The 144,179-nt window shown below is 42.9% G+C and overlaps 3 protein-coding genes and 1 long non-coding RNA gene across 8 annotated transcripts; 3 read left to right on the forward strand and 1 right to left on the reverse strand.

Moving 5' to 3' along the window:
- The first annotated feature begins 1,273 nt into the window (after nt 1-1,273).
- On the forward strand, nt 1,274-70,793 carry LOC129843481 (metabotropic glutamate receptor 2-like). Of its 4 annotated transcripts, none has more exons than XM_055912228.1 (13): nt 1,274-1,467; nt 2,193-2,356; nt 22,871-23,535; nt 57,230-57,499; nt 57,999-58,178; nt 58,383-58,773; nt 62,299-62,417; nt 62,520-62,684; nt 62,966-63,079; nt 63,189-63,620; nt 63,913-64,152; nt 67,355-67,544; nt 67,935-70,793. In XM_055912228.1, the coding sequence occupies exons 3-13, from the start codon at nt 23,020-23,022 to the stop codon at nt 67,991-67,993; spliced, it is 2,676 nt and encodes an 891-aa protein (XP_055768203.1). In that variant the 5' UTR covers nt 1,274-1,467; nt 2,193-2,356; nt 22,871-23,019; the 3' UTR covers nt 67,994-70,793. The 4 variants fall into 4 exon arrangements, with proteins under 4 accessions (XP_055768203.1, XP_055768213.1, XP_055768222.1 ...); XM_055912238.1 differs by having other exon boundaries at nt 2,267-2,356; XM_055912247.1 differs by lacking the exon at nt 2,193-2,356.
- Nucleotides 70,794-72,171: 1,378 nt separating this feature from the next.
- LOC129843499 (U3 small nucleolar RNA-interacting protein 2-like) lies at nt 72,172-77,851 on the reverse strand. 2 transcript variants are annotated; one of them, XM_055912255.1, is made up of 14 exons: nt 77,630-77,851; nt 77,424-77,509; nt 77,196-77,308; nt 76,995-77,062; nt 76,842-76,883; nt 76,488-76,614; nt 76,108-76,325; nt 75,891-75,991; nt 75,681-75,815; nt 75,471-75,533; nt 75,186-75,331; nt 73,003-73,082; nt 72,715-72,788; nt 72,172-72,356 (listed from the first exon to the last, which is right to left on the reverse strand). In XM_055912255.1, the coding sequence occupies exons 1-14, from the start codon at nt 77,708-77,710 to the stop codon at nt 72,245-72,247; spliced, it is 1,446 nt and encodes a 481-aa protein (XP_055768230.1). In that variant the 5' UTR covers nt 77,711-77,851; the 3' UTR covers nt 72,172-72,244. The 2 variants fall into 2 exon arrangements, with proteins under 2 accessions (XP_055768230.1, XP_055768239.1); XM_055912264.1 differs by lacking the exon at nt 72,172-72,356 and having other exon boundaries at nt 72,759-72,812.
- Nucleotides 77,852-78,018: 167 nt separating this feature from the next.
- LOC129843513 (uncharacterized) lies at nt 78,019-85,254 on the forward strand. The gene is made up of 2 exons (XR_008757865.1): nt 78,019-82,812; nt 83,633-85,254. It is a non-coding gene; the product is annotated as an uncharacterized LOC129843513 (long non-coding RNA).
- Nucleotides 85,255-85,470: 216 nt separating this feature from the next.
- Nucleotides 85,471-110,931, forward strand: LOC129843520 (probable G-protein coupled receptor). Its single transcript, XM_055912283.1, has 4 exons — nt 85,471-85,975; nt 88,617-88,991; nt 106,466-106,626; nt 106,918-110,931. The coding sequence occupies exons 2-4, from the start codon at nt 88,747-88,749 to the stop codon at nt 107,826-107,828; spliced, it is 1,317 nt and encodes a 438-aa protein (XP_055768258.1). The 5' UTR covers nt 85,471-85,975; nt 88,617-88,746; the 3' UTR covers nt 107,829-110,931.
- Nucleotides 110,932-144,179: the final 33,248 nt, after the last annotated feature.

Consider the following 144,179-nt stretch of genomic DNA (forward strand, 5'->3'; position numbering starts at 1 on the left):
GGCTCTCGGACCAACAGGCTCTGAGACAGCTTCTACCCCCAAGCCAAAAGACTGCTAAATAGCCATAAGACCGCTAAATAGTTACATAATTAATGGTTACCTGGCCTATCTGCGCTGATCCTATCTTGCACTAACTCTATACACGCTCACAAGACTATCGACACACTCACACATACACAAACCCACACATTCACATACACTACATACACACGCACACATATGCATACCGACAACACAAACACGCATACAGGCACAACGCAAACACACAATACACACACATACACTTACACTTTCACCTTCATCATTTGCTGCTGCTACTGTTCTTCATTTTACTCTTATTAATTTGAATATCTATCCTGATGCCTAGTCACTTTACCTTGCTTTTATGTACATATCTACCTCAATTCGTTTTTAAACGTTTCGTTATTATTTTTTTTAACTCTGCATCATTGGGAAGGGCTTGTAAGCAAAGTGCATGTGACATTACAATTCGATTTGATGACACACTGTACAATACTGTCTATTATACTGTAAAAAGGTAAATGCCACCATAATCGGAATGAATGGATGAATGAATTACATTCATTGAGGGGAGGAGTTTGTATTTCACAGTCGGCTATTTTACTGCAATTACAAGGGATTGATGCAAGCAGGTTGGCTGTTGGATAAAGTGTTTACACATTACAGCATATGAATATTTGGTGTTTTACATCACTTGCACTTCTTGAGATCTTAACAAAAGCTTACAAACTGGCAGCAACTACAGGGCAAAACAGACATCGCAAAATATTAAATCATTTAAGGTTTAAGACTTGCTGCCACTCTAATCTGTCCCCTATACTGTACATTCTAAATTGATTGGGCACTATAACGACATACGAGGTAAGTTGGTACTGCTCACGGGTGCAACAAATATAGCCTCTTACAAGGCACACCTCAAAATATGTTAATGAGACAGAAACAACATTACCATGCACCCACTAGTAGTCAAAAGGTTGTTGGTGCTCCAAAGATATGGTACGGCACTGTACTCTGTGGTGTGGAATTACAGTACCACTAGAAATACAGCAATTTTCACCAAATGCATCATCATTTGGTTAAATAACAGTTAAATAAAGGTTAAATAAAGGTTCAAGTTTTATCTTGATAATATCTAAAATGACCAGGTAAATAACAGTTTTCCATTACGGTGTAGGCTATCGTTCCTATGCATGGTGACTCCTCCTGTTATTTAATCCACTAAATGTAGATAGGAAGATGGTAGAGCACAAGCAGAGGGGGGAAGGGGGCCCTGGTAGTAGTTGGTCTCACTATGCCAGTGCACTGGACAGGCACTCCTTAAACACAGCCAACCGAACTTCTCCACACTAACAGAAGGCAGCAGTCCTAGTCTACAGTCCCATAACCAAATGGGAATGGAAGTCCAGTCTACATAGTAACCAAGCCAGGCAAGATTCTTGAAATAATGTGAGTTTACATAGCTTGATATGTCTCTGTAGCTTGATGGGGAAATTAAATTGAGCAATTGAAATAAAGTTCCTGCCAAGAATGCATTTGGGGTTATTAACAGTGTAACGTTACAAGAGTAGCCATCAGTAAAGACCATCAAAGGCATTTGGTGGATATCGGATTTCCTGAAAGGCGAATCTGCCTAGATCTTTTTTTTATTGGAAAGGTATTCCATAAAGGACATTAATTAATATTTACAGTTGTATAGATCCAAGACAAGTAGATTATTATGTCAAATTTCAAATAGTAATTTGTGCATAACAATCACCCAGTGCGGGCTAGATTCCAAAAACAACTGCTACACAGCAAGCAATTTGCGCGCGAGACAACAGCATATCAGTCAGGGGTTGCGTCTGTTTCGAAGTTGACCTGATGAACTCGCGTACAGAGAAGGATATCTCTATCGCGCTCTCTCTCTCTGCCATTGAAGACATTTAATTGGAAATACATGAAGCAAGTATGTTACAATCGCATTATTAAATGGCACGTGATGTTTAAATTGACTAACGAGAATTAACTCTAACGTTCAGAATATTTTACAGTCCATTCAATCTGGTTTTGAAGAGCGCTTGCAGATCGATACATTTAGGAGCATTTTGAATTACATAACTTTATACTTGACTATCTACTCTGGTCAGTGTGTCCGTTTAAAGTCATAATAGCCAACTATATCCTACACTCAGCGCCTTGGAATTTCGACCACAACTATGTGGACAAGAATGTCGAGGAATTTCCCACTCCAGCCAATCTGATCTAGATTTCAGAACCAAGGACAGTTCACACCTGCTCCACCTGGGAGACCGACGCGCGACGTCTCCTCACTTCTCGACTTTAACAATGCAACCAGGTAAGAAATTAACTCTGCTGTTTAAGGCTGGGCTACTCACTGTCACAGCATGCCAGTTTTATCAGAAATACTTGTGTATCCATATAGCATTAGCTAAAGCGTTATTCACATGGTTTAATAGTGCCTTTCCTACAGGTCTATAGCAACTGTACAATACAATTTTACCTCCCTATCGATGTAGGTTTTAACATTGTAGCCTTCCATGCTATATGGCTAAATTATGCAGTTTATGGAAATAGCCTACAAATAGATTATTTTCCATTTGAAAAAAATATGTTGAATTTAGAAGATCTATTGCATACAATAGCAGGCTATAATAAATGCTGGAAGAGTAGGCGTATTATGATTACAAATAAATATAATCTTGAATCAGCTGTTTATAAGCACATGCACAAGTTGTCACCACTCCCACTTCATATGTAGTCCATGCTCTATTGTTCTGCACATGATCAATCTAAAGCAAAGTTTGACAGGTCAAGAAGAATGTGACACAGTACTGACTATGTTTTAAAATGAACTATTCCTAGATCATACCTTGTATATTACTAAATGATATCCTAAATGATATCCTATGTATTTCTCACTGGTAGGCTATATAGGAATTTTATTAGGAATATTTGCATTATTATTCACATCTTAGTCAGTTAGAAAAGGCTCTTATCCAGAGCGATTTACAGGAGCAATAGCCGATTTAAAAGTCACGATGATAACTTGGTCTTGAGAGCGGGGAAAGGATAGATTTTATTGACAGTGCAGAGCTGGAGATGCAGGTGCTAGCCTGCGAAAAGTGAAATATTCCAATCAATCAACATACCAAAAAACTGCCTGTGCCAAGCAAGCATGACCATCCTCCATGAGACATCAGAGATCTGTCCTAAGATTTAAAGCTGACCATAGCAGCATATAGTGTAGCCTACAGTAGGCCCTACCAGGCGCTATATTAATGTATTTTTAGATCACATTATGTGGTGAACAGGTACTGAAGGAACTTGGATTTTGTCTGTCCTCTCTACCTATAGCATAGGCTACTACAGGCTGTCCTCATTGTTAATTCTGCGTTGTGAAGTAAAAGTTGTCACAAATATAAATAGTAAATTAAAGTACAGATACCCCCAAAAACGACTTAAAATAGTATTTTTACTTAAGGAGTTTACACCACTGCATATAGGTGGCACAAGGATTCAAACCCACAATCCTGGCATTGCAAGTGCCGTGCCCTACCAACTGAGCCATACAGGACCAGAAACAGACGCAGTTCCTCTATAGGCTAACACATCTAACTGGGAATAGAGATTCATCTAATTAAGCTCTATCCTTCTTCATGAAACACCATCGAAACCCCCTTCCTTCCTGTTTTGAAGTCACACCCATTGTGTGTTGTTTCTCTGCTCACTTTACAGGACTAATAACCCCATTCATCTCATGTAGAAAGGAGTCAAAAGCCTCTTATCACCCCACAAAAAGTAGATCGTAGTTGGATTACTTTTTTGGGGTTTGAGCCCAAAACCCTCCTGTGAGAATTTGACACTCAGTCACTAATGCTCTATGTTGTAGCATACAATGGCTATTCAGTCAAACTTTCTAGTTTGAATAGGCTTCCGTTTACTGAGTGCACTTTTTCAATACATCACAAAAGAACACCAGTTGGCCTTCTGAATGTCCCCCTGTGAGAACTACTTGAAATCTGAAGTACCTATCAGAGTTAGATTCAGCTATGGAACATTTTGAGGTCATTTTGAAGCCCATTGAGTCTTGGGCATTCTCACGCTGTACTGATGAATATTCCAAAGCAACGCAGAGATGAGGGCCGGGGGAAGGTCTTGAAGTTAACATTTTTGGTTCAAGTGAGGAGAAAGGGAATTGACAAGCATGTTGTGGTGTGTGTGTGTCCGTGTGTTTGAACTGAGAGATGAAATGGATCACTGAAACACAATAGTGACTTGGAGTGATAGAAAAGCGGGAAAGGTGCTATATCACATGGGTTAATCTAAATCATGATTATTTCAGAGTCACAAATAGATACCACCTTTAGGTATATCTGTCTAGAATAAGACGTGTTATCCCTTTATGATTACAGGTGTTATTCCCATTCATCAACACAAGGTGTCTACTGTTAGTGTTGCCTTAGGGTGTAAGTCATTGCTACTTATGTGTTATGTGTTAAATATTTATATCCATCTTAGGAGGCATTGTTTAATTGTTTATTTATTGAAATGTTAAAACAAGTTAATCGAGCCTGGTAACCCAAAACATGAAACAGAATATTTTCGAGAAGAAAAACCAAAGCCATTATTTTAAATATTACAGACTGAGCATCAATCATACGTATACCAATGACGTTATATAATACTCATTATATTCACACCAGCCATTCATACTCATACCAATGGTGATACCCATTATAATGCCAATGTTATGATAGACACAATCAGACATGTTTAATCTATGGAGACTGTATTTGAGCAGTGCCTTGAGCAGCTGGGTTCTCTGTCTGAGGGCAAACAGGGCATAGGCTCCTTCTGGCTCCACCATGTGTTGTGTGATGGTGTTCAGGTCTGTTAGGGAGGGTCACTGGCTGTGCTGTCTGACATCTCACCACCTGATCAGGGTGCCACTTAACACAGCATGGGGACATCTACCAACTAACAACATTATTGTCCATATGAAGGTGCCATCATGCACCACTTACCAAGAGAACTAACTGCAAACTATTTGATCTGAAAGTCTAGCTCAGTAGAACCTATTCTAGACTCTTCTACATCAATATATTCACAAGTGTCTGCTGCCCACAGTTGATGCAAACAGAAGCTTCAATCGGGAGTCTTTGTACAGTAAAAGCCAGTGAACTGTACCGTACCAGTGGATCTTAAGGACCTGTGCTTGGTTGAAACATGTGCTCAAAGCAACATTTGTACTTAGTCACTCAATAATATGAGAAATGTCCGATATTTGGATCCAAGGGAGAGAGGCACATTGTATTGGAGGCGGTTGACTACTGTACTGTATGCTGCTAGAGTGATCTGCGTTGGAGAGCCCGACAGCTTTTCAACGCACGTGATGGGAGGCTGGTGTGGATTTGGTACTGTATGTGTGTGTTAGCTAGCGAGCTGAGGGTTCAAAGTGGAGCAATTATGCACACTGTCTTCTCTTTTTGAACCCCTGTTTCACTGGGAATAATTGTGCAGAGACAGCTGCGTAGGGAGGGAGCAGCTCTCTTGGCTGCCAAGTGCTATCGTGACGGTCGATTCCGCCACGAGACAAATTTAATGATGTGACCATGGCCTGATAGAAAATTCCTCAGAACTAAGAGGAGGATGAGCAAGAGTTGACAGTTGTAGTAGCAGCTCCAAATGACTCTTGGTCCCCTTGGTTATTTGCTGTCTCCTGTTTAAGGGAACAGTATTATGAGCTCTACTAAGTGGGAAATGTTTTCCTAATTTTGCCAGAGATATCATTTGATATCTACCTACCTCCCATACTTCAAACTTGTGTATCCCTATATCTCTTCAACACACATCTGGGGAACTTGTAGTCGGACTGTATTTGCCATCACCAGCCTAAGATCCACTTTTGGATCAAAACGTTGTATAACTAAGCCTAATTAAATGTATGTGGTGATGCCATCGTGTCCGTGTTCTATATCTTTAGGATTTTTTGGGGCGACTATGACAGTCAGTCCTTAGACCATACCTTGGCCCCGATTCGTCCATTAAACTCAGGCTCTGCAAATGGAGAGTCCGTACCAAGCCCACCTGGTACACGGGACAGTCGAGTGGGAGGATTCAATTGCTAACATCAATTAAATAGTTTTGGGTCACCTGTACCCAGTAGCTCCTGTTGGAAGGCTTTACAACAACAGACTGTGGCTCAGTCCCAACAAGTTCTCCTTCCCCTTGAAGTGTGCACTCGTTCACTACTCCCCACAAATTGTAAAGCACGGATTGGTGTAGGCATGGGCTAGAGGAAGTTTCCATATACCAGTCATATCCTTTCAAATCCATAACGGGAACTGAACAAGTACACAGTTCGAGAGAAAGGAGATACTATTGGTACACACGCTATGAGACAGGAAGAAGGATATGGCTGGCATATTTGTATGCTTCATGATCTCACCATACCAATCATAGCCATGCTAAACACCTGCTCCACTAAACTACACCAAACAAAAGTTCTGGGTTTTGCCTTGACAGGTCTAAGCAGCTATAAAACAGAATAGAAGGCAGAAGAAAATGTAGCATTGTAAAATAGTTAACTCAGTCTACTTTACCTTGTAGAATAATATGAACAGTTGATTTGGACAGAATATTTGGTTGTTTATGAAGTTTTTGCCGTTATAAGTGTTCTCCTCACACTATTTTTATTGAGCGTGGATCACTGTCTTGCAAATGGTGCACAGGCAGTTCCAGTTGTTTTTCTCTTGGAGGGAGAGAAGAGGTTTCATCAATGCACCATATGGTCTACAGTAATGTAGGGGTTGAGTTCCTGTAGAGATGGCAGATTCAGCAGCAATCATTGCACTTGTTCCTGCTCATTTGCTTCCTTGTCTGTTGCTGGGGTGTGACTGAACAATATCCCCCTGAACACTATCACACACGCACGCACCAGGGGGGAGAGGCTATATGAACACTCCTGGTGTACAAAGTGATGATGTATGTCGCGCTGCTGAGAGCCGAGTGAACCGAATCACACAGACCAACTTTTTTTGGCCAGACTGAAGACTGAACTGACTAGCCTCTTTCTCACCAGGGGCCCACCCACAGGAAGAGTGACAGAACATGCTATAGGTGGCATACTATGACCACAAGTTATTACTAACTATAGTCATGGGTGCTGAGAGATGTAGGTGTGCACATTCCTTCTGTACTAACTTTTTGAAAAAACTTTGTGTATGTTTAACATTGACCAGTTTACTGCGATAAGGTACCTGTAGGTAGAAAACGTTTAAGATTAACACATTTATCTTGACAAATAGTATTACATTAACTCCTCTATATGTCCACTACCAGAGCTTGGCAAAGATTATCAACATCTGGCCGTATCCTTTTAGCAACGGCAAAACTGGTTGAAATTATGTATTTTCAACCAGTTTTGCAACAGCATGTACAGTATGAGTGAGATGGTTGATTGAAAACCCAGGCCACACCTTCAACTAACAGCTATAGCTACTATCTCCCATCAGTGATGAGGTGGTGTGTCCAGCAGCTAATGGGACTGAATACCTCAGCTTTCCTTAACAAAGTTCTCAGATGACCAATCATAGTTTGATATTGAATGTCGATTGTGAAAAAAAAAATAAATTTAAGTAGTGTTTTCACGATGCCAGAATTTTTTACTTCGATACCGATACCAGGTATAGTATCAAAATACTCGATTCCGTTACGATACTCAATAACAAAACAATATCACTGCAAAAGAAAGAAGGCATATTAGCCAAAGGCACTTGATCCAGACAGTTAAGCTCAGCTACTGCTCTGTTCAATCGCTGGGCATCTTTTGAGTTCATTACATTACAAATTCTTTTACCTCAACATGTTTCAGATGCCATGTATGCATTATTGAATCAATTATACAATCATACAATCAATTTTACTTTGTATTTACCAATCTACATAACAACATAATGGTAATCATTTATTTGAATTAAAAATCTCTTTTGATATACTGGCTAAATCAAGATGAAGCCTAGGCCTATCCACAATACAGGTGAACGCACATTCAGTAGGAGTGTATGTGCCTGCATTGAGTTATTGAGCTTGTTTTGGCTGATTCCATGGGGCTACAGATAACAAACAATCTGTTTCCCTTCCTTATTGTACATTTGCATACAAATAGTCTATTTTATAAAAATGTGTGCTGTCTCTTTAACCAGTAATATCGTCATTCACAAGGCAAGAGGGGGGCGGCCTGTCGGAACACAGCCAGTTCGCTCAGGCATAGATCATCTTTGGGAGAGATGTGAGACAAAGACCGAATAAGTGAATGAATAAAGTTTTTGTTGGCAATCAGCTTTGAAATCAGCATACAAGCTTGGCGCACCTATATTTGGGGAGTTTCTCCCATTCTTCTCTGCAAATCCTCTCAAGATCTGTCAGGTTGGATGGGGAGCGTCGCTGCACTGCTATTTCCAGGTCTCTCCAGAGATGTTCGATCGGGTTCAAGCCCGGACTCTGGCTGGGCCACTCAAGGACATTCAGAGACTTGTCCTGAAGCAACTCCTGTGTTGTCATGGCTGTGTGCTTAGGGTCGTTGTCCTGTTGGAAGGTGAACCTTTTCCCCAGTCTGAGTTCCTGAGCGCTCTGGAGCAGGTTTTCATCAAGGAGCTCTCTGTACTTTGCTCCATTCATTTTTCCCTCGATCCTGACTAGTTTCCCAGCCCCTGCCGCAGAAAAACATCCCCACAGCATGATGCTGCCACCACCATGTTTCACGGCCGGTATAGTGCCAGGTTTCCTCCATATGTGACATTTGGCATTCAGGCCAAAGACTTCAATCTTGGTTTCAATAGACCAGAGAGAGTCCTTTAGGTGTCTTTTGGCAAACTCCAAGCGGGCTGTCATATGCCTTTTCCTGAGGAGTGGCTTCCGTCTGGCCACTCTACCATTAAGGCCTGATTGGTGGAGTGCTTCAGAGATGGTTGTCCTTCTGGAAGGTTCTCCCATCTCCACAGATGAACTCTGGAACTCAGAGGGACCATCAGGTTCTTGGTCACCTCTTGGTGGTTCCACACTTCTTCCATTTAAGAATGATGCAGGCGACTGTTGTACCCCTCTCCAGATCTGTGCCTCAACAAAATCCTGTCTCGGAGCTCTACAGACAATTCCTTTCGACCTCATTGCCTAGTTTTCGCTCTGACATGCACTGTAAACTGTGGAATCTTATATAGACAGGTGTGTGCCTTTCCAAATTATGTCCAATCAATTGAATTTACCACAGGTGGACTCCAATCAAGTTGTAGAAACATCTCAAGGATGATTAATTGAAACAGGATGCACCTGAGCTCAATTTCGAGTTACATAGCAAAGGGTCTGAATACTTATGTAAATAAGGTATTTCTGTTTTCGCTTTGTCATTATGGGGGTATTATATAGTGTAGATTCACGAGGAGGAGAAAAAATACTTTATCCATTTTAGAATATAGCTGTAACGTAACAAAATGTGGAAAAAGGGATGGGGTCTGAATACTGTCTGAATGCACTGTATTTTCCCATTCATTACAAAGACCCCCATTGCTTTGTTTGACAAACCCATGCAGCTCTCTCTCTCTATCTCTCTCTCTCTCCAGTCAAACAAATATTTTCAACCCTAATATACCTGATATATGACCTCAACATGATATGAATTTATATCAGCAAAACTCTTGTCATACTGCCCACTACCCCTCCCTGCCCACCCACCACCATCCTCTTTTTTTGCCCACCATGTTTCCATGGCAACCACAGTTAGCGAAGAAGAGAGCCCTTCCAAGAGTGAGAATATCTCTGATTATACTTCTCGTATGGTATGGTGGTGGTATGGTTCACACTCCATGATGCTACACTGTAAATATTTGATTAGCTTTTTCATTATGGATTTGTCTTCGATTAGAATAACGAATAACGAAGTATGCTAAAACCACTGTCCAAGGACAGAGCTCTTTGATACAATATTCATTCACTTCTACCTTTCATTCAAAAAGTGATCCCACTGTGGTTTTCCACACTCTTTCTCCGTGCATGCAGTCCTTGGAGATGGTTCTTCACTGAATTAGCAAAAATCTGCTTAATAGTACCAAATATGGGTTCTTTAGCTTATAACCATAGCGGAACCCTTTTTTGGTGCTACTGTAAATAGGACCCTTTCTTGAAGGTAAAAAAAAATAACCATGCTCATGAGGTTCTAAATGGAACCTGTAAGGTGCTATAAATTACATTTCCTACGGTTCTATAAAGAAGCATTAAAAAAGGTTATATTTAGCACAGAAAAAGGTTACAGCCTTAAAACCCACTTTTTGTGGGTCTTGAAACTTCCCATTAGCACTGCATGAAATGGTCACTTTTGCACTTGTTTTTAAGGACACACCTCAAATATTGCCACCCCTCCTCCGTAGTTCAAGCGACCTGATGTTAGACAGGTAAATTGACAAACCTCGGCTATGACTGGAGAATACCAGTGAGACAGTTTTTACATGACGAAATAGAACCCGAACAGGAATTTGACACTTGTGCTTCCTTAGCGTCATCCAAAAATAGAGCCCTTTATCTCTGTTGTAACTTTCTTTCTCCTCAAGTCAGTGTTCACTGTTTATATTCTTAATCTCCCAGTGATGCAATTAGTTAGAACAACTCGTGTCAAGTGCTGGACGCACTCGACAGAAGCAGAGGGCAACACATGATGCAGTATATTCACTCAGTAAATGTATTATGTACCCATGTGCATGTGCTGTGTATGTACTGTGAAGTTAGTCAAGTGAAAACAGAGGAAGTATGCATATACTGTAGATGTACAGTATGTGAGTGGGTGCAAGTGGGTGAGTGTTTCACGTTTCAGAGAAGTCAAATGTGTTATAAGATGAAATGTATCGTATCAAATCAAGCTTTATTTATACAGCACATTTCAGACATGGAATGCAACAAAATGTGCTTCATAGGAAAAAATATGTTAAAAAAATATGAAAATTAAAGCAGAAATATTTACAACACAACAAACATAAGATAAAAAAAGAAAAGAATGACAAAAACTGAACGACTAAAAAGCACCCTAAGAAAAGATAAAGATCTTAATTTTAAGATCTCTTTTAAATATGTGCACAGTTTTGGCCCCCCTCAGGTTCTCTGGCAGGCTATTCCAGATGATGAGGGCATAATAACTAAAGAATGCCTCTTCATGCCTCTTGATCCTAGGTTTTGGGATAGTTAAAAGGCCAGTGCCAGAGGACCTGAGGGACCTACTGTGTACATAACTTAAAAGCATGTCTGACATGTATTGGTGTGCACAACCAATAGAAGAATCTTGGTACCCATGCTGCAGCATTCTGTATGTTTTGCAGTTGACCAATGGCTTTCTTGGGTAGAACAGACAGGAGAGCATTACAGTAGTCAAGCCTGCTTGTAATAAAAGCATAGATGAGTCTCTCTGTCTTAGCCTGAGAGAGAAACTGCGCACTTTGGCAATGTTCCTCAGGTGGTAAAAAAAACTATTTTGGTCACATTCCTAATGTGTGATTCAAAATTTTGTTCTGAATCTAAAACTCACACCTAGGTTTTTTACCTGGTGTTTTATCTTTATTGCCCATTAATTAATATGTGCGGCCAGATTTGCGCTCTGTGCTTTGGCACCAACAAAAAGTACCTTGGTCTTGTCTTGATATAGTTGGAGGAAGTTGTAAGCCACCCAAGTATTTAAATTACTAATACAGTCTAATCATTTATTCAAAAAATTCTCTGGTGACACATAAATATAAAGTTATGTATCGTCTGTGTAGCAGTCAAAATCCATGCTGTGCTTTCTGATAATGCTGTTCAGATCTAAATTGGTTTAGGACCTATTTATTCGGTCAAGAGTTCTCTGTCACCGTATACGGTGAACATAACTCAGAGAAAATACATATCATATGTGGCGTTCCACAAGGTTTGATTTTGGGTCCGGTACTGTTCAGTTTATATATGTTACCCCTTGTAACAGATATAAACTGAACAGTACCGGACCCAAACTAATCCACCTCTCCAGTCTGTCCAGAAGGACAGCATGGTCAACAGTGTTGAATGCAGCACTTAAATCCAAGAGTACAAGGAGAGAGAGCTGTTTGGCATCTCGGTTGGCTCTAAGATAATCTCCCACTTTAACTAAGGCTGCCTTCTTCAGATATGCTATTAAAAACTGTTTTTGAAGAAGGTGGTGGGGCTAGGATCTAGAAGGCCGGTAGAAGTCTTAAGTTGTAATATCCCTTTCCTGAGCATGTCTGTGTCAAACAGGGAAAATAAATCTGTAGTGCCTTTGCGTGGTAGACTAGGGAACATATCATCAAACTTCTCATCAGGTTTTGCTTGACTGATACCCAGCCTAATGTTGATTATCTTATCTCTGAAATATGCCGCACAGTCATCACATTTAGATGGGGAGGGAAGTTCAAATAGGTTTGAGGGGGTAGGATTTATCAGGCCATCAATGGTCGAGAAGACCACTCTCAAATTATTCTGATTAATAGTGATCAAGTTAGAAAAATGAGCCCGTCTGGCATTTCTAATTGCCTTTTTATAAATGCCAAGTTGCTCTCTCAGAATATCATAACGGACCTGCAACTTTGACTTTCTCAACTTCCGCTCTGCCTTTCTGCAATTTCTCTTTAATTGATTAATTTCCTCACTCATCCAAGGGTGATGTGGCCTTTTTCAACTTTAATGGAGCTATGGCATCAATGGTTGGCCTTAATGTTCTATTAACGTTATCAACTAAATCATCACAAGAGGAAGGCTGAATAGGTGGTGGAGAATTGTTCATACATTCAATAAAATCTGTAGCAACTTCAGAGGTAGGATAGTGTTTCTTAATAATGGTTTCAGAATTACCTGGTGCTATGGGCAACAAGGTAGTAAAAAATACACAGTGGTGATCAGATAAAGCAACATCAACAATAGAGGATATGTCAATAGAAAGCCCCTTGGTAATTAACAGGTCCAGAGTATGGCTGCGGTTATGAGTGGGCCCAGTAGCATGTTGGGAAAAGTCCATAGAGCTCAAAAGATTCATACGGTCTTTTAGTCAGTCTGTTTCTCAGCATGAATATTAAAATCGCCCAACACAATGATTTTATCATAGTTCTCAAGGACATCATTCAGATAAATCATTAAATAAAGTGGGGCAGTACTTTGGTGGCGTATACAAGGTTATGTCCAGCATTGGATGCTGACAATTAAACAGTATAGCATGATGCTCAAAAGACCAAAAGTCGCCAAACGAAATATCCTTACAGCTGAGAGTAATAGTAAAAATAGAGGTTGCCCGCCCACCCCTTTTCCATTTTCTGAGAGAGTATGAAAAGCTGTAGTCCAGGGGGAGTCTTCAATAAGAGAGGAACAACAGTCTGATGATAGCCACGTTTCAGTGAGTAACATGGAATCAACTTTGAGCTCAGTAATGAGGTCATTCACGAGAAAGCTTTTACTAGTGATTGCTCTAATATTTAAAAGCCCTATATTCAATGACTGTGGGACACTCTGCCCCTGGGGAATCTGCCTCGAGGTAACCAATGGAATAACAACCAAATTATTAACGTTATAAACACGTTTTCTGACAGTCTCCAGTCTAACAGAATGGTAGAAGATGACAGTTTGTATAAACTCACCAGAAGGTGGAGTTAAAGTAACATAAATTAGGTTACTCACAACAACCGTAGTGCCATTTCAACAGGAGTTGCTTATGCTTTCCAAGTTCTGTGTTGCTTACATGCTGACCACACCTCTCGCGTTACGTGCACAAGCGTTGCAAAATACATTTACACATACAGTTGAAGTCGGAAGTTTACATACACCTTAGCCAAATACATTTAAACTCAGTTTTTCACAATTCTTGACATTTAATCATAGGAAAATTCCCTGTCTTAGGTCAGTTAGGATCACCAATTTATTTTAAGAATGTGAAATGTCAGAATAATAGTAGAGAGAATGATTTATTTCAGCTTTTATTCATTTAATCACATTCCCAGTGGGTCAGAAGTTTATACACTCAGTTAGTATTTGGTAGCACTGCCTTTAAATTGTTAAACTTGGGTCAAACGTTTCGGGTAGCCTTCCACAAGCTTCCCACAATAAGTTGGGTGAATCTTGACCCATTACTCCTGACAGAGCTGGTGTAACTGAGTCAGGTTTGTAGGCCTCCTTGCTCACACACATTTTTCAGTTCTGCCCGCAAATGTTCTATAGGATTGAAGTCAGGGCTTTGTGATGGCCACTCCAATACCTTGACTTTGTTGTCCTTAAATCCATTTTGCCACAACTTTGGAAGTATGCTTGGGGTCATTGTCCATTTGGAAGACCCATTTGCGACCAAGCTTTAACTTCCTGACTGATGTCTTGAGATGTTGCTTCAATATATCCACATCATTTTCCTACCTCATGATGCCATCTATTTGAAGTGAAGTGCACCAGTCCCTCCTGCAGCAAAGCACCCCACAACATGATGCTGCCACCCCCGTGCTTCACGGTTGGGATGGTGTTCTTCGGCTTGCAAGCATCCCCCTTTTTCCTCCATAACGATGGTCATTATGGCCAAAAATGTATATTTCTGTTTCATTAGACCAGAGGACATTTCTCCAAAAAGTATGATCTTTGTCCCCATGTGCAGTTGCAAACCATAGTCTGCCTTTTTTATGGTGGTTCTGGAATAGTGGCTTCTTCCTTGCTGAGCGGCCTTTCAGGTTATGTCAATATAGGACTCGTTTTACTGTTGATACACATACTTTTGTACCTGTTTCCTCCAGAATCTTCACAAGGTCCTTTGCTGTTGTTCTGGGATTGATTTGCACTTTTTGCACCAAAGTCCGTTCATCTCTAGGAGACAGAACGCGTCTCCTAGAGGTGTCTCCTAGAGATGGCGTATGACGGCTGCGTGGTCCCATGGTGTTTATATTTATTATAGTATTATTGTTTGTACAGATGAACGTGGTACCTTCAGGCGTTTGGAAATTGCTCCCAAGGATGAACCAGACTTGTGGAGGTCTACAATTATTTTTCTGATGTCTTGGCTGATTTCTTTTGATTTTCCCATGATGTCAAGTAAAGAGACACTGAGTTTGAAGGTAGGCCTTAAAATCCATCCACAGGTACACCTCCAATTGACTCAAATTATGTCAAATTGCCTATCAGAAGCTTCTAAAGCCATGACATCATTTTCTGGAATTTTCCAAGCTGTTTAAAGGCACAGTCAACCTAGTGTATGTAAACTTCTGATCCACTGGAATTGTGATACAATGAGTTATAAGTGAAATAATCTATCTGTTCACAATTGTGGTAAAAATTACTTGTGTCATGCACAAAGTAGATGTCCTAACCGACTTGCCAAAACTAGAGTTTGTTAAAAATACATTTGTGGAGAGGTTGAAAAATTCGTTTTAATGACTCCAACCTAAGTATGTAAACTTCCCACTTCAACTGTATATGTTATTCAATCATTGCATCCACACTGCTCGCACGTGTCAACGAGCGTCTGCGTAGCCAGGCGCTAAAATAGAACTCTATTTGTGATGCTTGGCGCACTGCAAGTCCCGCATCTCCCATTTGCTCATTGGTTTTAGGAGCATATAACCACGTAAGTGATTGAACGGTGATCTGAGGTCTACTCTCCTATCCAGTTGGTGGTGGTAATGCACCTTCAAGTTGGTTGCTAACCGCAATATAAAGTCCAAAGAAGAAGAAGAAGACAGAAGGAGGAGAGATTACTCGAAACTAACTTGGTTTACCCTTTTATCTGTGGATTAATTGTCGGAGTAGAAGTCATTGTGTATTTCAGGTAAAATAACAAGCCAATGTTAATGTCCGAGGATAAATTATCTAGCAACAGCAAGCTAGCTAGCTAAATTGCCATGAATGTTTAATGTTTTTTAATGTCCCCAAAATAATATAGTTGGTTCGGAGTTGATTTTGATATTTCAACCTGCGTGTCCTGATCATATCTGGTGTGGATGGGCAAAATCAAAATGTGCGGTTAGGGTGAATCCTGGCTCTTTTAAAACATTCTGGTTGCTCCCACAGCAAATGAAAGTTGTCACAGAAAGAGATTCCTGTCATTGCAAAGTTTCTTCAGGTACTTGTTCAGGGCGAAGAGTCGGCTGAAACGTTACGGACACCTTTGATAGCATGGGAGTGGGCAAGAGATAATTATTATCTTCCCTGTGCTAGCGAAAATGATCGCCTAAAATGAAAGTCGTTAAAACCTACGTGAGTGATGATGGTGTCAATGGAGTAGTTGGCCACAACCGTGAGCAGAAGGGAGTTGATTGCATGGACATGGGCTCCTGGGTGACAGTGGACCAGTCCACAGATCATAGGCAGGCCAAAATCTCTCACCATAGGGCTGCCTACATTGATGGTGGTCGTGATGGAATCCAATGGGTAAGCGACCTGCTGAACTGTGGTGGCCATTGGAGAGGATGCCACTGGGCGGCCTGTTGGTATACACCCAGGATCCATGCTGACTCCCAGGGCTGGTAGGTCCGTCTCAAGCGGGGCAAAGCTGTTTGATAGCTCGATTGGATCTTCTCGGATAGATGAAGTGTGGCCAGACTTCCTCCCCGATCTCCAACGCCTTGCGTGTATCCAGTCTCCCATCTTATGTCTCATGGAGTTTACTGTAAGATCTCATGGAGTTTTCATGTTAGATTGTAGTATAAGGCATCAATATAAAGATTAGCCAAACAACCTCTCTTAGAAGATTAATATTTAATATCCAACTGCTAGCTTCACATAGAACAAGTCATACAAAGGATAGTTCAAAAGACCACCTCGGAACGTACATGAATACCAATAACCTTTTCCGACACATCTGTGTCGAACAGATGTAGGGTTTTGGATGAGCCCTTCCAACGTAGGGATAGTTTGCAGTGCAGCTTGGCTGGATCGGTCATGAAAACCAGATCACCAACTGGTTTGAAAACATTTCCCTTGCTGTATTTCTCCTTCTGTTTTTTTCCCCCAAGCCAGATGTAACTGGGAGTTGGCATCAGCAAAGGCCAACAGTAGTCTGGATGTTACAGAGGAGGCGTACTGTGATGGGGACTTTGAGGAGATGTCAGACGGGCTGGGCGGCGTGACAACTCAGTGCATGTTTCTTCCTTCCCTGTGTTTGACCACGTAGTTGTAAACATTGAGTTCCAGTGCCCATCGTGCTCTCCGCCCTGTAGGATCATTGTCCAGTGGGATCATCCTGAGCCACACGTGTGGTATGTGATCAGTTACGACCTTGAACGGATTGCCTCCCAGATAGTGTATGAAATATCGGATGGACCACACTATAGAGTAGAGTTCCTTGTCATATGTGGACCAGTTTCTCTCAGATGGGTTGAACATGTGACTAGCATAGGCGATCACTGATTCTCTGCCATTCTGCACTTGACTGAGAACAGCACCAACTGCCATCTTGGATGCATCACAGTGAATGAGGAAGGGCTCGGGAAAAGTCAGGGAATGACACGATAGGTGGCACTGAGAGGGTCTGTTTCAAGTATTTGAAAACCTCATCTGCCTCCCTTGACTACTCAAAAGGAACGTCCTTGAGTGTGAGCATTAACTCTGAAAAAGAGCTAAGTATTGCTTTCCACCAAAAACATCAAACTTTCCAAGAGTTTTCCCATAGAAAATTGAGTTGCTTGTGGCAGAGAAATCCAGTTTGGTTGGAAAGATTGTGGCTAAATCATTGTCTGTTGTGTCAGCACAAGCTTTGACAGGTAATTCCCCTCAAAAAATCCTTAGAGTAAAACTCTCCTTGTCCTTTCCATCACCATGAAATGGTTGGAGCAGATCCACTTTATAATATATCACTTTGTTAACAGCAGCAAGCTCTCACCTTTCCTCTCGCCTCTCCTATCCTCCTCTGAGTCTGACATTCTTGAATTATTGATATATCTTGAATCAGATATCAAATTTAATTCCTCTCACATTTTAGCTGTTTAGTCCGTTTGTTATTCCACTCACTTGTAATTGTATAGTCCTTTCGTAAGTCTGTTTGGTTGCATTGTTTGAATTTATTTGTATTTTTACAGGGACAGTGCACATTAATCAACGTTTTAGTAAAAGTTACCAGTTTTAGCCAGCCGGCTAATTTTCAACCGCAGTTCTTGGTCTTGAATAGAAAGCTTCACAGCAGAGGCTCATTCATTCACAGTTTGCATGCTAGCTAGTTCAGTGCTGTGGTCGGTAGCACCGTCATGCAAAACAGCATATAAAGTCTGTAATTCCTAACAGAAACTGAAAAGTTCTGTTCCCCAGCCTCTGTCACCTATTATGTAAGGTGTGGATATGAAGATGAGCCTAATAGCTTATCACTTAGATGATTAATATGTAATATCCAACTGCTAGCTTTACATAGAACAAGTAATACATCAAAGGCTAGTTCAAAAGACCACCCGGGAACATGCATGAACCCCAATAACCTTTTCCCTGGTCAAGTATTCCATAGAGTGATTACGCCCTCTCATGGCGAGGAGACATTAACAGTACATCACTTTCTACACTAGTATGAAACATGTGCTGCCCTTTTTTCATGTCTTATGTGGAAGCCTTTCCTACTGCTATTGCTACAAATACAGTCAATAAACTTGCCAAGGTGGAAAATGCTAACTTTAGGAACGTGATATCTATCAACAAGTGACACGTGACATGCACACAGATGATAGATTGGACTGCCCAGAATTAGACTTTCTATCATGTTTCGATGAAGAGCACAAACACATGGAAAGCTTAACATACTCAGGGAGCATTATAATTGACAGATTACAAGTTTGGCATCCCAAATGGCACCATATTCCCTACCTAGTCCACTTCTTTTGCCACGAGCCATATGGGTCCTGTTCAAAAGTAGTGCACTGTAGGGAATATGGTTCCATTTAGGATGCAGAGAAGACTATCGGGCTAATAGGAGCCACATGAACCAGTGGTACTTTAACTGAAGCATTGTTATTTATAATTATTTTTTAATTATGCGCAAAATGGTAGAAAGAGGAAGGGTGGGAGAGAAAATCAGAGGGAGAGTCTGTGTGGCTGTGGAAGAGAGAGAAAGACAGAGAAAAAGAGATTAGGAATTAGGAAAAAAATGGGAGAATATAGGTATTTAAATGTCTAGAGGGCAGTAGATTTGGGTGCTGGAAAATACAGGCAGAGGAGTGAAACGTGACCAACCACCTCGATTCGGTCTTATGTAGTAACATTTGAAATTGTGTTTTTTACTTTGGAGAAAAGTAGAGAATCAGAGCTACAAATTGTATATCATACACTGCAGTTGAGGAACAATTGGAAAGTAATTATGCTTTGAAAGTTAATGAACTTGTAACCTCACTTTTGAGAAAATGGCCCTTGAATGTTTTGGTACACCTACTGGAGAGCTCTTCTTTGTCTACACCTATTCAGCATTGTTTATACCCACTTAAGCCTTAGCCCCACCCATCTCTTTAATCAACCAAAGATTTCAAAATTACAAATTGTGAAAGTGCTAGCCTACAATAAGGAAAAACTCCAGGTTAAAATACTATTATCTAGACCTTGGCCTATATCCTAATCTGACCTTGGTGCAGGTGATGTTGTTCTTCACATTACCATCTCTGGTAAACGCACAAAAAAAATCAACATTTATTTGTCACAGTGAAATGGTTACTTCTATATTTGCATAGTAGCAATATAAAAAATAGAAAGTGTCCAGATAAAAATATTGTATAAATATTTAATAATTATTAGATGATGCTTACCAAGACACTAGGGGTGTGCCGAGTAGTCGGACAAAACAAGTATAATAACGGTGTCACGCCCTGACCTTAGAGATCCTTTTTATTCTCTATTTTGGTTAGGTCAGGGTGTGACTAGGGTGGGTAGTCTAGTTTTTTCCTTTCTATGTTGGCCTGGTATGGTTCCCAATCAGAGGCAACTGTCTATCGTTGTCTCTGATTGGGGATCATATTTAGGCAGCCTTTTCCCACTGCGTTTTTGTGGGATCTTGTCTATGTCTAGTTGCCTACGAGCACTACATTAGTTTCACATTTCGTTTTGCGCTTTATTGTTTTCTGTGAGTTTCATCCAATAAACATGTGGAACTCTATGCACGCTGCGCCTTGGTCCATTAATTCAACCAACGATCGTGACAAACTCATATGGGCAATTTTGCTGATACAATTATGATCCGAGAATTTTTTCGGGTGCCAGCAAGCATGTTTCTCATGTGTTAGTCAGAGAGTTTCTTAACCATACTGTACTGTGTGTATTGTAAAGTGGTTGTTCCACTGGATATCATAAGGTGAATGCACCAATTTGTAAGTCGCTCTGGATAAGAGCGTCTGCTAAATGACTTAAATGTAAATGTACTGTCTTTGAGTCACTCGTTTGCATGGTCTAAATAACTCAACTGGCTTGATACTTGATACTGCTGCTGCTGATACTACTGCTCTGATTGGATAGAGTGAAGATCTATTTCTCCTCATAATTTCAGGATCACTTTTCTTTGCATGTTTTCGGTCTGATCATTTAGATTGTTGCTGCCTGCTACTATGATAAATCACATTGCGAGGACATTTGCTATCAAGCTATCAATGTGCATAATATCTAACAAGTTGGGTAAGGGTAGGGAAAAAAGCTCAAATGCTAATGCGCATTCTGACTGAGTGACAGCAAACTTGGCTGCCTGCAACAAAATGAGGAGACAGACACAGACACACATACGCACTGACACCTCCGCGAGCTGCTCCCAATCGGCATATTTTTTTGCTGTGAGAACATGCAGGGAGGTAAATTACCAACAACTATTTAGGAATGTTAAAACACTTCAGTTTTTTCTGATCACGTGTATCATCCTATCCAACTGTCACGTGTCAATTTACAGATACGATTACGAATATGAGTATGGCCATATCAGCACACTTGTCTAAATTGATGGGACGTGAAAGAAATGTGATAACCACCCCCCAGCCACATTTAGCTAAGTGGATGGGTCACTATTGTCTAGACTTATACACATGTTCATGAAATACAATATATGGCCGTAATCACCCACAGACACACCTGGCTAACTTCATGGGTCATGTAATCTGGCAAAGTGGAGTATTTTCTTAAGACATGTAGCTAGCTAAACAATGAACCATAATCCCAACCCATACTACTAGCAATACAACACTGATTGTCATAGCTAGGCACCATGCATGAAATGCTCTAGTATGAATGTACAGGTAGTTAAAGCTAACCAACTAGGTTCAATGTGAGCTAGCTAGCTAACATTATGCTATAACTAGCAATTCAAATGGATTAGCTTGCGAGGCAGCAAACTAACGTTCGAACAGTACACTTTAACTCGCAATGAAAATGACTTTCTGACAAAATTAGAAACGTATAATTATCAGTGTACATGGATGAATGCTTTACGGCAGACTGGAAACCTTTTAACTCGGTTTTGTTTGTACAGCTTGTTTGGCCTGTGTTATGTCAAGTCACTCCGGTTCACACTGACTGTGTGCAGAAAGTAGTCCATCAAAACTTTTTCCCACTAATCTTTGTCGATAGTGCCTGCTAAACTCAGGGCAGCAATGTTGTTGAGAGGAGTAGCAACACTTTTGCAGTTCTCCATGGATAACATTATATCTTTAAAAAAAGATGTGGTAGCAAGGATTATCTACACATACTGCGGAGCTCACATTATAGACAGAAGCATGCTACATGGCAGACCAATCTGAACTCATCTATCTGCACCTTCAGCCCATCCATTATCTCAGCCAATCATGGCTAGCGGGATGTTTCCAGTCGTTTTTGGTGGGTAAACCAACTAAGCTCGAAATTTAACAATTTTATTAGTATTTACAGATGGCATCCTGATTTTTTATTAAGGCAGATGAAAGTTCACATGTTCCAGAAGGTATTTCTGCCAAAAAACAAATTTTGATAAATAAATTACATTCAAATGCCTCTTCTGTGAAGTAGTGACGTGCGACATACGCCTAGCTTCCTGAAACGGGTCACAAATACACACACACAGACACACACTCACAGACACACACACACACACACACAGTGGCACATACTCACTCACTCATCTGTTGAGATGGCTGACAGCCTGGTTATGTGGCACAAGATAAGTTGCTGGGGTGAAGTGCATCTTGAGGAATGTTCTGAGAGTCACAAACACCTGCAGTCTTTAAGAAAGAGAGCTCTTATAGAAGGGCTGTAAATAAACATGTAGAGGTTGTTCAAAGATGTATGGGAAAAATGAAGACATCTATTCCCTTTACACCTGAAAGGGATACTTCGGGATTTGGGCAACGAGGCCACTTCCCCAGAGACAGATGAACGTGTGTATACCATTTGTATGTCTGTGTCCAGTATGAAGGAAGTTAGAGTTAGTTTCAAAAGCCAATGCTAACTAGCGTTAGTGCAATGTCTGGAAGTCTATGATACCCATAGACGTCCAGCCATAGCGTAAGCGCAACTAACTCTAACTTCCTTCATACTGGACACGGAGACATAAAAATGGTATCCATGAGATCTTCTGACTGTGGGGAAGTGGATAAAGAGCCTTGTTGACAAAATTGTGAAGTTTCCCTTTAAACTGGACTGGAGGTAGTGAGGAAAGTCTGGATTTTCACACCTTCCTGCCACGAGTATGAGCAAACAGCATCTGTGAACCTCAATTTGGATGGTTTGGAATAAATTCTGTGCTTTTATTTTGGAGGGGGCAAAAATGCTCTTTGAATTACAAATTTGTATCAGTCACTTTTAGAACTGAAGTACCATAGCATTAATGGAATTGTAACATGAACAATGATATATTATTAATTTTCCTCTCCTCCACTTGCAGTGAATAACCAAGATGACATGAGTGTCAAGAGTGGGCTCTAGAGTGATCCACCTCGCCCAGCCTCAGCCCCTGTAAGACCCTTCGGTGTCCCACTCCTACACCCACCTACCCACGACCCACTACACTGACCCCAGCTAGACAACCTGACCATGCCCACCACCGGCCTCCTCTGCCCCGGGCTCTGGGCCAAGGCTGCCCCTTGGTGGTCCCTTCACCTGCTCCTCTTTGACCTGCTCATCTCTGAGGCCCTGGCCAGCCCTAACAACAGATTCCCCCCTTCCACCAAGAGGGAGATCACCATCGACGGGGACCTAGTGATCGGCGGACTGTTCCCGGTGCACGAGAAGGGTGAGGGTGTGGAGGATTGTGGGAAGATCAACGAGCAGAGAGGGATCCAGAGACTGGAGGCGATGCTTTTAGCGCTGGACGAGATCAACGCGGACGAGAGGCTGCTGCCAGGCCTCAAGCTGGGAGCCCACATCCTGGACACCTGCTCTAAGGACACCTACGCTCTGGAGCAGAGCCTGGAGTTTGTACGAGCCTCCCTCACTAAGGTGCACGAGCCGGGGTTCATCTGTCCAGACGGATCCAACCCCATCCAGGATGATGTCCCTCTGGCCATTTCTGGAGTCATCGGGGGCTCCTACAGTGACGTTTCCATCCAGGTACGTTTCTCATAGAACTCCATTCATTAACTGGCTATGACTGTGTCCAGTCAGTTCTATACAGCCTATGGTCCATACAGGTACCTTTACACCTCGTCATCTCACACCCCACCCATAGGAGTCTAAGCCCCCACCCCTCCATGTGTAATAAAAAAACGTATAAAATACTACTAATGAATCCTCATACAATGTGAAATTTGATTACGTCTAATATATTGCACATGACAAACAGTTGAGAGTAAGGTAGGCTACCATTACCCACCAGCAAATAGGACAACTTAGTTTTGGTCAGTTTCTTTCAGTCATTGCAGGTTCCGAAACGAGCCTTGGAGGATGCAGCTATGCAGTCTTTTTAGCTATTAGCCACACAATATTATTCACTTTGCACATGAGGTATCAGGTGTTGAATTTGTATTTTTTCTGTGCCTCTGCCTGCATATCCCTGCTGGTAGATAGATGTGAGACGTGCTGTTAACGTGATATCAGTATTCAGGTTTAACTAGCGGCAGTAAGAGAAAGAGCTAAGATGGAGTGGGATTCAGTTCTCGGCTTTCGCTGACGATTCAAAGCTCTCTGTAACTAATTGGTCCCAGCTGAGATGATGTCGTATTCCTGTTTCATGAGTTAGTACTCCAAATATTGTGTTTGTGTGTCTTTGTGTGTGTACATGTGTACATGTGTGTACATGTGTGTGTGTTTATGTTTATGAGTGGGTTGCTATGTCTGTAAGTGTCTACACTGTGTCTTTAAGATGGTGTCATGTTGGATAGGAATTGTAGTATACAGGGGGAAAAACACTTTAAAAAAAGAGAAGACAACAGTTACCGGAGACGGGTTGCATCCCATCCCCACCTACCTCCACTTGCCTCTAGTTCCAGTTCTGTACATTTAGTTTGGCTTTGGTCGGGCTGGAATAATTGTCCCCTGGGAGGCTTGCAGTAGCTGCCCACATTAGCCGTTTGAAGCTCTGCTCCTCTACGGCGTTTGTCCACAGAGACCTCTGTCACTTTGTCAGTGTTATAACTTCCGTACGCCACACGGAGAACTCTGACCTTTCTTGAAACCTATGAAGAGAAGCCCCTACGTCCAGTACATAGCTACTTAATTAGCACATGTTCTCCACTCCCAGGGCTAACTGTAATTACCCATGATGCACTAGGCGTAAAGGAGAGGATGCCTGTGTGAATAATTTAATAATTCAGAGACAGGACATTACACTGGGAGCGATGTTGTTAGATAAGGATCATGTCAACGACGGACCTGATAGAGAAGTGTACAGTGTGCGTGTGCGTGTGCGTGCGTGTGCGTGCGTGTGTGTGCGTGCTTGCGTGCGTGCGTGCATGCGTGTGTGTGTGTGTGTGTGCATATTGCTGATGATGAAGTGATCCCACAGACAGAACATGTCATCATGGAGTGTTACAGCATGTCTGCTTCAGAATCCATTAGCACCATGCCAGTCAAGACATGTAAGGATGTGAATAAGATGAGAATATGATCACACATCATATGAACTGTGACTTTACTATGCCTTTGTTAAGTGCCAATCCTTGGTGAAATATCATTTGCATCTCAAATCGTACCCTTTTCCCAATGTAGTGCACTACCTTTGACCAGGGGCCATAGGGGACACAGACATAGTTCACATCGGTGCGCCAATTCTGGAATGATTTATCAAGTGCAGTATTTTGCCAATGCTTCCTAGCAAGTGAGTTAAAGCGATCAAAATGATGAAGGAACACTACACACATCTTATAGCAACTCGGTGTTATAACAAATGACTTGATAGATGGCTCTCTCTGTCAGATGTGAGGCACAGTAGCTTGTGGATGCTTGATTTTGGCCTTTTCCTAGCCACCGTGCTTCTACACCTGCATTGCTTGCTGTTTGGGGTTTTAGGCTGGGTTTCTGTACAGCACTTTGAGATATCAGCTGATGTAAAAAGGGCTATATAAATACATTTGATTTTATTTGATGATTAAGCTTCTGCTCATTAAGTCATGAAGTTAAATTGTATTGAACAGTTTATGCGTGACGAAGACTGAGGATATCGAGTCATTCAATAGTTGATCAATGAGATTGTAGCTGGACAATTTAACTATATGGTCTATAGAGGTGGGATCTAACAGAGAGAGTTCTGTTCCCTTCTTAAAGAAAACCCAGAAAATTATCATTTATGATGTCTTCCCAAAACAGAGTAAAATTACTGTTCCTTTGGGTCATTCAGTAAGCATGTTTCCAGTGGATCTGCATTCTTTTTCCCGATTCTGCATTCTGTATTGAAGTCGATTGAACTTTTAAGGTCTAATTAAAGATTTTGTTCAGAGCTTCCATAAAATACATTTCTGGGGAAGGTCTATACAGATATTCTATATTTGTAACGATCATCCTGGGAAGAAGGAGTGGACCAAAACGCAGCGTGGTAAGTGTCCATGTTTATTAAATACAACAGAACACTAAACAAAATAATAAAGAGAATGAACGAAACGAAACAGTCCTGTCAGGTGTGAACACACAAAACAGAAAACAACTACCCACAACAAACAGGTGGAAAAAGGCTACCTAAGTATGGTTCTCAATCAGAGACAATGATAGACAGCTGCCTCTGATTGAGAACCACACCCGGCCAAACACACAGAAAAGAAAACATAGAACACCAGACATAGAATGCCCACCCCAACTCACGCCCTGACCAAACCAAAATAGAGACCTAAAAAGGATCTCTAAGGTCAGGGCGTGACAATAATAATTTGACCTGTTTCTCACAGCAAAAAAAGTTTTTTGCGACAACAGGAAATGTAAATTTTTATGTGGGTTAAAATGAATGTACATTTTTGTAGAGGTTGATACATTTTTTGTTAAGATAAATCAACTCTGGCATTTCAAAGTGGAAATTACAAACTTTAGAAGGCTTTTTAAACCTCAAATGCACTACAATTTGCATGTCCTTCCACATAGTGATCAAATTCAAATAGTACACCTGTAGCTCTTTGTTTGGTAGAGAAACACCAGACAGCACAACAGGGATTGTATTATACACTTCAGTTGAGTAAGTTGAGACCGCAGAAAACACAAGGCCTCCCTACTGAGAGAGTAGAGCTTAATGGATCTGTGTGGCCATCTGTGGCCCCTTTTGTGGTCAATGACAGTCAGTGACAGGAAAGCTGAAAGGGACTGGATACTTCACCGTGATTGGGAAAAAGAGCCAGGCAGGGATACTTTACAGGACTATCGCACACAAAGGTTTGCAAAAATGTTTATTTGTCACATGCTTCGTAAATAACAGGTGTAGACTAACAGCAAAATGCTTACTTACGGGCCTTTCCCAACAATGCAGAGAGAGAGAAAATAGAGAAATAATAGAAAAGTAATAATATGTCAAAGTATTAATAAATACACAATAAGTAACAATAACTTGGCTATATACATGGTGTACCAGTACCGAGTTGAAGTGCAGGGGTACGAATAATTGAGGTAGATACATATAGATGGGAATAGAGTGACTAGTCAACAGCATAATAAAATAAATAAAGTAGCAGCAGCGTATGTGATGAGTTAAAAAAGTTAGCGCAAAAACGGTCAATGCAGATAGTTAAATAGTTAACCAAATAGCTACCCGCACTAAGTATTTAGCAATCTTATGGCTTGGGGGTAGAAGCTGTTCAGGGTCCTGTTGGTTCCAATTAGAATACATGATAACTGTACTGTCATAATGCCACAGGGGTTCAAGGTTCTGTTGGCAGTGACCTATAGTTCCAGGTCCCTTTCATTGACTCACTCCTTTGTGAGTAGGGAGGACTGAGGAGCCTGTGATGAGATTTGTCCGAAGGAGGGCGGCTGCTTACGCACTCAGTCCCACTGTGTCTCAGAGGCAGAGTTTTGTGTGTGTGTGTGTGTGTGTGTGTGTGTGTGTGTGTGTGTGTGTGTGTGTGTGTGTGTGTGTGTGTGTGTGTGTGTGTGTGTGTGTGTGTGTGTGTGTGTGTGTGTGTGTGTGTGTGTGTGTGTGTGTGTGTGTGTGTGTGTGTGTGTGTGTGTTTATGCTGACGTACTCTGTCCCACTGTGCTTCAGACTCAAAAGCAGAATTTACTGTATTAGAGGACGGGCACCACCAGGGCCAGTGGAATGTCGCCACTGGAGAGCTATGGCCTTAGAGATACAATATAACACTCATATAGAAATCTATTCAATTCTGTGATGCTGTCTGCATCCTTCAGAGGAGTTGCTTTGCTTTTCCCATCTGTGGGGTGCAACAGGGCCACAGAGAAACTGAGAATCTTGGCACGGACCTCTCCACCTGACTGTGGTGGGGGAAAGACGCAGCGACACTGCCCCAGCCTAGATGCCCGTCACTGGGGCCAAGGGCTGCCTGTGAGGGGGTTGTGTGATGTGCTGGCCATCTGGTGGTACATGTATGCATGGGCGTCAGAACCAGTCATTCACAGCCTCCGCACGGTGCCATTTGGGACACATCCATAGGCTATAACAGGAAACTCAGACAGAGAGCACATGGGACGGCATCCTACCCGTTTGGATGAGCTGTTTTTTCTCTCATTGATGTGAAAACACTTTATCACCATCTGGGATGAGGCTGGGGGCAAAGCATCACTGATGACTAAATTACACTTAGTTCAGGTGCCAAATGATAGGTAGCTGACACGTTTAATTGCATACTGGAAATGATGCTCTTTAGGCTTTATAAATTGTGCTGTTGCTGACCAACCACCACAAGTAGAAATTTAATCCGTCTGGAATTTACTTATGCATGGTGCAAATGATAAGGATATACCCTATCCATTTCAAAGTGTATCAAAAATGATGCTCTTTATTTTAGCTATCCTGCTACTGTTTACCCACCACAACTAGAAATAGAATATGTATGCGTGATGCTTATTGTGGTCAGACTTGTATTTCTACATGTTCAGCACACTCTTTCTACTTGACAGACATGTCTACTAAGATGGTCTGTTTGTTTAGCAGTCCGAGCATTCTGTGGTCGTGCTTTGTATTCAGACAGAAGGCTTTGTGTGAACTCCTCACAAAACAACACCTCACTCCATATTCTAGAAAGTCTCTCTATTTGTCACCTTAAATTAACCTCAGATATACCAGCCCCATATCTGCATGGTGTCCTGTAGATCAAAATAGGAAAATATGGCATATGACCATTCAATGTCTTAGAGCAGGTGTTAGATATCAATCCATAAATTCAGCGAATTAGAGAAAGAGACCCGGCACACCCAATCACATTACTAAAATCGATTTTACAACTCTCCTAACTTGAGGCAATATGAGTTGTTTGAGGACGGAGGTCCACTGTGATTTGGGGTGTTGTTATCTCAGGGTGGATAATAGTAATCATGAGGTAGATGTTGGAGTGTAGGGGCTCGAATCACTCCGTAGTGCTGAAGTTCCGTGTCGTAGCCTGATTGACATTTAAGTACAATGTTCCTGCGTTCACGGTAAACGCTGCATATGTCAGCTAAATCTGAAATGACCTTTCAATTTCAATCGTACTACAGCGCTGATCTTCAGCTCGATACGGATTGAATTGAGCCCTAGGTTTAGAGTGTGCTAGAGTATTGTATAAGTGTTGATTATGTGTCAGAGTGGCTAGGAAGGTGGATGAATCGCTCACTGTGTGTGTTTTGTGTTTCAAACTGAGCTGAGCATCACACAGAGATTGCAATGCAGGGTAAAAAATACTTCTCCTTTGGTGTGAACTTCAAAAGGGTCTTGTGCGGTATCATTGCCATCTCCCTCCCTCCCTCCTCACCTCCTCCCACCTTCTCCTACCTGAACCTGTGATTTTAAAAACTTTACATTTTTGCAAACTGCGGTGAGGGACGCTAATTAGTGCGGCGGAATGTCGTTTAGATGTGAGGGAAACAGTGGAGGTTGAAAGAAGTGTGATTCAAGAAGCCCATGCGTACCACACAGAGACAGGCATTGTTAATGCCAGACAATCTATATCCACGTGCGCTCACACAAACTCGCACGTACGCATGCACACACACACACACAAACCTTTTGTTCCTCCCATTTCCCAGAGAACTGTTGTTTTCTTTCTTTCCTTCTCTCTCACAAGGTGACATTAAATAAATGTTCATTTTTTTGTTCAGAACCTCTGGGTGTTCCACACTGCATTTTGAATGTAATTATATGCATAAATATGCATGACAAGCTTATATCCTCTGGTATCAACTATGATGAAATAAAAAATACCTGGAATTGTTTCAGACTTTTTTACAAATGCAATGCGGGAGACTGGGGAGAAAATAGCATTACACAGGCTCTGCAAACAAATGATGCAGAACAATGTGTTTGTGTGTGCAGGCGTGCAGGCGTGCAGGCGTGTGTGTGTGTGTTGGGGTATTTTTGTTGTCACTCACTCTGAGCCTTGCATTGTTGTTGGTGTGGAGGTGGGAGGAAGTTTTAATAGAGGTCTTTAACATGTGGTTGATTTGCCTGTGGGTGACTTCCTGGTAAAGAGCACTGTCAACCGATCCAATAACATCTCACAGGCTGCGTCTGTTTGTGTGTGTGTGTGTGTGTGTGTGTGTGTGTGTGTGTGTGTGTGTGTGTGTGTGTGTGTGTGTGTGTGTGTGTGTGTGTGTGTGTGTGTGTGTGTGTGTGTGTGTGTGTGTGTGTGTGTGTGTGTGTGTGTGTGTGCGTGTGTGTGTGCGTGTGCGTGTGCGTGTGTGCGTGCCTGTGTATGTGTGTGTGTGCATGTGTGTGTGTGTGTCAGTGTTAATTTTGCCACTCTTTTTAGATTTAGTCTAGTCTTAGTTATTTTAACTAATAGATCACTAAGTTTTTGTCATATTTTTAAATAATTATTTAGTCTAGTTATTGTCAAAATGACAAAAACAGTGGGTCATTTTAGTCAACTAAATGCCCTTTTAGTTCAGTCTCATTTTAGTCACATCACATTTTTATTGCCTCATTAATCTATAGTAAACATAAATCACTGACTTCCATGTGCACAAACATACATAGCCTTGTTGTACCAGCATATGTTTCGGCATAACATACTATCGCATGATTTACTTCCCAACAGCCAAATTGGCAGAAGAACACATTACTCTGCAGCAGATAAAAATCACACCCCTTGACAATGCTCCAGACTAACAAATTCCCTAACCTTTTCAGTTGGTGGCACCAGCTCATAATTTGGTTGCACCATTTTTTTTCTGCGGCGCCACACAATATAATATATTTTTTATCAACTTATAAAGTAATCCACAGTGCCTGACACTGTGTAATAGACTACTGAGATGGTAAGCTATTCAATAAATAAGTTGTTTCATCTGTCCAAGCAGGAATGTATGATTCAAGATATTTTGATGTACAACCTAATCCAGTGATTGCTACGAATTGTAGGTTGACAATAAGGTATTATTAGGGTTATATTTTAATGTCAAAATAGGACTCCAGAATTTTCTGAATTGTGTTGTTGAATTTAGATGAATTTTCCTACATCTTTATGTGCACTAATATCATAGGCACATATATTTTGGGGCTAATTCACCACCATGAGGAAGTGAAAACTCAAAACACATTTGCTAGATTGCTAACACTAAATATAACACCCACTGCTAGTAATCATGTATTAATCTAACAGTAAATGTTATTTCCTAAAAAAATACTTTGCTGTTGGAGCCTGCTACCCTATTGCACTTGCAATGGCTGATGCGCAATTGCCCATTTCGTACGCTTCTTATCGTAATTAACAGTCGACTTTGGGCAAAAATGCAAAAAGAACTGCTTTAAACTGTATAACTGATCAATGCACCATCATACCAGGTAATTTAATGCGTAAAAAAAAGGATGAATACGATATTTGGTTACAGAAGTGTCATTTCTTAAAGATCTCTACAGCTTCGGTCCAAAAACAAATCCTTTAAAATGATGTCAACACATACTGGAGCAGTTACTGGCTAGCTAAAGTGGCTAGCTTAGATAACAAACTAGCTAACAAACTAAATGTTGGTTATGGTGCGCATGACCAGAATGATATATTGAAGAACCACCAAAGGCACACCCCATTTCTGTTAGAAAATTTAGAAAGTGGCGGAAAGGGACCGTTTTTCATGCCCAAAGTCAACATTTAAAGCAATATCAAATATCTCAGTTGTTGAATAGTTTCTATTGAGCTCAATATTACGACGACAAATAAAAATTAGACCCACAGAAATCTGAGACCAACAGTATTTGCTTCCAAAGCTATGTATTTCCCATAATAGGATTTAGAAATGTTATGCAATTAAAAGGCTTTTTTCTCTCTCCCAGAGCACACATCAAGTGGCTTATTTAACACAGCATCAGGCCCCAGCAAGACAGGCCTCAGCGAAACAGGCCCAGGATCTGGGAAGACACTTTCATTACAGAAAAAATGAGGATAATGCACTCACTTTTGAGTGACGTGGCCATACAATGAAGGTTGCCCGCACTGATGTGACCAATTAAAAATGTAACTCGCAGAGCCAAGTCAAAGGATCGCAAAATGTGACTAAATGGTTGTAGTCTGGAGCCCTGCCGCTTGACATACTGTAGGTATATTGTAATCAAAGTTCTGTCATAAGTAGTGATCTGATAGGTTGCAGCAAGCTAACTAGCCAGCATTATCAATCTGTTATTACCTGAGCGTATATATTGGAATGATGCGCTTTCAGATGTCTCTTGAGGTTGGTGTATTTTTCCGTCAACTTGTGGGTGAAAATGCAGTAATAAACAAAACTTCTCAGTGGAAACGTTGCATTCGGTCTTGTTTGAATCAACACAATGAGTAAAGTGGCTCCAAACATTGGCCCTTTTTCTACTGGGAGCTTATACTACCTGAAGAGTAGCCATGGGGTTTACCTTTGTTGCATCAATGATTTGTTGCCACCAAATTGGAGAACAGATGCCGGTTAGAGAGGTGACTAGTGAATGACCTGGGCATGGCATTTATTTTCCACCGTATTGCAATATTCCAATGAGAAAGCCTTGACAATCTGCTAATGTTATGCATGCTTTTGATTGGGATAAACAAATAACATTGAAAAGCTCTCAATCTCTCCAAAAAGTCTTGTCCACTTTACTCATTGTGTTGATTCAAACAAGACCGAATGCAAGACCGAATGCTAATCCAATTTTAGTCAAAGAGATAATTTAGCCTCAAATTGTTTATGTCAACCGAAATGAGAAATAATTTTTGTTTAGTTATAGTTTTTTTCTGGGTGTATTTTGTCAGTTAGCACTCATCAATTGACACTGAAAAATAGGTGTTTGATAAGTATTTTTGTCACTGTTTTCGTTGACAAGTTAACACTGGTGTGTGTGTGTGTGTGTGTGTGTGTGTGTGTGTGTGTGTGTGTGTGTGTGTGTGTGTGTGTGTGTGTGTGTGTGTGTGTGTGTGTGTGTGTGTGTGTGTGTGTGTGTGTGTGTGTGTGTGTGTGTGTGTGTGTGTGTGTGTGTGTGTGTGTGTGTGTGTGTGTGTGTGTGGATGAGTCAAATAAAATAAAATTGTATTGGTCACATACACATGGTTAGCAGATGTTAATGTGAGTGTAGCGAAATGCTTGTGCTTCTAGTTCTGACTATGCAGCCATATCTAACAAGTAATCTAACAAATTCACAACAACTACCCTATACACGCAAATGTAAAGGGATGAATAAGAATATGTATATATAAATATATGGATGAGCGATGGTGTGTGGCATAGGCAAGATGCAGTAGATGGTGTAGAATACAGTATATACATATGAGATGAGGATATGTAGGATATGTAAACATTATTAAAGTGGTGTTATTTAAAGTGACTAGTGATACCTTTATTATGTCCATGCATTTAAGTGGCCAGAGATTTGAGTCTGTATGTTGGCAGCAGCCTCTTAATGTTAGTGATGGCTGTTTAACAGTCTGATGGCCTTGAGATAGAAGCGTTTTTTCAGTCGCTCGGTCCCAGCTTTGATGCAACTGTACTGACCTCGTCTTCTGGATGATAGCAGGGTGAACAGGCAGTGGCTCAGGTGGTTGTTGTCCTTGATGATCTTTTTGGCCTTCCTGTGACATCGGGTGCTGTAGCTGTCCTGGGGGGCAGGTAGTCTGGCCCCGGTGATATGTTGTGCAGATCGCACAACCCTTTGGAGAGCCTTGCGGTTGAGGGCGGTGCAAATGCCATACCAGGCGGTGATACAGCCCGACAGGTTGAAGAGGCGCTGTTGCACCTTTTTCACCACTCTGTCTATGTGGGTGAACCATTTCAGTTTGTCCGTGATGTGTACGCAGAGGAACTTAAAACTTTCCACCTTCTCCAATACTGTCCCGACGATGGTGATGGGGGGGTGCTCCCTCTGCTGTTTCCTGAAGTCCACGATCATCTCCTTTGTTTTTTTCACGTTGAGTGAGAGTTATTTTCATATTATTTTCCTGACAACACACTCAGAGGGCCTTCACCTCCTCCATGTAGGCTGTCTCGTCGTTGTTGGTAATCAGGATTACCACTGTAGTGTCATCTGCAAACTTGATGATTGAGTTGGAAGCGTGCATGGCCACGCAGTCATGGGTGAACAGGGAGAACATGAGAGGGCTGAGAACACACCCTTGTGGGGCCCCAGTGTTGAGGATCAGCGGGGTGGAGATGTTCTTTCCTACCTTCACCACCTGGGGGCGGCCCGTCAGAAATTCCAGGACCCAGTTGCACAGGGCAGGGTCAAGACCCAGGGTCTCGAGGTTAATGACAAGTTTGGAGGATACTATGGTGTTAAATGCTGAGCTGTAGTCAATGAACAGCATTCGTACATAGGTATTCATCTTGTCCAGATGGGATAGGGCAGTGTGCAGTGTGATGGCGATAGCATCGTCAGTGGACCTATTGGGGCGGTAAGCAAATTGGAGTGGGTCTAGGGTGTCAGGTAGGGTGGAGGTGATATGTTCCTTGACTAGTCTCTCAAAGAACTTCATGATGACAGAAGTGAGTGCAATGGGGCGATAGTCATTTAGTTCAGTTACCTTAGCTTTCTTGGGAACAGGAACAATGGTGGCCATGTTGAAGAATGTGGGGACAACAGACTGTGATAGGGATTGGTTGAATATGTCTGTAAACACACCACCCAGCTGGTCTGCGCTTGCTCTGAGGATTTTTTTAATGTTTAAATGTTTTACTCACATTGGCCACAGAGAAGGAGAGCCCACAGGCTTTGGTAGCGGGCTGTGTCAGTGGCACTGTATTGTCCTCAAAGTGAGCAAAGAAGTTGTTTAATTTGTCAGGTAGCAAGACATCGATGTCCGAGACGGGGCTGGTTTTCTTTTTGTTATCCGTGATTGACTGTAGACCCTGCCACATACGTCTCGTGTTTGAGCCCTTGAATTGCATCTCTACTTTGTCTCTATACTGACACGTTGCTTGTTTGATTGCCTTGTGGAGGGAATAGCTGCACTGTTGGTATTCGGTCATGTTTACGGTCGCCTTGCCATGATTAGAAGCGGTGGTTCGCGCTTTCAGGTTTGCGCGAATGCTGCCATCAATCCATGGTTTCTGGTTAAGGAAGGTTTTAATAGTCACAGAGGGTACGACATCGCCGACACACTTGCTAATTAACTCGCTCACCGAGTCAGCGTATACATCAATGTTGTTGTCTGAGGCTATCCGGAACATATCCCAGTCCACGTGATCGAAGCAATCTTGAAGCGTGGAATCTGATTGATCAGACCAGCATTGTATTGACCTGAGCATGGGCGTTTCCTGTTTTAGTTTCTGTCTATAGGCTGGGAGCAACAAAATGGAGTCATGGTCAGATTTGTCGAAGGCAGGGTGGGGGAGGGCTTTGTATGCATCGCAGAAGTTCGAGTAGCAATGATCCAGAATGCTACCTGCTCTTGTCGTGCATTCGATATGCTGATAACATTTAGGATGTATTGTTCTTAGATTAGCTTTGTTAAAATCCCCAGCTACAATAAATGCAGCCTCAGGATGTATGGTTTCCAGTTTACATAGAGTCCAGTGAAGTTCTTTCAGGGCCAACAAGGGATCTGCTTGTGGGGGATATACATGGCTGTGACTATAATCGAAGAGAATTCTCTTGGAAGATAATGCGGTCGGCATTTGATTGTAAGGAATTCTAGGTCAGGTGAACAGGACTTGAGTTCCTGTATGTTGTTGTGATTACACCATGAGTCATTAATCATAAGGCATACACCCCCGCCCTTCTTCTTACCAGAGAGATGTTTATTTCTGTTGGCGCGATGCGTGAAGAAACCGGGTGGCTGTACCGACTCTGACAACATATCCTGAGTGAGCCATGTTTCCGTGAAACAGAAACTGTTACAATCTCTGATGTCTCTCTGGAAGGCAACTCGTGCCCTAATTTCGTCCACCTTGTTATCTAGAAGTTGGACATTGGCGAGTAATATGCTCGGAAGCGGTGGATGATGTGCTCGTCTTCTAAGTCTGACCAGGAGGCCACTCCATCTGCCTCTCCTGCGGCGACCACATTGTTTTGGGCCAGCCTCTGGGATAAGATCTCATGTCCAGGGTGGAGGTCGGAACAATATTCCTGGTCGTAATGGTGGGAAGTTGACATCGCTTTTATATTCAGTAGTTCTTCCCGGCTGTATGTAATAACACTTGAGATTTTCTGGGCTAACAACGTAATAAATAATACATTAAAAAAACGAATAACTGCATAGTTTTCTAAGGACCTGAAGCGAGGCGACCATCTCTGTCGGCTGCATCATAAGTGCATATCTGTGTGTGCGTGAGGGAATGAATATGTGCTAAGGTGATCTGCGTGCTAAGGTGTGGAGAGACAGTGCAGGTGTGTGTGTAAACTGTGTGTGCAATCGTGAGCTATGATTAATCAAACTACCTAATTTACTTCCCTTCATTCACATTTTAAGCACTATTCAACCAACCTCATGCGTTCTGTATCCAAGTCAAACGTATTATGTGTGAGGTTATTGAAATACGATCTCAATAATTGTCTGATTATGAAGGTAACGGGAATGACACATCAACACTCGGAGGAGAATCTCAGTCTCAGTGCTCTTCTTAGCTCTAAAACCAAAATATAAAAACATCATGGGTATATTCTGTTCAGCTCAAAATGTACTCAAGTCTTGATGTCATGCTGAGGTTGTGAGGTGTTGTTGTTTAAGTGTTGAGCACTCCACCGATTCCTTCTGCACAGGTCTACTGTTCATTGACACGCAGATCAATGCGGCTTCATCAATAGAGAGACAGACACCATGCAGCCTCTCTCGGGTCAATACAACTGACTGACTTTTTCGCTATACTAGTATGTATTGTGTACAGTGCCTTCGAAAAGTATTCAGACCCCTTGACTTTTTCCAGATTATGTTACGTTAAAGCCTTATTCTAAAATGGAATAAATAAAAAACTCCTCATCAATCTACACACAATACCTCATATTGACAAAATGTTTTTTCGAATTTTTTGCAAATGTATTCAAAATTAAAAACAGAAACACCTTATTTACATAAGTATTCAGACTCTTTGCTATGAGACTCAAAATTGAGCTCAGGTGCATCCTGTTTCAATGGATTATCCTTGAGATGTTTCTACAACTTGATTGGAGTCCACCTGTGTTAAATTCAATTAATTGGACATAATTTGGAAAGGCACACACCTGTCTCTATAAGGTTGACAGTACATGTCAGAGCAAAAACCAAGTCATGAGGTCAAAGGAATTGTCCGTAGAGCTCCGAGACTGGATTGTGTTGAGGCTCAGATCTAGGGAAGGGTGCCAAAACATTTCTGCAGCATTGAAGGGCTTCAAGAACACAGTGGCCTCCATTGTTCTTAAATGGAAGAAGTTTGGAACCACCAAGGCTCTTCCTAGATCTGGCCGCCAGGTCAAACTGAGCAATCGGGGGAGAAGGGCCTTAGTCATAGAGGTGACCAAGAACCCAGTGGTCACTCTGACAGAGCTCTAGAGTTCCTCTGTGGAGTTGGGAGAACCTTCCAGAAGGACAGCCATCTCTGCAGCACTCCACCAGTCAGGTCTTTATGGCAGAGTAGCCAGATGGAAGCCACTCTTCAGTAAAAGCCAAAAGGCACCTAAAGACTCTCAGACCATGAGAAACAAGATTCTCTGGTCTGCTGAAACCAAGATGGAACTCTTTGGCCTGAATGCCAAGTGTCACATCTGGAGGAAACCTGGCATCATCCCTACGGTGAAGCGTGGTGGTGGCAGCATCATATTGTGGGGATGTTTTTCAGTGGCAGAGACTGGGAGACTAGTCAGGATCGAGGCAAAGATCAATGGAGCAAAGTACAGAGAGAAGCTTGATGAAAACCTGCTGCGGAGCCCTCAGGACCTCAGACTGAGGCGAAGGTTCACCTTCCAACAGGATAACGACCTTAAGCACACAGCCAAGACAACTCAGAAGTGGTTTCGAGACATACTCTGAATGTCGTTGAGTGGCCCATTCAGAGCCTGGACTTGAACCCGATCGAACATCTCTGGAGAGACCTGAATATAGCTGTGCAGCATCGCTCCCCATCCAACCTGACAGAGCTTGAGAGGATCTGCAGAGAAGCATGGGAGAAACTCCCCAAATACAGGTGTGCCAAGCTTGTAGTGTCATTACCAAGAGGACTCGATGCTGTAATCGCTGCCAAAGGTGCTTCAACAAAGTACTGAGTAAAGGGTCTGAATACTTATGTAAATGTGAAATTTCCATTTTTATAAATTAACAAACATTTCTAAAAATCTGTTTTTGCTTTTTCATTATGGTGTATTATGTGTAGATTGATGAGCCAAAAAAAACAGATTTAATCATTTTTAGAATAAAGCCGTGGAAAAAGTCAAGGGGTCTGAATACTTTCTGAAGGCACTGTATACTAGGGTGGTTTTGAACATGATGAACCAGGCTAAGCTGAGCACCATGGCCTTAGACAATGGGTACACAGCCCATATTGGCCATAGAGATTGTCATAGAGAGAGTAAGATTCAGATAAAGAAAAAAGTAACAATCTACAAGGTTCACATAATCTCCTTATCAATCAAATGATTGTCATATCTGACATTGACTGACAGTACACAGTTGAGTGGAGTTTGTGTTTTCCCATGGCAGAAGGCTTTATGTAGGCTGTATGTATCACGACACTGGGTCAAAACCAGTTCAGAGTCCAAAAGGTACTGAAAGGCAGGCAGAATCTAGGTCAGGGCAGGCAGGATGATCAGGCAGACGGGAAAGTAGTCCAGAGTCAGGCAGGGGTCAAAACCGGGAAGACTAGCAAAAAGAGAATTGGAAAAGGAGCACGGGAAAAAAATGCTGGTAAACTTGACTAACATACAAGACGAATTGGCACAGAGAGACAGAAAACACAGGGATAAATACACTGGGGAAAATAAGTGACACCTGGAGGGGGTGGAGACAATCACAGGAACAGGTGAAACAGATCAGGGCGTGACAGTATGGAGAGGAGAGGCTAATAGATAAGGGCTTGAGTTGCTCTCTTCTACACGTCATCTATAGTGGATCTGTATCTCAGCTTTCTTCACTCCTTCCTCTCCATCCTGTATTTATGCTTGTCTAAGCCAGGGGGGAATCTATGTCTATGTCCCAGGACATAGACAAGTCTTATATGGGCAGAAAGCTTAAATTCTTGTCAATCTAACTGCACTGTCCAATTTACAGTAGCTATTATAGTAAAGAAATACCATGCTATTGTTTGAGAGTGCACAACAACAAAAAACTTTTATCACGGCAACTGGTTTGATACATTCACCTCTGAAGGTAAATAATGTACTTACATTCAGTAATCTTGCTCTGATTTGTCATCCTGAGGGTCCCAGAGATAGAATGTAGCATAGTTTTGTTTGATAAAATCATTTTTTATATTTAAATGTATGAACTGGGATCTAAAGTTTGAACCCCTGCTGTTTCTGGTTGGCAGATCGGCTGTACCGACTTCAGAGGAGTCCCAATACGCTTGTGAGGGTTGTAGAGCAAAACCGGAGGACACCATTGTGTTTGTGAGAGTCTCATCTTTCTTTAGAGGGGTCATAAACCATTTGGACACTAGAGACAACTTTGTGAGGAGACCAATTTTTGCGATGTCTCATGGTCTGACAAACACCGCTCTAGCTCTGCTACCTTTCACTACAGATGCGGAAGTGCGACATCGCCAGATGCGGTCGATTGAGACGCGTCCAATGCAAAACAGATATCTCTAGTTTAAACTGATGGATTTTTATGGGTATTTTTTTATTATGCTAATTCGATTTCTGTGGGGGCGGGACATCGACATCGGGGTTAACTAGAACTGAAATCTTCTTTGTACATTATATAGAAACAGGCATGCACCTGGAACTCTTACATCTCAAACAGTGATGGATTTATAGAGACATGTATAGATGCATTCTGTCCATGTAGTCTCATGTATGTATAGGGAATCAATTCATAACTGGAACTCTTACTGTTAAAGGATTGCTATGATTCCACTCTTACATAAACAATTCTGTAACCTCACATACAATTTGTTCCTTAGTCCTGCTGTAATGCCTGCATTACTATACTGTCTCAAGGCTCAACTCACTCTGGACCTGACCGGGGTTAATGCAGCAATGAGGGGGGAGCTACTCACTCAGCTAGCATTTTAAACTCTTTCTGAATAATACAGTCTATCGGAATCATATTAGCATAGTTTAAGTACAAATTGAATGACACAATTCTGTCAATTAAAGGTTAAGCAGGTGAAGGTTTGACTTTTGGAAAAATATTTAATTGAAGTACCTGATAAGGGTCTAATGCAGCGGAGTTGTTCGTAGTCGTACCTTGCAAAGAGAGGGAGAAAGTGTGAATGAAACAGAGAGAGAGATTTTTTATTTTATTTTTTTATTTTACCGTTATTTTACCAGGTAAGTTGACTGAGAACACGTTCTCATTTGCAGCAACGACCTGGGGAGTAGTTACAGGGGAGAGGAGGGGGATGAATGAGCCAATTGTAAACTGGGGATTATTAGGTGACCATGATGGTTTGAGGGCCAGATTGGGAATTTAGCCAGGACACCGGGGTTAACACCCCTACTCTTACGATAAGTGCCATGGGATCTTTAATGACCTCAGAGAGTCAGGACACCCGTTTAACGTCCCATCCGAAAGACGGCACCCTACACAGGGCAGTGTCCCCAATCACTACCCTGGGGCATTGGGATATTTTTTTAGACCAGAGGAAGGAGTGCCTCCTACTGGCCCTCCAACACCACTTCCAGCAGCATCTGGTCTCCCATCCAGGGACTGACCAGGACCAACCCTGCTTAGCTTCAGAAGCAAGCCAGCAATGGTATGCAGGGTGGTATGCTGCTGGCATAGTGGTGCAAGGGAGAGAGAGGAAGGGAAGGGATACACAGACAGTTACTGTCACACATTCCAGTGGTATGCTGATATGTTTTCTGTAAGATTTTTTTTTTTGAGGGGGTGGTATCTGGTGACAGTTAAATGGCACTTCACTGTATGTCTGAGACTGCTGGAGGATGTGGTACCCATGCATGTGTGACCGCCTGGCTCAAGGGTAGTTAGCTATATAAAGTAGAATAATGTATAAAAATTGGCAGTAATGAGAGTTTTCGACCTCATTGTTGGTTCATGCAGCCTAATACACTCGTATGCTTAACCCACCATGACCCTTCATCTAATTTCCTAAGTATGAGTCTCAAACTTGTAGAACACAGCATTTAAAACTTCTTAAGGACTGAACACTTTTTTTTTTTACATTTCGCCTATAATAACATGTAGTAACATACTGCCTGTAGCTCAGGACCTGAAGCAAGGATATTTATATTCTTGATACAATTGAAAGGAGACACATTGACATTTTGGAATTGTGAAATTAATGTAGGAGAATATAACACATTAGATCTTGTAAAAGATAATACAAACAAAAAAACAGTTTTTAAAATTTATTTTTTGTTACATCATCTTTGAAATGCAAGAGAAAGACCATAAAATAATGTTGCAGTTTAGGAGCAATTTAGGATGTAGCCATTAGATGGCAGCACTATATGTGCACAGTTTCAGACTGATCCAGTGAAGCATTGCAATACATCAGACATTTTTTATCAAGTCTACCCAAATGTGCCGAATTGGTCAGTTGATACATTTTCAAGTACATAACTACAGAGAACATACAAAAATGATATTGTAATAAAAAAAATACACACTCCCAGGAAGGTCATAAATGATGGAAAATTAGCTTCCCTACAGAATACACTAACTAACCTTCACATATCTAGATGGCCGGTCGGGGTGGGTGTGGGACCAGAAACAGCAGGGGTTCAAACTGTAGAACCCAGTTCTTACATTTGAAAATTATAATGGATTTTATCAAACAAAACTATGCTACATTCTATCTCTGGGACCCTCAGGATGACAAATCAGAGGAAGATTACTGAAAGAAAGTACATTATTTAACTTCAGAAGTGAATGTATCAAACCAGTTTCCGTGATGAAAGTTTTTTGTTGTGCACTCTCCTCAAACAATAGCATGGTATTTCTTCACTGTAATAGCTACTGTAAATTGGACAGTGCAGTTAGATTAACAATAATTTAAGCTTTCTGCCTATAAAATGCATGTCTATGTCCTGGGAAATGTTCTTGTTACTTACAACGTCATGCTAATCACATTAGCGCACATTAGCTCAACCATCCCGCTGGAGGGGCAATGATCCCGTAGAGGTTAAAAGCGGGTGAGTTGGCGATGACGGGACTGGCTTCCTCTCTCACATCAAAACATACCTGCAGATGAGAGACAGATGGATAGAGAGAGCATGATTAAGCCGTGTTTTTTTTATTCTAACACAGTCAGTCATCATAATAATTAGGAGGTGAAAAGCAAAACTGACCTTGGATCATTAACTCTGGGACTACTACATCTCTATCTATATTTCAATGTAAAGCATCTCTTTAATAATACTTCCTGTTGACCCGAACCAAGTGACCTCTCACCTATGATCATGCTGTGCCATCTGTGTCAGCCAGTTCAGATGCAGGAGAGGTTCACCGACACAGCTGATATAACCTAGAGGATTTAGGGAGAAGGGGGAGAGGGATGAAGTGAAGGAGAGAGACTGTTATTGTGTGTGTGTGGTCTCACCTGGTGTCCACACTAAGTGGATCCAGAGTACTTTATGCTGAAAAACAGACACATGAGGACAAACGATAGAAGATAATGTCATTATTAGACATAAATACCACTTAATGCTTGATGATGACTTGATCATTTGAATCAGCTGTGTAGTGCTAAGGCAAAAGGAAAAATGTGCACAGGTGTTTGGAGCATTCCTATATGCCACAGCTGGTGAGGTGTCAGGATCGCCTCTGTACTTAAATGGTGATTATTCCAACTCTCTGTGAAATGCTGCAGATCTGCCCGCAGACAAGGAAAGAACACATATCCCACACAGAAGAGGTAGATAGAATTCGACAGGTCAAGGTATCCTTCTTCCTCCAAACTGTGAATGTGAGACAGGTTCCATGTACAACAAGACAGGCAGAGAGGAAGAGAGAAAAAGAACACAGAACAGTTTAATTACCTCTGGTTATGGACACTTTTGCCAGCAATAAAGCTTCCACGGCCTGTTCCTCGGACAGTGAACATCTGGCAATATCAAAATTTTCGACCCCTTGATCAGCTCGCACTTTGAAAGTAAAGAAAATAGCTTATTTTTTGTAGATATGATTACAATAACTCAGATATGACCGTTCAATCTAAAGCAGCAAATGTCATTTTCAGGATACGTTAATACAGCACAGAAGGTTTAAAAACATCTTAAGGATCGGTGTTCCGCTAGTTGGACATCTTCCGGTGAAACTGGAGGGTGCACAATTCAAAGAACTAATCATAAATATTAGTTATTTTAAATATTTAGGTACATATAAGTGTCTTATATTGTCTGAAAGCTTAAATTATTGTTAATCTAACTGTACTGTCCGATTTACAGTAGCTATTACAGCGAAAACATGCCATGTGATTGTTTGAGGACAGTGCCCCATTTCAAAATATTTTTCCAGTGGCACAGGTTTCATACGTTCACATATAACGATTAAATATTCACTTACTTTTTGAAAATCTTGCTCTGATTTGTTATCCGGGGTTCCCAGCTATAACGTAGTGTCGTTTTGTTAGATAAAATCCTTCTTTATATCCCAAAAAGTATGTTTAGTTGGCGTCATCGTTGGCGTCATCGATTTGAGTAATCCACTCGTTCAACTTGCAGTGAAAGGAATCTGAAAATCTACCCCTAAATTTTATTTCAACAAGTCAAAATACATTTGTATTTACTCCTCAGATACCCTAAAATGTAATCAAACTGTAATATTTCTTTCAGAAAGAAGTATGTTCAATAGGAAACCGATCAGGTGCGTAATGTCTTCATGGCGCGCAAACACGAATTTCCAAAACTGTGTCTTTCTCCTAAAACTGATATTTCTTATTTGTTTTTGAAGTTACAAGCCTGAAATCTTGAACATAGACTGCCGACACCCCGTGGAAGCCATAGGAATTGCATCCAGAGAGCTATACGACCTTTCTCTTACATTTCTAAGAGGATGGTCTCTCTCAAAACAAAATACCGGTGTGTTTTTATTTGGATTTTCTCCTACCATATCTATTGTGTTGTAATCTCCTACATTATTTTGACATTTCTACAAACTTCAAAGTGTTTTCCTTCCAATGGTACCAATTATATGCATATCCTGGCTTCAGGGCCTGAGTTACAGGCAGTTTACTTAGGGCATGTCATTCAGACAGGAAGTGGAGAAAAAAGGGGCCTATCCCTTTAACACCAGACTGGTATTGTAGTTGTTCATTAGGTGATGGGAAATATGCAATGATACCTGCACCATCTACACGCTGCAAAGACTCCCTAACTCTTCGGCATTGTACACAATGGCCCATTGCTCTGAAACTTCCTTTGACCATTCTAAAGCCCGCATGGGGCATCCTTGCCTTAAAGGCGCAGACCTTCTGGTCTATTTCTTTATTTACATTTACATTACATTTAAGTCATTTAGCAGACGCTCTTATCCAGAGCGACTTACAAATTGGTGCGTTCACCTTATGACATCCAGTGGAACAGCCACTTTACAATAGTGCATCTAAATCTTTTAAGGGGGGGGGGGGGGGGGGGGGCAGAAGGATTACTTTATCCTATCCTAGGTATTCCTTATAGAGGTGGGGTTTCAGGTGTCTCTGGAAGGTGGTGATTGACTCCGCTGTCCTGGCGTCGTGGGGAAGTTTGTGTGACTTAATGACTTAAATGACTTAAATGTAATGTAAATGTAAATGGGTGCCAGAGCAGCGAACAGTTTTGACTGGGCTGAGCGGGAACTGTACTTCCTCAGTGGTAGGGAGGCGAGCAGGCCAGAGGTGGATGAACGAAGTGCCCTTGTTTGGGTGTAGGGCCTGATCAGAGCCTGAAGGTACTGAGGTGCCATTCCCCTCACAGCTCCGTAGGCAAGCACCATGGTCTTGTAGCGGATGCGATTTTCAACTGGAAGCCAGTTTATCTGACAGACATATTGTGTTCTTTCATCCTTTTGTAAAAAAAGCTAACCGTTACACTGTCATGAAATATGATTATATATTGACTATGAAACAAATAGGACATGGCCTGCTTATGAGTTGCCATGAAAGAAAGTTAGATTAATTCAACTGAAAATGGTCTGTACAGGCATTCGTAGCTAGATGCTTTTGGTTAGCTTGAGAATAGTAATTGCATGATTTATCATTCTACGGCATGTATGTAATATAGTACAATGTTATGAAACGACACTGAATCGTAGGATCTAACTAAGAGCTATGTAAAAGTTGGACAGAAGAACGCCCAGCTGATTACCTGAGATCCCGTAATAAGACAGTCCATCTTCGTAGGTGTGCGCTATGACTTCCTTTGTGTTATAAAGAAAGGCTGAACAGTATTGGTTGTAGCCAAACTGACACTCAAAAAATGGCCAAAATGGAGGGTGGTTGATATAGAAATTGAATTGGAGTTTTGTTTTCAAATACACTTTTTGTTCTCTAAATATTTTGGGGGAACAAAATGCATAAAGTTTTGCGCTCTATTACAAAATATTTTATTGCAATTGTAAGGGCTGTCGTTCTCCTCATCCTCGGACGAGGAGAGGAGAGAAGGATCAGTAGACCAATACGCAGCATTCGGGAAATAAGCCATCTTTTATTTGTAACGACAGCAACACGAAAACAAACACTTTCAAAATTACGAAACAAGAAAACGACGTAGACGAAACCTGAACATAAACTTACATAACTAAACGTAAAACTCACGGACAGGAAACAGACTACATCAAAATAAACGAACAGCCAAACAGTCCCGTATGGTACATACATTCGACGACACAGGAGACAATCACCCACAAACAAACAGTGAGAACACCCTACCTAAATATGACTCTCAATTAGAGGAAAACGAAAAACACCTGCCTCTAATTAAGAGCCATACCAGGCAACCCAAAACCAACATAGAAACAGAAAACATAGACTGCCCACCCAAAACACACGCCCTGACCATAAACACATACAAAAACAACAGAAAACAGGTCAGGACCGTTACAGCAATTTTCTTTTTTTACTTTGAAGCCTCGTTTTTGCTTTCTGAAAAATAATTTTTGATTGAAAATAAAAAAGTTTTGCTCTCGACAAAAATACATGAATTCATTGCAAGCTGGGGAGGGGGACTAATAGCTGAACAATAGACTATTCAACCATTACTAAAGAATAGTCTAATAGCCGAGCTAGGTGTGAAACCCCCCCCTCCTCTCACAGACCAGATTTGCCCTAACGACCAAGGGGGAGTTTGAGCACTGATTATGCTTTTGGGTCTCAATACACTACCATGTCTCTAACTGACAATGAATGGGCAGTATAAACCAAATAATAAACTGATAATTGTGCACAACCTCAAATGAAACAAGCAGGGAGCAGGTTTCAAACCCTCAACCTTCTTGCCCGAAGTCCAGCGCGCTATCGACTGTGCACCAAAAGCATGCTCAAGCCGCAGAGTTGATAGAGTGCGGTCTCAGAGTAGCTTGCTACTCAATGTAATAAAGTAATGGCTTTTCATATAAGTTACCTTACACGTTATGTTGGCTGACTACCTAACGTTAGTAGGTATACATCAAACTTGACAGTATATTAACTATAGGCTAACTACCCAACTTTTATGGAATTGATTATTCCCGTCATTCTTAGCTTGGCTAAATGGTATAGTCGTTGTGCGTTCTCAATGGACAATCGGGTGCTATCGTAAATTCGCTCTGGCAATCTACACCGATTTCAGAGCACGCTCGTCTGCACAGAATAATGCATTTATGAGTGCTCAACACCCGTTGAATATGGCCGGTGTCAGTAAACATCTGCAAAAAAAGCATAATTAAATTGTTTCCAGCAGCACAGATACGAGTCACCGACGCTCTGGTTAACACGAAAATTGCCTAACCAGCTCTACTAGGGTGAGTAAAACGGTCAGAGTGGTCTCATTTGTGCCTGGAAGTAGCTAGCAAGCTAGCCAACGTTAGCTTGGATGCTTGACTGCCGTTGTAAGGCCAGAACGCTCAAATCAACCCTACAACGTCAGAGCGAAACGGTCTGAATTTACAAACTGGCAATCTGACAACTCTTTGAATTTATGAGCGTCACGTTATACAGTGCCATATTTTCCGTTCTGGATTTTCCATCTGTAGATGCTCTACAGAAGGTTATACTATCAACAAACTATCTGTTGATAAGCAACTGCTTGCTAAGGTTACAGTTAGGGTTAGAATAAGGGTCAGGGTAAGGTTTAAGGTTAGTGCTAGGGTTACGTTTAGGGTTAGGATAAGGGTTAATGTTAGGGTTAGAGCTAGGGTTAGTAGATAGTTAGTTGAAATGTTACTGATAGTCTGTAGATAGTCTGTAGAGCATTTACAGATTAACTATCCAAATAAAGTGTTACCAAATGATGTCCCGATGATGCTCAGAGGCTGAGCAACACTGTTCTGAAGTAAATTTGAAGTCAAATTGACCTTGATTTTTGTGCTAGAGACAAATGGTATTATGTGCAGTAAAGGTCTATCCATGAGGATCACACGGATTTTGATGTTCAGAGGTATTTTGATGTTCAGGTATTTTGATGTTCAGGTATTTTGATGTTTAGAGGTATTTTGATGTTCAGGTATTTTGATGTTTAGAGGTATTTTGATGTTCAGAGGTATTTTGATGTTCAGGTATTTTGATGTTTAGAGGCAGAGTGTCACATATACTCCCTTTCTGGCCCCAGGCTCAGGTCATCAGGCTACTGATTATCCTGCACACCTGTCACCATCATCAAGCGCACCTGCGCCTCATGACACTCACCTGGACTCCATCGCCCCCTTGATTATCTTCCCTATATCTGTCACTCCCCTCGGTTCTATCCTCAGGTGTGATTGAATCTGTTTTCACGTCGGTGCTTTGTTTGTGTTTCGTGTTCATTGTTTCTTTTATTTATTAAAACACTCACTCCCTGAACTTGCTTTCCGACTCTCAGGGCACTCGTTACACTGAGGGACAGTGATTGAAAATTTGGCAAAAAATGAGCACAACATTTCCATAAATGTAATACAATGTCATAATTTGAATGATATATGACTTTGGTACAGTAATCAAACATTTGACTCTAAATTTGGAACAGTTGGGTCTATCAATTCAGGGGAAAGACATATATGAAAGAGAACATTCTCATCTACTGGAAAATACATTTTGGGAGGTTAAAATCTTATATGTATTATCTTGATGTACTTACTGTACTTACTGTACTTAATTTACTCTGAACATAAATGGTGTAGGCTGAATTGAACATAAGGTGAGGGTTAAAATGGTTGCAAAGACAGAGAACCAATAAAAGCAAGTATTTTTTTTATTTTACTAGGCAAGTCAGTTAAGAACAAATTCTTATTTACAATGATGGCCTAACCCCGGTTACTGGCCCAATGCTCTAACCACTAGGCTACCTGCCGCCCCAGGTAGCCATCATGATATGTTAAAGTTTAGTTCTCTTAGTGGATTCATATTTCAGTCGACACTCTGCTCCTGTTCTATATTCAGCTAGAAGGAGGACATGGAATGGACTTACGCTGTTGTCCAGAGGGATCATTGTATTGCGCCTGTCTAAATAGATAATATTTACTCCATTTCTTCGCTAGGGACAAAGTGTGCCTGCTGCTTCCCCAGGCCTGTGGTCTACAGGGTGTTTTAAATGGAACTGTCAGAGTCGGTTAAGATCAGGGTTAATTTCAGTTAACTCCATTGAGTTAGAAAGATAGCCCATCCCCTATCTTTGCCATGATCACTTCTGTGACAGCATGGGCAGCCCCATTGAGGTTTTCGTGGTAAGTGCGTCCTCTCTATCCAACTCTATGGTCAGTTTATAGAGGCACGCTCCAGGGAGACGCACTACACAGTATGTTAGCGTTGCACTCACCATACTAACTGGTCTATTTGGTCTCTCCAGCTTGTACAATGTCCGTCCACTTTGATGCCCCTGACGTTTATTTATGCAACAGTGTCCTTGAAATGAAATACCCAGATATGTCTTGGACAAAATCACTCAATCAGCTGTAAGCTCCCAGATGCCAACCATAGGACTGAAGGAATGTTGTCTACAGTTTAGGCAATAAGCAGTACATGTATGTTGCATCCATGGTAAGTTAAGTCTTATTTTTCTGTTTCAGACACAAATGGCGAGACTTCTGTAGGATCATACTCTTTAGCATCTCATACTGTACATCTGATTGAAGACAGCACAAGGTCCAATCCTTTCATACCACATAAACCACAATTGGGGCCACATATGTGCTCTGAAAAAGTCCTCGGTGTCAGTGATGTATAGAATTACAGAATGAAAAAGGCCACACATGTGCTTTGAAAAACATACAGCTGCAACACGGCATACAAAATACTTGTATTTTGTGTTCCACAGAACATTGTTTGTGTAAGGATGTGCATGAAGCATCAAATACTGGATTCATTTCCCTATTTAAAGACTAATAGCTGGCTACTTAAATTCTCATGAGCTGGAAACTGGGAAGCGAATGAAGGCTGGTGAAAGAATGGGAATCTAAATGTGGATTAGTGTGAAGAGGAATTGTTAAATGAGCTCCAAGGGAATGGTAGGGCTGTGGAACCCTCTAGGCATCATGAGGTGCCTGAGAGACAGTGCTAGTTAGTTGCAATAGTGTTAGAACACACATTGGCACAAACTCAGAAACCCTGGGGCGGGCATGGATAGCTGGAGAGATGGAGAACAACATCAGATAAATTGAAATGTCACATACAAGTGTTTAGCAGATGTTATTGCGGGTGTAGCGAAATGCTTGTGTTTCTAGCTCTAACAGTGCAGTAATATCTAACAATTTCACAACAATACACACATCTAAAGGAAAGGAATGGAAATTAAGAATATATAAATATTTGGGCGAGCAATGTCAGAGCGGCATAGACTAAGATACAGTAAAATAGGATAGAATACAGTATATACATATGAGATGAGTAATGCAAAATATGTAAACATTATTAAAGTGACTAGTGTTCCGCTACTGAAGTGGCCAGTGATTTCAAGTCTATGTATATAGGGCAGCAGCCTCTAATTTGCTAGTGATAGCTATTTAACAGTCTGATGGCCTTGAGATAGAAGCTGTTTTTCAGTCTATCGGTCCCAGCTTTGATGTACCTGTACTGACCTCGCCTTCTGGATGATAGCGGGGTGAACAGGCAGTGGCTCGGGTGGTTGTTGTCCTTGTTGATCTTTTTGACCTTCCTGTGATATCGGGTGCTTTAGGTGTCCTGGAGGACAGGTAGTTTGCCCCTGGAGATGCATTGGGTAGACTTCACCACACTCTGGAGAGCCCTGCGGTTGCAGGCGGTGCAGCTGCTACACCAGGCGGTGATACAGCCCAACAGATGCTCTCAATTGTGCATCTGTAAAAGTTTGTGAGGGTTTTAGGTGCCAAGTCTGTGTGGGTGGAACATTTCAGTTTGTCAGTGATGTGTACACTGAGGAACGTGAAGCTTTCTACCTTCTCCACTGCGGTCCCGTCATTGTGGATAGGGGGGATGCTCCCTCTGCTATTTTCTTAAGTTCACGATCAGCTCTTTTGTTTTGTTGAACGTTGGGTGACAAGTTATTTTCCTGGCAAAACACTCCCAGGGCTCTCACTTCCTCCCTGTAGGCTGTCTCGTCATTGTTAGTAATCAGGCCTACTACTGTTGTGTCATCTGCAAACTTGATGATTGAGTTGGAGGCGTGCGTGCCCACACAGTGATGGGTGAACAGGAAGTAAAGGAGGGGGCTGTGCGCGCATCCTTGTGGGGCCCCAGTGTTGAGGATCAGTGAATTTGGAGGTGTTTTTTCCTACCTTCACCACCTGGTGTTGAATGCTATGCTATAGTCAATGAACAGCATTTTTACATAGATATTCCTCTTGTCCAGATGGGATAGGGCAGTGTGCAGTGCGATGGCGATTGCATCGTCTGTGGATCTATTAAGGCGGTAAGCAAATTGAAGTGGGTCTAGGGTGTCAGGTAAGATAGAGGTGATATGATCCTTGACTAGTCTCTCAAAGCACTTCATGATGACAGAAGTGAGTGCTATGCGGCGATAGTCATTTAGTTCCATTACCTTTGCTTTCTTGGGTACAGGAAACAATGGTGGCCATCTTGAAGAATGTGGGGACAGCAGACTGGGATAAGGAGAGATTGAATATGTAGGTAAGCACTCCAGCCATCTGGTCTGCGCATGCTCTGAGGACAATGCGAGGGATACCGTCTGGGCTGGCAGCCTTGCGGAGGTTAACGCGCTTAAATGTCTTACTCACGTCAGCCACAGAGAAGGAGAGCCCACAGTCCTTGGTAGCGGGCAGCATCGGTGGCACTGTGTTATCCTCAAAGCGGGGGAAGAAGGTGTTTAGTTTGTCCGGGAAGCAAGACATCAGTGTCCACGATGTGGCTGGTTTTCCTTTTGTAGTCTGTTTTTGTCTGTAGACCCTGCCACATATGTCTTGTGTCTGAGACGTTGAATTGTGACTCCACTTTGTCTCTATACTGACGTTTTGCCTGTCAGAGTTCCTAACGGAGGGAATACCCACACTGTTTGTATTCGGCCATATTCCCAGTCATCTTGCCATGGTTAAATGCGATGGTTCACGGTTTCAGTTTTGCGCGAATGCTGCCATCTAATCACGGTTTCTGGTTAGCGTAGGTTTTAATAGTCACAGTGGGTACAAAATCTCCTATAGACTTCCTGATAAACTCAGTCACCGTATCAGTGTATTCGTCGATATTAACCTCGGAGGCTTCCCGGAACATATCCCAGTCTGTGTGATCAAAACAATCTTGAAGTGAGGATTCTGATTGGTCAGACCAGCGTTGAATAGTCCTTAGCACGGCTACTTCCTGTTTGAGTTTCTGCCCATAGGAAGGGAGGAGCAAAATGCAGTCATGATCAGATTTGCCGAAGGAAGGGCGGGGGAGGGCCTTGTAGGCATCCCAGAAGTTGGAGTAGCAGTGGTCTAGTGTTTTAGCAGTGCAAGTACCACAGTCAATGTATTAATAGAACTTCGGCAGCGTTTTTCTTAATTTCTCATTTACTTTGTTAAAAATCCCCAGCTACAATAAATGCGACCTCAGGATATGTGGTTTCCAGTTTGCATAAAGTCCAGTGAAGTTCTTTGAGGGCCGTCATGGTATCGGCTTGAGGGGGAATATACACGGCTGCGACTATAACCAAAGATAATTCTCTTGGGAGGTAATACTGTCAGCATTTGATTGTGAGTTATTCTAGGTCGGGTGAACAAAAGGACTTGAGTATGTTATCACAATCTCACCAGAGTAGTTAATCATGACACATACACCCCCACTCTTCTTCTTCCTGGAGAGATATGTTTTCCTGTCTGCTCGATGAACTGAGATTCCAACTGTCTGTAAGGACTCACAGTATATCCCGAGAGAGCCATGTTGCCGTGAAACAGAGTACGTTACAATCCCTGATGTCTCTTTGGAAGGAAATCTTCGCCCTGAACTCGTCAACTTTATTATCCAGAGACTGAAAATTAGCGAGTAATATACTCGGAAGCTGTGGGTGGTGTGCGCGCCTCCTGAGTCGGACAGAAGCCCACTCCGAGTACCTCTCCTCCGCCGGCGGTGTTTTGGATTAGCGTCTGAAATCAGTTCAATTGCCCTGGCGGGTACGAACAAAAAAGGAAAGTCGTATTTCTGGTCGTAATGCTGGTAATGCTGGTGAGTTACTGCTTCTCTGATATCCAATAGTTCTTCCCGGCTGTATGTAATATTTCTTACATGGGCTAATAATGTAATAAATAACACATAAAAAAACTAAATACTGCAAAGTTTCCTAAGAGCTAGAAGCATGGCAGCCCTCTCTATCGACACCATCTTTCTTGCTGAAAGGAAGATGATTTTTGCTACCATTCTCTTGTGGACAATGTGGCACTCAATAAAAAAAAGGGCACCATAGACGTACATTAACCACTAAACAAACACATGCTTCTTGTGACAATGATTACAATTTCTAATGCTCATTCAACATGATCTGCTTTCAGAGTGGTGCATCACACATAGTAATGTCCCTCGTTGCTCTCAGCAGAATACACTTTCACTAGCGCCCACACTGTAGATCAATAAATCTTGTTCAAGTTATTTGGGGCATAATGAGCTTATGTTGTCAGAATATTGACTGTAGATTCCAACACACACGCACACACGCACACACACACCTCAGTCTGTCTTTCTGGGGGCTTGACTGTATCTGGCCTTGGACTAGACAGCTTTAAGCTGCTGGGCAAATAGCAAAACAAGCGTCTAATGTTCTTATCTCAATGATGGTTTTGTTGTTGTTATCATATAATTAAACAGATATTGTTGTTATCCACTTATGGCTCTTGCGCCAGGAACTGTGGATAGCTGACATGGTAGACAGGATTGGAGATATGTGAAAGGGGCATTGGCTGGAGGCCTCCTCATCTCACCAATGCAAGTCAAATCCTAAGGTAGGCTCCTGATAGACAGCAGAAGCTGTTTTAAAGAAGCTCCTCTGAGGAAGACTGATACAGTAGAAATAGGCATTTTTGGACTGGGGCTGCAGAAATAAAGAGATCGACATTTTTGGACAGCAGAAGATTTATTAGAGATATATATATGTATTCATGCTTCCCAAATTGCACCCTTTTCCCTATATAGTGCACTACTTCTGACCAGAGCCACCATATAGGGAATAGGGTGTCATTTAAGACACAACTATAGACACCTTTGGACTGGGGCTGCGCAATTGATATCACTCCCTGATAAATTAGCTCTGAAAACAGAGCACATGTTGTGCTGCAGTGGTTTTGTTAATTTCCTTTAAAGCTACAATATGTAACTTTTTGGGCGACTCGATCACATTTACATGGAAATGAGAGTTATAGATCTGTCATTTGCTTTGAAAACAAGTCTAAGAAGCGAAATAGCTGTTCTATGTGCTCTGTTTCTATGCTTCCCATTCTTAAGTTTGGTTTATGTGTCTTTTATTTTCAGTTTTGTACACCAGCTTTAAACAGCTGACAATACAATATTTCTGGTTACGGAAAATATTTCACAGCGATTTAGATGCTACAATGATTCTCTACACAATTACTTTTTCACATAAACTGAAGATTAGGCGAACTCTTAGAATATTAGCAGCCAGGAAATGGAGGAGCGATTTGTGCATAGTGCACCTTTAATATATATTTATATATATACACTACCGTTCACTTAGAAATGCCCTTGTTTTTGAAAGAAAAGCTTATTTTCTGTCCATTAAAATAAGATCAAATGTATCAGAAATAAAGTGTAACATTGTTAATGTTGTAAATGACTATTGTAGCTGGAAACAGCAGGTTGTTTATGGAATATCTACATAGGCGTACAGAGGCCCATTATCAGCAACCATCACTCCTGTGTTCCAATGGCACGTTGTGTTAGCTAATCCAAGTTTATCATTTTAAAAGGCTAATTGATCATTAGAAAACCTTTTTGCAATTATGTTAGCACAGCTCAAAACTGTTGTGCTGATTAAAGAAGCAAGAAAAGTGGCCTTCTTTAGACAAGTTGAATTTCTGGAGCATCAGCATTTGTGGGTTTGATTACATGCTAAAACTGGCCAGAAACAAAGGCCTTTCTTCTGAAACTCGTCAGTCTATTCTTGTTCTGAGAAATGAAGGCTATTCAATGCGAGAAATTGCCATGAAACTGAAGATCTCGTACAACGATGTGTACTACTCCATTCACAGAACAGAGCAAACTGGCTCTAACCAGAATAGAAAGAGGAGTGGGAGGCCCCGGTGCATAACTGAGCAAGAGGACAAGTACATTAGAGTGTCTAGTTTGAGAAAGAGACACCTCACAAGTCTTCAACTGGCAGCTTCATTAAATAGTACCCACCCAACACCAGTCCCAACGTCAACAATGAAGAGGCGACTCCGGGATGCTGGCCTTCTAGGCAGAGTTGCAAAGAAAAAGCCATATCTCAGACTGGCCAATAAAAATAAAATATTAAGATGGGAAAAAGAACACAGACACTGGACAGAGGCACATTTTTAAGTTTGAGGTGTTCGGATCACAAAGAAGAACATTCGTGAGACACAGAAATTATTTTAAAGATGCTGGAGGAGTGATTGATGCCATCTGTCAAGCATGGTGGAGGCAATGTGATGGTCTAGGGATGCTTTGGTGGTGGTAAAGTGGGAGATTTGTACAGAGTAAAAGGGATCTTGAAGAAGGAAGGCTATCACTCCATTTTGCAACGCCATGCCATACCCTGTGGACGGCACTTAATTTGGAGACAATTTCCTCCTACGTCAGGACAATGACCCAAAGCAAAGCTCCAAACTATGCAAGAACTACTTAGGGAAGAAGCAGTCAGCTGGTATTCTGTCTGTGCTGGCCACTCTATTATAGTCACCAGATCTCAACCCTATTGAGCTGTTGTGGGAGCAGCTTGACCATATGGTACGTAAGAAGTGCCCATCAAGCCAATCCAACTTGTGGGAGGTGCTTTAGGAAGCATGGGGTGAAATCTCTTCAGATTACCTCAACAAATTAACAACTAGAATGCCAAATGTCTGCAAGGCTGTAATTGCTGCAAATGGAGAATTCTTTGACGAAAGCAAAGTTTGAAAGACACAATCATTTTTTCAATTAAAAATCATTATTTATAACCTTGTCAACGTCTTGACTATATTTCCTATTCATTTTGCAACCTATTTCATGTATGTTTTCATGGAAAACAAGGACATTTCTAAGTGACCCCAAACTTTTGAACGGTAGTATACACTTGTATATATACAGTTGAAGTTGGAAGTTTACATACACCTTAGCTAAATCCTTTTAAACTCAGTTTTTCACAATAATACGAGTAATCCGAGTAAAAACTCCCTGTCTTAGGTCAGATAGGATCACCACTTTATTTTAAGAATGTGAAATGTCAGAATAATAGTAGAGAGAATGATTTATTTCAGTTTTATTTCATAACATTCCCAGTGGGTCAGAAGTTTACATACACTCAATTAGTATTTAGTATCATTGCCTTTAAATTGTTAAACTTGGGTCAAACATTTTGGGTAGCCTTCCACAAGCTTCCCACAATAAGTTGGGGGAATTTTGGCCCATTACTCCTGACAGAGCTGGTGTAACTGAGTCAGGTTTGTAGGCCTCCTTTCTCACACACGCTTTTGTAGTTCTACCCACACATTTTCTATAGGATTGAGGTCAGGGCTTTGTGATGGCCACTCCAATACCTTGACTTTGTTGTCCTTAAGCCATTTTGCCACAACTTTGGAAGTATGCTTGGGGTCATTGTCCATTTGGAAGACCCATTTGCGACCAAGCTTTAACTTCCTGACTGACTGACTCAAATGACTCGAATGACTTCCTGACTGAATCAAATTATGTCAATTAGCCGATCAGAAGATTCTAAAGCCATGACATTTTCTGGAATTTTCCAAGCTGTTTAATGGACAGTCAGGTTAGTGTATGTAAACGTTTGACCCACTGGAATTGTGAAACAGTGAATTATAAGTGAAATAATCTGTTTGTAAACAATTGTTGGAAAATGTTGTTGTGTCATGCACAAAGTAAATGTCCTAACCGACTTGCCAAAACTATAGTTTGTTAACAAGAAATTTGTGGAGTGGTTGAAAAACGAGTTTTAATGACTCCAACCTAAGTGTATGTAAACTTCCGAATTCAACTGTATATATAAATGATGTGCCGGTTGAGATCACCTAACCCAAGGCGGGAACTGTGTATGGTCACGTCCAAGCATACACATGCTGCAGCTATTGTCACTGTGAGAATAATTTACATGATAAATATGGTGATTATAGCCCATTTGAATTTTAGATGAGGATAAAGCTCTCTTAGGCCTTTTTCAACAGTAAGTGTAGGTGGTAAATGTCTGGAACTAGCTGACATAGTTTCTCCGTCCCTCCCTCTCTCTCTCTCTGTATAGGTGGCCAAACTCCCCCCTCTGCCTCTTCCAGTAGTGGAAATGGCGAGATCATTCAATTATTATGAGATTAGAATTTTAGATTAGATGAGAGATGATTGCATTATGTTAAATGTCTGAGACTAGCTGGCATGGTTTATCACTCTCCCTCGCTTCTTCCCACCCCAGGTGGCCAACCTCCTGCGCCTCTTCCAGATCCCTCAGATCAGCTACGCCTCCACCAGCGCCAAGCTCAGTGACAAGTCTCGCTATGACTACTTCGCCCGCACCGTGCCGCCAGACTTCTACCAGGCCAAGGCCATCGCCGAGATCCTGCGTTACTTCAACTGGACCTACGTGTCCACCGTGGCATCCGAGGGCGATTACGGTGAGACAGGCATCGATGCCTTCCAGCAGGAGGCCCGCGCCCGCCAGATCTGCATCGCCACCTCGGCCAAGGTCAGCCAGTTGTTGTTGTTTGTTTGTTGTTGTTTCCACTTTCACAGTGAAAATAATTCATCATTACAAAGGTTTCATACTGTAGCGACATTTACCCAACACCTACGGACCTTTTCAAGGGGTTCAGAAATCTTGGCGTAATGGTTAAGGTGTTGGTTTAAGAGTCTCTGGACCCGGGTTAGAATCCAAATATGGGCTACCCAATGATTTCGCTACAATACTATTGCATGGTATTAAATTGAATTTGATCGCGGGTTGACGACAATGGGGTTTCTAAAGGCAATTTTTACCGCGTTAGCAGAGATCGCATTCACTGTAAACACTGCAGCTCAATTGGAAACTTGCTTTAAAAGCTGATTTGTCGACAACCCACGATCAGATTAAATCCTGACATTGGTTGATTCCATTTAGAATAGTGTTGTATCTTTTGCTGCCTTGTTGTTATAGACTATGTCTTATTCTAGCACATGATGGTTCAAAGCTGGTGCATAATTAACAGGTGAGCCGCTCGATGAACCGGTACAGCTTCGACCAGGTGATCCGCTCGCTGCAGCAGAAGTCCAATGCCAAGGTGGTCATTCTGTTCACACGCAGTGAGGATGCCAGGGAGCTGCTAGTGGCTGCCGCCCGCATGAACGTCACCTTCATCTGGGTGGCCAGCGACGGCTGGGGGGCTCAGGTAGGGCCTTGGCTTCCGTTCAAAAAGTTGATTCCTGATTTCCTAACAATCAAAATCAACTCCTTCACAATTAAGGAATACATTCCTTTATAAGAATAGATTTCCATAATTTTACCTTTGTTTACCATGAAATGTAATGTTTTGCGATTTTGATAAAGGGCGTATTTTCATTCCAATTACTGAGAAAATGTGAATTATTTGCAGGAGAGTGTTGTGAGGGGAAGTGAGACAGCAGCCGAGGGGGCCTTCACCATCGAGCTGGCCTCCTACCCTATCCGGGAGTTTGCCGACTACTTCACCAAGCTGAACCCCTACACTAACACACGGAACCCCTGGTTTAGAGAATTCTGGGAGCACCGCTTCGACTGTAGTCTCACAGAGCTTGGTTGTAGCGAACACAGTCTGCGGGACGGCAAGTTTGAGCAGGAGTCCAAGATCATGTTTGTAGTGAACGCAGTGTATGCTATGGCTCATGCCCTACATAATATGAGGCAGGCAGTTTGCCCACTCAATGCAACCAAGATCTGTGATGCCATGAAGCCAGGCACCGGGAAGAGGTTCTATAGGGATTTCATCCTCAAGGCCAAGTTCGATGGTGAGTGAAGCAGTCTTAACAATAGAAATAGAACTCCCAGAAGGGGAAATCCCCATTTAAGTAAATGTTCCATGATGGGTGGACCGGAGGCCATATGCAGTGCATCCAATTCTGCGGGTAATGTAATAAAATGTGTATGGCCTTAAAAGCCATATAAGGTCAGGTGACTTGATTACGGGCTATATGACAATGTTGGCCTATATGCACCCTTCATTCACTGCACAGGTTTAGATATACAGTACCAGTCAAAAGTTTGGACAGACCTACTCATTCCAGGGGTTTTCTTTATTTTTACTATTTTCTACATTGTAGAATAATAGTGAAGACATCAAAATGAATAAATAACACATATGGAAACATGTAGTAACTAACAAAGTGTTAAAAAAATCAAAATATATTTTATATTTGAGATTCTTCAAAGTAGCCACCCTTTGCTTTGAAGACAACTTTGCACACTCTTGGCATTCTCTCAACCAGCTTCATGAGGTAGTCACCTGGAATGCATTTCAATTAAGAGGTGTGCCTTGTTAATTAAAAGTTAATTTGTGGAATTTATTTCCTTCTTTATGCATTTGAGCCAATCAGTTGTGTTGTGACATGGTAGGATTGGTAAACAGAAGATAGCCCTATTTGATAAAAGATCAAGTCCATATTATGGCAAGAACAGCTCAAATAAGCAAAGAGAAATGACAGTCCATCATTACTTTAAGACATGGTCAGTCAATGCGGATAATTTCAAGAACTTTTCAAGTTTCTTCAAGTGCAATTGCAAAAATCATCAAGCTCTATAATGAAATTGGCTCTCATGAGGACCGCCACAAGAAAGGAAGACCCAGAGTTACCTCTGCTGCAGAGGACAAGTTCACCTCAGATTGCGACCCCAATAAATGCTTCACAGAGTTCAAGTAATAGACACATCTCAACATCATCTGTTCATAGGAGACCTTGCGAATCAGACCTTCATGGTTGAATTGCTGCAAAGAAACCACTACTAAAGGACACCAATAAGAGACTTGCTTGGGCCAAGAAACACGAGCAATGGACATTAGACCGGTGTAAATCTGTCCTTTGGTCTGATGAGTCCAAATGTGAGATTTTTTGTTCCAACCGGCGTGTTGGTGAACGGATGATCTCTGCAAGTGTGGTTCCCACCGTGAAGCATAGAGGAGGTGGAGGTGTGATGGTGTGGTGTTGCTTTGCTGGTGACAATGTCCATGATTTATTTAGAATTCAAGTCACACTTAACCAGCATGGCTACCACAGCATTCTGCAGCGATACGCCATCCCATCTGGTTTGCACTTAGTAGGACTATCATTTTTTTTTCAACAGGACAATGACCCAACACACCTCCAGGCCGTATAAGAGCTATTTGACCAAGAAGGAGAGTGATGGAGTGCTGCATCAGATGACCTGGCTTCCACAATCCCCTGACCTCAACCCAATTGAGATGGCTTGGGATGAGTTGGACCACAGAGTGGAGGAAAAGCAGCTCAGTAAACGTGGAAACTCTTTCAAGACAGTTGGAAAAGCATTCCAGGCTAAACGGGTTGAGAGAATGCCAAGACTGTGCAAAGCTGTCATCGAGGAAAAGGGTGGCTACTTAAAAGAATCTAAAATATATTTTGATTTGTTTAACACTTTTTTGGTTACTACATGATTCCATATGTGTTATTTCATAGTTTCAATGTATTCACAATTATTCTACAATGTAGAAAATATAAAAAATAAAGAAAAACCCTTGAATGAATAGGCGTGTCCAAACGTTTGGCTTGTACTGTAATTTATAGTTAAACTGTATATGTACACCACTTGACCAAAATTATGTGGACACTTGCTCATCAAACATCGCATTCCAAAATCATGGCCATTAATATGGAGTTGGTCCCACCTTTGCTGCCATAACAGCCTCCACTCTTCTGGGAAGGCGTTCCACTAGATGTTGAAACATTGCTGCGGGGACTTGCTTCCGTTCAGCCACAAGAGCATTAATGAGGTTGGGTACTGATGTTGAGCGATTAGGCCTGCCTCGCAGTTGGCGATTCAATTCATCCCAAAGGTGTTAGAAGGGATTGAGGTCAGGGCTCTGTGCAGGATAGTCAAGTTCTTCCACACCGATCTCGACAAACCATTTCGTAGGAATCTTGCTTTGTACACAGGGGCATTGTCATGCTGAAACCGAAAAGGGCCTTGCCACAAAGTTGGAAGCACAGAATCGTCTAGAATATTATTGTATGCTGTAGTGTTAAGATTTCCCTTAACTGAAACTAAGGGACATAGCCTGAACCATGAAAAACAGCCCCAGACCATTACTTCTCCTACACCAAACTTTACAGTTGGCACTATGCATTCGGGCAGGTAGCGTTCTCCTGGCATCCGTCAAACACAGATTCGTCCATCGGACTGCCAGATGTTGAAGTGTGATTCATCACTCCAGAGAAATAATTTCCTCTGCTCCAGAGTCCAATGGCGGCTAGCGTTACCCCACTCCAGCCGATGCTTGGCATTGCACATGGTGATCTTAGGCTTCTGTGCTGCTAGTCGGCCATGGAAACCCATTTCATGAAGCTCCCGACGAACAGTTCTTGTGCTGACGTTGCTTCCAGAGGCAGTGTGGAACTCGGTAGTGAGTGTTGCTACGCGCTTCTGCGCTCGGCAGTCCCGCTCTGTGAGCTTGTGCGGCTTACTACTTTGCGGCTGAGCCGTTGTTGCTCCTAGACATTTCCACTTCACAATAACAGAGCTCACAGTTGACCGGGGCAGCTCTAGCAGGGCTGGAATTTGATGAACTGACTTGTTGGAAAGGTGGCATCCTATGACGGTGCCACGTTGATAGTCACTGAGCTCTTCAGTAAGGCCATTCTACTACCAATGTTTATGTATGGAGATTGCATGGGTGTGTGCTTGATTTTATACACCTGTCAGCAACAGGTGTGGATGAAATAGCCAAACCCAGTCATTTGAAGGAGTGTCCACATACATTTGTATATATAGTGTACCATTCATGTCATCAGAAATAATACATTTAATCTATTCTTACATTTCTTATTTTCAATGTGATACCACAGAATATGTAAGAACAAAGCGGAAGCAGCTCAGAATCACATAGCAATCCTGTTATTACCTGAGCTAGTCCTAGAATGATGTGTAATTATAATTGAGTATTAAATGTTTCATCAATATTGGTACATTGGGGCAATTTGAAACAAATGCCGATCTGAATTTACCGTGAGATTGGTTTCGCAGTTTATGTTGTGTCCCTGTTGAAAAGGGTTTGGGGATGATTTGATTTGCAGTGGGATCAGTAACAAATAGGGACTCAGTAAGATGCTTAGAGTAGGCGAACAGTGTGCACTATTTTGAGAAGATGCCTCATGAATAGATGTTGCATTAAATAAATGAATTAAAAAGCAAATGGATAAGATAAAGGAAACATTGACATAACATCTCATTTGTGATTTGTTTGCAGAGTTGTTCTTTCTTCTGAAATGTCATCATTGATATACAGTATTTCTGTTTCCCCTCAGCTCCCTTCAGACCTGCCGACACGGAGAACATTGTTCGTTTTGACACCTACGGGGACAGTCTGGGCCGCTACAACATCTTCCACTACCACAAACAGGATGATAAATACGTGTATAGGAAGGTATGTAGCTCTTCATCCAGGAGTGCTGAACCACGGCTGACCCTGTGTGTCTGGGGATGGGAAAAAGTAAGAAGAATAAAGTATCTCTCCTTTCCTCTTCAGGTGGGTTACTGGGCCCAGGGCCTGATCCTGAACACCAGCCAGGTGCCATGGAGGGGCCCAGCCGGAGCGCCCCCCACCTCCCAGTGCAGTGATCCTTGCAGGAAGAACGAGGTGAAGAGCATGCAGCCTGGAGATGTGTGCTGCTGGATCTGCATCCCCTGCCAGGTAATACATCCACAAGCACGGAGAGATGAGTGTGAGAGATTCATTTATTTTTTCATTGTATAGTTTATCTTCCGATAATCAGCAGCTCACTTTGAGGGTGTGTTCCGCCCGGCGCCATTCATTTCTGCCGGTTGAATATGCACTACCTTTATTTGGGGGGGGGGGGTTGGGGGGTGTAGGATGGTTAAGTTTAGGGCTAGGGTAAGTGGATAGTAAGTTGAAATATTGTTGATAGTTTGTAGATGTTCTGTAGATGTTTAACTATCTATTTCCCCTGCCAGCCCTACCAGTACCTGCTGGATGAGTTCACCTGTGCAGACTGCAGCTTCGGACAGTGGCCCCAGGCCAACCTGACAGGCTGCTTCGACCTCCCAGAGGAGTACATCCGCTGGGAGGTACTGTCACTGTTTTACCTTATTTTTCTCCTCTTTTTAAAATATTTGTCTGTGTTTTGAGACATTTACGTGTGAAATAACACTTTAAATAAACCTTCATTTGATTTAGGATGCCTGGGCCATTGGGCCCGTCACCATCTCCTGCCTGGGCATGTTGTGTACCCTCTCCGTGGTGGGCCTGTTCTTCAAAAACAATGACACCCCTGTGGTCAAAGCCAGCGGCCGGGAGCTGTCCTATATCCTCCTGCTGGGGGTCCTGATGTGCTACAGCATGACCTTCATCTACATCGCCAAGCCCTCGATGGCCGTGTGTACCCTACGTCGACTAGGCCTGGGAACCTCCTTCGCCGTGTGCTACTCGGCACTGCTCACTAAGACCAACCGCATCGCGAGGATCTTCAGCGGGGTGAAGGACGGGGCCACACGGCCACGGTTCATCAGCCCAGCCTCCCAGGTGGCCATCTGCGGTGGACTTATCTCCTGTCAGCTCCTGGTGGCTGTGGTCTGGCTCCTGGTGGAGATGCCTGGCGTGAGGAAGGAGGTGGGCGTAATAGAGTTGGATTCCTAACATCACTCCGTGGCCTGAAATGTTTCCACACAAGCTATCAACTCATTCGCTTTTGTCAAGTGGAGGGTCGTGTATGTTTGCAGAGCAGATGATCCCTGGTTCCAGCCCAGTGAGGGTCAGGGAAGAAAGCTATACTGTTAAGCAAGCACAGTGATATTATTGCCCATCACATGAGCATAGAAATATATAATAATATTCTATATTAATATACTGTATACACTACTCTATTTCCTAATATGGTTCTGTTTTATTTAATTATATTGAGGTGAGCCCCGAAAGGAGGGATATAGTCACCCTGAAGTGCAACAGCAAGGACTCCAGCATGCTGGCTGCTCTGGCCTACAACTGCGTCCTAATCGTCCTCTGCACGGTCTACGCCTTCAAGACCAGGAAGTGTCCAGAGAACTTTAACGAGGCCAAGTTCATTGGGTTCACCATGTACACCACCTGTATCATCTGGCTGGCCTTCCAACCCATCTTCTACGTCACAGCCAGCGACTACAGGGTGAGTGGTAAAAATATACTCCAATTAGGGTTGTATAATGCTGGTAATTTTACCAAAATGTCCAGATTTTCCAGAAATCCTGGTTGGAGGTTTCCAGATTTCCTGCTTATTCCCCTTCTGATTCTGGGAATATTCTAACCAGGACTTCTGGACAATCTGGGAATTTGGAGAAAGTTACTGGAATTTTGCAACCCCAACTCCAATGTAATGAAATGACGGAGTAGAACGAGGTAATTGTACTTATCAACACTAGGGTCATTACGATATTAATGACAAGGTGGGTATATTTTCATTATTAAAGAATTCTATAAGTCCTTGAATGTGTCTTTAGTGTACCAATGGATCTACGTAACATACATAAATTCCTTTTGATCATCACCTTCTTCGTATAGCCATTCTCCAAATGACGTTCCTTATCTAATCTAAAACTCCAGTATCGCCATTTATATACGTTACATTATGAGTTGAAAAGTATGTTTTTTTTCTCCCTTCTAACATCGACAGTGAAATGTGCAGGAGATTTCCCCCAGGGAATTTAGATAGGAAGACTCTTACCACTGGGCAAAAACTGGTTGAATCAATGATGTTTCCACGTCATTTCAACCAAAAAATTCAATATGATAACGTTGAATCAAGGTGGAAAACTGATTGGATTTGAAAAAAGTCATCAACGTAAGGGAATTTCGTATTTTTAACCTAAATCCAATCCAATGACATGGCGGAATTTTTTGTTGATTTCACATTTAATTCATGTTAGTTGACAACTCAACCAAATGTAAATCAAAAGTAGATGTTAAACTGATGTCTGTGCCCAGTGGGTTGTTCCCAGCATTTCTCTACGATATTTCCACAGCTTCGTTTCCAGTTCTCAACTGAGATCAGTTCAAACAAGGGAATAGCTGGGCTTCTGAGGGCCTGATGCTAAGATTGCCTTAGTCATCTACAGACAGCCATCTGCTTAACTGATCGACTAATCGACTAATGAACACCCAGACCCAGTGACCCAGTGTGCCCCTTCTCAACACCCAAATGACGAGGCCAATATGACACCACAATATAGCCTAACAGGATAGATGACTTACTGTATATATTATATCTATATCAAAATATAGCTTAAAGGTGCTTTCATCAGCGTGTTTCAGACCTATGCAGTCTTTGTTGGCATGTAAGCAAGATAAAGAGAGACAATATGTATACAACTGACACAAAAGTTCAGTCCAGGGTGTATGATAACGGTGACCCAAGGCTGAATCTAGTCTAGTCTAATGACAGTCCGGTTGGTGTTGGTGTGCCACTGGGCTCTGGGAGGAGAAAAGAGAGGGGGAGGAGGAGGGAGTCTCATATTGGCCTTGCATCAGAATCATGAGTTTCCCCAGGCTATCTCCTCATCAACTCTATGGTGTTCTATGTACTAGCAAAAAACACCTCTGAGTTGGAAGAGAAAAGTTTGAGAGAAGAGGCGAGAAAGCAGGCGAGAAAGTAGTGAGAGACTGGATGAACAGTATTACGATGAGTGTACATATTGAATATAGATGATGAGTGTTCATATTGGAGCTGTGGTAGACAGAATAATTAAGCTAGGAAAAGGTTTTGGCTATGTAACAGAACGCTTTGCTCTCTGTTTGTGTGCCATTAATAATGACAGCAGTTGGGCTCAGCTTCCTGCATTTCAACATTGGAGATGTTCTCACATGAAAGACAAGCTGTGTTGTTCATTACATTTCAATGAACCTGGGGTCTCATATGGACATGGACATTCAGTATTCCAGACGGTGCTTCCAGCAACCGTGAAATGGCAGCCTTTTTTCTCTCTCTTTCTCTCCTGATTTCTAAGTCACCTTCTCTCTCTCTCTTAAAGCTCAAGGCTGTTGCTCTAGTCTAGTGCATGGTTCGTTAAATTATCTTATGTTAAAATATGCATTCAATAGCTCCTAGGTAGCTAAATGCCTACTGTATCTTTACATACATGCATATATATATTATCAAACCTGATGCTTGTTGAGGTCAGCGAAGGGCCATAGACAGCTCTTGGAGATTCACACTCAACTGTAACCTGGACAAAAGCAGTGTCACACTGTCATAGTGTTATTTCATCAGGGTGAAATGGAGTTCAAATTCAACAGAAACAAATCTGAAAGCCTTCCATCATACTATTACGGATTGTGCATGCTGTTAATGTACTACATAGATGTGCTTTGATGCTCAGAGTCAGACCATACTGTTGTGTGAACTGGTGATCTTTGCATGCGGAAACTGCAGTGGTACGAGGCAGCCTATTGGATGTGAAGACTGAGTAACCACAGGTCAGGAGTCAGAGCAGATTAACGATTGGCTCATGATGACAAACCAGGGCCCAGATTCACAGAACCTTTTTAAGAAGACATTTCTTCTTAACTGCCATGTTTTCCTTAACCATAGACTTAAGAAGAAAGTTAAGCAAAGTTGCTATTCCTTAAAAAGGTTATTGGAAATGTGCTTGTGCTATTTCATATGTTTCTCCTTAAGCAAAAAGTGAAGAAGAAATTAGATTCTTGAAAATAAAGTAATCTTAATTCCAAGATAGCTAACCCCTTGTCTTAAACTCAGGGCAGTGAGAGAACAAGCTCATGAAAGCAATTGAACGTTTAATTCACTCACAAACTTAATCTGAAAATTTCAGTATTGATTATTTTAAACCCAAGAACATGTTTTAGAACAGTAATCTCAGTAAGAAATATACTAGCATTATTGCCATTGCTAGCTGGAAAGCCAGCAAAAACAGTTGCCTAGCAACAAATATTTTAAGAAGATTTGTAAGACGATATTGGAGAAGTTCGAAAGAAATTCATTAAATCTTAAGTTATTGTTGAGGAATTTCACTTACAAACTATCATATGAACTTCTTTTTTTTAAGAAGCTTCTTAAGTTTTTGCGTAAGAAGTGTTTTGTGAATCTGGGCCTAGGCTCTGCCAGGACAGACAGCAGTGCCAGTCATTAGTGGGCACAGTTGAATGAGATTTCCATCAGTTTGGTCCTCCAGAGATGCTGAGAACAGCTCAACTGGTTGGCAGAAATGGCAGATAGCAAAAGACCACTGGTCACTTGTCTTGTAATAGAGCTCAATGTGTGTCAGGAAACAACAAAGACCCCAGCCCTATCAGTCTATTCAGTGAATCCTGATGATTCAACCTGTCTCCTCTTCCTGGTCTATCTCCCTATACAGGTTCAGACCACCACCATGTGTATCTCTGTCAGTCTGAGTGGCTCTGTGGTGCTAGGCTGTCTCTTCGCTCCTAAGGTCCACGTCATCCTATTCCAGCCCCAGAAGAACGTGACCACATTAAGGGTGCCTGCCAACCGCTTCGGGGCCACGGTCACCACAACATCAGCCTCCGTCCCCAGCTCCTCAAAAGGTAGCTATCACTGGCCAATATGAACGTTTCAGTCATTGTTGGTGAACATGACATGCATCTCATGACATAGATGTTGCTGGCCAAAGCACACAAGATTTAGTTATGGGTTCCAAAAATAGTGAGCCATCATCTGAAACATACATAGGTCTACTGATATTTATGATTACAGTGGTGGAGGTGTCTGTTGTGTTTGGCAACTATATAGGCGTATGCAGAACACTACTAAAATGTGCTAAAACCAGATCCCTTGGTTAAATATTTTAGCTTTAATCAATGTGAAAAACAAGCAAGTTATTTTTATTTGCTTTAAAAAAATTGTATTTTACATTTTTACTCTGTATTTTGTATTATTATTGTTGCATCAGCCTCTCTCTGCCTGTGTGCCAACAGCGGTAACAACGGTGTGTAACGGTCGTGAGGTGGTGGACTCCACTACATCCTCTTTGTGAAGAAGGTTGCGCTGCTTGTATCATTCCTCCGTTCTCCAAACAACACAAGCTACAGTGCCATCTGAAATCATCCCCTCTCATCCAACAAGGCTGCTGATGACATAACGCTCATGTCATATCTCAAGTCCCATTTACAGTAGAGACAAGTAGAGGCTTTCTCTATTCAGACAGAGGACTGTGAAAGCTAAATTATGTGACTATACATACCAGTATTACGTAATGTATGTGTAAATCCTTTTTGTATAGATTTAATAACATTGCATTGATTTTACTTGGTTTCAGGATAGACTGCTATATGAAGGGTTGCAAAGGGAGGGTATATTACTGAAAACTTTCTAAGTTTACCAGTAAACTACCAGAATTTTGGTAATTTTCAGGTTTCTTTTGGAATTTTATAAATGACATCGAGTGGCCTTTTTAGTACTTCAGATTATCACGTGTCTATAATTATGAAATAATTCAATAAGTTGATTTTAAAATGAAAAATACAAAGACAAGCAGTAAAACATTATCCTAAATATAAACCATCAACTAAGTGAACACCATTGGTGTTTAATATTATGCTTTCAGCATGAAATATCCTTTATATACACATTTATTTTACTATTTCAATATTTATGTTGTAAATGTTTTGGAATCAAACTGGTGGCAGTTGTGAAATAAGTCACTAGTTTGAAGACAATTGTTGATTAGGTGCTTTTTTCATTAATTAGGCTATATTTTCCAAACTTTATGGTTTATCTACTAGAAAATCATGGACATTATGCACACAGATATAACAAATGAATACTATATATGAATAGATATTTTTAAAAGTTATTCAAGTATAAATTAACAAAGATCAGTTTTCCATCCCAAATTTTTGTGTGTTAAGTACATGTAGGAAAAAATAATTGCACTAGTCCTGATGGAAACGACTAATTTGTTAACTTTCCAAATGTCAACAAAACACACTAGACAAGGTGGAATCTTTTTGTGTGTAAAATTAATTATGCGAGGAATTGTAATAGAAACTCCTTTATGCGCAAATATTGTAAACTTGGGAGTCACGCATGTTGTTTGGTATGTTGGTATGTTGTTTGGTCCTCCCAAAACAACTCAGGAAAGCATGCAGTTTATATAGGTTACAGATTAATTAAATTATGAACGTCACAGGGCGGTGAAAGTGGACAGTCATGAGCTTGATGCTACTTTCCAAAAAATATCGAGGGTCTTATTCTGGTGACACGATGATCAATGCTTGGCTGCTGTTTGACAAATAAAAGTAATCTTGCTCTTGTACATAATAATCTCATCATGTAGGCTATACCTGCATTGTACCTGCCAGCTGTTGGCTAGAGCATGTGCCAAGACCAGAGTGGACACACTCGCTATATAACGCAAAATATATGCTGACAAATACATCAGAAGAGTTGAAAATAAGATGGAAAACCATTTAACATGGGAATAGAAATTCAACCACAAAAGTAATTATCTGCACTACATCATCGCGCACATACTTTTTCCCACAAGTCAATTTGATGGAAATATGACCATATTGTAAGTGCATATTGTTTTTATAGAGATTTTAGAATATTCGCATTAAAATTTGTCGCAATTGGATGGATACCTAGCTATAGATTGAAATAGATTATGTTAATTGCCAAAATTCCAGAAGATTCCAGTAGCTTTGGTAAATTACCGGTAGCTTTGCAACCCTAGCTGTACGCCTTACTGTCAGTACAGAGAATCCGTATTGTGAATAAGGTGGTTCATGGTGTCATACAGTTATGTGAATACAATATCCAAACATTTCACTTCTCTTCAACTACTAGAGTTAGTATTATTAACACAAAACACTTATTGAATTCATTTTCCCCACTTCTTAAACTATACTGAACAAAAATATAAACACATGTAAAGTGTTGGTCCCATGTTTAATGAGCTGAAATAACAGATCCCAGAAATTGTCCATAAGCACAAAAAGTGTATTTCTTTTAAATTTGGTGCACATATTTGATAACATCCCCATTGGTGAGCTTTTCTCCTTTGCTAAGATAATCCATCCACCTGACAGGTGTGGCATACCAAGAAGCTGATGCAACAGCATGATCATTACACAGGTGCACCTTATGCTGGGGACAATAAAAGACCACTAAAATGTGCAGTTTTGTCACGCCACAGATGTTTAAAGTTGAGGGAGCATGCAACTGGCATAATGACTGCAGGAATGTCCACCAGAGCTGTTGCCAGAGAATGTAATGTTCATTTCTCTACCATAAACCACTTCCAACAACATTTTAGAGAATTTGGCAGTATGTTCAACCGCAGACCACATGTATTGCTTCGTGTGGACGAGCGGTTTGCTGATGTCGTTGTGAACAGAGTGCCCCATGGTAGCAGTGGGGTTATATGTGCAGGCATAAACTATAACAATGAACACAATTGCATTTTTTCAATGGCAATTTGAATGGACAAAAATACAGTGACGAGATCCTGAGGCCCATATTTTAAGGTATCTGTGACCAACAGATGCATATCTGTATTCCCAGTCATGTGAAATCCATAGATTAGGGCCTAATGAATTTATTTCAATTGACTGATTTCCTCATATGAACTGTAACTCAGTAAAATCTTTGACATTGTTGCGTTTATATTTTTGTTCAGTATACATTTGAATGACATGAGATTAACCATAGTGAAAGTGATGATTAAAAACTAGGCTACTATCAGCATGGACAATGTTTTAACGTAGACTTTGGTGAACCAGTTTGTGCTTTCTTGTAATTTATGTAAATAAAGTATAATTTTGTATTATTAAAACAAATTGTCAGTGTGTATTTTGTTCACAAAACTCCAGAGACACAAGCAATGAACTGTAAAGAGCCACTACCTCATTTTAATAACCTCAGAAATATAATCTCCTTAAATGTTACAGGTGTATCAGCAGTGTACAGTGCCTTAAAGTGTCAAAAAACACCATCTGTCTACATTGCACTACCACTGTCAGCAGAGTTGACTTGAAGTGTCAGGTTTCACACCCTACATTCACATAGGGAGGTGACACGTCACATTTTACGCTCATCCTTTTCTGGGCTCCCTCTGCACAATGGCGCTAGAGCCTAGGAGATATATTAAAAAGTGGACAGACTAGCAATTTCAGCAATTGTGGTTTCATCTCACTCTGGTATTCTACACCGGATGTAGAGCTCTCAACATGAAGAAAAATACTAAATCATTTTGTAGAATTGAAACAACCATTTTTTCTTGGTCACAGAGGGAGGAAAACATGTTGTGCGTTAGGCTGAAGTTGTAACAAGTCTGCAGACATTTAAATGTTGTCTCTGCGTCGCTCAGAGGATGCTTGGCAGAAAATGCTTGGTCGTCAGCCATATGAAATTGGGGCCAAATTTGGGCTGTCACTAAATATGATATTTATTTTACAGTTAGCTATACAGTGATATCTTATAGTAAGTCATTTCTAATTTGATTGTTACTATATCTATAAAGCATTTCAGGCCATTTCAAGCCCTATTCCATTTCAAGCCCTATTCCCCCACATTTGAATAGAAATAAATATATTTTTTAATATTTGTACTGTGTACTTAAGTGAGTACACCTCAGTAATGTTTTACTATTTTTACCAGGTGCGTTGCAGATCTTTCTAGAACTATGCAGCATTACTAGTTATTGTTTATGGCCATCTCCATCTTGGGTATGTCGATATATGCGGAAATCTAAATTTTGCCATAAAGTCCAAAAGGTCTTATCCATCTCAACCTCAGTGTGAACACCTATTAGCACCTTCATCACCTAAAAATCGAGCTAAATCTATGTTCACGTTGAGGTAAGCAACACTGAAGCATGCATGAGCGCACCAGCTGTTCCGGACAACTGATTGATCACGCTCTCCGTAGCCAATGTGAGCAAGAGACCATTAAACAGGTCAACATTCACAAGGCCTTGGGTCCAGATGGATTAGCAGAATGTGTACTCCGAGCATGTGCTGACCAACTGGCAAGTGTCTTCACTGACATTTTCAACCTCTCACTGACAGAGTAATACCTACATGTTTCAAGCAGACCACCATAGTCCCCTGTGCCCAAGAAAGCGAAGGCTTCAGTAAGATTTAAATTAGAATGAAAGTTGTTTAACAGAAACCATTTACTGTAGTTAATTGATAGGCAGCAATACAAATAGTATTTCTGGAAAGAATTTTATTTACAAAATCAAATGTCATACATATTATATTCTAAGGCATACACAGATCAGCTAGTCCCCATTCTTTTCTCCATTCACCTCTTCCTGCTCTGGCTGTTGTCGTTTCAGAGGAATAATGTAGAGTCCGTTCTTCGCGTCTTTCAGTCTCCACCATCGACCAAGCCTGAAAACAACAACCGCTTTAACAAAAACAAAGATGGCTGACAAAACAGAGCTAATGAATGAATAAAGTTTAGTAAAATTATGCGGTACATAAGAAGCCATTTAATCTTGTAATAAGGAAAGTAGGTAATGCCATCACTGCCACTGAAGCAGTCTAAGGATTTGAGAGTGAAATAACAGTGCCACCACGTGGACACATGTCATCATTGCAACTACTCCCATACAGAATACCGAAAACAGGCGTGTTTAAAGAAAGGGTAGACACTGATTATATGATCAATCAACAAGTCCGTCTATAATGCTAGTAAGTATGCTCTGGGCTATATCTCTGTATGACAGGCAAGTAGGTGGGTACCTACCTGTGCTCCTGTCCTACTCCTGCCACCAGGAACTTCCCAGAACTGGAGAACTTTAGACTGTTGACAAAACCATTCTACAAGAGAGGAAACCGAATATGCTGTATTGAAAATACATATTTTTTTAGCGCAGAACACTCTTACTAGGCAATTCCTCATACATATATAGGCGATATAAATAGGCCCAATGCTTAATGTTTGAATTATAGCCAATGGTGCTACCCACATATTGCTATGCTACACAACGCACGGTGTATTAGGTATGGAGCAGTGTAGCTGGGACTTGCTTACCACAGGGATGCTGAAGAGAGGCTCCAGATGACGGAACCCCTGACCACATTTCCACAGCTGCACTTTAGAGTTGTGGGAACCTGCAGAGTGACGAGACAACCGGTGTTCAATTACAACAGCATCAATTGGACATGTAAATATTAGCGGTCAATTGCGAATTCAGGTCCAAGTCTGCTATGAATGTGTGCACTAATACAGAGCATGCTGATATTCCCACGCACACTGCGTCGATTTACAGTATGCATTATAGCAAGGGGGTGGAAGTTTCAGGCTGATTGTCAGATAACTCACACAGGGTGTGTGTATAGAAGAGACAGTGTATAGCAAGGTTGGTGAATATGACTCTCACAGCCGAGGCAACTTGCCAATAGTGTATACACCAAGCACTGCAAGAACTGAGTGTACAAACCATTAAGAACACCGTCTCTTTCCATGACAGACTGACCAGGGGAAAGCTATGATCCCTTACTGAAGTCACTTGATAAATCCACTTCAAATCAGTGTAGATGAAAGGGAGGAGACAGGTTACAGGACTTACAGTTAAAGTCGGATGTTTACATACAATTAGTTTGGAGTCATTAAAACTTGTTTTTCAACCATTTCACAAATTTCTTATTAAACTATAATTTTGGCAAGTCGGTTAGGACATCTACTTTGTGCATGACACAAGTCATTTTTCCAACAATTGTTTACAGACAGATTATTTCACTTATCATTCACTGTATCACAATTCCAGTGGGTCAGAAGTTTACATACACTAAGTTGACTGTGCCTTTAAACAGCTTGGAAAATTGCAGAAAATTATGTCATGGCTTTAGAAGCTTCTGATAGGCTAATTGACATCATTTGAGTCGATTGGAGGTGTACCTGTGGATGCATTTCAAGGCCTACCTTCAAACTCAGTGCCTCTTTACTTGACATCATGGGAAAATCAAAAGAAATCAGCCAAGACCTCAGAAAAAGAATTGTAGATCTCCACAAGTTTGGTTCATCCTTGGGAGCAATTTCCAAACACCTGAAGATACCACGTTCATCTGTACAAACAATAGTACGCAAGTAAAAACACCGTGGGACCACGCAGCCGTCATACCGCTCAGGAAGGAGACGCATCCTGTCTCCTAGAGATGAATGTACATTGGTCGAAAAGTGCAAATCAATGCCAGAACAGCAAAGGACCTTGTGAAGATGCTGGAGGAAACAGGTACAAAAGTATCTATATCCACAGTAAAACAAGTCCTATTTCGACATACCCGAAAGGCCACTCAGCAAGGAAGAAGCCACTGCGCCAAAACCAGATCTGTCAGGAGGAATGGGCCAAAATTTACCCAACCTATTGTAGGAAGCTTGTGGAAGGCGACCCGAAATGTTTGACCCAATTTAAAGGCAATGCTACCAAATACGAATTGAGTGCATGTAACCCTCTGACCCACTCGGAATGTGATGAAATAAATAAAAGCTGAAATAAATCCTTCTCTACTATTTTTCTGACATTTCACATTCTTAAAATAAAGTGGTGATCCTAACTGACCTAAAAAGGGAATTTTTACTATGAATAAATGTCAGGAATTGTGAAGAAGTGAGTTTAAATGTATTTGGCTAAGGTGTATGTAAACTTCCGACTTCAACTGTATAAGCCTTGAGACAATTGAGACATGGATGGTGTATGTGTGCTATTCAGAGAGTGAATGGGCTACACAAAATATTTAAATGCCTTTGAATGGTGTATGGTAGTTGGTGCCAGGTGCACCGGTTTGTGTCAAGAACTGCAACGCTGCTGTTCATTTTTTTTTTTTTACACTCAACAGTTTCCTGTGTGTATCAACTATGGTTCACCACCCAAAGGACATCCAGCCAACTTGGAACAACTGTGGGAAGTATTGGAGTCAACATGGGTCAGGATTCCTGTGCAACGCTTGACACCTTGTACAGTCCATGCCCTGACAAATTGAGCCTGTTCTGAGAGAACAGGGGTAACACCTATTAGGAAGGTGTTCCTAATGTTTGGTATACTCAGATATAACTTATATTCAACAATCAATATACACTATGTCAGAACAATCAAAAAATAACCTTAATTATAACAGTTTTAACTTTGACAACTCAATATTCGGAAAGAGTTAATGTTTTGTAAACTCAGTGTAGATCCGTGTTATAAAGCTGGTGACTCTCACAGCCGTTGGTACCTGAGGCTACGGTGTCAGAGTTCTGCAGAGCTGCCACGGCCGCTACCCAGTAGGGCTGCTCCAGTCCCGAGTCGCTATGCCGACCGTGGGCTGCCTTCACCATGCTAAGGGGCTTCTTTTTGTTCACACTCCACAGGGAGACAGAGCTGGAGGGAGGACGAGAGAAAGCTTTTTAGACTAATGAAAACATTTGTAACGAACCATTCCCTCACTCACAAAGCGGTTGCAGAACTGCTACAGAGGTGAAGTACGACGACACCTAGTGGAGTATAAATCCACATTTACCCATCGTCAGCGCCTGTTATCATGTGTTCCTCGTTAATGAGCTGGATACAGTCGATGGAGCCCCTGAGAGAGAAAGAGCGAAAATGAGTGGGAGGAGCAATACCAGTATGTCAACACACAAGGATAATAGACACTCGCTGAGAACAACAAAGACTAGGCCTATGCAGTGTTGTGAGACTGACTAACACAGAGGAGACCAGGGGGACTCACTCATGGCCATGGAACACTAGCTGGGACTCCTCAGCGATCTTCCACACCCTCACAGTGCGGTCCCTCCCCCCTGCAGTCACACAGCGCTCCCGACTCCCACTGTCCAGCCCTGTGATCACATCCTGGTGACCAAACCTAGGGAGACACATGGTCAATAAAACAAACACAAATCACATGCCAAAACATAGACATTACTATTCAGCTACTTACAGTGTTTCCACATAGGCATTTTCGTCCACGTTCCACACCTTGATGGAGCGGTCATGAGAGGCACTGTACAAGTCATGGGTGCCCCTCCTGAAGGATAGGCCCTGTGGAGGAGAGATGGCACTGGTTGTGAAGGTAAATATGAAAGGATGAGAAAGCAATGGGAGAAAGCAGATTGGAAAAAATAATACGGGAAGGTGTGAAAGGGAGTATATTTTACCGATACTGGGCCTCTATGTCCTGTGAACTTGTATAGGTGTTTACATGTTGCTGCCTCCCAGATCATGATCAACTTATTCATGTCTCCAGTAGCCAGGTATTTGCCATCCGATGATATAGACATACATAGGACATGGGACGTATGTCCCACATGGCGATCCTCTGTTCCTTTCCTCCCACCAGCTATCGTATGAAGTATCTTACCACTCTCAACATCCCCTGCAGTTAGAGAAGACAATGGGAGAATGCATGAGTAAGTTCACTTTGGCTGTGTTGCATTCTAGGTCACATGCAACTGATTTTGAACATTCTATTTCAGTACAACAAACCTATTTCAGATTATTTTGGCAAAGAGAGTAAACAAATATTCTCCAGACTCACATTTGATGATGGAGCAGTCTTTGGAAGCAGAAAATATGTGTTGGTCATCAGGAGAGATGACCAGACAGGTGACTGGCAGCTTGTGGCCCCTAAACAGACAAATCTCTGACACATCTGGTGGCAGGAGCTGGAGACCATGACAACATAGGGACACATGAAGAGGACTGACAACTTACGCTACGGGCCATAGAAAACTCATAGCACACCATGTTCCAATATCCATAGTAGTATACCACTTAGAATGCAAAATATACATAGTTTCGTTCTAAGTAGTAAAAGAGTGAATGATGGGCATGTGAATGATGGGCATGCACAGGGTGCTTTTATGGGAGACATCAAAACAAAGATACTCACATCTTTTGCAACCATCCGTTGGAGCTGTCCTTTTTGCTCAAGCTGAGGGGGGAAAATGAAATGTTAACTATGAGATAAATAGCAGCAACCAAACTCATGTGACATTTACTAGGGCTATACAAGCAACACAATGATGTAGCTAGTTACACTTACCACTTCTTCTTGAAGTCTTCCAGCAATCAGGTCCATCTCAAAGGACTCCTCCTCTGCCTTCTTTTCTTCTGTTGATAAGACATGACGAAGACAAACCAGTCAAGCATCAGATTAATGAAATGTCATTAAAACGTTGACGTTACCCATTTTAGGAGAGCTTTGTTGAAATTGATAATAGGTTTTTAGTAGCTCTTCCCTTACCCTCATCCCTCAATTGGTCGAGGTAAAGTTTAGCTAATCGTAGTTTTTTCTCTTGTGGGGTCTCATCAAACTCTTCTTCGACATTGGCCCTCCGTTTTCTGTGCAGTGAAAAACTACACAAAGAGATTGATTCAACGCATAGTTTGTCCACGCATACGCCTAAAAGGAAATCAGTTGGTTAGCCAACTTAGCTAGTTAGCCAACTACACTTCGAGTAAGTTAGCATACCCTTCTGTTTCAGAGTCGCTGGAGATTTCTTCATTGTGCTTTGAAATTAGTTTTTTCTTGAGTTTGTTTCCTGTGTCTGTATCATTCTAATGCACCAACAAAAACAAATATCAACGATTAAAAGAAAGCTACGTGTTAGATAGCATTGTAATATGTAGATCGCAAACTAAGTGCTAGGCTAAGTGTAGTTAACGTTAGCTCCGTACCTTTCGTTTTGAACCTGCTGAATTCTCGTTCTTTTTGAAAACCTTTGGGGGTCCTTTTTTCTTTATAAAGAAAGACGACATGATAAGATTATATAGATTGAGTAACTATGAGGCACTGTTACAATCTTTACACTAGTTGGCACACATTTCGTCCACGGAAATCAACATTGCACCCACATGGGCTCTCGCTCTTCTAATTCAACCGAACTATGGACACCACAAATCATGTTTTAAAATAGAGGATTTAATTGGATAATATTGAGGCATCGGTTTGTCCCGCCCACAAGTACATAGCTCTCATTGGACAGTCGAGCAAGTAGGAACTAAAAGTCCAGATTTGATTGGCTGAGAATGCATTTAAACATCAGTACAAAAAGTATGCAGGGTAGGGTTGGGCATTCCGGCTCTTTTCAGTGAGCCGGCTCGTTCGGCTTTTCTCTCTCTTCTTTATTGCCATGTTATAACCAGCAGCACACAGCAATGCTGACCATATTTTCCTTTTATGAGAGATTTGCATTCAGAAATGAAAGCTGCCTCACTTTCGAGGGGCTGATGCGGTTTCTTCTCTCAGTAAATATTTGTCCCATTTTCGAGAAGACCCTCTCAGAGGGAACGGATGTGGACATTATGCAGAGTCTCCCTGTCATGACTTTAGTAAGTCTTGGGTATCTTCAAATCTTCAATGAAGTGACATGTAACCGACATGTAAGAAGTGGTTACCCTTGATGTCTAGCAGTCAGTGGTAAGGCAAACTGCAGTAGCTTTTTGGACTCTTTCCCATACTGAATCCTGTGTGCTCTCGTACAGTTGTGGAATAAGTGATTTTGAAAGGGTTTTCCTGCTTGGAATTGTGTACATTGGATTTAGACTATTGCAATAATGTATAAAACCTCTGTCCTCCACGATCGAAAATGGCTGGAAATCGGTGGCAATCATTTTAGCCAATGCAATATCAATTTGGCCTTGTTTTGCTACAGACAGACTTTGGCATAAACTGGTCCATAGAAGACTGCGTTGCTGTGGGTCGCGGAGTAGGCCTACTTGACTGAGTGGATACGTCTCCACGTGTGGAGGTGCAGGCTCCACCACTATCACTAGCAGGCCCGCTAGTTTCTCGAAGCTCTGCTACAGCTAGCTTCACAGTTGGGTGCACAGTTCGCATATGCCGGTGTAGGTTGTGCGTAGAAACGGCTTTATATGCGATTTTGATGTTACACAAAAATTCAAAAGGCAGCTTGAAAACTTGATTGCTGACTAGCAAAACATGTTGGGTCTATGTCAACAATGGACAAATGAAACAAATACCAAAACATCGGTTTTGGGTGGAATTGTCCTTTAAGGATGCTTTCGTGAAAAAGTGTTTGATCACATCCAACTACGTTGATCATTTTAATTGGCTGATATGGAATTTGTTACCGGATATAATCAAGGTGCTCAGCTGGTCGTACTTAGCATAGGGCCTATTTGGTCAGGTTTGCCTATGCGAAAAGCTAGCCATTTAATACCAAAGGTCTGAACCTCGGGTCTAAGCAAAAGTTTGCGAGTATTACTCTCTTCTCTAATACGTTGACAGAGATGAACTACTTGATGACCCAAATGAGAAAAACAGCCCATGATCTGAGGACTGTTCTGACCACACCCGGGGGCAGCAGGGAAACAATGTGAACAAAGTTGTCATCCCACAGAGCTGTGAGGGACAGAGCATCTCTTATGCCAACTTGCCAGTTCATGTGTCACAGATGGTGTCACAGGAGGTAGAGGTGAGGTCACAACATCAGGCCATTACACATTGTAGTTGCTGCTACAGGCACATTAAACGTATCCTTTCAGGCAAAGTATGTATATAGCCTGGGTTCGGACAGACAACCTGAAATTTGGCCTAAGGGTTACTTTAGCCTGGTTAAACCAAACCGAATGCTGCACCCACAGCTAAAACAATGGTAAGCGCAGTCTGGTATAACCAGGATAGGGGTACTTATGATGAAAGGAGATACACAATATCCAATCGTTGCCGGTCAAAAAAATACAGCAATGCAAATAAAGTCTCTCTAAAATGAAACAAGGTCTGTCTCTGTCACAACAACTTTGCAATGTACTCTGAGAATGGACACTTTGTTTTGTCTTGAACTTTATCAGGATGCTAACTGCACCTTCCTCCTGGGGTCTTAGAGTGCAGAGGGACCTGTACAAGGGGATCTCAGAGATCATGGACTTCAAAAATTACATCTCAGCCATGCTAAGTGTGCTGTTTGATAGGGAGACTCTGGGCACACACAGTCTGTAGGGCAGGAGGTGTAGCATTGCTAAAGTGTAGACCCAGAAATCTCAACTCACCCCTGACATCATGAGAGCCCTTCTAAGTACTGTACCTTGTATCTTTCATATTGCTGTCTATGTTATTCAACGATTATTTAATCAGGTTGTCTCATTGAGGTCGGAGTCATAGCTCTATGGGGAGTTCATAAAGTTCTGGATGTAGAAAACCCTTACATTCCCTATCTTGAACACTAACTCCCAGCCCTCTCTAACTCTTGAAACAAGTAGCCCCAACTCCATTGTTGACAGGCTACTCTGTTTGCACCTCTGGAGCTCTCCAGTTACATGCCACACCTAGTGACCTCTGATTCGGACATTTGACCCCCCCATCACTACCTCTGACCCTGCCCACCTGCAACAGGCCGTCCAACAGGCAGGTAGGACCGGGATAAGTATAAGAGCACGGTCCAGCCCAGTCTGGCCTTAGTCTTCAGCAAGTAGTGGCGGAATGAGGAGCTCTCTCATAAACCTCTGCTATGCACACCAACAGCTGGGCCACAGCCCAGGTACCTTTGCCCCTGCACCCCTGGACTCTCCCAACACACACTAGGGTTAGTGCGCCACTGACCTATGTAAGTGAAATCTACTGGGACAAGGCACAGTCATTTATATATGTTGTACATGTATAGTTTGACTGTTAGTTATTAATATGTAACAACCTGTCTATGGTCCATTGTTGCATAACCTAAGATGACTGCCACCATGGTCATATCCTAAAGGCCTATTGTTTACATATTAGAATAATGACCTAGCATACTAGCATTTTGCTAGCCGCTAATTGTATACTGCCTATATCACTGTGCTATGCCTCACTGTGTAGCCTAGCGTGCTAGCTGCTGTTGTATATATTACTGTGTGCTATGTTAGCCATACTAGCCAACATTGCTAGCGTTGCTGATGCTAGTTGCTTTGTATATACCGTGCACTGTATTTAGCCTACTAACTCATTGCCTAGCCCAGTGCGCTAGGCAATTTCCAATGCATAGCTACTGCCTTAGCTATTGTATATATTGTCTCCACTGTTTGCTATGTTTAGCTTGTTGGCATGTTAATGCCGCCCTTTAGCAATGTAGCTATGTATGTAAGCCATTGTTTTATAATACTTTTTAATATTTGTAGCTACTTTTTAAGTAAATACCTGCAGTCAACTTGTGCAATACGTTAGAAAATAAAGAACATTGCGTTCTTCATTTCACCTGTCACATTATTATGTAGCTTACAATAGTACAGTCACGTCACATGGTGTTTGTTTACAATTACACAACGATGAGAGACCGGAGCCTTGTGAGTCACTCACTGTAGAGCAGCATGCGCCAGGTGATCTAATTACAGTACGGAATTCACAACTAAATGTTTGCCAGCTAGATATCTTATAAGATAACTGTCTAAAATCTACTAAATGCTTTGCAGTTGTCCATTTGATTTGCTAATTTTGTAGCTAGTTAGCTTTCTGGCTAAGTGTTAAGCTTCTTCCAAAATCAAGCATTCGCTTGGTAACAGCAGAGAATTCCCTCCTGTTTCAAGAGCCTTGTTGGCTAATATTTGTTTTGTGTGTGCAGCAAACTGTTAGTAGCAGTTTTGAGTTACTTGTATACTTTTATAGTTTAGGTCAGAAACTGTACAAAATGTTTGAAATGCACTCGTTAGCATTTAGTTAGCATTCTCTATGAGGTTTCCGTAGTACTTGTTACCATTTTGTTAGCGTTCTAGTAAGTGACGTTTTTTTGGGCTTAGAATATTAATACTTTTTAAATAAATACCTGCAGTCAACTTGTGCACTAGGTAATAGATAAAGCAGATCGCGTTCATCATTTCACCCGTTTTTTCATTAAAGCTTACCGGTACTAGTTTCCCAAAACAATGGTTTGTGTCACGCCTGCTCCCGCTGCACTTCATTACGCACACCTGTCACCATCATTACTCGCAGCTGCGCAATATTGAACTCACCTGGACTCCAATACTTTGTTGATTACCCCCTCTTTATCGGTCTGCTCCTCACATTATTCCCTGTGTCAGAATTTATGTCGTTATTTTTCCCCTGTCGAGACACTGTTTCTGTCCTTTTTCATGTCCGTTGTTCATTAAATGTTCTCCCTGTACCTGCTTCTCATCTCCAGTGTCTATCCTCACGTAATGCTGACACCAAAATTGGAAGCATCTGGGAGGCCTTATTTTTTGTTGGTGATGTCGGGTCCGGGTGCCGTCGTCGATGGAACCGGGGGTGCCTCAGCTAGCTCGTCGTGCTTCCACACCCTAGCTGGCTCGAGAGATTTTTCTTGCCCCGGTGGGCTTGGCAGGTACCCATTCTACGTCATTCTTCAGCCGGCCATTAGGCTCCCACACCTCAGCTGGTTCATCAGGCTCCCACGTCTCCGCGGGATCGTCAGGCTCCCACGCCTCAGCCGGTTCGCCAGGCTCCCACGTCTCTGCTGGTTCGTCAGACTTCTATGCCCCCCGTCAGGCTCGCCCAGGTGGGATGCCGGGTGGTGCCCCTAGAGGGGGGATGCTGTCACGCCTGCCCCCGCGCCCCCTCTCTGGCGCTCGAGGGAGCCAGGCTGCCCTTCATTACACTCATCTGTCACCATCATTACGCACCGCTGCGCAATATTGGACTCACCTGGACTCCATTACTTTGTTGATTTCCCCCTCTTTATCTGTCTGCTCCTCACGTTATTCCCTGTGTGAGCATTGATGTTGTTTTTTTGCCCCTGTCCAGATGCTGTTCCTGTCCTGTTTCATGTCCGTTGTTCATTAAATACTCTCCCTGTACCTGCTTCTCGTCTCCAACTTCGATCCTCACAGGTTTGAGCCAGTCACGTGTGTTTGTTTACTAAGAGGCACAAGGAGCAAAATGGTAGCTTCGTGAGGTGAGTAATTTCTGCAGCACAACTTAAGTGAGGCGATCAAGTTACACTTGTATGAAATTCACTGCTAATGCTTGCCAGCTACATATCTTATAACTATTAAGTTAACTATCTAAGATGTGCCAAATCAATTCTCTCCAGCTGGGTTTTGCTAACTTGCTAAGTGGCTAACGTTAGCTTGCAAGATCAAGCTTCCTGGTAACAGCAGCAGAGATCATCCCCTCCTAGATTAAGATAATATCTGTTTTGTGCATGCCACAAACTGCGTTTTGAGATACTTGCATAACTTTATGAGCATTTACCTAGCATTCGGTACGAGAAATTATTTAGTACTTGTTAGCATTTTGTTAGCATTCTGGTAAGTTATGTTTTTGGGGCTTTTTTTCAGTTTGAAAAAAAATTGGTGGCCCTTGTGTACACTATGTGTAATACTGAATATCCCGGAATGGCACAGGCACAATATGAAGGTTTCAAATCTGGATACCGCCCAACCCTAATATATGTACACTACTGTTACCATAGCACATTGCTATCACCTTATTACCACTGTTTAAAATGCTCTTAATTATCTTCTTTCATATAATCCATTACCATTAGTTCCCTCCTCTGTAAATGTGTGTGTTGTGTGCCTGTCTTGGGTGTGAAATTAAGTGTGGATTTGATCCTTGTCTCCTGCTGGTCATTATCAGTCTTCTTACTGGGACTCTGGGGCAGTTGTTCCTATACTAAACCGGCACCTCTTTCGGAGACCGCATATTAAAGCCTTTTTTCATTTCAAATTATAAAATATATTGATAATACATGTTTCAATTATTTTCCACAGCAAGTGAGGATAACATTTGGTGAGGATTACAGTGTGATCTGAGCTGCCGTCAGAACAAAGTTGAATAATGAAGACAAACGGTTGACTTGGGATACGTTAAAACATAACTATATACCAGGTTAGAATCACACAATTGTTGACATTGCAAGTACTGTAAATGCAGTGTTTTGTTCCTCCAACAGATGTCAGTATGTAGCAGTTTAGGAAGTCACTTTTGATCAGAAGGATTTTGACTATCAAATCAAATCACATTTTATTTGAAACATGCACCGAATACAACAGGTGTATGCCACACTCTGATCTGTTTCACCTGTCTTTGTGCTTGTCTCCACCCCCCTCCGGGTGTCGCCCATCTTCCCAATTATCTCCAGTGTATATATACCTGTGTTCTCTGTTTGTCTGTTGCCAATTCATTTAGTTTGTCAAGCCTACCAGCGGTTTTCCCCTTGCACCTGTCTGTTTCAAGTTCTTGTTTTCCTGGTTTTGACCATTTCTGCCTGCCCTGACCCTGAGCCTGCCTGTCGTTCTGTACCATGTCATATCACACTGGACTATTGACCTCTGCCTGCCCTGACTCTGGGACTGCCTGCCGTTCTGTACCTTTTGGACTCTGATCTGGATTACCGACCTCTGCCTGCCCTTGAACTGTCATTTTGCCTGCCCCCTGTTCTTGTAATAAACTTGTGTTACTTCGACACTGTCTGCATCTGGGACATCTCCTGAGCCTTGACAGTACGAACTGGCCATGACTGACCCAGCAGACTTGGATCAGCTCCACAATGCCATCTCCTCCCAAGGAGCCACCATTGGAGAGCACGAGGAGATGCATCGTGGTCTGATGGAAGGGTTCCAGACCTTAGCAGAACGCCATGACCGAGCATTGAACACATTGCTGGAGCAGAGCAATTCCGCTGGTTGTCTGTTAGGCAGCCTACCACGACGGTAACCTCCCAGCCCCTCAGTAACCTGGCTGTTAGCAGCGCCGTCTCCCCGCCTCCCCGGCCACCCGCTTACCTCCCCCAGAACGATTCGATGGAGAGTCGGGCACCTGGTGGAGATTATAACAGAACATGGCCAATATGTTCAAATGTTCATAGATGACCTGCAGGGTCAAATAATAATAATCACAGTGGTTGTCGAGGGTGCAACAGGTCAGCACCTCAGGAGTAAATGTCATTTGGCTTTTCATAGCCGATCATTCAGAGTATCTCTACCGCTCCTGCTGTCTCTAGAGAGTTGAAAACAGCAGGTCTGGAACAGGTAGCACATCCAGTGAACAGGTCAGGGTTCCATAGCCGCAGGCAGAACAGTTGAAACTGAGCAGCAACACGGCCAGGTGGACTGGGGACAGCAAGGAGCCGTCAGGCCAGGTAGTCCTGAGGCATGGTCCTAGGAATGATTTAAGAGTACTGTAGATTATATATATTATAGATTTTATTTGTGATATATTCACTCACATAGTAGCCTTAAAAACACATTGTACTATAAGGATTGTGCCTGTTAAATAAATGTCTTTCCAATTCCCACTCATCTCACAATTTTCAGTTTGGTTTTCACTGATGCTATTAAATGACTTCTTGCAACTGTTTATCCAAATAAAATAAAGCATGTTGAACCCTTAACTCTGTGTGTGTGTGTGTGTACTCTTAGGACCCAGGGAAGTCCTGGATGGACAGGAGGAGGACAGAGAAGTGTGTGTTTAGACTGATGCATAGCATTCAATGTGTGACAGTCACAGCCATATACTGACTGAGAGATGAGAGTGTGGGCGGGACAATGAGGGTGGGCGTAGTTTCACAAAAGCATCCTCACCAATGATCCTCTGTTGATGATGTGATTCTAACGTTGACCGGTGCCTTGCCCTTCCCCCATCTAGCCAGCCAGCTGTGCTGTTTCTGAGTCCCCTAGTCTGCACATCGTCTATCGCTCCTCTCCTCTGACACCTTCACCAGTCCTACCCAGGAGTCCTTCCCGCAGGACATCCGTCCACCAGGGATATTTATCAATCAAGGACCTGGAAAAGGGGGGGCAGAAGGAGCAGAGTGCCCAGCTTTAGTGAGCCGTCCCTGGTGTCAGATCTCGAGGTTGATGGGTACTGAAAGAGGTCTGGTGGGTTAGGGAGGGTACACCTGTTGTCTTAGCATCTGTTGGCACCGACCCAGACTTCAGAGCCTTATGCAAGGCCTGGATACATACGATACATAATGGAATTCCAGTCCACCTGGGAACAGAAAACCCCCTGGACCATCCACGTAGTTAACCCTACATAACTCAAGAGGAGTGGAAGTTGGACGGGAGGATTTTATGTTTTTATGATAAACATCCGCTCACAATTCATGTCAGGTGAGTTATGATTTAATAATAAAAACATTGATTTGAATCATTTAAAACAAAAATGTTTCTTTCCTGTGTGTGTAAGCAAGTCCAGGTTAACCAACTAGATTTGGTGCCTGAAATAAATACTATTGTCACTTTATAGTGGTGCCCATGTTGATAACACTTATTGTGTAATTAGATTTTAGATATACATGTTGAAATAAGAAAAGATAGCGTACATGTTGAAATAAGATAAGATAGCGTACATGTTGAAATAAGATAAGATAGCGTACATGTTGAAATAAGATAAGATAGCGTACATGTTGAAATAAGCTTGGGTAGCCTATTATTTAGCTGGAGATCACTGTGTTAAGTTCTAATTCCCAGAGTAATAAACTCAATGGACATTATGAAAGTTTAACCAAGTTTAATTCTTCCCAGAGGGTCAATACAGCTGCAATAGACAAAACATGTTTCCACCACCACAAATATATATACTCCAATTTAGGCACTCCTCCTTCTCTCCAATCCTTACATATTTTATGGTTTGACAGGAAGACGAAGTGATAGGGTAATAAACCATTGTTTCTCCCTTAAGGGGATCTGACTTGACCTCAACCCCCTTGATGCCTAATCCAAAGATCTCCACCTGTATCCCCTATAGCAACCCTGTCTTCCTCCCGTCCACCCAACACAAACCAAAGCCATCTGGCTCCTACAGATAACCATTAACTTCTGATGTAAAAACCAGTCTCTATCACTCCTCATATATTGTACTTCTGAGTATAACAATGTTCCAAGTTTAACCCAGAATCTAACAGTTGTTAACCTTTAAGAGGTTGTTGTATGCTGATCATCAAGAGGATGTCTCACATAAAGAGGTGTAATTTATTTGTGGCATATGTTTTCACTTCAATCAAATTGTACTAGATCACTCATTCAAGTACATAGTACCCTCTTGGTCTCTTGAAACTGACAGTCCTTTTTCAATTGTCCTGGGCTAGACATTTAAGAAAACAATACATTTTGCCGGACAAAATACTTATAATAGACTTTTATAAAAGTAATCTTGCTGAGAAAGAAGTGATATTGAACCAAATGCTATTGCATGGCTTAAAATGGCCAGTTCAGAAGCCCAACCTATGCCTTTAAAGGAGATGCCAAATGCTGTATGTAGGCTTGATACTAGGACAGGATGAAAACGGGGACATCCTTACATAACGCACACAAGAACGTACATGCACTGACTCGTCCTTTTTGTACTGTGGATAAATCTCATTACTAACATGGCTTGCCAATCCGCCGGACGGCCACCAGAGCCGATTACAGCTGGAGAGAGCGTCAGTAGAGCAGGACTAGTCTACCAGCAAGCACATGGAAATAGGACACAACAGAACAGCATGCATAGTCATAGGTTCTGGGAAACTGATGATGCTCCTTGCACAGCCGTGATTCAGGTGTGTGTGTGTGTGTGTGTGTGTGTGTGTGTGTGTGTGTGTGTGTGTGTGTGTGAACAGCAGTACATTGAAGGTTGGGTTTTTTGTGGTTGTGTCCCTCTTAACTTCATGGCACACACATGAAGGGGAGCAGAGCATAATATGTGAGCCATGTGTGTGGGGATAAAGTTGCTTTAAAGTCACCCACACATTTGATATCACTGTCCCTCTGACATATGACACACCATCAAAAGGTTTAGATGCACAGCTACAGTACATAAGAAGGCACTCAATACGCATATACAGTTCTGATAAACAGGGGCAAGTGAAATGTTAATGTGATGAGGCCTATGTCGTGCATTGTTGTTACCGAAAGCTGAACACAGTGTTCATTGAACTATATTGTATTTGATAGAGATGGAGATCAAGTCTGTTCTGGTAAGAGGTTGTGTGTGTCTTTGATGGCCCTACGCAGTCAGGGTGACACTGGGCACATACTAATCAACAGTGCCAGTCCCCCGCAGCTGCATGGCTAAAACAAGCAAGCTCATTATCTTCCATTTCAAAAGGTTAGGGAACGATAGAAGGATGGAGGAGAAAAGAGAGAGGGAGAGAGTGTCCTCTCCACCATGAATTATTCCTATTGATCAGGTCCCTATCCTCCTATCCTCGTACAGAGAGAGAGAGGGGGGGAGGGGGCGAGAGAGAGCATCCTTTCTTTTATAAATAGTCCCACAATCCAAAGGGAAATGTTAAAGATGTCCTTTTCTATAGATTTAGGGTAGATAGTAGTAGACACCTGTGTCAATCAACTGTGTTGAAACTAATGTGCAGTATCAACACAGAGGGGTTAAATCTATGGATATTTGTGAACACAAGGGATAGGCCTACAGTGAAGTGTCTACAAAATGAAAGCAAGTTATATTCCTAAACAATAGAAAAATGTCCCTTCCGTTGTGGATTTGATGTTAAATAGTTGTTATTATCCCTTGACAGTATTAAGTGGGACATTGCAATAATGAAAATGGAACAGGGTTTAGCATGCAGAGATAATCTCATCATTCTCTTGCAATGGTGAATTATGATGTCAGTGTTTGTGTTGTTTTTGCCAAAGTGTATTTCAAGGTGAAATGGCCTACAGAACTTGGCTTATGATGATTTACTGTCAATACAAAAGTATCCTCAAAAACACACCCAGTCCATTGATGAAGTCTTCCTTTTTCTTCCAACAGGTAAACATAGTTTAACCGTTTGACTCTTAAGCAAAAGGAATCCTCTGGCTCACCACACCAGTGAAAGATGGGGGAGTCTAGGCCTAATGGAACACTCGTTTTGTCTGTTCTGGAACTCTCATTGTGAACTATGGAACACTCTGGTTCACCTCTGACCCCTGACCTCAATGATGCGACAGCCAATGAGAGCCTGTGGTGGTGGGGGCTGGGGGCACCCCTCCCTTCAGCCCCTAGCAGACAGCTGGGCACCTTGCCCAACTCCCAGACACGCTTCAAGGACCTGTCAGGGATATTCTTCATGGTGACCCTGAACGTGGTGGCGCTGCTGGCTAACACAGCCGTGCTGGTGGTCGTGGTCAAAGCCCCGCACCTCAGGTACTTTAGTACTTTTTGATTTGATTTATTTGACCATTTAAAAACATAATTCAACTACATTTGACAATCATCAAGGATAACACTCAAGTGAATACAATGCGTAATCAACAAGAATAACAAAAACCAGTTTAGCAACTTATTTCCATTCCAATACACCAGATTATAAATACATGAAAACAGATACACTGTACATCATAAAATGAACTTGGGTCCCCTATGACTTTCTAATGCACTGATAATGTATGCACAATCTCCTTGTTTCTATTGCGTATACTATTAAATAATTGAGTTGTATCTTCTGGAATTTATATCTATATCTATTGTACTTGTTTCACCAGACATCAGTGTGTAAGTTCAATTTGTTCTAATGAACACATACAGAAAAAAATACATTTCAATATATTTTAACATCACGTAAAATGCATTTCAAATACATGTACATGCATTTGTATCTTTGCTCAAATGCTTGTAATGCCTGACAATATTCCAGAAATGCATGGCTATGACATGCGTGGCCAAAGTGGTTCCTAATTCGACTTCTTAAATGACTGTAGATCATTTTTGGGGCCAACGAGCCAAAACATCGGCAGTGCTATAATTTAAATTGTGATGGTGAGTAAATAAACAACTTTTGATTTCACCTCATTTTAACATTCTGTTATAAAAAGCACACGTTTTACCATCTCAAGAGGTAAAAAATATGACTATAGTACAGTAAGTGCATCTCCTCAGCCTAATTGAATAGGCTAAGGAAGAGGTACAATGTGCACAATAGTTACCCTGAGGAAAATGGGGGAGGGTCATGCTTTTTCAATTTCAGTCAGGGGGAGGGTTTAGAATTTATTTATTTTTTTGTTCAAGGGAGGGTCATGTCATTTGTAATAGATTACATGTCATATTGCTCAGGGTTTGAGAGTTAGTTGCTTATTATAGTATTTCATGTGTGCCCAATGATGCCCCTCATCCCTGATTCTCTGCCTTATCTATAGCCTATACCAGCCTTTCTCAAACCCCAGCGCAGTTCTGTGGAGGAATGCCTGCAGGTCTGCAGCATATTTGTCTTGAATATTATGTTTTTTGTGTGTTGTTGTGGTCTGCAGCATATTTGACTCAAATAAATACTTGCCCAATGCGCTGAACTATGCATGACACAGTAAGGAAATTGTGTTGCCATGACTAAGTATAGCGACACCAAAAACACACACACACACACACACACAAGCTAACCCTGCTGTGCAGCCTGCATGCTCTCTTTCTCTCTGGATTTTTTTCAAATGAGACCTGCCTGCCAAAACCAGTCTGTGTGATATATCAGACTTGCCTCAGTAACAATGCTATGAAGTTATAGAAACTCTGTAGCCATTTAGAAACAAAGTATCCACATCTCAAGCATTAACCAGATTTTTTTTTTTTTTTTACAAAACAAGAAAAGTCCAACCAAACAAAAATGCTGCACAATAATTTCACAGACAATGAGAGTTTACTGAAGGCGTCATACTTCCTCTCTCATAACATTTTCCAGGCTCCTTTCACTATAGTTGAAAAGATGGTCATGCCCTCAGTCGTGGATCCTTGCCAAAAGGTTTTAGACCCAACTGCTGCTACAAAGATCAGTGTAATCCCACTTTCCAATGACACTGTCACACGTAGAATCCAGGATATGGCAGATGATATTGAATCACATGCAGGTTTTAGACAGAGCCCACACTTTGCAATCCAATTAGATGAGACGACTGACATTTGAAATGAACGCTTCTTGTATATATTCGCTACATGTATGAATAATTTCATTGTTGCAAAGAGTTGCCTCAAAATAACCCTGCAGGTGAAATATTAAATTTTCTGAATGAGTACATAAAGGGACATGGATTACAATGGGACCATTGTATCAGGATCTGTAGGCCTACCGACGAGACAGCTGCTCAACCTATCCATGCAGGAACACGCAAGTGACATTTCCCAAGCAAATTAAAAAAATTATTTCAAAATGCGATTTCAAGAAAAACCTGGGCGCCTGGAGAGACCGAGTGTATAGAGGCAGTTTTTATATGTTCCCCCTATTCTCAACTCTGGCTGACGTGGGTGATGTGGATACGGATCACATGTGTAAATTGATGTGGACACATCTAAGCAAAACTCGGCTCAAATTCGAGGACTACTTCCACTCACAATCTGATCCACACCCGGGAAAGCAGTGGATGCATAATCTGTTCACCAGTACTGAAGAGACATGATGACCACACTGCCCGCGTTGCATGCACGAGCATTGCAAAACAAATGTAGATGCTTGACAAGATGCAAGTCCCACCTTTCCCATCTCATCATTGGTTTTTAGGACCATATACCCAGATGGGGGATTGAAAGAATGACTGAGGTCCACACTCCAGTGTAGTTGGAGGTGGTAATGCACCTTAAAGTTGGTTGCCAACCGCCATATAAAGTCCACGGAAGAAGAGGAAGAAGAAGAAGGAAAAAGACTGATATCTTCAGATTAATTGGCGGAGTAGAGAACACATGATTTTGGGTCTAAATTCTACAAAGGTCCAGAAAAAAGGACCTTGTGCATTTCAGGTAAAATAACAACCCAATGTTTATATGGGGCTCCCAATTGAACAAGCACTCTAAGGCACTGCATCTCAGTGCTAGAGGCATCACTAAAGACCCTGGTTCGATTCCAGGCTGTGTTACAACCGGACATGATTGGGAGTCCCATAGGGTGGTGCACAATTGGCCCAGCGTCATCCGGGTTATGGTTTGGCCAGGGTAGGCCGTCACTGTAAATAAGAATTTGTTCTTAACTGACTTGCCTAGTTAAATATAATGAAATACATTATATCGCAGGACAAACTAGCTAGCAATATCAAGCTATGACGCACGTGCTTGCTCGGTCTAGTCAGCATGTCACAGCTTATCACCGGTTCTTAATGATGAACTATTGGAGCTGTCCTGTGACCAAGGCCTGCACGCTCATTTTAATGAGATGTGTCTGTTCACATTCTGGCTGTTCAGCAGCGGAGAATACCCGCAACTCTACAAGATGGCAGTGAAGACATAAATCCCCCTTCATTCTACCTACTTATGTGAGACCAGTGTCTCCTCTCTTGCTGCAACAAAATCAAAATATCGCAACAGACTAGCTGTTGACAACACCTTGACACCTCTATGGTGTCCCTGGCACAAAAAGTTTGAGAAAGGCTGGCCTATAAAATAGGCTTAGGCCAAGGCTATATGAAGAGTATGCTTGGAGAAGCACATTGCAAAGTTATATTTTCTAGATTTTGCCCTGCTGGGATGGTGTATATAAAACTAGACTACAGTACATCACACACAGCAATGGACAGGCGTTCCCAATCATGAGCCCCAGCCTGCCGTGCTCTTGCTGATGTAAACTTTTTTGTGCCGCCTAACCAATGACTGTGCTCTGTACGGTGGCACTTTAGGAGGCAAGTCAATTTGTCCAAAAATGCAATATCTGTGCGCACAGACTAGGCCTACTGATATCTTGTTAAGCTGTATAAATGAGAAGGGGGACCGGAGGTAAGGTTGCTATTGCTATAATTGATTTGAATAAAAACAATGTTTCATTGCCCATAATGAAGCAATTTATCAGAGTTATTATTGACCTCACAATAACCCATATTCGAGTACTCTACATACATTACTATGAAGTGGCAGCCGTGGCGATGGACAGCACATGGGTGCTGAAAGTAGGCTAATTTGAGAACACCTAATTCATTTAAACATTCTTCATTTTAATGTTAATGTAGGCTACTAACAACAGGAGGGCTTTGTGTTGGAGCCGATATCTTCCTATTCAATAAATAAGAGGTAGACCTTCCTGTTTGACAGACAACATTATAGTCTACTATCCATAGATTTGGTCAGCCAATTCCTTCAGTCATCATGCACTCCTTAAATATATCAGTGTCAGTGAAGAGCTTGGTGTGTTAAGTCAAAACCAGGGCTTGAGTTGAGGAGGTATGTGAGGGTACTATGGCTTTTGTTAAAGAAAGCATTGGCCTACCCCTTGTTAACTTAAGATTTTGAAAACAAATTTAATGGACCTGATCGTATAAAGCGATCTATAACAACACTTAAGTCCGCAATGCTTTACGCTAAAAACAAGCTGTAAGACGCAGGGGAAAGTCACAACTCTGATGCAAATGGGATATATTTGGTTTGTCTCTATGACATTCAGAGGCTGCGCTACAACCTTCTTTAGCTGAGGACGAGGAGCCAAAAAATGTACTTTGCTTTGGAAGTAATGAGTCTGTCACTAATTGACGTTTGACATTTAAACAGGCTATTAAAAACCTCTCAAGGATCGGATGTTTTTTTCAATTTTACCTTAAAATGGCATACCCAAATATAACTCCCTGTAGCTCAGGACCTGAATCAAAGCATATTCTTAATACCATTTGAAAGGAAACATTTTGAAGTTTGTGGAAATGTGAAATTAATGTAGGAGAATATAACACATTAGATCTGGTAAAAGATCTAATCTGCCCATCATCTTTGAAACGCAAGAGAAAAGCCACAATGTATTATTGCACTTTAGGCGCAATTTAGATTTTGGCCATCAGATGGAAGCAGTGTATGTGCAAAGTTTTAGACCATGTACAGTTCAAAATGTTTTATCACTTCGGCCCAAATGTGCCTAATTGGTTTATTGATACATTTTCAAGTACATAACTGTGCACTCTCCTTATACAATAGCATGGTATTATTTCACTGTAATAGCTACTGAAAATTGGACAGTGCAGTTAGATTAACAAGAATGTAAGCTTTCTTCCCATATCAGATATGTCTATGTCCTAATCACATTAGCGCACGGAACTCAACCGTCCCGCAGGGGGACAATGATCCTGTAGAGGTTATTAATGTGAAAAGTTAGGGTTGGTATACAGAATGTAGCCCTGTTTGGTAAAATATCAAGTCCATATTATGGCATGAACAGCTCAAATAAGCAAAGAGAAATGACAGTCCATCATTACTTTAAGACTTGAAGGTCAGTCAATGCGTAAAATTTGAGTGCAGTCGTAAAAACCATCAAGCGCTATGATGAAACTGACTCTCATGAGGACTGCCACAGGAAAGAAAGACCCAGTGTTACCTCTGCTGCAGAGGATACGTTCATTGGAGTTACAAGCCTCAGAAATTGCAGCCCAAATAAATGCTTCACAGAGTTCAAGTAATAGACACATCTCAACATCAACTGTTCAGAGAAGACTACATGAATCAGGCCTTCATGGTTGAATTGCTGCAAAGAAACCACTACTCAAGGACACCAATAGGAAGAAGAGACTTGCTTTGGCGAAGAAACACGAGTAATAGACATTAGACCGGTGGAAATCTGTCCTTTGGTCTGATTCCAAATGTGAGATTTTTGGGCCCAACCGCTGTGTCTTTGTGACACGCAGAGTAGGTGAATGGATGATCTCGGCATGTGTGCTTCCCACCGTGAAGCTTGGAGGAGGAGGTGTGATGGTGTGAGGATGATTTGCTGGTGACACTGTCAGTGATTTATTTAGAATTCAAGGCACACTTAACCCGCATGGCTACCACAGCATACTGCAGCGAAACGCCATCCCATCTGTTTTGCGCTTAGTGGGACTGTCATTTAGGACAATGACCCAACACAACCTCAGGATGTGTAAGGACGTTTTGACCAAGAAGGAGAGTGATGGAGTGCTGCATCTGATGACCTGGCCTCCACAATCTCCTGACCTCAACCAAATTGAGATGGTTTGAGATGAGTTGGACTGCAGAGCGAAGGAAAGCAGCCAACAAATGCTCAGCATTTGTGGGAAGTCCTTAAAGATTGTTGGAAATGCATTCCAGGTGAAGCTGGTTTAGAGAATGCTAAGAGTGTGCAAAGCTGTCATCAAGGTAAAGTGTGGCTACTTTGAAAAATCTCAAATATTAAATATATTTTGATTTGTTTAACACTTTTTTGGTTACTACATGATTCCATATGTGTTACTTCATAGTTCTGATGTCTTCACTAGAAAAAAGTAAAAGTAAAAATAAAGAAAAACCCTTGAATGAGTAGGTGTGTCCAAACTTTTGACTGGTAATGTATATATACAGTGGGAAGAAAAAGTATGTGAACCCTTTAGAATTACCTGGATTTCTGCATAAATGAGTCATAAAATGTTATCTGATCTTCATCTAAGTCACAACAATAGACAAACACAGTCTGCTTAAATTAATAACACACAGACAATTGTAATTTGTCTTGTCTTTATTGAACACACCAGGTAAACATTCACAGTGCAGGTTGGAAAAAGTATGTGAACCCTTGGATTTAATAACAGGTTGACCCTCCTTTGGCAGCAATAACTTCAACCAAACATTTTCTATAGTTGCGGAACAGACCTGCGCAACGTTTAGGAGGAATTTTGGACAATTCCTTTTTACAAAATTGTTTCTGTTCGACAATATTCTTGGGATGTCTGGTGTGAACCGCTCTCTTGAGGTCAGGCCACAGCATCTCAATCGGGTTGAGGTCAGGACTGACTGGGCCACTCCAGAAGGCATATTTTATTCTGTTGAAGCCATTCTGTTGATTTACTTCTGTTTTTTGGGTTGGTGTCCTGTTGCATCACCTAACTTCTGTTGAGCTTCAGTTGGCGGACAGATCGCCTTACATTCTTCTGCAAAATGTCTTGATAAACTTAAATAAATTCATTTTCCCGTCGATGATAGCAAGCTATCCAGGCCCTGAGGCAGCAAAGCAGCCCCAAACAATGATGCTCCCTCCACCATACTTTTGTCACGTTCCTGACCTGTTTTCCTTTGTTTTGTATTCATTTTAGTTGGTCAGGGCGTGAGTTGGGTGGGTTTGTCTATGTTTTGTATTTCTATGTGGGGTTTTGTGTTCGGCCTGGTATGATTCTCAATTAGAGACAGGTGTGTATTGTTTGTCTCTAATTGAGAGTCATACAAAGGCAGCCAGGGTTTCACTGGTGTTTTGTGGGTGTTTGTTTCCTGTGTTAGTGTTTGGGCCACACAGGACTGTTTGAGGTTAGTCACGTTTGTTGTTTTGTATTTTGTAGTGTTTTCTTGTGTTTTACATTAAACATGTACAATTACCAATCCGCATCTTGGTCCGATCCATGCTCCTCCTCGTCTGAGGAGGAGAACGACATTGACTGCCTTTACAGAAACACCCACCACAACAGGACCAAGCGGATTGGAGCCGGAGGAAAGGAACAAATATTCAATGGAGAAGGACCCTGGGCTAAGGTTGGTGTGAATCGCCGCTCTCGGGAGGAGAAGGAGGCAGCCACAGCCCAGGAGCGCTGGTATGAGGAGGCAGCACGTATGAGAGGCTGGAAGCCCGAGAGGCTCACCCAAAAATTTCTTGGGGGGGGGCTAAAGGGGAGTGTGGCGAAGCCAGGTAGGATACCTGAGCCAACTCCCCGGGCTTGCCGTGGAGTGAGAGGGCGTCGTACTGGTCAGACACCGTGTTATGCGGTAAAGCGCACGGTGTCCCCAGTACGCGTGCTTAGCCCAGTGCGGGCTATTCCACCTTGCCGCACTGGGAGGGCTAGGTTGGGCATCGAGCCGAGTGCCATGAAGCCGGCCCAACGTATCTGGTCTCCAGTACGTCTCCTCGGGCCGGTGTACATGGCACCAGCCTTACAGGTGGTGTCCCCGGTTCGCCTGCATAGCCCAGTGCGGGCTATTCCACCTCGCCGCACTGGCAGGGCTACGGGGTCCATTCAACCTGGTAAGGTTGGGGAGGCTCGGTGCTCAAGAGCACGTGTCCTCCTTCACGGTCCGGTATATCCGGCGCCACCTTCCCACCCCAGCTCAGTACCACCAGTGCCTACACCACGCACCAGGCTTCCAGTGCATCTCCAGAGCCCTGTTCCTCTTCCACGTACTCTCCCTATGGTGCGTGTCTCCAGCCCGGTGCCTCCAGTTCCGGCACCACGCACCAAGCCTCCTGTGCGTCTCCAGAGCCCTGGACGCACTGTTCCTTCTCCCCGCACTCGCCCTGAGGTGCGTGCCCTCAGCCCGGTACCTCCAGTTCCGGTACCACGCACCAGGCCTAGAGTGCGCCACGAGAGTCCAGTGTGCCCTGTTCCTGTTCCCCGCACTCACCCTGAGGTGCGTGCCCTCAGCCCGGTACCTCCAGTTTCGGTACCACGCACCAGGCCTATAGTGCGTCTCAGCCGGCCAGAGTCTGCCGTCTGCCCAGCGGTGCCTGAACGGCCCGTCTGCCCAGCGCCGTCTGAGCCATCTGTCTGCCCAGCGCCGTCTGAGCCATCTGTCTGCCCAGCGCCGTCTGAGCCATCTGTCTGCCCAGCGCCGTCTGAGCCATCTGTCTGCCCAGCGCCGTCTGAGCCATCTGTCTGCCCAGCGCCGTCTGAGCCATCTGTCTGCCCAGCGCCGTCTGAGCCATCTGTCTGCCCAGCGCCGTCTGAGCCATCTGTCTGCCCAGCGCCGTCTGAGCCATCTGTCTGCCCAGCGCCGTCTGAGCCATCTGTCTGCCCAGCGCCGTCTGAGCCATCTGTCTGCCCAGCGCCATCTGAGTCATCCGTCTGCCACGAGCCATTAGAGCCGCCCGTCTGTCCCGAGCCAGTAGAGCCGTCCGTCAGTCAGGAGCCGCTAGAGCCGTCCGTCAGTCAGGAGCCGCCAGAGACGCCCGCCAGTCAGGAGCCGCCAGAGACGCCCGCCAGTCAGGAGCCGCCAGAGACGCCCGCCAGTCAGGAGCTGCCAGAGACGCCCGCCAGTCAGGAGCTGCCAGAGACGCCCGCCAGTCAGGAGCTGCCAGAGACGTCCGACAGTCCGGAGCTGCCCTACAGTCCGGAGCTGCCCTACAGTCCGGAGCTGCCCTACAGTCCGGAGCTGCCCTACAGTCCGGAGCTGCCACTCAGCCCGGACCTGCCGGAGTCCTTCAGCCAGGACCTGCTGGAGTCCCTCAGCCAGGACCTGCTGCCCCTTATCCCGGTGTTGCCCCTTATCCCGGTGTTGCCCCTTATCCCGGTGTTGCCCCTTGTCCCGGTGCTGCCCCTTGTCCCGGTGCTGCCCCTTGTCCCGGTGCTGCCCCTTGTCCCGGTGCTGCCCCTTGTCCCGGTGCTGCCCCTTGTCCCGGTGCTGCCCCTTGTCCCGGTGCTGCCCCTTATCCCGGTGCTGCCCCTTATCCCGGTGCTGCCCCTTCATTTAGGTGGGGTTAGTGGGAGGGTGGTCATTGGGAGGGGGATAAAGAAGCGGGGATTGATTATGGTGGGGTGGGGACCTCGTCCACCGCCAGAGCCGCCACCGTGGACAGACGCCCACCCAGACCCTCCCCTAGACTTTGTGCTGGTGCGCCCGGAGTTCGCACCTTAAGGGGGGGGTTCTGTCACGTTCCTGACCTGTTTTCCTTTGTTTTGTATTCATTTTAGTTGGTCAGGGCGTGAGTTGGGTGGGTTTGTCTATGTTTTGTATTTCTATGTGGGGTTTTGTGTTCGGCCTGGTATGATTCTCAATTAGAGACAGGTGTGTATTGTTTGTCTCTAATTGAGAGTCATACAAAGGCAGCCAGGGTTTCACTGGTGTTTTGTGGGTGTTTGTTTCCTGTGTTAGTGTTTGGGCCACACAGGACTGTTTGAGGTTAGTCACGTTTGTTGTTTTGTATTTTGTAGTGTTTTCTTGTGTTTTACATTAAACATGTACAATTACCAATCCGCATCTTGGTCCGATCCATGCTCCTCCTCGTCTGAGGAGGAGAACGACATTGACTGCCTTTACAACTTTACAGTTGGGATGAGGTTTGGATGTTGGTGTGCTGTGCATTTTTTTCTCCACACATAATGTTGTGTGTTCCTTTCAAACAACACAACTGTAGTTTCATCTGTCCGCAGAATATTTTGCCATTAGCGCTGTGGAACATCCAGGTGCTCTTTTGTGAACTTCAGACGTGAAGCAATGGTTTTTTTGGACAGCAGGGGCTTCTTCCATGGTGTTCTCCCATGAACACAATTCTTGCTTAGTGTTTTACGTATTGTAGACTCATCAATAGAGAAGTTAGCATCTTACAAATATTTCTGTAAGTCTTTAGCTGACACTCCAGGATTCTTCGTAACCTCATGGAGCATTCTGCGCTCTTGCAGTCATCTTTGTAGGACGGCCACTCCTATGGAGAGTGGCAACAGTGCTGAGATTTCTCCATCTATAGACAATTTGTCTTACATTGCACTGACTTTTAGAGATACTTTTGTAACCCTTTCCAGTTTTATGCAAGGAAACAATTCTTAATCGTAGGTCTTCTGAGATCTCTTTTGTTCAAGGCATGGTTCACATCAGGCAATGCTTCTTGTGAATAGCAAACAAACATTTTGTTTATGTTTTTTATGGGGCAGTGCTGCTTTAGCCAAAATCTCCAATCTCGTCTCATTGATTGCACTCCAGGGTAGCTGACTCCTGACTCCAATTATCTTTTGGAGAAGTCTTGTGAGAAGCCTTGTGTTTTTTTTCAAACTACTTTTTCCAAATTACACTGTGAATGTTTAAATGGTGTATTCAATATAGACAAGAAAAATACAATAATTTGTGTGTTATTAGTTTAAACACACTATGTTTGTCTATTGTTGTGACTTAGATGAAGATCCAATCAAATTTTATGTCAAATTAATGCAGAAATCAAGGTAATTCCAAAGGGTTCACATGCTTTTTCTTGCCACTGTATATAACAAGATACATCAAGAAGTATCTGTAACGGTTTTCTTCTGTGGAAGAAGGAGAGGACCAAAGAGCAGCGTGGTAAGTGTCCATAATGTTTAATAAAAGACAATAAACTGAACACTTCCAAATACAAAACAACAAACGTGAAAACCGAAACAGTTCTATCTGGTGCAGACACACAAAGACTGAAGACAACCACCCACAAATCAACAGAAAACAGGCTACCTAAATATGGCTCCCAATCAAAGACAAACGACTAACACCTGCCTCTGATTGAGAACTATATCAGGCCAAACACAGAAACAGGAAAACTAGACACACAACATAGAATGCCCACTCAGCTCACGTCCTGACCAACACTAAAAAAAAAGAAAATACAAAAGAACTATGGGCAGAACGTGACAGTACCCCCCCCCCCCCCCCCCTTCCCCCCCAAGGTGCGGACTCCGGCCGCAAAACCTGAACCTATAGGGGAGGGTCTGGGTGGGCATCTGTCCACGGTGGCGGCTCTGGCGCAGGACGTGGACCCCACTCCACCATAGTCTTTGTCCGCTTTAGTAGCCTCCTAGAAACAGCGACCCTCGCCGCCGACCCTGGCCTGGGAACCCTAATAAATGGGCCCACAGGACTGAGGTACACCTCTGGACTGAGGTACACCTCTGGACTGAAGGACGCCTCTGGACTGAAGGACGCCTCTGGACTGAAGGACGCCTCTGGACTGAAGGACTTCTCTGGACTGAAGGGGTAGCTCATGACTAAGGGGTAGCTCATGACTGAGAGGTAGCTCATGACTAAGGGGTAGCTCATGACTGAGAGGTAGCTCATGACTGAGAGGTAGCTCATGACTGAGAGGTAGCTCATGACTGAGGGGTAGCTCATGACTGAGGGGTAGCTCAGGACTGAGGGCAGCTCAGGACTGAGGGGCAGCTCAGGACTGAGGGGCAGCTCAGGACTGAGGGGTAGCTCAGGACTGAGGGGCAGCTCAGGACTGAGGGGAAGCTCCGGACTGAAAGGCAGCTCATGACTGAAGGGCGGCTCTGGCAGCTCCTAACTGGCGGGCGGCTCTTGCAGCTCCTGACTGGCGGGCGGCTCTGGCAGCTCCTGACTGGTGGGCGGCTCTGGCAGCTCCTGACTAGCGGGCAGCTCTGGCAGCTCCTGACTGATGGACGGCTCTAGCGGCTCCTGATTGACGGACGGCTCTGGCAGCTCCTGACTGACGGACGGCTTTAGCGGCTCAGGACAGACGGGTGGCTCTGACGGCTCAGGACAGACGGGCGGCTCTGACGGCTCAGGACAGATGGGCGGCTCTGACGGCTCAGGACAGACGGGCAGCTCAGACGGCGCTGGGCAGACGGGCAGCTCAGACGGCGCTGGGCAGACAGGCAGCTCAGACGGCGCTGGGCAGACGGGCAGCTCAGGCGGCGCTGGACAGACGAGCAGCTCAGGCGGCGCTGGACAGACGGAAGACTCTGGCCTGCTGAGGCGCACAGTAGGCCTGGTGCGTGGTGCCGGAACTGGTGGTACCGGGCTGGGAACACGCACCACTGGGCGAGTGCGGGGAGCAGGAACAGGGCGTACAGGGCTCTGGAGACGCACAGGAGGCTTTGTGCGTGGTGCCGGAACTGGTGGTACCGGACTGGGGACACGCACCACTGGGCAAGTGCGGGGAGGAGGAACAGGGCTTACAGGGCTCTGGAGACGCACAGGAAGCCTGGTACGTGGTGTTGGCACTGGTGGTACTGGGCTGGTGCGAGGGGCTGCCACAGGCGGACTGGTGCGTGGAGAAGGCACCGGATAGACCGGACCGTGGAGACGCACTACAGGTCTCGAGCACCGAGCCTGCCCAACCCTACCTGGCTGAATGCTCCCCGTAGCCAGGCCAGTGCGGCGAGGTGGAATAGCTCGCACTGGGCTGTGCTGGCGAACCGGGGACACCATGCATAGGGCTGGTGCCATGTACACCGGCCCGAGGTGACACACTGGAGACCAGATGCGCAAACATAATGACCAAACATAACGTTGGTCATTATGGACAAACAGTTGTATTTTTGTTTCATTAGACCAGAGGACATTTCTCCAAAAAGTATGATCTTTGTCCCCATGTGCAGTTGCAAACTGTAGTCTGTCTTTTTTATGACGGTTTTGGAGCAGTGGCTTCTTCCTTGCTGAGTGGCCTTTCAGGTTATGCCGATATAGGACTCGTTTTACTGTGGATACAGATACTTTTGTACCTGTTTCCTCTAGCATCTTCACAAGGTCCTTTGCTGTTGTTCTGGGATTGATTTGCACTTTTCGCACCTAAGTATGTTCATCTCTAGGAGACAGGCGTCTCCTTCCTGAGCGGTATGACGGCTGCATGGTCCCATGGTGTTTATACTTGTGTACTATTGTTTGTACAGATGAATGTAGTACCTTCAGGCGTTTGGAAATTGCTCCTAAGGACGAACCAGACTTGTGGAGGTCTACATTTCTTTTAAATTTTATTTTAATTTTCCCATGATGTCAAGCAAAGAGGCACTGAGTTTGAAGGTAGGCCTTGAAATAAATCCACAGGTACACCTCCAACTCACTCAAATGATGTCAATAAGCCTATCAGAAGCTTCTAAAGCCATGACATAATTTTCTGGAATTTTCCAAAATTACTTGTGTCATGCACAAAGTAGATGTCCTAACCGACTTGCCAAAACTATAGGTTGTCAACAAGAAATTTGCGGAGTGGTTGAAAAACGACTTTTAATTACAACCTAAGTGTACATAAACGTCTGACTTCAACTGTAACTAGTAAAGAGAACCGATCCTAGTACCGACCCCTGCGGTACACCTTTTGTAATATCCAGAAAACTAGACTTAACACCACCAGAGATCAGAGTCCTGTCTGTCAGATTGTTTCCAAACTACTTGCAAGAAGCCTGATTCAGGCCTATTTCAGTCAACCTTTGAATAAGAATGTGATGGTCAGTGGTATCGAAGGCCTAGGAAAGGTCTATAAAAATGAGACAGCACAATAAATGTTTTGATCCAAGCAATTTACCACATCATCTAAAACAAGTTTAGCAGCTGTAATTGTGCTCTGTCCAGGTCTAACACCGGATTGGTGCACGTTAAGAATAGAGTGAGAAGTTAAACTTCTTCTCAATAGGGGGTGCTGTTTGCACTTTGTAATAATTTCGTTCCCAAAATAAACTGCCTCGTACTCAATTCTTGCTCGTACAATATGCATATTATTATTACTATTGGATAGAAAACACTCTCTAGTTTCTAAAACCGTTTGAATTATATCTGTGAGTAAAACAGAACTCGAGTTAGAGCATTTTTCCTATGAGGATGTGAGAATGCAGAATTATGCAAGCTGTTCCCAGGTCAGTTTATTAATTTGCCTGTCTTCTATTGGTTGAGATGCACTGCATACGCCTTCCCCTGGATGTCAGCGAATAGTGAGATTTGAAATGGAGTCTCTAGGCAGATCTGAGAGGTTATAAATAGCTTGGGAACGAAGGGTCCGGTCTTTGTTCACTTCGCTCTGACGCAGGAAGGACCTTGGCATGTCGTAGTAGAAAGCTCCGGTTATAGCTCTTAGATATATCCGGCTCTGTTTTTATTCGATATAGCTGTTAAAGACATCATAATGTTGTTATTTTAAACCGAGTTATATCAGTTTATGTCAGTATATTGCGATTTTCGGATAGTGTTGCGTTCTAGGGAGTTGGTGATGTTTGGCCCACATGGCTAATGTTTACTGCTAATTGCAACGTTGAAGACTACATTCTACAACCGAGCAACTATTCCTTTGGACAAAGGACAACTTTCCCAAGATTCTGATGGAAGCACATCAAAAAGTAAGAACTATTTATGCTGTTAATTCGTTGTTCTGTTGAAAAATGTAAAATGCATAATCCGCCATTAATTTCCGTGCGGTCTCGCTTTAACGCACGCTGTATGTCGTAGTAATGTTAATTTAAAAAATGTGACACAGCGATTGCATTAAGAACGAATGTATCTTTCATTTGCTGTCCAACCTGTATTTTTTAGTCAAGTTTATGATTAGTTATCGATTAGAATAGGTGCCTCTCCCAAGATTTCTCCCGACATTTTGTTGGCAGCTTGGCTACTTTTCTCATTGTATAACCACGATTTGTGCCGCTAAATATGCACATTTTCGAACAAACTCTATTTGTATTGTGTAATATGATGTTATAGGACTGTCATCTGAAGAATTCTGAGCAGGTCAGTGAAAAAACTAATATATTTTGCCGGGTTATACGTTATTGCTATTTTTGGCTTGAATCAATGCTGTTGTGTGGTTTGCTATTGTGGTAAGCTAATATAATGCTATATTGTGTTTTCGCTGTAAAACACTTATTCAAAATATGAAATATTGGCTAGATTCACAAGATCTTTGTCTTTCATTTGCTGTACCCTGTGTATTTTTCAGAAATGTTTTATGATGAGTATTTAGGTAATTCACGTTGCTCTCTGTAGTTATTCTAGTCGCTTTGGTGAGAGTTGTGATGGTGGCTGCAATGGTAAACTATGATCTATACCTGAAATATGCAAATTTTTCTAACAAAACATATGCTATACAATAAATATGTTATCAGACTGTCATCTGATGAAGTTGTTTCTTGGTTAGTGGCTATTTATATATTTATTTGGTCGAATTTGTGATAGCTACCTATGCAGGAAAAAAATGGTGGAGTAAAAAAAGTGGTGTCTTTTGCTAACGTGGTTAGCTAATAGATTTACATATTGTGTCTTCCCTGTAAAACATTTTAAAAATCAGAAACGATGGCTGGATTCACAAGATGTGTATCTTTCATCTGGTGTCTTGGACTTGTGATTTAATGATATTTAGATGCTAGTATTTACTTGTGACGCTATGCTAGGCTATGCTAGTCATCTTTTTTTACTGATGGGGGTGCTCCCGGATCCGGGATTAGGAGGAATTAGAGGTTAAAAAAGTTATTCGCTAAAAGTTATTCAGGGATTCTAAAACTTTGGAAAGGCAAGATATTTTGGAAATTGGACAGTAGTTAGAAGGATCTCCTCCTTTATGTAGGGGGAGGACATGCCGCTTTCCAGATCTTAGGGATAACACTAAAATCAATTGTCAAGTAAAAAATATAGGTCAGTGATTCTGCAATATGTGGGGCAGAAGAGCTGCAGTAAGAAGGGATTAAGTGAATCAGACCTAATGTTTTTTTTAAACATCAATCTTTAGCAAAGCACTTAGTACATCATAGACATCAAAGGGTAGAAATGAAAATAAAGTATGTGAGTCTGAGGTGACTAAAGGACTCCCTCTATGGGATGAGATTATCCTTTCAAATGCGTGGCCAGCTGAAGAACAATGGTTATTATTAAGAGCATCACAAATTGTAATTTTGTTTAGAATGGGACCAGAGGCTGTCAAAATCTGCTGGGGCAACGATCTGCTGGGGCAAACACAATTCTAGAAATTTGTTGATTTAGCTTTTCTTTCTTTTTTTTACCAGGGATTGACACTTTTTTCTGAAATGTTTGAAGGATACCAATCAGATGTCGAATCAGTCCGTTTACTCTTAGCCCAAGTTAAATTTCTTTCCTGTAATTCCTCAGACAATTCATGAGTAAACCAAAGATTACATCAATCTTTTACCCTTAGTTTTATGTACGGCACACATTTATCTACAACATTGTTAAACAGGGTAATATACAAATTAAGGACCTGATCAAAATCAGTAATAGTTAACACAACCCCCCAGTCACTCAACCCCAGCTCAGACAAAAAAAATTAGCTCATTAAAATTCCTAAAATGTATCTTTGTAATAATGCTTGAGCGAGATTTAAATTGTTTACTCATTGGCAAATATCCCATTTGCTGTCAATTAATGAGGGGCATTTGTTAGAATAATATCTAATTGAGTCCATTTTTCTAGGTATTTAAAGATGGTGTGAGTTGGTTTAAAAAATGTTATAACCTGTCAGATACACATCAGAGTACGGCATGGACTTCTTTAGCCAAGATTCAGTTATAACCAGAATGTTTGAGAAGCCAAGATTCAGTTACAACCAGAATGTTTGAGAAGCCAAGATTAAGTTATAACCAGAATGTTTGAGAAGCCAAGATTCAGTTATAACCAGAATGTTTGAGAAGCCAAGATTCAGTTATAACCAGAATGTTTGAGAAGCCAAGATTCAGTTATAACCAGAATGTTTGAGAAGCCAAGATTCAGTTATAACCAGAATGTTTGAGAAGCCAAGATTCAGTTATAACCAGAATGTTTGAGAAGCCAATATCTAGTTATAACCAGAATGTTTCAGAAGCCAATATTCAGTTATAACCAGAATGTTTCAGAAGCCAGAGTTACAATCAAATACATTTTAGAAATTAAACGTCTGGCATTTACATGAAACAGTCCAGTGGATAGGGTGCGGCGGGATTTCTATTACAAACATGCCATGTTCAACAGGTTACCCCTTACTAGAAAATACCATGGGGTTGGCTTGAATTGTAATAGATACAGGATTGCCTGGAACGGAACCATTAGGCCTATGCCTCGAACTATGCTTAGTTGGTAACCCCTTATTTGAAAATACCATAGGGCTAACTTGAATTGGCATAGATACAAGATTGTCTAGAACTGTACCTTTGGGGTCGATGCTTTGATTGAGGGTATGGGTTAAAACAAGAATCAATGATGGTTACTTGTTACGGGCCTGCAGTATAATGATAATGCTGATAATTTACCTGAGCGGGACTTGGGGTGTATATTGCTTCTTCTCTGGGGATTAATAAAGTTAAAATCATTCAATTCAGGAAGTTTGCCTTTGTGTGCCACCTGTGTGCGGTGGACCTGCTGTGTGCCGTGCTGCTCATGCCATTGGGAATTGTGTCCAGCTCGCCGTACTTCGCCAGCGTGGTGTTCACAGTGCTGGAGTGCCAGGTGTACATCTTCCTCAACGTGTTCCTCATCGCAGGTAAAGTACAAGGGACAGACACAATTTAGGGCTGCATCCTAAATGGCACACTATTCTGTATATAGTGCACTACTACTCACCAGGACTTTGGTCAAAAGTAGTGCACTATACAGTGGATGGGGTGCCATTTCTGATGACTTTAATCAATCAATTGTTTGATTTAGATTAGTGTTTTTTTATGTTCAAATATTAATCTCAATTTTTTTTGTCTTCTTCTTCTTTTTATCACTTTCATTTAATTGTTGTACTGTGTGTAGCGATTTATAACGTTTGATTTGATATGAATTACAGCCTCCATCTTCACCATCACGGCCATCAGCGTGGAGCGTTACTACTACATTGTCCACCCCATGCGCTACGAGGTAAAGATGACCCTGAAGCTGGCCACAGCCGTCATGGTCCTGGTCTGGGTAGCCTCAGCCCTCCTGGGGCTGGCCACTGTGTTCGGCTGGCCCAGCTACGGCAGCCTGAGCTCCATCAGCGCCGCCCACTGCTCTCTCCACTGGAGCCACAGCGGCCACCGCCGGGCCTTCTCTGTCCTCTTCACAGTGGCCTGTTTCTGCCTGCCCGCTGCAGTCATCTTTGCTGTATACTGTAACGTCTATAAAGTGGCCCGCTTGGCAGCTATACAGCATGGACCATTACCGTCCTTGACTGCCAGCCATCTTAAACACCGCTCAGATTCCATCAGCAGCCAGACCACTATCATCACCACCCGCAACACACCCAGGAGGCTCCACCAAAAAAGGCCCTTTGGTGGGGGCAAGGCTGCCTTCACCCTGGTGGTCATTGTGGGCCAGTTCCTGCTCTGCTGGTTGCCTTACTTCGCCTTCCACCTGCACCTGACTATCAACAACCCGCCCAAGGTCCCACCTGACCTAGAGGAGGCCGTCACCTGGCTGGCGTACTCCTCCTTTACCGTCAACCCATTTTTTTATGGGCTGCTGAACCGCCAGATCAGGGAGGAGCTGTGTAAGCTGCGGCGCTGCTACTCCACCCGGCCCGTCGAGCTGGCCCTGTCCAGCGGCCACGAGGGCTCAGCCCACGAGAACTTCCTGCAGTTCCTACAGAGAACCAGCTGTACGGTGGAGACCAGAGCCAGCTTCGCCTGCACATCCAGTCCCAGGAACACCCTGGACCAGACAGCGCAGCAGACAGCTGACTTCAGGATACCCGGACAGATACCGGAGGAGTTCAATTAAAACGCCCCTGATATACTAACCTGGACCCCAGTGATATACTGTTACTGTATGGACACAAGCCCCTGACTGCTGAGTTAAAACTGTTAAAACACCTTTATATCTGGCCACTGGAACCTTATTGACTTCTGTAATGGCTGTACCACAGGAATACTAGAAGCAGGAACAGCCTGGACAAGACTGGGCAGACAGCTGGGTTCAGGATACCAGGGCAGATACCTGAGGATTTCAGTTAATCAACAATATTCTTAGATTTGTATGCCACTGGCACTTACTGTAGTTGACTGCTGTAATGGCAGTGCAAACTTCCCCAGGACTACTGACCTAGAGCAGCAAAATTAGCCTCGGCGTAATTTCCCAGAGCCTTCATAGCGTTAAGATCATCGCTAGAACCTTCTTGTGATGTATCATTAGTAGCGAAGGTTTTTCCCAGAGCCTTCATTAGTAAAACTTTGCACATCTACGAGGGATCCAGACTACTTTTAGAGGAGCCAAAGTGGATGGATGTTTTTTTGCCCTTGTTTAGGCTGTCTGTCTGACTGTGACTGACAATAACTTCAGAACGAAGTTGACTACAGATACAAAATTACCAAAGTTTTAGCACATTTTACAAACAAGTGAAGGATAACATGGTGCTTCAAATGAAAATCGAGATGACTGCATTAAAAGATACATAGCCTATAACGGCCCATATAGCCTATTTCAATCATATTGAAATAATTTCATGTTCAATCCCACTGGGCACAGATGGTTCAACATAATTTTATTTAAATTATGTGGAAACAACATTGATTCAATCAGTGTGTGCCCAGCGGGATCAATTTAGTTATATTTTGCCTCAATGTGTTTCATGGTGTGTGACAACATTTGTATAATCTGTGATTCAGTGCATTATTATTGGGTAAGCATAATAAGCTGCCTCAATAGCTTATTTACAGTCATGGGTGGTAATATCTCTCTAGTAGCTGATCTGTTGTCAGTATTGTGGAATAATTTGAATGTTAAGGTATGATTTAAATGGAGAAAGCTGATTCCGAGAGCATCGCTGCTTTTCTTTGGATCCTATCACTATCGACACGTGGTCTAGCGGCGCACTTAGCGAACGTTCTCTTTACGTGATTGTTCAGGAAACGCAATTAAAACGTTGGTTTGTAAATAGCGATACATCTGATACGATCATCATAATGCTTAAGTTACAGTACATCGCAACTGGGAAACAAGGCCCCAGTCCCAGATCTGTTTGTGCTGTCTTGACACTCCTATTGTCTTGCCTGACAATGACCATAGGAGCAAACACTAACAGATTTTATTAACCTACTGGGCAAAATATGGCTGAATCAACGTTGTTTCCACGTCATTTCAACCAAAATATTAAATGTGATGACGTTGAATCAACATGGAAAACTGATTGGTCCAATGAATGACAGGGTGGCATTTTTGGTTCATTTCACATTGAATTCACATTAGTTGACAACTTAACTAAATGTAAGTCAAAACTAGATGTTGTACTGACATCTGTGCCCCGTGGGAGACCACATCAATGTCAGTCCAGTGAGGCAACCGTACTGCCCCCTACACCCTGCCCTTAAAACAAACAGAGACAGGCCTCCTGTGTGGCACAGTGGTCTAAGGCACTGCATCGCAGTGTTAGCTGTGCCACTAGAGAACCTGGTTCAAGTCTAGGCTCTGTCGCAGCTGGCCGTGACCATGCGATGCAATGCACGCTGAAACGGTTACCAGGTGTACCAGACACAGTGGTGTAGCTGGCTTCTGCGTTAAGCAGGCGTTCTGTCATGAAGCAGTGTGGCTTGTCAGGGTCATGTTTTCGGAAGACGCACAGCTCTCGACCTTCCGTATGGGAGTTGCAGCGACTGGACTGTAACTACCAATTGGATAACATGAAATTGAGGAGAAAAGAGGGTAAAAGAAACACACAGAGACAACACTTGAAGGGACTACAAGTAGAGTGTGTTTCTGTTGATGTTTCAATTTTATTAATTTGATTGTTTAGCATATACCTTAAGTGCATTATGTCCTGAAAAATACAGTTGTCTCAATTATTATTTGTTCTTTCTTGCTACAACTACCACAAATAGTGGGTCTAATTCTACTACCAACCATTCCAATCACCTATATTACTACTAGTATATTCTACTACCACTACTACTACAAGTACAATGTTTGAGTTGAGAGACAATACAAATTAATACTTGAATAATGTTATTTACACTGTATTACATTTACACTATATTTACACTGTCTGAACAACTTTAATTATTTATTATTTATTCCATGTTCAATACGGTGAACATTGAACACTCTCTAAGTGTAACAGTTGAATTGTTTCTGTTACACAATATCAAATGTGATAATTTAACTATTTGGTTCTCAGTTGAGGTTTAATTGCAATATTCTTAACTATGGACAGTTTGTTTCTTACAAAACAACGTGTTATTATACACTAAGTGTACAAAACATTAGAAACACCTTCCAAATATTGAGTCGCACCCATTTTTGCCCCCTGAACAGCCTCAATTCGTCGGGGCATGGACTCAACAAGGTGTCAAAGACTCCAATGCATCCCACAGTTGGGTCAAGTTGGATGGATGTCCTTTGGGTGGTGGATCATAGTTGATACACACAGGGAACTGTTGAGTATGAAAAACCCAGCAGCGTTGCAGTTCTTGACACACTAAAATCGGTGCGCCTGGCACCTACTACAATACCCCATTCAAAGGCACTTCAATCTTTTGTCTTACCTATTCACCCTCTGAGTGGCACACATACACACTCCATGTCCCAATTGTGTCAAGGCTTAAAAATACTTCTTTAACCTGTCTCATCCCATTTATCTATACTGACTGAAGTGGATTGAATAAGTGACATCAATGAGGGATCTTAGCTTTCACCTGGATTCACCTGGTCAGTCTATGTCATGGAAAGTGTTCCTCATGTTTTGTACACTCAGTGTATGTTATCATAAGTTGCATTGCATTCAATAGGCTACCTTTTACATGTGATGGCAGAGACTGCCCCATCAAAGGGGATTTCTTTCTATATGGACTGGTTGTTTTTGCTTTAACTCTGCAAATAAACTTCTGAAGGAGCTGTTTGCAAGAAATGATGATTATGTTGTTCTGAAAAGCAAGTCCTTTACTTCATATATAAGGGGAAAACATCCATTGCTTAACAGCTCTCAAGTGGTCATCTCTAATAACTGTTTCACATGTGTAGAGCTCGCCAGCTGAGTTAGCCATGGCTCGTTGGTCAAAGCCTATGGGGAAATGAATGTGGTTTAACGCAGGCTTAGGACATCTTATGTTTTGTTCTATGAGATAATATCAGCCAGTTACATGACTTTTATGAATTATGAAGCATTTGTGTGCTTGTTTTGATTACATAAATGCTTCAACAACAACAAAAGGGACATTAGCTGATGAACAAAATGTATATAAGATATCCTAAGCCTGTGTTTACCACAGAACTTATTTTTGTTGTTTATCCACCCCCCCCCCCCACATTCATTTCACCATAGGCTTTGACCAATGAGTCATGGCAGAGCTAGACTCCATTAGTGCCTACAAAAAAAAGCCATTACTATTGCTCTCTATACAACCACAGATTAATAAAGACAAACAATTTATATTACTAGTTCCATTAAGTTTATTCATAGACGTTGTGTATAGATTATCGACTGGCATACAATGAAAGGACAGTACAGCCTTCCATTGTGTTTTATGCAACGCAAGCACAAAACTGTTTACAGTTCAAGTTAAGGTGTCAAATGAGGGGAAATGACGACTTTGCCCTATAACTCCCACAAAGCACAGAGAGAGATTCGATTTAAGGGATACTATTATGGGATAGAGACAGACATGGGTGATCAACACAAAAAGAACATTCAGAACTACATTTTTAAAAGCCTTTCGTGTCCCCATGGCCCAGATTCGAACGGAAAGGTGAATCTGCGAACAGATAGATAAACGAATAGATAAATAAACAGATTAGTGGAATAGCTCGATGCACTGTTTATGAATGAGCTCCAGTTCCTGGTCCAGCTATGCCCACTCATGCCAGCTGGCTGGGTTGCCATGGGAATTCCCAGGAAAGTTGGAGCATCTTGGGTGTTTGGAGGGAATTCAGGGCAAGACTTTCGCTTGGGACAGCCAGACAGAAGAAATGCATCCTTAACAGATTCATACACACACACACATGCTGAACACACACACACACTAAAACAAGGTCAGAGTATTTTTTATTGAGGCTAAGCAAGTCAGTTAAGAATATATTCTTATTTACATTGACAGCCAAGGAACAGTGGGTTAACTGCCTTTTTCAGGGGTAGAACAACAGATTTTTACTTTGTCAGCTCAGGGATTTGATCTAGCAAACTTTTGGTTCCTGGCCCAACACTCTAACCATTAGGCTACCTGCACCCCAAGGGCCAAATATTGTAAAGTCTTAAAACCGTGATAACACAGTGCCAGATTATGGTGCTCTGCTGTTTGGTGTGAAAATATATTGAAATGACTATCACCTCCGCAGGAGAACATGTACAGAAATGGAGTATCCAGAATTAACAATGATAGGCATGGTATTCAGGATGGCAACTCACCACTGAACACCAGCAGGCTCTGTCTCTGGACCCCAGCAAACTCTGTCTCTGGACCCCAGCAAGCTCTGTCTCTGGACCCCAGCAAGCTCTGTCTCTGGACCCCAGCAAGCTCTGTCTCTGGACCCCAGCAAGCTCTGTCTCTGGACCCCAGCAAGCTCTGTCTCTGGACCCCAGCAAGCTCTGTCTCTGGACCCCAGCAAGCTCTGTCTCCGGACCCCAGCAACCTCTGTCTCTGGACCCCAGCAAGCTCTGTCTCTGGACCCCAGCAAGCTCTGTCTCTGGACCCAAGCAAGCTCTGTCTCTGGACCCCAGCAAGCTCTGTCTCTGGACCCCAGCAAGCTCTGTCTCTGGACCCCAGCAAGCTCTGTCTCTGGACCCCAGTAAGCTCTGTCTCTGGACCCAAGCAAGCTCTGTCTCTGGACCCCAGCAAGCTCTGTCTCTGGACCCCAGCAACCTCTGTCTCTGGACCCCAGCAACCTCTGTCTCTGGACCCCAGCAAGCTCTGGGCGTGCAGACATATGTGTACTCACACACAGGGAGTAACGCTCCATTTTAGAATTACAGTGTGCTGGCATAAAATAAGACACAACTCTTATTAAGCCTAGAATTAGTTCCCTTTATACACACACAAACTCTCTACCTCTATACGCACATGCACACACACATTAAAACAAACGATTGCCTTGGTGTTCAACCGACACCAATTTGCATCTCATGTTATCCCTGTCTATCTGGAATTTACATGAGCTGAAGTAGATCAAAAATACTTCAATTAGTGTCGTATTATGGACCATGCACAAAGTTGAAGTTATGGACAGAGAGAAGATTTGATTCCAGATCTCTGAGCTGAGCTTAACATATTTTCATATGATTTTGAGCATTGTGGTTGAAAACATGTTGATTTGATATGGAATAACTTGTGTAATTGTTGACTTCACCATATGTTGTCTACACAATGGATTTCTCATATTCCGAAAACAACCACTGCACAGCTAAACCAAAATCTTCTCATCCATCCTTTTCAACCAAATTGGCCATGGGAGGAGAGTTGTTCAAATGAAAAATGATGGATGATGGACACACTACATTTCAAAATGGTTTCCCAATATGGAAAAGATATAGAAGAATTTGTGTATGTTCTACCTGTTACTTGTAAGTAATACATATGGCAGCAAATACACTTAACAAGATTCATAGAATATTCCGTAATATCTAAATTATATGGGTGGTTAACATTTAGGCGTAATAGAAATGTTGCATGTATTATATAAAAGACATAAAAGAGACATTTAAGGTATGCTTTCTAAGGTCTCATGTACATGGGACATACACATGGCAAAGCACTTACGTACCACTGTCTGCTGTCATTGAAACATACAATGTGACATGTTGAACAAAATAAGCGAAGTCCGCTGGAAGGAGGAGGGGGATCAGGAGGAGTAAGGGAAAAGCAGAAGAAGGGGTGGAGGAGAGGAGAGGAGGTGGACTGGAGGAGCGGTAGGGGGGGAGAGGAGGAGGAATGGAGAGGAGGTCAGGAAGAGGAGAGACAGGGACAGGAGGAGGAGAGAAGAGGAGAAGGAGGATTTAGGAATGACTTTGATAGCAGCAGTGAATCTGCTTTCAGATTTCTCAACAATCATTGTCATGATAGCAAATTGGTAGTAGTCAGTGAGAAAAACAAAGCTAAGCAGGACTTTATTTAAAACCCTGGATGAGAGACCAGATGCGTAGCTATATCAACTGTCCAGGTGGCAGTGGCGCTGCCAAGGGGTGGTCAGGGGGGGCCACTGGCCTCGCGAGTCGCATACGCATAATATGCCTTTGAGTATGCATAACATGCTTCTATCTGATATTTTGCATTAGGTACTATTCATTTAAATCAATAATGTATATTTTTCATAACAGTTCATCTGAAAGAAAATAACAAATGCATAGCCAGCCAGCTGCTTTTGACCGCCCGTCTTTACGTCACACTCCAACCCCTGTCACCCCTCCCCCGGCCTGCTGCTGCTGAGCTCAGCCTCATGTCTCTGGTGGCATCATCGGAAGCTAGCTTAGCTGGCAGCTGCCTGCAGAGTTGAGTTGAGACCACCAGACTGCTATCGGGTAAGTAATTCATATATTACTACTTATATTTTTAAAAAATGATGTATTCAGCAAACTGTTCGTTTTTTGACGGTGTCGAATTACCTATCTAGCTAGCTGGCTTACGTTAGTTAACGAGCTAGCAAAGTTAGATTGCTAAATTAGGTATTGGGGGGGACTTAGCTAGCTTGTTTATGCCTTAAGGTTACTCTGCAGCATAGTTAGTTATCGTAGCTCTCTAGAACAATTTTCAAACCACTTGATGAATTTAGGACTGCCAGAGCATCTAGTTAGCTGACGTTATGGGCTGGTATAGCGTTAGCTTACTAGCTACGATTAGTCACTGTAGCTATGTCAATTTGCAGGCAATGAAGAGAAAGTCCACGGATATCTCCTTGCTTTAAGAAGAAAATTAGTACAGGGGAGACGCAGCCGACAGGGGAGCAGCAGCAGAGGGTTAACGTTTGTGAGGATGCAGTTGAAGCCAATGAACAGGCAGAGGCAGTGAGAGAGCATGACAGAACAGAGGCAGAACATGACAGCGATGAACAGGCCCAGGCAGCATCAATGACAGAGCACAGTGAAGAACAACAGACAGCAACATGGCACGAAAGTGCGGAACAGGCAGCAACAACAGTCACAGAGGCTGACAACCAAGCGAGGCAGGACTCAGCTAGAGCTATTCAACCTGTTCCTGGACCAACAGGTGAAGAAATGACAGTTTGACAGCGCCCCGGATAATGATATGAATGGCTAGAAACTAACGTTATCTGGATAAATGTATGGTTATAGCGTGTCTACATTGAGTTATGAGTCATTACATAATCACATAAAGCCTTCTGATTCATGTTCATTGGTAGTTGAGTTTGAATAGTCTGAATTGAATTGTCTATAGGCAAATAATACAAATGTAATCGGTAATTACTATGGAGAGTGGCTAGCTACTCATGCTATTATTATTATTATTATTGTTATTATTATTTTAAAATCCGAATAACGGATTTTGCCTCTTGTTTCATCCTAGATATATGCCGGTCAAGAGCAGAGGGGCCCAAACAGCCACATCTGAAGTTTTTCCCTCGGACCCTTCAGGGGAATAGAAGACGGAGCTTCATGAAAGAGTGGTACAGTACGCATAAATGGCTGGAGTACTCTCAGAGTAAAGACTTTGCCCACTGCTATGCCTGCCGGCACTTCAGTGTCCCCTCCTCAGGCGATTCAGTGTTTACATCTGAAGGGTTATTATAAATTAAATTTGAATAAAGCAACTTACAAAGATGGGGGATTTGTAGGCCATGCCAAATCAGAATCAGATACTAATGCTATGTTAGCATGGGCAGAATATGAAAAGTCGAATGCAAGCAAATGCTCTCTCTCAGAATCCTTAAATGCAGAATATAATAAATTAGTGAGGGGAAATAGAGAGTACATTAAAGCTGTTGGAGAAACCCTGCTCCTCACAGCTACGCAAAACGTTGCACAGAGAGCACATAAAGAAGCGGAAGGTCAGAATAAAGGACATTCCCTCTCTATTATGGAACTGCTAGCCAAGCATGATCACACAGTCAAAAGAAAAATGACAAGTCAAAGAAATGCAGCAAATCAAATCAATTTGATTTGTCACATACACAGGGTTACACATGGTTAGCAGATGTTAATGCGAGTGTAGCGAAATGCTACCTTGGCCATAGAGCACAAAACCAAATAATTGACCGCTTGGCTGAAATGGTCCGCATAACTAGTGAAGTTGCACAAAGTGAGGCTTTCGGCATTACGGTCGACGAGAACAAAGACGTTAGCAAGAAGGAACAGATGTCCTTTGGGATTCGATACTCTTACAATGGGTCAGTATGTGAAAGTTTCCTCACCTTTGAAGCAGCAGAGCGCCTGGATACTGCAGCAATTTCACAATTTCTTTTTACAAATACTGCAAAAGTATGGCCTTGACTACAGAAACCACCTAGTAGGGCAAGCATATGATGGTGCCTCTGTCGTGAGTGGAATGAACACAGGTGTGCAAGCACGCATTAAATCAGAGGCCCCATTAGCTTTTTATGTTCACTGAAATGCACATTGCTTAAATGTAGTATTAGTTGACAGTGTGAAATGCATCCCTGAAGCCTATTGTTTCTTTTCTCTTTTGCAGAAACTGTATGTCTTTGTGTCAGGGTCATATGTGCACCAAAGGGGCCTAGAGGTACAGAGGGAGATGTTTCAGGTGGTCCCGAGAGAGTTACAAAGGCTGATAGAGACATGGTGGGCATGGAGGTACAATGCTTGCAAGACAGTGAGGGACAGACTGCCTGTCACGTTCCTGACCTATTTCTGTTAGTTTATGTGTGTTAGTTGGTCAGGACGTGAGGTTGGGTGGGCATTCTATGTTTTCTGTTTCTGTGTTGGTTTTTGGGTTGCCTGGTATGGCTCTTAATTAGAGGCAGGTGTTTGGCGTTCCTCTAATTAAGAGTCATATTTAGGTAGGCGTTGTCACAGTGTTCGTTGTGGGTGATTGTCTTCCGTGTCTGTGTCTGTACACCACGCTGGACTGTTTACGGTTTGTTCGGTTTGTGTAGCCTATGTATCCTATTCGTGCTTTTTTCTTGTTTTATGTAAGTACGTCGTCTAGGTCTGTCTACACCGTTTTGTTGTTTTTGTTAGTTTAATCAAGTTCGTGTTTCGTTAATAAAATATGTCTTTTCACTACGCTGCGCCTTGGTTCCCTCAATACTCCTCCTCTTCAGATGAAGAGGAGGAGGACTGCCGTTACACTGCTAGCCATCATATGTCTACTGAAAGAAATATCTGAAGAGAGAAATGGGGACAGAGTTGTAGAGGCAAGAGGTCTATTAGCCCAAATAGATCTAAAGTTTGTTGGCCTCGTAACATTCACCAATGTTTTTGGTGAGATAAAACATGGCCGATTTTTTACAGTCCCCAAAACTCAATTTGGGCACGGCTGTTACCCTTGTTGATTTTCTTGTTGACACATTGAACAGTTATAGAGAGAGCAATCTCTTTAATGAGATTTGGGGCAATACTGTGACCCTTGCCATTTTTCTGTGACCCTTGACATATATAATATAATATTTTGGTTTACAAAAAGACACAACAACAGCCGAATGAAGCTGTATTGAAAATAGTTGGAGGCCTCTGTGTGGTGTTTTTAAACTTGAGTAGGCTTGTTCCCAGCAAATGTTTTGCTCCTTACAATCAATGTACTCCTTCAAATTAAAGCTGTATCTTTGTATTTTTAAGCAAAAGGACCACTAGCCTATTTGAAGAACAATGAATTGCCTAACACATGTATATACAGATACTTAAAACAGGATTGTTGTGGAACTCAAAACATTAAATGTACCGGTATTAGTCTATGCACATCAGATAATTAGTCACATTCACTGTAAAATAAGAAACCAAAGTATATCAGTATGTGATTCCTTAACTTTCATATTGACATAGTTTTCAACTAGCCTATATACTACAACAGCATAATAGAATTCCTGAAATTCAGTTATGGCTTTTGGTTTTGGTGTGCCACCCCAAGATTTTCAGTGGCCCCATCTGGTACCCCTATGGAACATTTCTGGGGGTGCCAGTAGGAGGTACTGCTTAGCCTTAACCACAGAAACACATATATTCAAATATGTAAACATAGTAATTGTCATGGTTTTGTATATGTTGACTTAATCCTAACCCTAAAAGAATGTGAAACCTATAAGGAAAGCATTTATTTTGTAGAGGTTACGTTCTCAGAACATACACTTTTCTTATAATATCATAGAAGATGACTCATATAATGAATATATTTTGTCTCAAATATGTCATACCATATCTTTGTAGGTAACTCACCACAATAATGTATTCAATTGTGTACGTCATATGAGGCATATAAATCAAGACATATACAAATACACCACTGACATACAGTGGGTGTACAAAACATTAGGAACACCTGCTCGTTCCATGACATAGACTGACCAGGTGAATCCAGGTGAAAGCTATGATCCCTTATTGATGTCACTTGTTAAATCCACTTCAATCAGTGTAGATTACATTTACATTTAACATTTACATTTGTAGCTCTTTGCCACCTTCATTTAGCAGACGCTCTTATCCAGAGCGACTTACAAATTGGTGCGTTCACCTTATGACATCCAGTGGAACAGCCACTTTACAATAGTGCATCTAAATACTTTAAGGGGGGGGGGGGGGTCAGAAGGATCACTTTATCCTATCCTAGGTATTCCTTAAAGAGGTGGGGTTTCAGGTGTCTCCGGAAGGTGGTGATTGACTCCGCTGTCCTGGCGTCGTGGGGAAGTTTGTTCCACCATTGGGGTGCCAGAGCAGCGAACAGTTTTGACTGGGCTGAGCGGGAACTGTACTTCCTCAGTGGTAGGGAGGCGAGCAGGCCAGAGGTGGATGAACGCAGTGCCCTTGTTTGGGTGTAGGGCCTGAAGGTACTGAGGTGCCGTTCCCCTCACAGCTCCGTAGGCAAGCACCATGGTCTTGTAGCGGATGCGAGCTTCAACTGGAAGCCAGTGGAGAGAACGGAGGAGCGGGGTGACGTGAGAGAACTTGGGAAGGTTGAACACCAGTCGGGCTGCGGCGTTCTGGATGAGTTGTAGGGGTTTAATGGCACAGGCAGGGAGCCCAGCCAACAGCGAGTTGCAGTAATCCAGACGGGAGATGACAAGTGCCTGGATTAGGACCTGCGCCGCTTCCTGTGTGAGGCAGGGTCGTACTCTGCGGATGTTGTAGAGCATGAACCTACAGGAACGGGCCACCGCCTTGATGTTAGTTGAGAACGACAGGGTGTTGTCCAGGATCACACCAAGGTTCTTAGCGCTCTGGGAGGAGGACACAATGGAGTTGTCAACCGTGATGGCGAGATCATGGAACGGGCAGTCCTTCCCCGGGAGGAAGAGCAGCTCCGTCTTGCCGAGGTTCAGCTTGAGGTGGTGATCCGTCATCCACACTGATATGTCTGCCAGACATGCAGAGATGCGATTCGCCACCTGGTTATCAGAAGGGGGAAAGGAGAAGATTAATTGTGTGTCGTCTGCATAGCAATGATAGGAGAGACCATGTGAGGTTATGACAGAGCCAAGTGACTTGGTGTATAGCGAGAATAGGAGAGGGCCTAGAACAGAGCCCTGGGGGACACCAGTGGTGAGAGCACGTGGTGAGGAGACAGATTCTCGCCACGCCACCTGGTAGGAGCGACATGTCAGGTAGGACGCAATCCAAGCGTGGGCCGCGCCGGAGATGCCCAACTCGGAGAGGGTGGAGAGGAGGATTTGATGTTTCACAGTATCAAAGGCAGCCGATAGGTCTAGAAGGATGAGAGCAGAGGAGAGAGAGTTAGCTTTAGCAGTGCGGAGCGCCTCCGTGACACAGAGAAGAGCAGTCTCAGTTGAATGACTAGTCTTGAAACCTGACTGATTTGGATCAAGAAGGTCATTCTGAGAGAGATAGCGGGAGAGCTGGCCAAGGACGGCACGTTCAAGAGTTTTGGAGAAAAAAGAAAGAAGGGATACTGGTCTGTAGTTGTTGACATCGAAGGGATCGAGTGTAGGTTTTTTCAGAAGGGGTGCAACTCTCGCTCTCTTGAAGACGGAAGGGACGTAGCCAGCGGTCAAGGATGAGTTGATGAGCGAGGTGAGGTAAGGGAGAAGGTCTCCGGAAATGGTCTGGAGAAGAGAGGAGGGGATAGGGTCAAGCGGGCAGGTTGTTGGGCGGCCGGCCGTCACAAGACGCGAGATTTCATCTGGAGAGAGAGGGGAGAAAGAGGTCAGAGCACAGGGTAGGGCAGTGTGAGCAGAACCAGCGGTGTCGTTTGACTTAGCAAACGAGGATCGGATGTCGTCGACCTTCTTTTCAAAATAGTTGACGAAGTCATCTGCAGAGAGGGAGGAGGGGGGAGGAGGGGGAGTAGGATTCAGGAGGGAGGAGAAGGTGGCAAAGAGCTTCGAGAAGGTGTGTAGATGAAGGGGAGGAGACAGGGTAGCCCTTTCCTGCAGTCAATGACTTTAAAGCTCCTTCTTTGGCCTCATGGGTGGAATGTTATTCATATTTTTCATAATTTCATCATGAATAAAAACGGACAAAAAATCCAATGTTTCAATGTCAACAGATTTGTTATATTTCAGTCTTCTGTGATTTATATCAAGTGTAATACTAGGATGCAAACTCAAAAATGTAATACATTTCAACTCTACATCTGACACCAAATCATATCAAATGTATTTATAAAGCCCTTCTTACATCAGCTGATATCTCAAAGTGCTGTACAGAAACACAGCCTAACACTACAAACAGCAAGCAATGCAGGTGTAGAAGCACATAGATGTAATTTTTAAAGCCCCTAACCATGTGTGTGAGGTGTATACTTTAGTTTTAAAGTAGATTTGTTTAAGACTACCAAGAATCAATCTGTGTGGCCCTGATTTAGCCCACTGTAGATTTTTAAGCCTTGAGACAATTGAGACATGGATTATGTATGTGTGCCATTCAGAGGGTGAATGGGCAAGACAAAAGATTTAAGTATCTTTGAACAGGGCATGGTAGTAGGTGCCAGGGGCACCAATTTAAGTGTGTCAAGAACTGCAACGCTGCTGGATTTTTCACTCTCAATAGTTTCCCTTGTCTACCAAGAATGGTCCACCACCCAAAGGACATCCAGCCAACTTGAGACAACTGTGCGAAGCATTGGAGTCAATATGGCCAGCATCCCTGTGGAACGCTTTCAACACCTTGCAGAGTCCATGCCCTGACAAATTGAGGCTGTTCTGAGGGCAAAAGGGGGAGTGCAACTCAATTTTAAGAAGCTGTTGGTAATATTTTATACACTCAGCGTATAAGGCAAAACATACAAAATCTTACCAGATCCTTATTAGAGTAATTCGATTTTTGTACAAATAATCTTCTTCTGCCCTACAAAATTCTTATTTGATTTTCATTATTATTTTCCATATGGGTCAAGTTGCGGTGAAGTAGGTGATCTAACGATGTGTCCTATTAGATCCTGTGCTGAGTTTTTACCACTCTGGCCTTGATGAACACACACACACCACTCTGGCCCTAATGAATATAGATTTGTTTTATTCACAGTGACACGCTAATTAAAGTGAACAGGCTCACAATCAGAAACCTTCCATCTCTACAGAACCACATTACCTTTCAAAACCAGGATACACAATCTCATCAATGACCTGTCCCTTTCTCAAGGGAAGATTCAAAGTCAATCAAAGAAGAGCACACACACTCCAAAGAAGAATCCTGTTGGGATATGAAAGTTCATAGAATGTTGTTAATTAAGGGAAGCTTTGGACATTTTTCCGGTTGTTGGACATTTTTCCGGTTGTGCTAGTTAAAGCCAGTGTGAGGCTACTTAAGAGGCTTGGAAAACAAGAACAAACAAACAATATTTTTCCCCTTTGCTCTTTCCACTCTCCGTCTGTCTTTGACGTAATGAGAATATTGAGTTTTGTGGCTTTCGCAGAGCCTTTTGGAGAAATTATGAGTGAAACAGACCTGAAGAATAAAAGCAGAGGGATGGAGCTTGTGGTTTGATTAACGAGCCTGTCCCAGGGAGTGTTCTTTATGATTTAATTACTGGCTCTGAACAGTGAGTGGGACACACACACACACACACACACACACTATCTCTGCTACTTAAAGACATGTGCCGGTACTTAGGCGACTAGCAAGTCTTTTTTAAACCACCCACTTTGGGCTGGATGTGTAGTCTGTACATGCATAATCTATGAGATTAATTCCTGTTTTACCTCAATTAGCCATGAAATTCCTATTTTGAAAGCGACTGTTTTCTTAAAGCTGTGCAGCGCCATTTTCCCTACATATTACCCCATGTGGGCGAGCCCCACAAGAATCTGAGTGTCAGCCAATGAGCTTCAGCCACTCACCATTTGAGTGACAGCTAGGAAGATGCACACACAGCAAAGAGAAAGAGCAACGAAGTGGTGCACATATCTGCACATTTGTGACATACAGTAGTACACCATTTTTGGAGACCACTTTTGGGTCATGGGTGCTACTTTCAGAAATCAAATCAAATCAAATATATTTATATAGCCCTTCGTACATAAGCTGATATCTCAAAGTGCTGTACAGAAACCCAGCCTAAAACCCCAAACAGCAAGCAATGCAGGTGTAGAAGCACGGTGGCTAGGAAAAACTCCCTAGAAAGGCCAAAACCTAGGAAGAAACCTAGAGAGGAACCAGGCCATGAGGGCTGGCCAGTCCTCTTCTGGCTGTGCCGGGTGGAGATTATAACAGAACATAGCCAAGATGTTCAAATGTTCATAAATGACCAGCATGGTCAAATAATAATAATCACAGTAGTTGTCGAGGGTGCAGCAAGTCAGCACCTCAGGAGTAAATGTCAGTTGGCTTTTCATAGCCGATCATTAAGAGTATCTCTACTGCTCCTGCGGTCTCTAGAGTGTTGAAAACAGCAGGTCTGGGACAGGTCTGTCCGGTGAACAGGTCAGGGTTCCATAGCCACAGGCAGAACAGTTGAAACTGGAGCAGCAGCACGGCCAGGTGGACTGGGGACAGCAAGGAGTCATCATGCCAGGTCGTCCTGAGGCATGGTCCTAGGGCTCAGGTCCTCCGAGAGAGAGAAAGAAAGAAAGAAAGAGAGAATTAGAGAGAGCATACTTAAATTCACACAGGACACCGGATAAGACAGGAGAAGTACTCCAGATATAACAAACTGACCCTAGCCCCCCGACACAAACTACTGCAGCATAAATACTGGAGGCTGAGACAGGAGGGGTCAGGAGACACTGTGGCCCCATCCGATGATACCCCCGGACAGGGCCAAACAGGAAGGATATAACCCCACCCACTTTGCCAAAGCACAGCCCCTACACCACTAGAGGGATATCTTCAACCACCAACTTACCATCCTGAGACAAGGCCAAGTATAGCCCACAAAGATTTCCGCCACGGCACAACCCAAGGGGGGGCGCCAACCCAGACAGGAAGATCACGTCAGTGACTCAACCCACTCAAGTGTCGCACCCCTCCTAGGGACGGCATGAAAGAGCACCAGTAAGCCAGTGACTCAGCCCCTGTAATAGGGTTAGAGGCAGAGAATCCCAGTGGAGAGAGGGGAACCGGCCAGGCAGAGACAGCAAGGGCGGTTCGCTGCTCCAGAGCCTTTCCGTTCGCCTTCACACTCCTGGGACAGACTACACTCAATCATTTGACCCACTGAAGAGATGAGTCTTCAGTAAAGACTTAAAGGTTGAGACCGAGTCTGCGTCTCTCAAATGGGTAGGCAGACCATTCCATAAAAGAACTAAAACTACTGGCTAAAAGTATACAAAAGTACCCAGAGGAATATCTTTAAAAGTTATGAGATGTACATTTTGTACTGTTAAAGTCGACCCAATAAATTCTTTGCCAGTCATGTCAAATATTGGCCATCCAGTGGGACATCATGACATTATGACATGGGATTAGAGAGTTGGAGTGGGGTGTCTGACCTGCTGTGATGAAACCATGGAAACAGCCCCCACCAATACATTCACAGATCAATGAGAGTCCAATAAATTTTTTTATACAGGCACCTACTGTACAAACACACCTGTGACCCTTTTCAACAGCTCCTTTTGTTTGATATTATTGCGTTGATTATCACTGATGACTGTCCAGGACCAGGTCATGACTATTTACCACCGAGGGATGAGCCCACATTAGGAGGGAGTCAGGTGAGCCAGAGGCAGAGAAGAGATGGAGCAGCATTGGCTCTGTCAGATACCTCCTTTTGGAGTAGTGAACACACACACACACACACACCATCCAGGTCAACAAACAAGCGGAGGCCATCTGCCAGGATGATCAGCCTGGGTGTTCACTCCATTACCATACCACCTGGTCAAGTATGTAGACACACATGAAACTACCTCTCAGCCATCAAACTGATTAAACAGCATGATCAGTACACATGTGCACCTTGTAGTGGGGACAATAAAAGGCCACACAACACTATGCAACAGATGTCTCAAGTTTTGAGGGAGTGTGCAATTGGAATGCTGACTGCAGGAATGTCCACCAGAGCTGGTGCCAGATAAATTAATGTTAATTTCTCTACCATAAGCTGCCTCCAGCGTCATTTTAGAGAATTTGGCAGCACGTCCAACCAGCTGATGTCAACGTTGTGAACAGACCCATGTCGCAAGGATATGTACACAATTCCTGGAAGCTGAAAATGTCCCAGTTCTTCCATGGCCTGCATACTCACCAGACATGTAACCCATTGAGCATGTGTGGGATGCTCTGGGTCGACGTGTATGACAGCGTGTTCCAGTTCCTGCCAATATCCAGCATCTTCACACAGCCATTGAAGAGGAGTGGGACAACATTCCACAGGCCACAATCAACAGCCTGATAAACTATATTTTAGATGGAGATGTGTCACGTTGCATGAGGCAAATGGTGATCACACCAGGTACTGACTGGTTTTCTGATCCACGCCCTAACTTTTTTTTAAAGATTCCTGTGACCAACAGATGCATATCTGTATTCCCAGTCATGTGAAATCAATAGATCAGGGCCGAATTAATTTGAATTGACTGATTTCCTTATATTAACTATAACTCAGAAATATCTTTGAAATTCACGATTGCTGCGTTTATATTGTTGTTCATGTTGCACTTTGTAGTGCAGATAAAGTGTCATGAACATGACTGTGCTGGTCTTGGTCTTGATGATTGGGGGACAAAGACAAATCTTTACGGCTGCCTTGTCTTTGATAACAGCAACAGGTTGGCTAGGTAGTGTGTGGGACTCCTCTCGCCAGCCAGCCTAACTCCCTGATGAGGCTGCTCAGCTCCTGTCCTATTAATAGCCATGTGTGGATGATTTGATAATGGGTCCAACGGTTGGATTTGGAGAATAAAGGATTTTCTCTAAAAACATGTTGTGAAACCCACCTTACAGCAGGAGGAACAGAGAGCAGCCAGGTCGTTTAAGATTGATGTCGAAATTGGAAAACATGGGTATCCATGTCCTGAGGATGTTGGAAAACAAACATTGTTAGCCACAGACAACAGCACAAAGGGCAAAAGGTAGAGACAACAATACATCACGCGAAGCAGCCACAAGTGTCAGTAAGAGTGTCCATGATTGAGTCTTTGCATGTAGAGATGGAGATACAACTATCATTACGGCTGGAATTGTTTTGTGTTATGAAAGCATTTGCCGTGACCTAACGAATGTTCTGGGAACCTTCACAGAACCAATTTTGGTTTGCTGGGTTGTCTTCTTCTCCCAAGTATTCTGTACGTTCAAAGTTAAGGGTTCTGGTTGGAGTAATATCCGAAATGGGACTTTACTCTACCTCATTAAGGCCCGTGGAAGCAAGGGGTTCCCAACCTTTTTTATCCACCACCCTTCTGAGGCCAATCTCTGGGTCTTGGACCACCCCACGCCAGACATGAGCCCTGCAATTATTAGGCTCTCCTTTTCATGTGTACGAAAGTGCACGGTAACACTTTATTTAAAGGTACACATATTAGCCACTAATTTCTAGTTTATAAGTATGTATATAAGTAGCTGATAAGATCTGTATAATGTCTTATTAGAAATATATCAGGCCTTAATTAAGTGATTTGTAATTCAAACACTATAAGTCATGTACAAATATAAGGATATTCCATGCTAAAACACTCATATTAAACAGCAACGGTAGGCCTATTGACTAAATTGATGGGTTATGTTTAGGATAATGTTTTGTGATAATGTGCGCCCTATTGCCCTTCTTGGCTGCTGGACTCTGTCCACACATTTCAAGGCTGCGTTGAAACAATGTGTCACGACTTCTGCCGAAGTCGATGCCTCTCCTTGTTCGGGCGGTGCTCGGCGGTCGACGTCACCGGTCTTCTAGCCATCATTGATCCATTTTTCATTTTCCATTGGTTTTGTCTTGTCTTCCTACACACCTGGTTTCAATCCCATTCATTACCTGTTGTGTATTTAACCCTCTGTTTCTCCTCATGTCTTTGTCAGAGATTGTTTGTTGTTCAGTATTCGTGTTGTTTGTATTGGTGCGCGACTTACCCACTTTGTTTTATTGTATTCATGGTTTTGGAGTTATGTTCGTTTTCAAGTTATTAAACAACTCCATTCCACTAAGTTTGATTCTCCTGAGCCGGACTTCCCTGCCACCTATACACACGACTCTGACACAATGACTTATAAATGACCCAAGACCAGCTCAGTTAATCCCTACCATTGTGACAATGGGTTGTCATAATGCTGCATCAAATGTACATTATCCTAGGGGCGTTGGCAGACACAATGTAAGTAACCTAATTTATGTCCCCCTAATTCCCCTGCATACCTCTGTTAATCCTACAGCTATTGGATGCAGTAATCATGAGCGTATGAACCAGAGTTACACTGTTAGCATTGAGGCGGTGTGCCTTTGTAGGAAGACCACTTTGTGCAGCTCACGCTGCACTATCAAGTCTACTTCTGATAAGCTTCCCAGTAAAGCATTGAAAACAATCAAGCAACCCAGAAAAGTGCTAAAAATAGCCCATATTAACATATGCAACCTGAGAAGCAAGGTCCATGAAGTCAATAACTTGCATGTAACAGATGACATTCATATTCTGACTATCTCTGAAACTCACTTAGATAATACCTTTGATTATACAGTGGTAGCAACACATGGTTATAACATTTACCGAAAATACAGAAATGCCAACGGGGGTGGTGTTGCTGTCTATATTAAGAACCACATTCCTGTAAAGCTTAGAGACAATCGAATGTTTAATACTGTTGAAGTAATATGGCTACAGGTTCATCTGCCTCACCTAATGTCACGATCGTGTGGCGGATTGACGGACCAAAACGCAGCTTTAGGAAAATAAGCCATCTCCTTTTTATTAACGAAGAAGGCAAACGAAACAAAAACACTAAACAAAACAAGAAAACGATCGTGAAGCTAAACAACGATGTGCACATACTGGCTACAAACGTATCACATAGACAACTACTCACAACAAATGAAAGCCTATGGCTACCCTAAATAAGGCTCCCAATCAGAGACAACCGAAAACAGCTGTCTCTAATTGGGAACTCATTCAGGTAACCATAGACTCTCCTAGACAACTAAACATACATAGACAACGCTAGACACATGTACTCAACACAAACCCATATACTACACCCAACAACCCCTTTACCATAGAAACACCCAAAACCAACAAAACACAAACATTCCCCATGTCACACCCTGACCTAACTAAAATAATAAAGAAAACAAAGAATACTAAGGCCAGGGCGTGACATAACCCCCCCCTTAAGGTGCGAACTCCGGGCGCACCATTAACCAGTCTAGGGGAGGGTCTGGGTGGGCTTCCATCCACGGTGGCGGCTCCGGCTCTGGTCGTGGTCCCCACGTCACCACAGTCCCTAACCGCCTCCTTAGCTTCCTCCAAATGACCCCCCTCCACATTAACCCCATTGCATTAAGGGGCAGTTCCGGACTAAGGGGCAGCTCCGGACTAAGGGGCAGTACCAGGGTAAGGGGCAGTACCAGGGTAAGGGGCAGTACCAGGGTCAGGGGCAGTACCAGGGTCAGGGGCAGCTCCGAACTAAGGGGCAGTACCAGGGTAAGGGACAACCCCAGGATAAGGGGCAGCACCAGGATAAGGGGCAGCTCCGGACTGAGGAACGGCAGCTCCGGACTGAGGAACGGCAGCTCCGGACTGAGGGACTGCAGCTCCGGACTGAGGGACTGCAGCTCCGGACTGAGGGACTGCAGCTCCGGACTGAGGGACTGCAGCTCCGGACTGAGGGACTGCAGCTCCGGACTGAGGGACGGCCCATGGCTGGCTGACGGATCTGGCTGCTCATGGCTAGCTGACGGATCTGGCTGCTCATGGCTAGCTGACGGATCTGGCTGCTCATGGCTAGCTGACGGATCTGGCTGCTCATGGCTAGCTGACGGATCTGGCTGCTCATGGCTAGCTGACGGATCTGGCTGCTCATGGCTAGCTGACGGATCTGGCTGCTCATGGCTGGCTGACGGATCTGGCTGCTCATGGCTAGCTGACGGATCTGGCTGCTCATGGCTAGCTGACGGATCTGGCTGCTCATGGCTAGCTGACGGATCTGGCTGCTCATGGCTAGCTGACGGATCTGGCTGCTCATGGCTAGCTGACGGATCTGGCTGCTCATGGCTGGCTGACGGATCTGGCTGCTCATGGCTAGCTGACGGATCTGGCTGCTCATGGCTAGCTGACGGATCTGGCTGCTCATGGCTAGCTGACGGATCTGGCTGCTCATGGCTAGCTGACGGATCTGGCTGCTCATGGCTGGCTGACGGATCTGGCTGCTCATGGCTGGCTGACTGATCTGGCAGATCCTGTCTGGTTGGCGGCTCTGGCAGATCCTGTCTGGTTGGCGGCTCTGGCAGATCCTGTCTGGTTGGCGGCTCTGGCAGATCCTGTCTGACGGACGGCTCTAGCGGCTCCTGTCTGGCTGGCGGCTCTAGCGGCTCCTGTCTGGCGGACGGCTCAGTAGGCTCATGGCAGACGGGCGGCTTTGCAGGCTCATGGCAGACGGGCGGCTTTGCAGGCTCATTGCAGACGGGCGGCTTTGCAGGCTCATTGCAGACGGATGGCTCAGATGGCGCTGGGGAGACGGATGGCTCAGATGTCGCTGGGGAGACGGATGGCTCAGATGGCGCTTGGCAGACGGGCAGTTCAGGCATCGCTGTGCAGACGGCAGACTCCTGCCAGCTGAGGCGCACTGTAGGCCTGGTGCGTGGTGCCGGGACTGGTGGCACCGGGCTGGGGACACGCATCTCAGGGCTAGTGCGGGGAGCAGCAACAGGACGCACAGGACTCTGGGGACACACAGGAGGCTTGGTGCGTGGTTTAGGCACTGGTGGTAAAGGGCTGGAGACACGCACCATATGGCTAGTGCGTGGAGGAGGCACTGGTGGTACTGGGTTGGGGCGGGGAGGTGGCGCCGGAAATACCGGACCGTGCAGGCGTACTGGCTCCCTTGAGCGCCGAGCCTGCCCAACCTTACCTGGTTGTATGCTCCCCGTCGCCTGACCAGTGCGGGGAGGTGGAAAAACCCGCATCGGCCTATGTAGGCGAACCGGGGACACCATGCGTAAGGCTGGTGCCATGTACGCCGGCCCGAGGAGACGCACTGGTGACCAGATGCGTTGGGCCGGCTTCATGACATACGGCTCAACGCTCAGTCTAGCCCGGCCGATACGTGGAGCTGAAATGTACCGAACCGGGCTATGCATGCGTACAGGAGATACCGTGCGCTCTACTGCGTAACACGGTGTCTGCCCGTACTCTCGCTCTCCACGGTAAGTACAGGGAGTAGGCGCAGGTTTCCTACCTGACTTCGCCACACTCCCTTTAAGGCCCCCCCCAAGAAATTTTTGGGTTGTACTCACGGGCTTCCAGCCTTGTCTCCGTGCTGCCTCCTCATATCGCCTCCTCTCGGCTTTCGCTGCCTCCAGCTCTTCACGAGGAAGGCGATATTCTCCCGGTTGTGCCCACGGCCCCTTACCATCCAGTATCTCCTCCCATGTCCACGAATCCTGTGTAGGTGGGTCCTGTTGCCGCTTTCCATGCCGCTTGGTCCTGTATTGGTGAGTAGTTCTGTCACGATCGTGTGGCGGATTGACGGACCAAAACGCAGCTTTAGGAAAATAAGCCATCTCCTTTTTATTAACGAAGAAGGCAAACGAAACAAAAACACTTAAACACTAAACAAAACAAGAAAACGATCGTGAAGCTAAACAACGATGTGCACACACTGGCTACAAACGTATCACATAGACAACTACTCACAACAAATGAAAGCCTATGGCTACCCTAAATAAGGCTCCCAATCAGAGACAACCGAAAACAGCTGTCTCTAATTGGGAACTCATTCAGGTAACCATAGACTCTCCTAGACAACTAAACATACATAGACAACGCTAGACACATGTACTCAACACAAACCCATATACTACACCCAACAACCCCTTTACCATAGAAACACCCAAAACCAACAAAACACAAACATTCCCCATGTCACACCCTGACCTAACTAAAATAATAAAGAAAACAAAGAATACTAAGGCCAGGGCGTGACACCTAAAGCCCATTATTGTGGGAAGCTGCTATAGACCACCAAGTACTAACAGTCAGTATCTGGATAATATGTGTGAAATGCTTGATAATGTATGTGATATCAACAGAGAAGTATATTTTCTGGGTGATATAAATATTGACTGGCTCTCATCAAGCTGCCTACTCAAGAAAGAACTTCAAACTGTAACCAGTGTCTGCAGCCTGGCTCAGGTTGTCAGTCAACCTACCAAGGTATTTACAAACAGCACAGGAATGAAATCATCAATATGTATTGATCATATCTTTACTAATGCTGCAGAAATTTGCCTTAAAGCAGTATCCAAATCCATAGGATGTAGTGATCACAGTATAATAGCCATATCTAAGAAAACCAAAGTTCCAAAGGCCGGGCCTAAAATAGCGTATAAAAGGTCATACAATACGTTTTGTAGTGATTCATATGTTGATGATGTAAAGAATATTTGCTGGTTTGTGGTGTGTAATGAGGAGCCACCAGATGCTGCACTTGACACATGTCATGTACTTCTAGACGTAGTGGGTGGAGGTGTCAGGCGCAGAGAGCAGGGTAGTAGATACGTGGATAGTTTATTCCCAAAGCAACAGTGTCGGTCAACGCCACACACACGGGCGCAAAAGGACCCAGTCCAAAACAACAGGACGAAACGGTTCGGGAAAAAATAACATCCACAGAAATCACAAACACCAAATAACAGAAAAACAATCCCGCACAAATGCCGGCGGGCCTACCGGGTTTAAATAGCCCAAAACCAAAACCTAAACAAGAAACAGGTGCAACTAATCAGACAACACTAAATGAAACAGAAAAGTGGATCGGTGGCAGCTAGTAGGCCGGCGACGACGACCGCCGAGCGCCGCCCGAACAGGAAGAGGCACCATCTTCGGCAGGATTCGTTACAACACATTTATGAAATTGCTTAGTCCAGTTACTAATAAGCACGCACCCATTAATAAAATGACTGTAACAACTGTTAAATCCCCTTGGATTGATGAGGAATTAAATAAATGTATTGTTGAGAGGTATGAGGCAAAAGGTATGGCAAATAAGTCTGGCAGCCCAACTGATTGGCAAACGTACAGCAAATTAAGAAATAATTTGACTAAGCTAAATAAAATGGAAAAAAAAACTATACTATGAAACAAAGATAAATTATATAAAGAATGATAGTAAAAAGCTTTGGAGCACCACTGGGGAAAAAAGCTCCATCATTCATTGAATCAGATGGATCATTTATCACAAACCCACTGATATTGCCAACTACTTTAATTACTTTTTTCATTGGCAAGATAAACAAAATTAGGGATGAAATGCCAGCAACAAACGCTGACACTACACATCCAGGTATATCTGACCAAATTATGAAAGACAAGAATTGTACTTCTGAATTCCGTAAAGTCAGTGTGGAAGAGGTGACATTTTTTGTTGTTATCAATCATTATTAAAGACAAGCCACCGGGGTCTGACAATGTGGATGGAAAATTACTGAGGATAATAATGGACGATATTGCCATTCCTATTTGCCACATCTTCAATTTAAGCCTACTAGAAAGTGTGTGCCCTCAGGCCTGGAGGGAAGCTAAAGTCATTCCGCTACCCAAGAATTGTAAAGCCCCCTTTACTGGCTCAAATAGCTGACCAATCAGCCTGTTACAAACCCTTAGTAAACTTCTGGAAAAAATGGTGTTTGACCAGATACAATGCTATTTCATAGTAAACAAATTGACAACAGACTTTCAGAACGCATATAGAGAAGGACACTCAACAAGCACAGCACTTACACAAATTGCTGATGATTGGCTGAGAGAAATTGATGATAAAATGATTATGGGGGCTGTCTTGTTAGACTTCAGTGCAGCTTTTGACATTATCGATCATAGTCTGCTGCTGGAAAAACTGATGTGTTAGGGCTTTACACCCCCTGGTATAATGTGGATAAAGAGACTTGTTTAAGCCTCTAAAACATAATCCAGGTAGAATCAGGATTTCCCCAGGGTAGCTCTTTAGGCCCCTTGGTTTTTTCAAACTTCAATAACAACATGCAACTGGCTTTGAGTAAGGCCAGTGTGTCTATGTATGTGGATGACTCAGCACTATACACGTCAGCTACTACAGGGACTGAAATGACTGCAAAACTTAATAAAGAGCTCCAGTTAGTTTCGGAATGGTTTGCAAGGAATAACTCAGTCCTAAATATTTCCAAAACTTAAAACATTGTATTTGGGACAAATCATTCACTAAACCCTAAACCTCAACTACATCTCGTAATGAATAATGTGGAAATTGAGCAAGTTGAGCTGACTAAACTGCTTGGAGTTACCCTGGATTGTAAACTGCCATGGTCAAAACATTTTGATACAACTGTAGCTAAGATGGGGAGAAGTATGTCCATAATAAAGCGCTGCTCTGCATTCTTAACAACACTATCAACAAGGCAGGTCCTTCTGGCCCTGGTTTTGTCGCACCTGGACTACTGTTTAGTAGTGTTGTCAGGTGCCACAAAGAGGGACGGGAAAATTGCAGTTGCCTCAGAACAGGGCAGCACGGCTCGCCCTTAAAAGTCATCGGAGAGCTAACATTAATGACATGAATGTCAATCTCTCATGGCTCAAAGTGGAAGAGAGATTGACATCATCATTACTTGTTTTTGTAAGAGGTGTTGACAAGCTGAAAGTACCGAGCTGTCTGTTTAAACGACTAGCACACAGCTCTGACACCCATGTATACCCCACAAGACATGCCACCAGAGGTCTCTTCACAGTCCCCAAGTCCAGAACAGACTATGGGAGGTGCACAGTACTACATTTAGCCATGACTACATGGAACTCTATTCCACATCAGGTAACTGATGCAAGCAGTAGTATCAGATTTAAAAAGCAGGTAATAATATATCTTATGGAACAGCGGGGACTGTGAAGTAACACAAACATAGGCAAAGACACATGCACAGACACGGCGCCATACTAAGACGGCGCCGAAGAACATGGCTGACGGTATACATTCTCCCATCTATCGTGCTATTTTGTTATTTTCTTAGCGTTTTGTGTAATTCTTTTTTTACTTATTAGAAAAGCGATTACTCACCGCGGACTGGAAGAAACTTTTTCCTTTAATGAGTCCGACGAAAAGGACATCCTGCTTTCGCCGAAACAGGCCCAGATCCATGCCTTTTGTGTGAAGAAAAGACGCCGGAAAAGAGACTGCAGATCGGGCATCCTTCTGAGAATCTGGAGGCGAGCGAGTAAACTCCCACTGCCTTCCATTCTTCTTTCTAAAGTGCAATCATTCCCCCCCAAAAATTATGACCTACGATTATGATTATCCTACCAACGGGACATTAAAATCTGTAACATCTTATGTGTCAACGAGACGTAGCTGAACGAAGATACGGACAAAATATAGAGCTAGCGGGATTTTCCATGCACCGGCAGAACAGAGACGCTACCTCTGATAAGACGAGCTCTCCCCCCACCCTCCATTTGGCAAATCTGACCATAATTCTATCTTCCTGATTCCTGCGTACAAGCAAAAACTAAAGCAGGAAGTACCAGTGACTTGCTCAATACGGAAATGGTCAGATGACACGTATGCTACACTACAGGACTGTTTTGCTAGTACAGACTGGAATATGTTCCGGGATTCATCCTATGACATTGAGGAATATATCACCTCAGTCACCGGCGTCACCAACAAGTGCATCGATGACGTCGTCCCCATAGTGACTGTACGTACATATCCCATCCATAAGCCATGGATCACAGGCAACATCCGCATCAAGCTAAAGGCTAGAGTTGCTGCTTTCAAGGAGCGAGAGACTAATCCGGACGCTTATAAGAAATCCCGCAAACTTTTAAACAAGCAAAGCGTCAATACAGAATTAAGATTGAATCCTACTACACCGGATGTGGCAGGGTTTTAAAACTATTACGGACTACAAAGTGAAACCCAGACACGAGCTGCCCAGTGGTTCTACAGCTGCACCATCGAGAGCATCCTGACTGGTTGCATCACCGCCTGGTATGGCAACTGCTCGGCATCTGACCGTAAGACGCTACAGAGTGTAGTGCAAACGGCCCAGTACATCACTGGGGACAAGCTTCCTGCCATCCAAGACCTATATAATAGGTAGTGTCAGAGGAAAGCCCATAAAATTGTCAGAGACTCCAGTCACCCAAGTCATAGACTGTTTTCTTAGCTACTTCAAGCGGTACTGGAGCGCCAAATCTAGGACCAAAAGGCTCCTCAACAGCTTCTACCCCCAAGCTATAAGACTGCTGACCAATTTATCAAATTGCCACTGGACAATTTACATTGTTACCTATGCATAGTCACTTCGCCCCCACCTACATGTACAGATTACCTCAAATAGCCTGTACCCCTGCACACTGACTCGGTACCGGTGCCCCCTGTATATAGCCTCGTTACTGTTATTCTTATTGTGTTACTTTTTATTATTACTTTCTATTTGAGTCTACCTGGTTATTATTTTCTTCTTCTTGAACTGCACTGTTGGTTAAGGGCTTGTAAGTAAGCATTTCACGGTAAAGTCTACACTTGTTGTATTCGGCAAATGTGACAAATAAAGTTTGATTTGATGCATACACACATGATAACATACGCACTATACACACACGTACACATGGATTGTGTGTTGTAGATATGTGGTAGTGGAGTATGGGCCTGATGGCCCACACTTAGTGTATTTTGAATTCTATAATGGATGTATTGTAATGTTCTTTAAATTGTATTACTGTCTTACTTCTGCCGGACCCCAGGAAGACTAGCTGTTGCTGGATCCATAATAAATACAATTACAAGCAATGAGGGTGGAAGCTGCTGACTCTCTGTTTGACCAGGAGAGGGCGACAATCAACTGTGACGATTTTCTGCAGCACAGTCTGTTGGGCATCCTCATGTCTCTCTCTTCATCTCTCTCTCTCTATATATATATATATATCTATGTCTCTCTCTTCATCTCTCTCTCTTTTCATCTCTCTCTCTCCCTTTCTCTTTTCATCTCTCTCTCTCCCTCTCTGCAGTGGCTCATGTTGTGGTACAACTGCCCAACACGACAATGCTGCTGTCTACTGATGTCTTTCATGTATCCAGGACAAGTAAAGAAGTCTGTGAGGCTGGCCTGGGCTGTGTGGAGGTTAGTAGACTGGGCTGGGTTGTGTGAAGGCTGGGCTTTGTGGAGGCTGGGCTGTGGAGATGCTGGGCTTTGTGGAGGCTGGAAGGCTGGGATGGGTTGTGTTGAGGCTGGGAGGCTGGGTTGTGGGGAGGCTGGACTGTGTGGAGGCTGGGAGGCTGGACTGTGTGGAGGCTGGGCTGTTCGGAGTCTGGACTGTGTGGAGACTGGGCTGTGGAGATACTGGGCTGTGGAGGCTGGGCCGTGGAGAGCCTGGGCTGTGTGGAGGCTAGGATGGGTTGTGTTGAGGCTGGGAGGCTGGGCTGTAGGGAGGCTGAGCTGTGGAGAGGCTGCGCTATGTGGAGGCTAAGCTGTGGAGAGGCTGGGCTGTGTCGAAGCCTGGCCTGGGCTGTGTGGAGGCTGGGGGGCTAAGGCTGTGTGGAGGCTGGGAGGCTGGGCTACAGCCACACACTGCATTATTAATGGATCCTTTTTCTGGAATCATTTCCCTCCCTCCACCTCTACCCTCTCCATCTCTTCAGCCTGAAAAACTGAAAGGGGGGGAGAAGAGGAGAAGCGGAGGTGGAAATCAGCCAGTTTCCACAAACCTCCATGACCCAAAAGAGATATGATGAGCAGAGATGATGATTCACACTAAGTTCTGAAATGCACAACATTGAGATGAGAGCGAAAGGAGTTAATGTTGTCTTTATAACTGTACATAAGACCAGCCAAGGCCCTGGACGGGATGGGATGCTATATTTAGAAAACAGCTGACAGCAGGCTTGAGGCTCAAGGTTAGAGGAGAGGAGAGGATCTTTGGTGCTTCCATTTCCATTTCACATTAAAATGGAGCAGAATGCAAACTCTTGTAAAAAAAAAAATCTTTAACCCCATTTTCCTTTTGAAGAGAGTAAAACCAACAGCCATCGGACATCTGAGTCAAACGAGTCTAACACACGAAGAATATGCAGGGGACATATATTTATGGTTTGATATTGACACACATGACTTACGTAAAAACGTCAGCCAATGACGTGTGTGTGTGTTTCTTTTCTGTTTTATGAGGGAGACTGCGTGAAAAGGACAGAAAGAATAAAGGACAGCACGGGGTAGCTAAGAGGAGTTCTGATTGGTCAGGGGCTAGCTGAGAGGAGTTCTGATCGGCTGCCTCAGGAATATGTGGTTAAAATAACCTATTATATGTATCCAGTAAGTCATGGAAAGTACGACAGAGGTGGAACTGTCATTATCAACCTAGACACCACCTAGTGATTGGTAGAAATATTGAATGCATGTAGTAACGTGCATAATGGGCTGTGTGTGTATTTACTTTCAGAGAGAGAGCGAGAAAGAGAGAGCGAGAATTAGACAGAGAAAAAGAGAAACCGAGAGAGAGACAGAGGTTTGAGAGACAGAGCGAGACTAGGTTCACCCAGCCACATAATAATACACACAGTCACAAACGACCTGAGAGCACAGCAGGAAAGGGTGGCCACAGCACTCAAGGGAGTGATTGAAAAAGCTTCTTCTACTTTCTCCAATGCACAAGTGGTTATATATACCCTGCTACCACGAAAATACTTCCACCCTGCTACCATATGGTGGGTAAACGCAAGTATTTCCTGTGACTGTGCCTCAAAACCAAATGTTTACCTGGCCCACCACTACACCCTGGACTTAAACAGCCTTTATGACCAGGTCCACCTATACAAGGCAGCAGTGCCCACCTTCGCCCGGACCCTAAAGGACATTGCTCTCAAACGCAGCCCCAACATTTCACACAGGAGCAACTTATCAATAGACACCCCGCCCAGACCAGCGAGACACTCTCCCGGACCTGCGGGACCCCCCCAGACCTACACATACCCACGCCGACAGGACCTACATCCAGACCGCAACACAACCAGCCACACCCACACGCCAACCAATCAAACCCCCCCCAAGTCAACCATGCCCACACCCCATTTAGGCCCCCTCAGATCAGACCTATGCCCCTCCTGCCTACCCCAGGCACCCCACCCCCACAAACTGGGCCTCAACATGGAAGTCACACATACGCCTAGGCTTTGAGCAGGCAAACAGACCCAACCCCCACTCTTACACTAGCCCAAGCCAATGGCATGTAGCAGATGCTCAGCAGGCTCTGCTCACAATTACTGGCCTGAGGCCAAACCACACGACCAACAACATTGGACACTTTATGGAACACGAAGCCTTCACTATCTCATCTTGGAATATCCAAGGCCAGAGGTCATCTGCCTTTGGCCTAAAGAGTAGGAACCTGGACTTCATCAAAGAAATCAGAAATACAGACATTGTCATCCTACAAGAAACATGCTATAGATGAGACGGACCCACTGGTTATCCTCTAGGTTACAAAGAGCCGGTAGTCCCATCCACCAAACTACCAGGTGTGAAACAGGAAAGGGACTCAGGGGGTATGCTAATTTGGTATAGAGCTGACCTAACTCACTCCATTAAATTAATCAAAACAGGAACAATTTACATTTGGCTAGAAATTCAAAAGGAAATGATCTTAACAGAGAAAAATGTCCTCCTGTGTGCTGCCTATATCCCCCCACTACAACCCCCATACTTTAATGAAGACAGCTTTTCCATCCTGGAGGGGGAAATGAATCATTTCCAGGCCCAGGAACATGTGCTAGTCTGTGGCGACCTAAATGCCAGAACCGGACAAGAACCTGACACCCTCAGCACACAGGGGGACAAACACCTGCCTGGAGGTGACAGCATTCCTTCCCCCATATGCCCCCCTAGGCACAACTACGACAACATAACCAACAAAAACGGGTCACAACTCCTGCAGCTCTGTCGCACGCTGGTTATGTACGTAGTCAATGGTAGGCTTCGAGGGGACTCCTATGGTAGGTACACCTATAGCTCATCTCTTGGCAGTAGTACTGTAGACTACTTTATCACTGACCTGGGGCGTCAAAGCAAAAGGAACTGAGTAATATTAAGAAATGCTATAGATGGAAGGAATGTAGTGTGGAAACCTAACATTAAACAATTAGGCAACAGCAAATTCAATCCCTTTTAGACAACTTTCTGGACAAAACATTCCACTGTAATAGTAAAGGTGTAAACTTGGCAGTAGAAAATCTTAACAGTATATTTGACCTCTCAGCTTCCCTATCAAATCTAAAAATGTCAAACAGAAAACTGAAGAAAATGAACAACAATAACACATGGTTTAATGAAGAATGCAAAACCTAAGAAAGAAATTGAGAAACCAAAAACATAGAGACCCAGAAAACCTGAGTCTATGGCTTCACTATGGTGAATCATTAAAACAAGAAATAAACAACGGAAAAAAAAGGAACAGCACGTCAGAAATCAAATCAATGTAATTGAAGAATCCATAGACTCTAACCACTTCTGGGAAAATTGGAAAACACTAAACAAACAACAACACAAAGAATTATCTATCCAAAATGGAGATGTATGGGTAAACCACTTCTCCAATCTTTTTGGCTCAATAACAAAAAACAAACAGCAAAAACATATACATGCTCAAATACAAATCTTAGAATAAACTATTACAGACTACCAGAACCTACTGGATTCTCCAATTACCTTGAATGAACTACAGGACAAAATAAAAATAAAAAAACCCATTAAGGCATGTGGTGACAATGGTATCCTCAATGAAATTATAAAATATACAGACAACATATTCCAATTGGCTGTACTATAACTCTTTAACATCATCCTTAGCTCTGGCATCTTCCCCAATATTTGGAACCAAGGATTGATCACCACAATCCACAAAAGTGGAGACAAATTTGACCCCAATAAATACTGTGGGATATGCGTCAACAGCAACCATGGGAAAATCCTCTGCATTTTCATTAACAGCAGACTCGTACATTTCCTCAGTGAAAACAATGTACTGAGAAAATGTCAAATTGGCTTTTTACCAAATAAAACAGAGAGTACAGTGGCAGAATACCTAACCACCGTGACTGACCCAAACTTAAGGAAAGCTTTGACTATGTACAGACTCAGTGAGCATGGCCTTGCTATTGAGGAAGGCCACCGTAGGCAGAACTGGCTCTCAAGAGAAGACAGGCTATGTGCACACTGCCCACAAAATGAGGTGGAAACTGAGCTGCACTTCCTAACCTCCTGCCAAATGTAAAACCATATTAGAGACACATATTTCCCTCAGATTACACAGATCCACAAAGAATTTGAAAAAAAAAAAAACGAATTTGATAAACTCCCATATTTACTGGGTGAAATACCACAGTGTGCCATCACAGCAGCAATATGTGTGACCTGTTGCCACAAGAAAAGGGCAACCAGTGAAGAACAAACACTATTGTAAATACAACCCATATTTATGTTTATTTATTTTCCCTTTTGTACTTTAACCATTTGCACATCGTTACAACACTGTATATATACATAATATGACATTGCAATGTCTTTATTCTGTTGGAACTTCTGTGAGTGTAATGTTTACTGTTCATTTTTATTGTTTATTTCACTTTTGTATATTATTTACTTCCCATGCCAATAAAGCCCCTTGAATTGAGAGAGAGAGAGAGAGAGAGAGAGAGAGAGAGAGAGAGAGAGAGAGAGAGAGAGAGAGAGAGAGAGAGAGAGAGAGAGAGAGAGAGAGAGAATGTGTGTTCTGTTCAGGCAGAACAGGGGAGGGAATTGGGATTTGATTTGAATAAACCAGTCTCTGTTCTTGTCCTTGGGTCAGGGGCTTGGGAAAACATACAGACATAAGAAACTAGCTTATGATGAGGGATTGTGGGTAGTAGGGTGATACAATCTCCAGGAAGAAGGATTTGCGTTAGCCCCTCTGAAATAAGGGTTACCGCTCTAAAGTCACCTCAGTCGTGACACTGTCAAATGTTAACAATCGTGTTAACCTCATACTTGCAAAATTGACACACTCAACACAAAATAGGAATCGTTTAATTAAGTATGGTTGCTGTAGAAAGAACCAGCATGTGAATAATATCGCAACCAAAGCTGGTAGCCTGCATCGTCTGTTCGTAGAGCAAAGCAGCACTCTGTGAGATAGCTACTCTACTACACTGGTCCTATTCCATCAATCTCACATAAAAAACTCCCAGCATTTAAATATTTCAAAAAGATCCTCAGCTACAGCTACTGTACCTGTGCGGACTTTCAAAGCCTCTCTCTGTGCACTGTTCTCCATTTAACCAACCAGGCTGCCCTCTGCTGATAATTTACCTTAACGTGTAGATGAACCCTCAGACTCCGCCCCCTGAACCCTCAGACCACACCCCTAAACCCTCAGACCACACCCCTGAACCATATTGGTGTATAAACAAACAAAAATGCATTTATATACATTGCACACCCAGACGTCAATGTAAGGTAAGGTGAAATAACAATGATACATAGAGTATGTAGATTTAGCACATGCCCTAAAAACAATGCATTGGAAAAATCCCGAGCATGCTTAAAATGGTTCTCGTTGATGAATGTCTGGAGCAGAGAGATAGACTGTGTGCGTGTGTGTGTGCGTGTGCGTGTGCGTGTGCGTGTGCGTGTGTGTGTGTGCGTGTGTGTGTGTGTGTGTGTGTGTGAAAGAGGGAAAGAAAGAGGGAGAGAGAGAGAGAGGGAGAAAGGACACAAAGCGAGAGAGAGAGGACACAGAGAGGGAGAGGGTGAGAGCGAGGCAGAGAGAGACAGAGAGCGAGAGCGAGAGAGAGAGAAAAAAGAGTGAATGAAGCTAGCTGTAAATCGCTGAGCCACTGCCTGCACCATCTCAGTCTCTACCCGGGGCAGGCAGCTACAGCAGCAGATCAAAGCATGAATATTGTTCTGGTGATTGATTACCAGTATAGCGTCATGTGATTTTTTTCTACTCCAGGTTTTCAAAATGTCTCTGTTAACCACACAAAAATGAAAAGCAATTTTAAAAATTGCAGATTAAACATATTGAATGTCTCAATAATGACTGAGCCCCCTCCCTGTAATACTTACTATAAGAAAAGTAACAACCAGGAGAAGATTCAAACCTCTGTCAAGGATGTGAAGGGGTATTTCATTAAAGATGTGTGAGAAACCTTCAGAAATTGACCTCCATCCAACATGGAGGGAAGATAAGTCTAGGATATGTGATTGTCTTTTTGTTTAGTATAAACATGGGTTCAAATACTTGTAAAATCCTTTGAGTGTTTGCTTGAATCTGCCTTGAGTGCCAGGTGGGCGGGGTTTGCAGTTTTGGGATTTATTTTTATTTTTTTAAGAGAAAATAGTGCCCGTCTGGTTTGCATAATATAAGACATTTTAATTGATTTATACTTTTACTTTTACTTTTGATACTTAAAAACATTTTAGCGTTCAATTTACTTTTGATACTTAAGTATGTTTCAATCCAAATACTTTTAGACTTTTACTCAAGTAGTATTTTACTGGGTGACTCACTTTTACTTGAGTCATTTTCTATTAAGGTATCTTTACTTTTACTCAAGTATGACAATTGAGTACTTTTTCCACCATTGCAAACGGCCTTGTTTTCTAACAATAATATATGTGTCAATATCTCAAAATGAACTTGCTAACAACCTGTTATCGTATTCACGTGGCTGTTGTCATCAAACAGAAACCGGAAACAGGGTATGCTGTCATTTGACTTTTTAAAGTAAAAAAAAAAACATTTTTACGTACTTGCACTTTGAAAGTGATGATTTCGAGGTGAGTGAAATAAGTCAAAAGCAGATATACAATGGTGTTGTTGATGTTTGATGCTGTGAATCTTGGGGAATAACTCTCAGATTAGCAAATCATGTGATGATCACTTGGTTGGTACAACCGAGCACATCAGCGGTGGAGCAGGAGCTCGAATGATTGCTCGCTGTCTCATGGAAATAGTTACAGTGTTTAGCTGTATATAGTCAACTAACTAGTTGGTTGGATTTAGTTAAAAAGTTCCTTTACGTTGGTGACTTTTTTGCAAATCCAATCCGTTTTCCACATTGATTCAATATAACCACATATCATTTTGGGGTTGAAATGGCCGTCACTGGTCCGATGAGATCACGCGCTACAACAGGAGCTTCAATGGGAACTAGCCTGCAACAACCAAACGTGATGGACAATGTTGATTGGCATGTAGAATGATGTCCAATGAGGTGGTAAGGTTAAAGTGGGAGGCGGGATCAGGTCAACACAGTATTGTCCTATGAAGTTGTGGGATGAGACCCCACATGCACACCACAGAGTAATTGTTTAAAAAATACGGGGCTCGTTTTGGCTCATAAACGCTACATTCAAAACTACTCGCTGAAATTATACAAAACCTTTATAACACAGATTTAAGCCAGACAAGCTCAAACAGGCACAGATCAAGTATTTGGCATTCTTTTTCAAGTATTTGAAACCCAAGTCTGGTTTACAGGGGTTGTGGCTGAGTGGACACTATGATGAAGCTACATTTTTCCTCCTTGTTTAAATGGTGTCTGACTGGGGTTTGAAAGCCGTGTCTTCATTAATCACAAGACTGTTACAGCCCACTGATCTTTAGACTAGGCCATAGCTTGGGGAGCCAATGCAAGTGTTTGGATCTCAGGCAAGGCCACTCATCGGGGGCACTTTACTAAATACTTCTGTGTCAATCAATGGCACTCGGAGGGGTGGGTGTGGGGGGCAATAAAGGAACAGAGAGATGGAGAGAACAGGAAAAAGAAAGCAAGAAATCGTGAGCTAGAGAGGCAAGGTGAAGTTGGAGGCCTTGCATGAAAAATGCATCACAAAGAGAGAACAAAAACATACAGCTTGAAGTTTCAAAAGGAAAGAGTCTATGTACTTCCGTTGAATGTAATTTTGTTTTGTTAAGTATATTCTCTATAAAACATGCTGCACTGATGATTAATACAACGTCTTGTTTCCAAAAACACACTCAATTCCCATTTCACAATTATGAATGGATCACGTCGAATGTGTTTTCGTTGCTTTTTAGTCCTTTATTCATACAATTATAGCAGAACTCGGGAGATTCAATCACACATTCAAGGACACAGAGAGAGAGAGAGAGAGAGAGAGAGAGAGAGAGAGAGAGAGAGAGAGAGAGAGAGAGAGAGAGAGAGAGAGAGAGAGAGAGAGAGAGAGAGAGAGAGAGAGAGAGAGAGAGAGATGGTGCAGATTGGCTAACATTCACACCACCCCAACCAACAGTCAATTTTGGCCTGTAAAAGAAAGGAATGTTTCAAAAAGATATTAAACTTCTCAACCGCGTGATTAGTACGCCTCTGCATTCAAACCGAGAAATGGGATATGTAGAGAGAGTGAGAGAGAGATGTAGAGAGAGTGAGCGGGGGAAATAAAGGGCTGATGGACTGAGGGAATT

This window comes from Salvelinus fontinalis, chromosome 3 (genome assembly GCF_029448725.1).
Source record: "Salvelinus fontinalis isolate EN_2023a chromosome 3, ASM2944872v1, whole genome shotgun sequence".
Classification (NCBI taxonomy): Eukaryota; Metazoa; Chordata; class Actinopteri; order Salmoniformes; family Salmonidae; genus Salvelinus; species Salvelinus fontinalis.

Excerpts from the sequence above, each read along its gene's own strand:
- LOC129843481 (XM_055912228.1), top strand. The coding sequence starts at position 23,020 with ATGCCCACCACCGGCCTCCTCTGCCCCGGGCTCTGGGCCAAGGCTGCC. Across the intron at positions 63,621-63,912 it reads TGCCTGGCGTGAGGAAGGAG|GTGAGCCCCGAAAGGAGGGA; the intron begins GTGGGCGTAATA and ends AATTATATTGAG. Across the intron at positions 64,153-67,354 it reads TCACAGCCAGCGACTACAGG|GTTCAGACCACCACCATGTG; the intron begins GTGAGTGGTAAA and ends CTCCCTATACAG.
- LOC129843520 (XM_055912283.1), top strand. The coding sequence starts at position 88,747 with ATGGAACACTCTGGTTCACCTCTGACCCCTGACCTCAATGATGCGACA. Across the intron at positions 88,992-106,465 it reads GTCAAAGCCCCGCACCTCAG|GAAGTTTGCCTTTGTGTGCC; the intron begins GTACTTTAGTAC and ends CATTCAATTCAG. Across the intron at positions 106,627-106,917 it reads CAACGTGTTCCTCATCGCAG|CCTCCATCTTCACCATCACG; the intron begins GTAAAGTACAAG and ends TATGAATTACAG.
- LOC129843499 (XM_055912255.1), bottom strand. The coding sequence starts at position 77,710 with ATGTCGTCTTTCTTTATAAAGAAAAAAGGACCCCCAAAGGTTTTCAAA. Across the intron at positions 76,326-76,487 it reads AGACTGCTCCATCATCAAAT|GGGATGTTGAGAGTGGTAAG; the intron begins GTGAGTCTGGAG and ends CTCTAACTGCAG. Across the intron at positions 75,332-75,470 it reads ATAACAGGCGCTGACGATGG|CTCTGTCTCCCTGTGGAGTG; the intron begins GTAAATGTGGAT and ends TCCTCCCTCCAG.